At 35.7% G+C, this 144,179-nt stretch overlaps 1 pseudogene; it reads right to left on the bottom strand.

Moving 5' to 3' along the window:
• Window positions 1-32,082: 32,082 nt before the first annotated feature.
• Window positions 32,083-87,271, bottom strand: LOC149261790 (leucine-rich repeat receptor protein kinase MSP1-like; annotated as a pseudogene).
• Window positions 87,272-144,179: the final 56,908 nt, after the last annotated feature.

Here is a 144,179-nt window from a genome sequence, read left to right as displayed (position 1 = left end):
TGTGAAATCACAGTCAAGGCATTACCGTATGACCCAATGTCGAGACTCCTACACCAAACGATCCGAGGTCTAATTAGGACCTTACCGAGGAGATCCCTTGACATGTTGGTGGGTCCAGCACCACCAACACTTTGAGAACTTAGGTTTTACTTCAGATCGAATGTTTACCTGTCCAGTTTTCAAAGGTTCTAATATATCTAGGTTCACAACTTGTGGTCCATCAACTTCGCTCTATTCTTCTGTCTCGGGAATGTTAATATTCCGTGGGTCTTCTTCTTCCTATTCAACAGTCACATTGTAACACTCCAGCGCATGGCACAACTATGTACTCCAATCCACACGAGCACATTCTACCGGCTCCTTATGTGTTTGGAATATAGCTACTTTTATATCCTGGAGTTCTTCATCAAATACACTCAAATCCATCCTTAGAGCTGAAAGTTAATAAGAAATTCTCCCTTAATATGTCCCATTCAACTATCCCATGGTGAAGCTCCATCTCTAAATACAATTTTATTGGAATTGCATCTAAGGTATGGCAAAAAATGTGCATCCATTTTGGTTGTGGTTCTGTCCCCCAAGCCTTAGTCCATCGTGCCAAATGATCACGTGGATCATCCTTCCCACTATATTTTTCTGTCATTTTAGTATTAGCATACCCAAACCTTAATCTCATCATTCTTCTGTATTCCTTCCATCCAATGAAGTTCTCCTTGTGTATACCCCACCAATGGGCAAGGGTAGTGCACAATGCCAACTCCAATGCCTAGAATAGATGTTCTTCGGGTACTTCCCTTTCAAATTCATTTAAAAACAAATCCACATTAGTCAACCCATCATAATGTAGAATCTTCCTTACCTCAGTTGAGACACACCACATTGATTTGGTCATCATATTACAAAAGAGCATAGATACTTCATGCAACTAATTATGCCAGTGTTCAAGCTCTTCATCTGAATATGAGGTGTAGGAGCTATCCCTATCCCATGCAAATTTGCCCATCGGCTATAGGATTGATACAATGTTCATCTCACACTGTGATCTTGTATATCTGATCTAGATCATCATCACTTTCCACAAAGTCATGAACAGGTTCAGTATAACGTGCTCCTTTAGAAGGATCTAGTGGCACTACAACCCTCAACGATTTCCTTTCAAATGTCATCTTCCTCTTCTTGAATTTGATTACCGTTTCCATATCAAAATCCCAGTCAATTCCTAATAGCACGGAGTATGGGTTACTGGCATCTACTATTTCAATGACTTCAAAGTCAGCCAATGCGCTTGCACCCTCAATGTCCACCATTACACCATATTAGCATCCCATCAGAATAATCTTCTGTTGACTTGCCATGTGCAAATGAATAGGAGACCAATGTAGCGCACGTCTCCCATTTCTTTCCCACATTTTCTTAGGTAGGAAATTTTCATCAAATCCTAGATCTAAGATTACCTGGTCCATTTCATATTCGCCTATCTATGTAGTCAGCCTCATCTCACATCCCCTGCACTTTTTATGCTTACCAATTTTCCTCATGGTGTGTTGTTCAGCGAGAGTTTTTTCTTTATTTGTGAATTTTTCTATTAAATCTTGCAACCCTTCTACTTATTTCTTATCATGTACTAAATTCATATAGGTATTCAAAAAAGTAGTTAGTACTGAAGGATCTACCTCTTCCTTCACACTAGTTTATGGCATTTTCTCCTAACTTCCTGAAGTAGAGACCTCATTGAACTTCTTCTTGTCTTCCATGAAGGTTTCTTTAACATGATTAAGATCAAAGTCTACTTCCTTCTCAACAGCCTTGTGCATCCACTCATCATCCTTAGGTCGCTTACCTTTATCGGCACCAATCGCGATACCACTTCTTGTCAGTATATTTATGCTCGAATCTTCTTCATGGGGCTCTGCCCTCATCATTTTAATTGTCTGCGTAGACTGCTGGCGCTGCACCTTATTTTCTTGGATCTTTTCCATAAGGACAATAATTCCTCTATCACATGGTCAAATCATCAACAATACTGACATGATGGATGCATGGGGTTTGTACAATCTTGCCTGAAGTCCCTGCTTCACCACATTTATAGCATATTACATGCCCACACCCTCGACTAGGTCCACTCCCTTTTCCTTGACCTCAGCCTTGGAATCCTCCAAACGTTGCTCTTGTGCCCTAATCCTTAGGCTGATTCTCTGCTTTCATTCAGTAGGTAGGATTTCTATCCATCATGTCCCATAGATATACAAAAGTTGCAAAATGACAGCTAAGGGGTCTGTACAAACTTTTGTAGTAAATGGAAATTATCAGTCGCGTGTTGTCTTGTAATTTGACATATAGTGCACCATAGTGCATCTCCCATGCTCGACCCAACATTATTCTCTAGTTTCAAGGGATTAGGCCCTCCCCCAATAATATAGTTCATAAAAACCAGGCAATGGTCCTTATCGTGTCCACGGCCCTTGCACTTCAAACACCAAACTTCAGCGCACACCTCCAGTTGGGCTTCCTTTCCTCTCTTCAGGCTCTGCAACTCAAATTGATAGCTTTCTAGTTGTGATTGAAATTATTGCACTACAACGTTCGTATCCTGTATGGGCAAGGCATCTAGCCTCCTCGCAATCTCTAAAGCTTCAACTTGTGTTGCTATCTTTTGTTGTGACAATGACACTCTCAAGTGCGGCAAGAGTGACATTATATACCAGTCATGATGCTGGGAATTGGTAATCACCATGTTGGCTTGCTTAATCAAACATTTCAACCTGTTATCAAAATCCCAAGGTGTTTCATATACCTTCGATCAAATTTATTTAAAATCAGTCACCGATTGTGCCTCTGACTTAGGCTTTCTGAACTCCTTGTTCAGAGCTTGTTGGGTCTCCACCAACGTCACGGTTGGGTTATCAGTGTAGTAATTGATGTACCATGTCAATGCTCGATCCTGTAAGGCTATGACCAACTGCACTTTCTTGATGTTATCATCCGTAATCTGTTCTGCCATCCATACAACTCCTACAACAAACCAGAACTCCTCAAGATCTTTCCTCCCTACTCCTCTAAAAATCGGCATCTTCATCGTGTTCGCATGTTGAATGGTGGAAGTGGAGGTGGAGGGGGTGTTACACAGTAATTTGTCACCATTGGTCACCGTCCCTATTACCCCTTTCCCGTACTTTGGAGGACTCATTCCGGGACCTGTGAGTAGTGACATAACTTAAAAACACTTGCATTATGTTCCCCTAAGTATGGACTTCATGTGCCCTGAAGACACCTCCTGCAAAATATCCCTGGAAAGTGCCCTTTTTCCATTAGCGCGGGTCCACAATGTACTACCCGCGCCAATGAATGAGATCCTCAAAAGAAGGTGTGACCATTGGCACTCTGTCTTAGAGTAACACCCGCGCCAACCAAGTTTGGAAAAGATTTTTAACAAACGCGCGCCCAGATGTTTTTTCCCTTCAAGTCATGAAGTCTTTTGAGGATAAAGCTCATCTTCTAGATGTCGAGAGTCATCATCTATCCACAGCGGCTTTTTGGAGATAATGCCAATCCATAATGGGTGTCTTGATTCATTGTATCTTCTTCCCCTTCTCCATCTATAAAAGTCTATCCTCATGCATTTGACAAGCTAGTTTTTGAGTAGTGATAATGCTAGTTTTGAGTGATAGTAAGAGTTTTGGAGCATAGGGAGATTATATTGTCAGAAGTCTGAGCTATGTATTCATAATCAAAGAGAGAGAAAGGTTTATTGCAAGACATATGTAGTTGTTCGCCCAGCCAGAGGAGAGATTCAACGTTAGATGAACCTTGGTTGTTTCATTCCATCGCCACCATCTCTTTGGCCGATCATATGCTTTCACTTGGTTGTTTTTTCCTTTCCTGAGGAACCGCAGCGATGAGTGGTTTTATTAGCCAGCCTCCTGACCATTACATGTTTTGAGCAATTCCACCATTGCCGGAACCAGTTGCTAACCTTTATACCACTCGTTCCTTCAGGAGGAGTCGCCTTTACGCTCTTTTCTGACTCGTAAAATATGAAAAGATTGCCGAGTATTTTTCCTTTTTGACTCGTTAAAGAAAAAAAAAATGGAGGTCCGCTTTCAGCTCTTTTCTGACCATTTAAAGACGAAAAGATTGCCGAGTTACTCCTCTTGACTCGTTAAACGTTAATAAGGGGCAGTCGTTTTAAGTTCTTTTTGTCGACTGTTAAAACATAAAAAGATTACCGGGTTTTTGTCGTTTCAGACTCGTTAATGGTTACGAAACGACGTGGTTTTGATCACTTTTTTACTTTTTTAGGTCGAAATCACTATTTATGAAAAGTACTCCTCGATCGTAATGGTCGGGCGGTTCTTTGGAGCATAGTTCGTTTTCCTGTGTCAAGCTCCTTAAAAAATAAAACTAGGTCTGTCGGAGCATAGTTCCTGATCTTGTGTCAAGCTCGTTAAAAAATGAAACAACGGTTATGAGGATAGTTCTTTTACTGTGTCAACCTCATTCAAAAATGAAAAAACTCCCTTTCCAAATCGAGTCTTTTGATTAAGATCTTGTAAAATACAAGTTGAGTCTTTCACAGATCTCGAGAGTGAACCTTCATTCCATCCACCTCGTTGAATGTAATGAAACTTGGGGGCATGTACCTCGATTTGCGTTATTATGCTGGGGGCATGCAAACTGATAACAAGCATAGTTTTTCATTTCAAGCTTGTGTAAACATGAAACCGAATCCAAGCAGAGTTCTCCATGGTTCAAGCTTGTGTAAAAATGAACCCGTACCTGATTTACATCTCGTGATTGCCTTTTATCTGCTAAATTCTGTTAGATGAGCCTTGGTTGTTTCATTCCATCGCCACCATCTCTTTGGCTGATCATATGCTTTCACTTGGTTGTTTATCCTTTCCTGAGGAACCGCAGCGATGAGTGGTTTTGTTAGCCAGCCTCTTGACCATTACATGTTTTGAGCAGTTCCACCATTGCTGGAACCAGTTGCTACCCTTTATACCACTCGTTCCTCCAGGACGAGTCTCCTTTAAGCTCTTTTCAGACTCGTAAAAGATGAAAAGATTGCCGAGTACTTTTCATTTTTTGACTCGTTAAAGAGAATAAAAATGGAGGTCTACTTTCAGCTCTTTTCTGACCATTTAAAGACGAAAAGATTGCCGAGTCACTCCTCTTGACTCGTTAAATGTTAATAAGGGGCGGTCGTTTTAAGTTCTTTTTGTCGACTGTTAAAACATAAAAAGATTATCGGGTTTTTGTCGTTTCAGACTCATTAATGGTTACGAAACGACGTGGTTTTGATCACTTTTTTACTTTTTCAGGTCGAAATCACTATTTATGAAAAGTACTCCTCGATCGTAATGGTCGGGCAGTTCTTTCGAGCATTGTTTTATACTTTTTCGGGCTCGAGAGACACAACTTTATGAAAAAGGACACCCTTGGAGTTTCCTTTTCTGTCGTCTTTTCAAACTCTCTAAACATGAAAAGACGCCGAGTTCTTCCTTTGTCAGACTCGTTAAAACCTGATGACATCGGATTCTGTCGAAATGACGCACCACAAGCATATGCTATCCCCATCAAGCTTGTTAAAAATAATTGGGGTACTCGCCAAAAATGGTGGGAGAAAAATGGAACCATAATTATTGTCGTGTCGGCAGTATGTCGCTCTTGAACATGGCACTAGTCTACTTTCGTGTCTGGGTGGGGATATCTCATCTCATTTTTCACTTACCTCCATGGATATGGATAATCCTATTTGGCCTCTCATCTGCTCATTGCCTCGTCACCATGACCTCTGATCCATTGATGTCAAATACTGCCAATTCCACTATTGTGCCGCCGATATGTTCAAGAGAAGTTGACCTCTGCAGAAAAACAACCTCCTTCTGATAGCTCACATAATCCTGATTCACAACATTATCTCTCTGTCTCGTGTCGATGATGTGGGAAACATTATGGCCCACCTTCGATCAAGGTCACTTCCTGTCGACCTCAACTCATTATCCAAGAAGCTGATCTAGAGACTCCCTTCCGGTGCCTTGGAGCCTGCATGCCTCAATGGCAGGTTCTTCGTGTTCGACGTGAGGTTTTCATCATTGGCCTCCGATCGAATGATTCTACGGGTGTTCGATGCCAGATCACTAATTCGCATGCTGTAGATTGTACCTATAGTACCTTGAGGGCCATTGTCATTATTGGTGGTACCTCTCGCGTCTGTTAACAGTTTTCATTATTGACTGGTAATCAGACGATGTTCATGCATGTTCGACTTCAGCTCATATATTCGCATGCTTGAACTTGTACTTTTGTTCGGGTCGAGATGGAGCGCAAGACCCTGGATTTTGTCTATTGTAATCTAGGCGTGATTCTTGTTACATGACTCATTCACTGGATGGCTGCGACCATACCTGAGTCGATTCATTGATCCTAACCAGATGGCTGCGCCCATGCTATGGATGTAGATTATTATGTACTCTCTTATGGATGGCTGCGACCATACCACATATATCATGTACTTGAGTTATCAGTTGTATCTCTCGATGCAGATTCTTGGCGGCGGTTACATGTGTTCTTGTAAAGCATTTCACCCCTCTCTCTCTCTCGGGCCTCATGCTTTAGGGGGCATCTGTTACACAGTAATTTGTCACCATTGGTCACCGTCCCTATTACCCCTTTCCCGTACTTTGGAGGACTCATTCCGGGACCTGTGAGTAGTGACATAACTTAAAAACACTTGCATTATGTTCCCCTAAGTATGGACTTCATGTGCCCTGAAGACACCTCCTGCAAAATATCCCTGGAAAGTGCCCTTTTTCCATTAGCGTGGGTCCACAATGTACTACCCGCGCCAATGAATGAGATCCTCAAAAGAAGGTGCGACCATTGGCGCTCTGTCTTAGAGTAACACCCGCGCCAACCAAGTTTGGAAAAGATTTTTAACAAACACGCGCCCAGATGTTTTTTCCCTTCAAGTCATGAAGTCTTTTGAGGATAAAGCTCATCTTCTAGATGTCGAGAGTCATCATCTATCCACAGCGGCTTTTTGGAGATAATGCCAATCCATAATGGGTGTCTTGATTCATTGTATCTTCTTCCCCTTCTCCATCTATAAAAGTCTGTCCTCATGCATTTGACAAGCTAGTTTTTGAGTAGTGATAATGCTAGTTTTGAGTGATAGTAAGAGTCTTGGAGCATAGGGAGATTATACTGTCAGAAGTCTGAGCTGTGTATTCATAATCAAAGAGAGAGAAAGGTTTATTGCAAGACATATGTAGCTATTCGCCCAGCCAGAGGAGAGATTCAACGTCGGAACTTTGGTTGTATTTTTCTCTGTTGATTATTCATTAATAAACAACTATCGTTATGGTTCCGATCTTATTGTTCATTATGATAATGTTTGATCTATATCTTTTCTGACCGATGTATAGTTGTATTTAGTGGATTTTATGCTTGTATTCGCTTCGTTCTTTGCATGTGCAGGTATCCATTCGCGGAGATCGTGAGGATCGTGACCTACCGGAGCAAGGGAATGAGAGTATCAACTCGTCTACGACACTAGCGTTGGACTCCAGGTTGGTTCTCATAATCCACTTTCGATTTGCAACTAGGAACTTGCATGGTAGCGTTAATTGATTGTTGCTAGACCCATTTTGGGCTAGTGGGATCACCTCTGTCCGCAGAGGGGATTTACCTCTCCAACAGGGGGTGAAGGTGTAGGTGTATAAGGTGGGGGTGGAGGTGGAGGTGGAGTGTATGGATGAGGTATCCTCGGGATACCCTGTGTAATTAATTGAACTGCACTTCACGACGTAGTTAACACCCTCCCTTCATCATCACTTGAAGGGGGTTCAATGAGCGGACTATATTCTGAGCTTCATCCTTCGTTTCTTATAAAGAATCTCCCACTTCGCGTGGGCCCAAACATCAAGGTAACTGCATAACCCTCTTTTCACATAACAATGTTCTAATCCAAATCTTTAATGATTTCAAATACTTACCCCGCAGTCCCTTAAAGAGCCTTCATTCTGCTTCGCTATAGATGATATTTCTATCGATCACGGAATAAGTCACAAAACCCACATGATATTTCTTCCTAATTCATCCAGATGTTGCACCAGTTCAGGATTCCACACTATAAGGCTGTCAAGCCTCCACGTCCCTTGACTATCATCCAATTTAGACAACCACTCGTGTAGTTAGCCGAGAAAGAAACAGAAGAATGCATCGGTCTCACCTGTGTATAAATATCTCTGCAACCACTATTTCTTGGATGATTTAGGGCTCCTGTTCTCTTGAGCTGCGAACACTTGCACGTTTCGGTCAATCCACTTTTCAATCTCTTTCTTCATAGGAAACTATTTATCACACATCTCTTAGATAGATCCCGGTCCTGGCAATTAAACCATTTTTTTAAGGAGGCTAGACCCAGGTTCAAAGTTGTTCGTGCCAACCAAAAAAACCCTAACTGTTGGCCCTTTCAGCAAAAACCTGCATAGCATAGGTTATAGTTTCACTCAAAGAAGTATTGGGGGATGTTAGAACCAGGTTTCTACATCGAGAGACCATGTGATAAGTAACCTAAATCCCTTGTCGCTCAGATATGCCTTCGCACAGATATATGTCTTTCTATGGTCCTATACTACAACTTTAAGGAAACAACTTCTAGACCTTCGTGAAGGTAAGCGATTAGACCTTATAGACTTAAAAGAAGAATATTGTCCACTTTCACACATTAAATAGTAACCCTAGATATTCCCTCGCGTAGATCTATCTAATTCAACAAAAATCATAACAGGTTTAACCCTTACATTCGCAAAAGCAGATTATTACTTAGTTCATGCATAGACATTAAATATTCAATAGATTCACGCAACAATTATACTTCATTTCACGGAAAACATATCATTAAGCCATAATGCATAACTTGAAGAGAATTAAGAATAAAACACAGAGGCAAGATAATTGTTCAAAATCAATATTTATTATATTCAGCATTCAATTTTACAGAATTTTCCACCCTGTGCACGCAGCTGCAGGGGCCCGCGCACTCAGCTACGGACTTGCCAAGGTCTCTGCGCACTCAACTGCAAGAGCCTTTCCCTTTCACCTAAGTATAGGAAATATAGCTTTCCTACCTTAGAACTTGCCTAAGACAATTAATCTTCTATCTTAGATTCATCCTTAAACTCACTATGAATCAACTATATATAGATTTTTTGAATAGAATACCATGGCTCGCAGCCTATGGGTGAGCCTCAAAAACAAACTACTACTTACCCGAACAAGGGGCTAAAGCCGCTTTGACTCCTACTTAGCTGCGTGCTCTGCTTCCACATTTCGCGGAGACTTTATATTCTTTACAAAATCTTTCTCAAAAAATGGTTAAACTAACCAAAATTGACCCTGCGGACCCTATCCCAACATCGAGCAAGAATTTTATGCTTCTCATGATCAAATCTGAGAATGGTATTGACTATGAATGTTTGATGGTTGTAATTCGAATTTGAAAACTGATTTGGTTGACGCTGTTAACCAATCTGATGAAATGTTTCAGGAATCAAAGGGATTACTTCCCAAGAGGGGAATCCAACCTAAGTTACAGTTGCAGCAAATGTGTCTTCTTCCTAACATTGGCATGTATAGGATGTCAGTGATGGAAAGCACATAAATTAAGATGCAAATCTAGGGATTGTTGAATAAAAGGATCATTCAACCTACTCCTTTACCGTGTGGTGCAACTCTTGTTTTGGCACCTGAGAAGAATGGTAAGCATTTCCTTGAATGGGATTCAAGAAGTGGTTTTCATCAAAGTAGTGTTGTTGAAGGAGATATAGGGAAGATGACATTCAAAACCAGGCAAGGTTTGTTTGAATGACTTGTTATGAGTTTTAGTCTTTTCCATGCTCCTACTACTTTTATGCATATGAATAAAGATGTGTTAAAGCCATTTCTAGATAGGATAGTCTATTAGGATGACATTTTCATTTTCAGAAAATTTCATTATGAACATGTCATGTGCGAGAAAAAAAATACTTGATGTCATATGTCAAGAGAATTTTTTCTGAAGATGTCCAAGTATATGTTGGATAAAACTTCTTTGATGTACTTGAACCGTGAAATTGGTTCTTCCAAGTGTGTTCACGTTCCCAAAGGATTTTTGGCAGTCTATGTGGGATGTGGAGAAGGTGAGCTGAAGCTAGACTGCTCCAAGATTGATGCCGTAACAATCTGTGGTGGTATTGACTCCATTCCTGAAGACACAGGTGAAGGAATCATACATCCCCGTGAAGCCGCAAACACCTTTTCTCTGCTTGCAATTTACTTCGGAAAAATCAAGATAGTCATTTGGATAAGAGGTTTTTTTGGAGAAACCCAATGTTGGAGGAGAAATTTTATTAATTTTTCTTCTATTGTAGTTCATTTTCATTCGTTGGTAGTTGTGAAAAATGTCTTCCAATGCGGAGGCAAACAACGAGAGGTATTTGATGATTTAAAACAAAAGATCAGTACAACTCCAGTACTTGCTTTTCCAGACTTGATACAGTCATCTAAGTTTTAGGTTGTTGTATGTGACTATCACATGGACGCAGTCATTTTGCAATGTGGCAAGCCCATTTCTTTTCATTCAAAAGTTTTCAATGATAAAGTGTTTAAGTTGCAGCGACAAAGGCACTTCCGTTGGATGGGTTTTCTTCTACTATTCCACTCGGTCAAAAGGTATAAGAAAGGTATAAGAAAAGAGTTTGTTGATGTACTTTCTAGGCCTATAGTTTGTATAACTACTTTCCTCAAGCATCATTTTGTTTTACATGAAAGTTATGTTCAGAAAAATACATACTTTTACGATGCATATTCAAGATTGAGTCAAAGGAATCAAGTGGAGGAATTTGTTTACCATTTGCATCATAATGTATTGTATCATCTTGGTAAGAATGATGTTGCTACTGATAGCAACATGGAAAAAGCAAAATAGTTTATTGAATGACTCAAAGGGTACATCAAATAGTGCAAGAACGACTTAGAAAGGGAAAAGGCAAGTACACAGTAAGGCACGACAAGAATCGTGGAGATCATGAGTTCTAATTCAGTGATCAATGGATCAAGATTGGAAAGGTGAGGGAACTATACCTCACCTAATGAATAATTGAAAGTGATCCTTTTGGGGTCCAAAAGGCTTCCAGTGGGATGAGTGATCAGGTGCTCAAAATTAGGATCAAAAATCAAAGTGTCAAAATCTTGTTAAACTCGGCTTCATATCAAAGATCTCGTCATTCTGATTCCAACAGTGTGAATGACACTCAAATTCGAGATTGTATGCAGAAGTTAGCGCAAGTCAAAGTTCAGGTGTGACTTGCTCACATGGCGGGATTGGATGATGTGGAAAGGTTCTTCAACGAAAGAGGGGGCACCAAGTGGCAAGCTTCCTTTGGTGCCTACATGTCGTAAATTGCAATCGTAGGCAGGTTGGTATTACAAATTATCCCCCGATCCTGGAAGGGTGTGATGCGATAAGGCATGCGGGAAGGTTTTCAAGCATTGGTCAGAGGCATGATGCGATGGATCACAATTGCAGATCGGTGAAGGGTCGGCATTAAAAAATATTCCCCTGATAGGTTTTGGTTATGATGCACTATCGCAATCACAAACCGCAACAATGCAAAGGCCCGCATTATGATTACCCGTTGAGGCATCACCGAACTGCGATTTGCGATAAGTTCCTAGATGCGAGATGTTCATCAATTCCAGTTTATAGTGTCGTCGGGTCTGCCACATCACAATCGCACAATCGCTAGCTACTTACACAAATATTAGGCCCACTGGTCCTTGCTAATTATGATTTGCGATGGACAGTCAGTGGTGATGGATTATTGGCCCACCACATGGAAAAATTCTCGCTCGATTAGTGGATTTTTGGAGCGAAAATGTGGGTTCCTATTGGATATGGAGCAATTTGTGGAACGAATAATGGGAGAAGTAGGAGAAGCCATAACTTCTTTAGTTTTCCACCAAATTGGATGCAAAAAGAGTCTAGATAGCCATTTTTTAGTATTCTAGACTGATTGGATTAGGTTTCAGAAGCATTTGAGCATTGAAAACACATATATTTACACTTTTGAGCATAATAGAGAGGCGCAAGCCATTGGAAGCTGGACCAAGGAGATGTAGCCTAGGAGGGGAGGAGCTTGTTGTAATGTATTTTTGATGATGTTCTGTACATGTTTATGCTGCTCTTCAGTTTTCTGATTTATGTTAAATTTCTCATAAAATTAACATAAAAACTCTTAATTTTTCTTGCAAAAATTGATGAATCCTTAAGCACGGTGAAAACATTTTGTTTATAATCTGAGGAAGATCTTAGCACTGTAAAATAATATTCTAAATCAAATCAAAGTAGGCCTTCTACTTAGATTTTTTAGGTAAAGAAATTTGTTCATATGTTGTTAGATATGATCCAAGAGGAAGGTCTGTAAAGTATAAATAATTGTGGTTGACTAAATATATTATTTTGCCGCCACATTTTAGAGCGTAATATTTGGAGGAATCAACTTTATTTGTCATTTTTACTATTTATCCACCTTGAAAATTTCCAGAGAAAAGCTTTAGGGTCCATCTTGAGGCCTTAAATGACCACATATTTTGGTCTCGACTGTATTATGGGCCTAGGTTCCATAATTCACATACCTGTTGATAGCGAAAATTTTCCCAACAATAGTTTGTGACTCTCTCTGGTATGAGGTCCGAACTGGACCTCACAAAATTTGGTATGAGAGGAACATTCAAATTTTGGCTAAGCTCACATGCTTAGTTGTGTGTAAGTACTATGTGATGTGTGTGATCATTACAATGATGGGTGCACCTATGGGGCTAGTATCTATAATAAATGCGAGAATGCAAGAATTCTAACCTATTTAAAGGGGGAAATTGATGAGAAAATTTGAGGTGATGAGTAGAAAATTACATATATCCACATTTAAGGATTGTTTATTATAAACCTAGAAGGCATTGCACACTTAGCTTATCAAAACATGACATAGAATAGTCATTAACCAAACCAATAAGTACCCAATGTAGAAGGCAACAAAACTGAAACCAAGTACAAGGGATGATACTTCCCAAGGATCAAATGTGGAATTCTTCTTCTCCAACAAGTCCTTATTAAGTACCTTTTGAATATGAAATCCATTCTAGGAAACTGTCAAATTCTTCAGGTAGTAATTGAGGAGAATGTTAAGAGTATCTAGCCTATCCATTGGTTCTTGTTTCTTCTTTACCTCTTTAAACGTGACAATTTCCTACTCAAGTATAAAGGATAGTTCCTATGTCATTTTTTTATTATTTTGTTGTTATGACTGCTCTACCTATTCTCTCATTTGGACATTTTCAGGAACAAGCAAATGAATTAGTTATTGTATTGAGTCTAATCAATCCTCACTTTTTCTTAGGAAAGCTAGTTGTCGTTTATCCATAACTAGACTTGGGCAAATAGTCTGGACAACTTCCTTTTCTTTCTTTTCTCATAGCATGATAATCTCCTTCCTCATTCTCTTCCACCTCATAGAATTTTCTCTAGAGACAACATGAAATAGTTGAAATGCCTAAATATCCAATACATCTTTTGGATCATATGCTAGTTGAGTCAATTAAAGTTATTTTGTTGAGGTAAAATGCCCCTTCATTTCCATTGATTTATAATTGTGTATTTTCTTATGTGTTCTTATGTTATCTTTTTAAAGTATACATATTTAAAATTTTGTTCAATATATAAGTTTAAAAACATAAAAAGTACATATCATCATACAACAAAAAACATGGGAAGTATACTTATACTCAATTTGCATAAGATATAATGTATTGCCTTTGGGTAACAAATATCATATTGGGAAAAATATCCTTTGGATGTAGAACTTTATATGTGGAAGAAACACTCTCCTTCTAAGGGTATTGGTCATTGCATTAATTAAAATACATAATTTTTCAATATACTTAAAACAAAATATGATCTCTCAAGAATGTTTCTTATATATATAAGACATAGATTCAGTTCAAATAGAAAGTGAAGTCATAAATGAAGGAAAATGGGTAGCAATTAGAAATGGAAAGCTAATATTAGGGATAGAGACCATAATGATACTAATGATTTGGATTTAGCACATTGTCAACCCAATTTTAGAATTGTCTTGGATTTACGTGGCATAAAATTTGTTTGCTAAGTTTTCTCGTTATGGAGCAAAATTTTTATGTTTTGTGAAAACATGAAGTACAGATTATGACCTAGCGATATAGGCTTAGATGTCATTACGAAAGGTAGTTATAACTCAGAATGTCTACCTTTTTAAAATATAAGAGGAGATGTTTCCTCTTTTTGATATATAAACCAAAACCTAAAAATTGGGCTGCGTAGGCCAATGACAAACTAAGAATTACAAACAAATATTATGAAGGAATAAGACAAAAAGAGATTGCAAGGGACATTTTTATTTTTTAGATATGGTCCAACATTATTATTTGAGGGGAGAGTCTTCAAAGGGCTTCCATGAGGATGAGATTTGAAAATGTGATGATACACTTGCATGATTATCTAATTTATGGTCCAGTTCTTCTAATGTGGGTTGGGGGGGTCATCAAAATGGAAGGAAGGAGAAATTCTACTCATATGAGTAGGATTTCATGTATCAAAATACAAGATATTCTTCTAGTTTAGGTGCAATCTAGGTTTCTTTTGATTATGTTTATAACAAGTTGAGAATCTCCCACCCCATAGGTTTGGTCTAACCTTGAGTCTAGGAAATCAATAGTACATCTTACAAGGCTTTATATTTTATTACGTTATTACTATTATATCCCACAAAACATCTATATATTTAGGTATGGGATCCAAAATTATCCATAAAGATATGCCCATATACCACCTTGCCCAAGTTACCTTTTCAAGCACTGTAAAAAATTGAGCTTTATAAAATTAAGGGGAGGAGTGATCAAAGAGAAGGGAATGGAAATTGTAGCAAAGAAGAGAAAGGGGAAATATTAATTCCTTTAATAGATAACTAACTATGAAGTAGCAAGACCTCCTCACATAAGGCTTGATATTATTTATCTATCGAGGTATGCTATGATCCAATGAAAGTTATGAAGGAGGGAGGGATTCTTGAATATGCAATAATTACTCTCTTTCCAAATATCTGCAAGAGGACATTTAGAAGGGTATTGCAAATGAGTTTCAAGTTAGGATTGTTAAAAGGATGAGCCATCCAATTGTTAACAATGCAAGGGAGACTAGATAGATCACGATTTTATCTCTTTATGTTAGCTTGTAGTTTCCTGAATAGATGATTGCAATAGGGATAAATCATGGAAATGCTCCACATTTCCGCTTCATGAAGGCATAAATAATAGAAAGATATGTCCCTATGATTTCATTTATGAATGTTATTCCAAGTTAAGGTTTTCCATTTAACTAGGGGCCATAGGAAGATGGAAAATTTCAGCCATAGATTTCTCTGATAGACGCTACTCAAAATGGAATATTTTAGAAATTATTTGAATCACAGTTCCAAGATATATGCCTCACGAATGGAAGGGAATCCACCTTTTTAGTAAATCCATTCTAGTTCTCTACTAAGTTGGATATGGAGACGATTCTTTACTATAACTTCCACCAAAAGTTTGACCAAGCCTCTTGAACCGTGACTTTATTCCATCCTTCACACCCATGCATGCAAATGAAACAACTATAGCTTGAAATTCAGTCATTGGATGTTAAAGAAAAGCTTTTCATTGAATTGCTCTAGTAGTTCTATGGTCAATGTTTAGAAAGTTTATAATTGTAAAGACAGTTTCACCTCTGTCATATGTACTTTGTCTAATAAAAAAAATAGCTCCCTTCTTTACACTTGTCATTGTAAATTCCATTCCATTCTTCCTGAATGTAGTCATTGAATTCAATAGTCCTTATGAATCTACTTTCATTATGGAAAAGGGGAAAACAAGATTTTTTTAAAGGAAATTCCAAATACATTATTGCATTAGTTTAGTGGTTGTCATTTATTAATATGAGTATGCAATTGAGGAATGTAAATGGCATCCAAACGAGAGACTGTGAAATTAAGAAACCTTGGACTTGGTGGGTGATTTTTTCCTTATACCCTCATTTTATTAGGTGTTTCTCCTATGATATGGTGAATCATGTATCCATTTATTGATCCAAGGTATAGTGGCCATCATTTCACTCCAAATGTTCAATCCTGCAATGTGTTTTGGTGGTCTAAAGGACTAGAACCAATCCTGAACAAGTTGGTTGTGCAAGTATTTGTCCAAAAGTATGTTGCTCCAAATACTGTCCCTTGTGATTACCCGCCATGCACTTTTCATGGCCAATGAAAGATTGAGCCAATTGAGGTTATTGAATCCCTAACCATCGTGGTGCTTTGGTTGGGAAAAAAATTCTCACTTGACCAAATGATGATATGTGAAACTGCTTTTTTCATTCCATAAGAAATTACTCATACATTGTCAAATCTTGTGAATGGTATACTTTGCAATATTTGGAAGAGAAAACCAATACATGGGGATGCTTATTGAAAACAGATTTAATCAGAGATTCTGCCACCAACTGAAAGCCATCTGTAGCACCAGTTGTTAACTTTTCCTTCAATCCACTTTATTAATCATTTCCAATCCTCCACATGATAATAGTTTCTCTTGAGAAAAAAGTCCAAGTATAGAAGACCAGGATCCGAGGGAGTCATCTTATATGGTAGCATTGATTCAATATTATAGATATTTTTCTTAGGGACATTATTGTAAGATAAAGTAGGTTTATGTTGACTGATCAACATTCCAAAGCATGAACAAGACTAAGAAAGTGACTCTAAATATTTTCCATTAGGGATTTTGAGATTTTAGATAAGCCAAACCCTTTATAGTGCCAGAATTTCCGATTTTTGCAAGGAATTTGGTATGCTTAACATATTCTTTCGAGGAAGTTGTCATGGAAATTTGAATTTAAAGATAGTTAGGTATCTTCATAATTCTATCAAAAAAGTTCTTTAAGAAGGGGTTAAGACTCAATGAGACTATGGAAAAAGAAGAAGGGTTCTGAGTTGAAAAGAGAACTTGAAAATCACTCCCAATGCTTTATATATATGGAAACGCTACTATGTTGGAGTTTTGGAAAATGTTGTATCTTTAATATACAACTATAGAGGTGAGTAGACCTATTCAGAAGGATTAGAAATAGTATATGGCAAGCACTTCTTTCATATGAAACCAACAAAATACATTAAGGGATATGAGTTACCTCTCAGATAGTAAGAAGGCTTAGCTAGAATCAAACAATTCAGGATAAGGATAATAGATGGATAAAACAATGTCAAACCATATTGAAATCAAAACATCTTTCAAGTCCCAAGTTTTAGGCTAGTTGGTAATCAATCAGTCCCTTGTTGTCAATGCAATTCATAAAATATTAAAATAGGGTTAACCAGTGGTTTTCTTACATTTCAAACAAAAGAAATAGTGAAACATGTATTTCACAGTTGTAGAGTTTGTTGAGTGTTGTAGGCATGGACCACTTTAGAATAAGAAAACTTCATGCTTGGTCAGCTCAGCTATAACGCGACAATTTCAAGGGTTTTCTTACATTTAAAAAAAAGTAAACAATGAAACATGTATTTTATAGTTGTAGAGTTGTTGAGTGTTGTAGGTATGGACCACTTTAGAATAAGAAAACTTCATGGTTGTTCAGCTTAGCTAGAACGCAAAAATTTCAGGAGATTTATTGATTGTCAAACAACATGGCAAGGAAATATAAAGCACTATTTTGCTCACAAGTATCACTTTTCTATGGAGAAGGTAATGTATGGAAAATTTTAACGTTGCATCAATAAACCTTTGCATTGTATAGTTGACAGAGTCTAAAGTTGATCCAACTGTAAGATTTGCAACCAAAATGAGTTTGTATAGAAATAATATGTATTCTATGGAGTTTGGTACCAAGGTGGATATGTTGGCCACACTTAACTATCTCAGGAGAGAGATAAAATTGCAATATTCCTTTCTAATTAATGATTTCACCAGTTTAGTTATATTGTTCTTTATTACAAGAAAGGATTTACCATTATCATAATTATCAGAGTTGATCAGTTCAGTTTGAACCCACCAATTCAAAAAAATTTCCATTTTGGCCAAAAAATGTCTTGAACCAACTTTCTGAACTCATTGGTTGTATAAAACTCTGACCTATGTGCTAATTTTTCCACCAAGAATGGGTCGAGATCCTAAAACCTAGCCTTAATATATTTAAAGACACCATACATCCCTCCTCCTGATCTGCCTCTCTTTTATAACTAATAATTTATTAGCATATGAAGAATTTGGAGATGTAGAAAATAACACTGATTTTGAGAAACGTTGGAAATGATTAGCTTTTATTTTGGTGGATAAATTTATCTACTTTAACAGTCTGTAAATTTTCTACAACCTTGGAGGAGATTTGATAGTGGATTCTTGTGCCCATTTAAAGCTATCTAAAAATCTCTCTAACCCTCATCTCTTAGACTATATATTTGTCAGGTTCTTTGTAACCAACCCTAGCATCTCAAAATATATATAGATATTTTGGTAATCATGGTCATCAAGTAGGGATATGGATGTTGACATAGTCAAGGTACAAGAATGTATATAACGTGAATAACACCTTACACTATGTGGTCAATGTAGATATTTTTTTAGCAATTTGGTATGTTTATTGATATATGTACCTTAGGAATTACATACATTAATGGAAGACATATTTAATTGCAATAGTGGGAATTCATCATTCTCTCTCGATTGATAGAAGCTGTGAGTGACTCGACCACAACACATATATGCACCTTCGAAATGTATTATGGTATCTTGAAGTTCATTTCATTTATGGTTACAATATATGAAACAACCACCCTTGTCATCATAGTTTATCATTCACCACTTCAACAACAATAATTATTTTGTCTGGATCCAATATCAACACTCAACATCACAACAACATAACATCAACTTTCCTTTGGTATGGTTTAGGGAACATAGGTTTCAAATCCCCTCTCTCATGAGTACCAATCTTAGTTCTTACTAAGGAAAATGGTGGTAAAAAGGAAATTAGAAGTTATTTAATCAAAGGTATGTGAAATCATAATGAAAACGATGATAATTTAGTTGCATATGGTTTTATTTGGATTACTGCCATCATACCTTTAGATCACTACCCACCATCTATTTTAACAACAAGGGGATAAGTCATTCAAGGGGAGGAGGACATGGAATAGAGATGAGGGGGTCGACCAGACAATCTAAAATAGGGAGGACCGGGAGAGAGACTTCGAGAGAGGGATATTTTGTAAAATTAGAGCACATGGAGAAAGGGAGAAGGGCCAAACTTGGAAATATCAAGAAATAGACTTGCAAAGGTGGAATATAGCAAACAAATGCCAAGGATGGAGGAGTGATAGATGGAAAAAAAATCAAGGAGATGGGGAAAGGGCCTGTTATAGACATTTTTGTGCCTTACAGCATTGAGCATGAAATGTCCATAATCTTAGGGATCCAAAGTCCCTAAACATGTTGTTCCTACCCCTAGAGGAACAAGGCTAACAAACCACAGCAATTCACAGAAGTTCTCCACCTAAAAATGCTCAAAAACAAGTCAATTCAGGATCATGTCAACTGCTCCACTGACCATCTGCACTGAATGTCAATGGCTACACTGGCTACCTGCGCTGAATGTCAACTCCAACATTGGCTACCTGCGCTGAGCGAGATTGGACATGTGGCAGGCTCATTCCTCAAGGTGTCAAAACCCAGGAAGCTTCCAAAATGACACTTGCCTCAGGGAATTCGACTGGTGATGAGTAAGAGGTTCCAAATCTCCAAGTGGAAGCAAGAACCTCCAAGTGGACTCAAGAACTAACAGAGGGAGAGGACACTAGTCAGATCTCAAGCTGACTCGTCCTCTCTCCAAACATCTATATATGGATCTCTCCTCCATGAGATCCAGAGGCTGGAATTTTATTATTGCAAAGAATTGCTGTTGGTTTGAGACTGGAATCATTGGGTGCTTAATGCTTTGAAGGGAGGTGAAGATAGGAATTCCATTCTGCTGGGAAGGAGATGCTGGATTGGAGCCCTCTGGGTTGTATCTCTTCCTGAACCTTGTTATTTATCAATAAAGCTATCTTGGTTTTCTCCTATATACTGATGTATCTTTGATGTATGATCGCATTAGTGTATTTGATTTATTTCTAATCCTGAATCATTTATGAATATGAATATCTGCCTTTGTGTTGTGTTCTTCTCTTGTCACAAGTAGTTGTTCTCTTGTCGCAAGTAGTTGTTCTCTTGTGATCTCGCAGGAATCAAGTAGTTGTTCTCTTGGGCGAGCGAGGAGGCAAGTAGCTGTGAACACCCAAAGAGAAGAGGATCTAGATCGAGGGACAAATGGAAGACACCGGTAAGTCCATTGATCTCTCCTCTTTCACATTTCATAAAGGAAGAAACCAGAATAGCTGTCTCTGTTTGTTGCTAAGGCACTGTCACACCTTAGGTGGATAGGATCGTCCTGCATAGGCATTTTTCCCCACAAAAAATTGGCGACTCCACTGGGGAGATTTGTTTTAGTCATTTTATTTGTGTTTCTATCATTGTTTACCTCATAGACTCAACAGCAACAATCGAACTGCTTCTGCTATTCTCAGTTGCAAAGTAGACAGTTGTTGCCTTGATCCTTCACTGGATTTTGTCTATGATCTGAACAATGGACTCACAAATGATTTGATGATCCTTTGTGATAGATCTTAGTACCCTCTCAAAGCATCCCTTTGATTATACCTTGCTTGTGTTTCTGATTTGGCCTGAAACTGTTGATTATTGAGCAATCTGTGACCCAGAACCTGTGGGAAACAAGAGTTTCTCCTTCAGCGCAACTGCTGTGAAGGCATTCTGCATTTCAACGCAGTTCTCGTGAAGGCTACCTGCATTGAATGTCAAAACCACAGTGTTGAGGTTGCGCTGAACCAGTCTTGCCTTGTGCAGCTGGGGTTCTCTGCTCTGTTTTGCCTTGTTTTGATCTCTGTTTTTTGCAGCCTGTAACCAGCATAGGTACCAGTCTGATAACTCCTTTTCTCTGCTTAAATTCCGCCTCCTTTTGTACAAAAAGACTGTGAGTGTTTTTATGTGTTTGTGGCATCATTTACAGTTTTCCTTTGCATGAGTGAAATAATCATCCTGTAGCCCTTGATTCAGATCTGTTGATTGTGATCTTAGGAGAGAGTTCATTGGCTGTTTACAGTTGATTATACATTTACTTTTGCTTATTGGTTTGAGTTTGTCTTTTTTAAGTGTCGAAACAAGCTGTTCATTTCGAAAATCACAAAGTGTTGTAATCTCTTCTACCCTTGTTGATTTCGAAAAAAGTAAACTTGTTTCTATCTGTCATTTAAAGCAAATTCAAAGTTGTACAAAAAGCTTTCTTTGTAGGCATCAATACTAAGAAAGCGGAAAACAAACACCTGCATTGTGCATTTGCATTTTGATAAGTTTGCATGCTTGATTTAGGAACAGTGCATTAGAGTGTGCTGATGGCTCTTTGAGAAAAGATGGTGTCTTTCTTTTCCCTTAGTAGCTAGGATTTTCAAAGTTGAAAAGATATAAAGCTTGCTTATCATCTTTAGACTACATTTAAGAATTTGTATCATACATCTCGTGGTGAACCTTGAAAGGCAAACTTCTAAAAAGATCAACTTAAAATAAACTGAATGAACCTAACAACGCTTTGCAACATAACGCACAACATAGAGGTCTAGGCTAGAGACGTGTTCCGGCGTCATTAAGCCTAGTGACTGTCGATCTCGTGGAAGGTGGGTGATTCCTCCTGAGGGACGATAGCGCTAGTACAGATTGTGCTCCCACGTACCGTCGCGTATATATTGGGAGACCCCTATAGGCATATATCCTTTATCCTTAGGAAGCCGTGTCGGCCGCCCTACTGATCGCAATGCAGTGAACACAGCATTCACGAAGATCGACCACCAGTACCTTAAAAAGTATTCTGCGGTTTTGCGAAAAGTTTGGCACACCCTCTGCCTAGAACTCCAGAGCAGTTTCTTTTGGCCTTTTTCAGACTCTATAACAGAAAAAGTCCATCCGAGCATTTGTCACTTCGGGCTCGTTAAAACATCGAAGGAGACTAGAGTCATCTTTAGCTTTTTCTCGACTCTTTAAAAGTGAAAAAGCAAGTTGTGTCTAAAGCGTCGTTAACAATTTATTTTAAACGGAACAATCACCCTTTATTCCCACGTTGATCTTTAGGTTGAAAAGATGGAGCCCACCAACCAAGGAATTCCCTTAAGTGGAAATCCTAGTCCTTTCTCCTCTTGGGGAGAAGTTGGTGTGCCCCACATGGCCACATTGTCGCTTCCAGGACTGACAATTGGCCTACCAGTCTGGCTCTTTTCAACCAATGTCGTTCAGAACACCACCATTCCTGAACAGTCGAGTCAACAGTTAGACCAGACCAAAGTTTCCCACCAGCCTTCTACTTCATCTTCCTCTCCTCCTTCCTCTTCGCTTGACGGAACTGGTAAAGCAAAAAACTGAGTTCCTAAGGAGAAGAAGGAGAAGAAGAAGAAAGAAAAGAAGAAGAAGGAGCCAAAGGCGACTGGGGGCAAACAAGTGTCGTCTGACAAAAATCCACACACAGCACTGGCAAGGCCTAAATCGCCATGCGTCATATGCAAGGGAGACCACTTCCACAGAGATTGTCCCTGTATCCCTCGGATACTAAGGGACTGGTCTCCCCGTTTGCACAATTCGGTAGCGTCGACCTCTGATAGCCATGTTGACTGCTCACCGTCAACTAGTGGAAGTGAAGCCACAGGACAAAGAGGGAACGCTAGATTTCCCTGCAAACTGTGTGAAGGCGATCACGCCATCCACCGTTGTCCCTTCTTAGATGAGGCAAAAAGAGTTCTGGAAGATCGCCCGATTTTACGAGCGCAACTTCCTCCTGGATATCAAAAACTCCTGCCAAGTCCTTCGTTAGCTGAGAACCCGGCTGGCCCACTCAAGTGGTCAGCCGAAGCGCCTGTCATTGAAGATGAACCGTCTGAATCCATACCTGACGAAAGTCTAAAGGTTGAAACGGCAGTTGACCCGGTTTTGCCTTCAGAGGCTCTATCTTCGAATGACACCATCACAGAGGAGAATAAAGACGACACCGTCCAAATTCTTTTCATCAGCACTGACTCTGATGATCAAGGGGGCAATGCCACCATTCCTTTAGCGCAGGAAGGAAGTTCATCAGAACGATATCCGGCCGTCTATTCGGTCCCACCACCAAGCAACCTGGTTGTGTCCTTTGACTGGAACCAACTAGGCAAACCCCGCTTGCCAGCTAGCATACCATTCAAAATTATTGTCCAAATATACAGAATGGTAATGGCTGGCACAGTTATTGATGAAGGGGCATCTGTGAGTATCCTTTCCTCTATTGCTTGGAAAGCGCTTGGTTCGCCAGCGCTTTTGCCTGAAATGAGAAATCTATCAGGCTTTGATAAAGGAACCAGTCGACCTTTAGGGATCCTCCCCAATGTGCCCATAACATTGAAAGGGAAGACCGTTCAAATGAACGTGATGGTCATTCAAGGACCCTTGGATTATAACCTACTCCTTGGACGAGACTATATATATTGCATGGGAGCCATCGTCTCATCACTCTTTAGAGTAATGTGTTTTCCGCATGAAGGAAGAATGGTCAAGCTCGTGGACCAACTTTCTTTCCCCGGATCACGCATCGCAAATAGTCATGAACCATCCCTAAATGGTCTATTCACGCAAGAAGTGTCTCAACCCACGGTCCGTCCTCCTGATGAGCGCGAGTAATCCGGGAGGATATGACTGGAACCCAGGGGGCATGCGTCCTGGTCTGCTTCGGCAGAGAACTTTGGGTATAGGGTAGGTTTCCGCGGGAGAATATGACTAGTCCGTACCCCGTCCGTAGAGGAAGAGGGGTTGTTCTAGAATAAGATTCTTTTGTCAAAGTTATGTGAGTCGGCGGTCGTCGTCGCTCACCGTTGGTAGACATCGCCGAAGAAGTGTTTTGTTCGTAGCCGCGAACGAGACAGTCTTTGGGTAACCTGAAAGAGGTAAGCCTCTCTCGTTAGAACAAATGTTTTGACGGAAAAGAAGTAGAGGTAACCTTGAAACTCTGTCTTATGCCTGGGGGCATGCAAACCTTTTAGAGTGCAAGCAAGGGGCGACTATTTATTTTTTAAATTTTTAGGACCTCTAACCCTCTAAACTCGTAGGATTAGTCGTTTCCGAACTTGCATAACGAAAGGATCCGGGGCAAAGCTTCGTGAGATGAAGCTCCATAAAAAATAGAATCTCAATGAGACACTCTTATCATATGACTGGTATAAACGAGCAGTTTTAGCATAAAGTTCATGCTCGTTAAAAAATAAATGCAAGATCCGAGCAGTTTTAACGCGGAATTCATGCTCGTTAAAAAATAAACATAAGCGCCACCCGGTAAATAACCACTGTGAATGTAACCTTATCAGCCATTAAAGCCTTGGTCGTGTTTGCATCATCACCTCCACTTTTCATTTGGCCAATCGTTCACCTCCATATGATTGTTTACCCATTTTGAGGAACAACTGCGAAGAGTGATTTCACCTAGCCATCCTCGTGACACTGCCGTGATTGGAAAATTCCAACCTGTACCTGGAATCAGCTGCTAACCCTGTTTATCACTCGTTCCTCAAAAGACGAGTCTTCTTTAAGCTCTTTTCAACTGACTCATAAAATATGAAAAGATTGCCGAGTTTTGGCCTTCCAGCTCGTTAAAGCGACCGGAAGTGCTATCCCTCCTCTAGATTTTAATCTTTTTGGACCTGAGGGATTATTGCACAAAAAGATCGAGCGCTTGTTTTGTTCGGCTCGTTAAAACGATCGAAAACTCATCCCTTCTGTATTATTTTATACTTTTTCGGACTTAAGGGATTAGATGACGAAAAAGGAATTGTGGAGTTAACTTTATGTACCTTTTCAGACTCTCTAAAAATGAAAAGGAACCGAGTTGTCTTTGTCGTTAGACTCGTTAAAATCATTAAATAGCGACAAACTTGTCTTTAGACGAGAACGAGTTTCACTATCGCTAGGCTCGTTAAAACATAGCGATGGGCTTGCCTGAAGGGCAAGTTATAGAACAAGCATATGTTATCCTCCTCAAGCTTGACAAAAATAAAGAGGTACTGGTCAGCAATGACTGGGGAAAAATTGGGAGAAACTCAAGAAAACTTTGATGGTAGCAAGTCGCTCTTGAACATGACACTTTTCTTCCGTACCACAATCGGGTTGGGTTGTTTCATTCACCGGTCACATCACCATGGTCTCACCATACCATCCATATTTGGGGTAATGCTACCGATCCATCGCATCAGTGTCGCCATATGTTCAAGAGAAGTCGTTCAGAAAGAGTCAACCAGGTCCCATCCACTGCCATACATTATCCTTCATCCATTCATGACCGCCACCCTGAATCATATGTCACAGATCATTTTCACCTCCATCAAAATCATTAGCTCCGTTCCGTGTCACTGATGTGGGATTCATTAAGGCCCTCCTTTGACGGATCGCTTCTTGTCGACATCAGCTCATTATCCAAGAAGTTGATCTAGGAACAACCCCTTCAATACTTTGAAGCTTGCATGCCTCAATGGCAAGTTTCTCACTTCCGGCGACAGGTATACATCAATGACCTTCGACCAGAAGACTTTGCGTGGTGTTCGACGCCAAGTCCTTTATTCACACCACGTGAATTGTACTGCAGTACCTTGAGGGTCATTATCATTATCGGTGATTCCTCTCGCGCTTGTTAACGGTTTACATCATTGACCGGTAATCAAGCGATGTCTTTCCATGTTCGACTTCAGAACAATTCTCACATGGATCGACTTGTACTTAGAGTGAAGATCGAATGAGTTTGACGACCCCGGATCTAGTTTCATCCATCCAGGCTGCGATATATATTCAGGAAAGATAAAGACATTTGACATGTACATCATTGCAGCAGACGATCACCCTACTCAAAGGATGATAATTTCATCAAAATTATCAGTCTACCATCAGACGATTGTCTGTTCTATGTACAGAAAATGAATTTATAAAGCTGAACATGGGAATGCCCGCCTCAGCTAGATCATGAAAGCAGTATGAAAAATAATGTATTGTATTGTATCTTATTACAGGTCTCCTCCCAGCAATTGGATGAACTTCGGACCCTCCTGGATAAAGCATTTCACCCGATAAACGGCCTCATACTTTAGGGGGCAACTGTTATAGACATTTTTGTGCCTTACAGCATTGAGCATGAAATGTCCATAATCTTAGGGATCCAAAGTCCCTAAGTTCCTACCCCTAGAGGAACAAGGCTAACAAACCACAGCAATTCATAGAAGTTCTCCACCTAAAACTGCTCAAAAACAAGTCAATTCAGGATCATGTCAACTGCTCCACTGACCATCTGCGCTGAATGTCAATGGCTACACTGGCTACCTACGCTGAATGTCAACTCCAACATTGGCTACCTGCGCTGAGCGAGATTGGACATGTGGCAGGCTCATTCCTCAAGGTGTCAAAACCCAGGAAGCTTCCAAAATGACACTTGCCTCAGGGAATTCGACTGGTGATGAGTAAGAGGTTCCAAATCTCCAAGTGGAAGCAAGAACCTCCAAGTGGACTCAAGAACTAACAGAGGGAGAGGACACTAGTCAGATCTCAAGCTGACTCATCCTCTCTCCAAACATCTATATATGGATCTCTCCTCCATGAGATCCAGAGGCTGGAATTTTGTTATTGCAAAGAATTGCTGTTGGTTTGAGACTGGAATCATTGGGTGCTTAATGCTTTGAAGGGAGGTGAAGATAGGAATTCCATTCTGCTGGGAAGGAGATGCTAGATTGGAGCCCTCTGGGTTGTATCTCTTCCTGAACCTTGTTATTTATCAATAAAGCTATCTTGGTTTTCTCCTATATACTGATGTATCTTTGATGTATGATCGCATTAGTGTATTTGATTTATTTCTAATCCTGAATCATTTATGAATATGAATATCTGCCTTTGTGTTGTGTTCTTCTCTTGTCACAAGTAGCTGTTCTCTTGTCGCAAGTAGCTGTTCTCTTGTGATCTCGCAGGAATCAAGTAGCTGTTCTCTTGGGCGAGCGAGGAGGCAAGTAGCTGTGAACACCCAAAGAGAAGAGGATCTGGATCGAGGGACAAACGGAAGACACCGGTAAGTCCATTGATCTCTCCTCTTTCACATTTCATAAAGGAAGAAACCAGAATAGTTGTCTCTGTTTGTTGCTAAGGCACTGTCACACCTTAGGTGGATAGGATCGTCCTGCATAGGCATTTTTCCCCACAACAGGGCCTAACTAACTAGAGGTGAGGGCAACAGTAGAAAAGGGAAACAGGTGAGGACGAAGGAGACATGGAAGAGAAGGAAGCAACATGAAGAGAACTGTTAGGAAGACAGAGAGGATTTCAATAGCTGTTAGAAACTGAGGTACAGATCTGGAAGACCAGTTGTGTAAGAATAGGGTCTAGCTTAGCTGAAAAGGTGCCAACAATGATATAACCGAATCAATAGCATCACAGGTTAGTACCATAAAACTGTAGATGATTAGTTTTTCCTCAATAAACCCTTACAATATTTATTGTTGTGTTTGATATTGAATGAAAGGATTTAGCATCACTGAGCCTTTTTGTTATGAGAAATTCTTGTTGAATATGCTCCTATAGTTGTTGCATGCTCCTACAATTATTGTATGTGTTTTCATTTAGAATTTTTACTATGAATTTTTGCACATGGTCATCCCATAATACCCCTATTGTTTGAAAATGCATTAGTAGGTCAAATCTAGGGTCACATTTTTAGTTTTAAGCCAGAGGACAAACTTGATATAAACCCATTTTGGTCCAAGTTCACTGGTCCTTTTCTTAACTTCATCACTACGTCTTTGGGAATCCTCCTTGATAAGACTGTAAGAACTATGTGAGGAAATCACTTTATAGTGATCAGTTGGAAGAAGTTAATGAAGTAAGCTCAGGGTGGGGACAAGTCTCTGGAATCTCGGAATAGGGTTAGGGTGGAGAGCCATGTCTCTAAAGAGCCAAGTCTCTAGGATCTGGAGACCCTTTGTAATCAAATGGTGGAGACATTGACCTCTAGATTCCCTAGTTGTATATTAGGTAGATATATACATCCCTATAAGCCCCTACCAACTATGGGTGGGTATATTCCTAGCAAGTGGAGGCATTGATCTCTGGAACCCCTTTCTGATCAAAGGGTGGAGACATTGACCTCTAAGATTCCCTGGATATACATTCGGTGGTATAAATCCCTAGAATCCCTTACCAATTGTGGGTGGGGATATATATATATCCCTAGAGTCCCACAAAATTCTCTAGAAATTCTATGTTATAGTAGGGTGGAGGTGGGACAACCTCTTGAATCCCTGGCCTAAATATTAGGACTGGTTTTATGCTAGGGGTGACACTTGTGAATAAGAAAATGCCAATGGCTTGGAGGTGATTAGGAAACCAGTCCCTGTGCCCATTTTGAGGTGTTTCAATGTCCAAGGTGGTAGAACAACATGAAAAACCCTATGGCGTGTGTAACCACAGTTCTTAGCTATTCCCCATATTGACGAACCATGCTACCTACCTACAAAACTGTTTGATAGCCAAGAATACTATGGTATGCCATGACCACAGACAACAATCTCATCTAGTAAGATAAAGCAAAATCATAACGAGATGATGTTTGATCATACCTGAATGTGTAATTATACCTAGATAGTTGTTATGTTATTCTTATATGTTTATATATGGACCCTAGTTGAAGCATGGTCAATCCTTAATGGATACAACCCAAGAGGGTTTTTCCTTGTAATTGTAATTCATAAACCTTATGGCTATTAACTGTACATATTGTTGACACCTCATGAGGTTTAGTAGCACAAGGTATCCTATGCCCAATTTCCCACTATGGCCTCTTCATGCACTTTCCAAGGAAAAGAGTGATGGAAATTTCTCATCATAACTTCGTTCCTAGATTTCCATTCTCCAACCTGAATGGGTGCCTCTACCTCCTAAAGTGTTGTATACAATGGTGCTGCACATTAATTAATTAAGATATTTGATAAGGAGAAAATGACCAAATTCTTAGGAAATTAACCATCATTTGCAGTAAGGACTGTAGGGTGCCGTGTTGTGGCTCCTTTTCCTATTTGGATCTGAATGAGGGCATGAAGTCCTAAGTAGCTTAACAATTATCTCACCAATTCCTTAAGATATGAGACTCGAATACATGTAGTTTTCAAGTGTTGTAGGCATACGAATGTGGCATTTCATATTTTGATTTTACTTGCAGTAACTGTGCTTTGATATTGTGAATGCCTCAAGGTGAATAGATGTAAAAGGGTAGGAAATTGACACAACAAAGTATGTGAATGGAAATTTTGACTATTGCATGGTTTCTAGTGTTGATATCTTTATAGAATTCATTGTATTATTGGTAACTTCAGGCTACACTTTTACAAGTGGCCCATTGATACATAACTCATCTCAGGTTGTTGATTCTTCCTTGTAACAGTTGCTCATTATTGATGTTAAAAATGTCTCAAGGAAAAAATGATACACAATAAAATATATTAATTCAATGGCATGGTGAAATTTTTGATGTCTGTATGATTCATAGTTCGGAATCCAAATAATATTTGGAAATAATTTGAGGTGATGTTAAGAGGATGATCCTTATCTGAGCACTGTGAATTGGAGAGGAGGATATTTCAAAGGGCTGAGGGGGTGGGGGCTGGTGGGTGATGTCAATTTATGATTAAGAAAGTCAACGATATAACTTTGAGATTGTGAGGAGTGTCATTCACACATTATTGAATAGAACAACCAATTATTTGTGAATATGTATGGAAATTGACAAGTTGATCTGCGACAACATCAGATTGGTGATGCATCTTGATTTATTTACATACTTTCTATGTTGATATCCTTGTTACAAAATTTGGTTGAATTGTTGAGTACTGCTGAGGCAAATAAAATGGGCCAAACCAACTTGTTGGCGATTGAAACTCACTGATAATGAGTTTTAGATGCAAGTACTGGAGGGTCAAACTCAAACCCACTAGTACTTGCTAGTTCTCTCATGGATGGGTGATTTTTACTTGCAAGCCTACCGATTAAATTGGTGGGTCCATTTATAAGTTCTTATAACCCAAACAAGAAAAAACATACTATTCTACTAAAAAAAATTAGCTGTGAGCTTTTTCTGAATCTTCGTATTTCTGACTGTCTAGCATTGACTTTGTTTGTTAATCAAGATTCTGTAACACTAATAGATATTAATTAATTAATTGACCAAAGGGAAGTAACTAGCAATTATAATAGATGTTGCAAAGAAAACATCATAAGGCATAAACACGAGAAAAATATTGACATATAGAAGATCACTGAATAAAAAAATTAGTGAGAAAAATGTCATTCAAAGCTAGAAGATAAAGAGAAATCACATACATTATGGAAAATTTACATATTCTATAACTTTTCCACATAAATTGCATCTCAATCTTCAAATATGCTCTTTCAAGTTCCAATAGCTAATATTTGATCAGAAAGATGCTCTTTTTCAATATTGAACTATATCACTTGATCAAAAGCTTACAATCTTTTACCACTTGCTATTAAGGTGATTGGATTTGCCTTTGCATGTCCTTGAATAACTTATTTTGGGCATTTGGACTGATTCGTGACATAGGAGTTTTATTGAATTTTTTTTTCCAAAATGACAAATTCAAAATTTACCATTGGATGAACTAGTTTAAGGCGGAGCTATGAAATAGATATATCAATAAAGCTAGTCATTGACATAACAAATTTACACTGTTTGATAGTCTTAAACTTGTTACTTCTCCAAATCTATTTGGAAGCTTCTCTAGACTATGGCAAGCTTCCATATCAAGATTTTCTATAAAGGAGAGATTACAAAACCCATCGGGTAGTTATTTTAAACTTTTAAGACTAAAGGACATTGAGGAACCCAACAACTTCAACTGTGCAATGCTTTCAAGAATACTACTTAGTTTAGTACAACAAACTAGACAAATTTTAACAAGGGATGTTAACTTTCCCAAGCCATAAGGGAGATCTTTTAAGCTTTCACAACTGGATAAGTCCAATAACCTCAATGATGAAAGTTCCTCCATCTTGTTAGGAAGCGCTTCCAGACTTGTACACCTACCCAGATGGAGTTCTTGCAATGATGTAAGATTTTCCAGACTGCTAGGAAGCACAATTAGACTTTCATAAGAGCCCAAATGTTCGGAAAAATGTCCAAACAAATTCAATATACTCTTATATGGATTCATTCATTGAAGGACCATCCTTCTTGACATTAGATTTACATTAACCTTAAATGGGATGTCATTACCCCATTTTCATGTGCCTTAGTCTCATATTCATTGTTGTAAATGTCTTTGAGAATTTGATTTAGTCCATCAATTCTTATAAACACTATTGATTCATTTAAAAATGATTTTATTCTTAGACAGTAAGTATAACTTGACTAATGTTTCTGTTAAGCGGAGTGAGAACCATTTCCATTGTTAAGAACATAAGACTTTCTTGCAACTCAAATTCTTGATCCGTAAAGATTCATGTTCTTATTTATTACTTACGGTAAGAAGGAAAGAAGAACGAACACTCGTAAGGGTGACAAAGTATAAAGGGGGTGGATCTGAATCTGTTTTCCCTAAAAGAAACTTCTAATTTTATATAAAAAAAATATTTGGACATACTTTATTACACTATTAACAGACTAATTTAAAAGGGAAAAACTATTAACATACTTGTTTGATATTGAAAAGGAAGACTACGTACCTATCATGTTTTCAGACTCAATTTCAATAAATAAAACAAGTGTTTGAAAGGAACCTAATTTCTAAATAGCAGATAGTGAAAGGATAGGAACATACATAATCAAGAATCAAGGTTAACTCTTGGTTCGACTGGGTCAATTACCTTTAAGAGCTTGACCATATTTACCATTGTGGGGTGCTTCCCTAGATCTTCCGATGTGCACAATTATGCTAAAAGTAGCACCTGCAGCATGTGAGACTTCTCGAGCCCGCGAGAGATGAAGTGTTCCAGGGTCTCTTCTACTTGTTCCATATTGATCACATGGCTTACGCAACCCATGAGCTTTCCACCTTCCCCTTATTTTAATTCCATACATGTAGGCTCCTTACCAGTTAACAATTTAATCAAAATCACTCCATAGCTATAAACATCACCCCTAGCTGTTGCCTTCCATATTTACCCATATTCACGAGGAATATAATTGAAGGTTCCTACAAAATTTGTGCTTACATGACTGTCATATGCACTTATGAGATGGGAAAGACCAAAATCAACAACCTTGTGTTCAAATGACCCATCTAAAAGGATATTACTTGATTTCATATCCCCATGAATAATGTGGGGAACAAAACCATGATGCAAAAATGACAAACCTTGTGTAGAACCCATGGAAATATTGAAGCACTTTGGCCAGTCAAGGAAATCAATAACATCTGCATGATTACAGAGTCACAAATCAAGACTTCCATTCTCCACATACTCGTAAATCAATAACTTGTCTTCCCCCAAAATGCAGTAACCAAGTAAAGATACCAGATTCTTATGCTTCACCTTTCTAATAGTTTCCATCTCCAGTAGGAACACATAGTTACCTTGTCCAAGCCCATGGCTTAGCCTTTTGACAACTACAATTCTATCTTCTGGAAAAACAACTTTATAGATAGTACCAATCCTGCCAACTCCAATCATATTGGTTTTGTTAAAGATATGAGTTGTTGTTAGAATATCAGTTGGGATAAGGCACAATATAGGCCTTTCAAACATTGATACATTGATACTAAGAGGCTCATTCATCCTTTTTGAAAAATGATAGTCACTGGGTTTAAGACAAGCTATGAGCATTGTTTCCTCTAGATTTTTCACCAAAGCCTCCTGTGTCAACATACTCCACCTAATAATAGACAATATCAAGAAAAGAAATTGAAATGTACTCCCTATTGCTATGCCCCATACAACACCTTTGCTCAAGAAGGATCCTGAAAGACAAAAAATACTTGTTGGTTACCCACGTAATCCCGAGTTGGCAAGGAACAACATTAAAATTCTTGTAACTCTCAAGAATGTCTCCTACTAATACATTTTCCGAGAAGTTTATGAATTCAAGGCCAAATATTTTACATGAGCTAGGAGGAATGATACCTTCAAGATGATTGGAGGATAGGTCCAAGTACATTAGCGAGGTTAGGTTAGCCATCTCTACGGGAATGCTTCTAGTAAGACTATTATTATGAACAACAAAAACAAATAGTGAAGATAGATTTCCTATAGTATCTAGAATGGTCCCTGTAAATCTATTATTTCTCAAATCCAAAAACAATAAATGATTTCCATATTTGGAAGAGACGATGGTAAGAGACTACTGGTGAGATTGTTGTTGCTCAAATGTAAATGAGTGAGCCTTTTGGATTTTCAAGAGTTGCAGGAAGGGTGGCTGTCAATTTATTATTTTTTTAAATTAAGTTTCCAAAGGCTTGAAATCCTTCATAACTCCATAGGAAATACTACTAGAAAATTGGTTATGAGACAAAATCCGACCTTGAAGGTTTGGAGTCTCTCAGAATAAGGTAAAATGGGCCGACTAAGAAAATTGAAGGACAAATCTAGAAAATTCATATTTGCAAGCCAAGAAAGTTGCGAAGGAACATGACCAGTAAGTAGGATTCCCTATAAATTTAACTCAACTATCATGCTGAAATTCCCAATCTACTCAGGAATGTTACCAATCAAATTTTTCCATGAAAGGTCCAATATTCCATGGTGTTGTGTAAACTAAGAATCAGGTAGTGGGAATATTTCCTTGGATACAACACAAATTTTATGTAGAAGGGAACCATAAATCTTGTTATGAGAAAGGGCAAGGTTATCCAAAATTTATAGTTTCTCAATCTTTCTTGGAATTTTGCCAGACAAATCATTACTTCACAAATCAACAACCACAAGATCGGTCAAAAAGTACAGGAGGAATTTTGCTTCTCAGCCTGTTGCCATTAAGTGATAAAATTTTTAAATTCTTCATTTATCCAAGATATTTAGGAATAAATACTTGTAAATAATTGTTATCAAGGTGCAACCTCTAGAGATTGATGGCAGTAGACATGGATAGAGACAACCCACCCACAATGAAGTTATTGTTGAGTGATATTCCAAGCAAATTCTGTGAACTCCAAAGCTCATATTGTACTTTTCCAGAGAAATTATTGTGCTCCACGTCTAAAGTGACCAAAGGAAGACTTGAAAGATAGGGATTCCACCAAACAAATTGTTCCCATCCAATAACAAGTCTGTCAAATTCATGCACTCTAATAAATTTTCCTCTATGCTACCTATAAACTAATCCAGTGACAAAAGAGAGAGGCTAGGCTCTTGGCATGAAAAAGCTCTGATGTTATTCATCCATAGAGATTCTTAGCATCAATTCCCAATGCTCTGAGAGATGAATAGTTGCCCAGTTCCCAAGGTAAGTGACCTTCAAACTAGTTTTTGGATAACCTTATAGAATTTTCTCTTCTCCATCCACCAAGCCATGATGGAAGGGGTCCTGTCAGCAGATTTTCCTCAATAATAAAACTTTGAATTGACTCCAGATTTGTGAAATCATCAGGGAGCAGCCCAATCAGTGCATTGAATGACAAATCTAGTACCTGCAATTCCTACAATTGGCAATTGTGTTTGGAACCCACCCACATAGTCCATTAGTCATAGTTATTAGATACAGAAGGTTGTTAAAATTTCCAATGTTGTCTGGTAATGATCCTTCAAGGTTATTCTCTGAGAGGTCAAGTTTATTCAGAGATTTAAGGTTTCGAATTTCTGAGGGAATGTGCCCACTGAACTTATACCCCCAAAAATATAATATATTAAGCTTAAGAATTTTTCCAATTTCATTTGGTATTTCATCATTGAATGAGTTTGATCTTACCCATAGATAGACCAAAATTTGCATGCCCCCAGTTTCCTTTTGGTATGAATTCGAATAGTGCATTATAAGTTTATAGCTATAGAGAAAACTATAGAGAAGTATTTTTCATTGGCATCCAGATATAATAATTTTGACAAATTCCCCATCTGGAGGAAATGCTACAGAAAATATATTGGAATTGAGATCAAGATTGTTGAGTTTGGTAGGAATCCTATTGGAGAATGAATTAAAATTTAAAATAAACTGACAAGATTAGTGATCTCAGAGGGAAGCACACCATATAGATCATTGTTGCTTAAGTCTAGATATTCCAGTTTTGGAAGACCCCATAGTCATGAAGGTGGTTTCCCCGTTAGTGCAGTATTGCTTAAATTCAAACTCTGCAAAAATGTCAAGTTTCCTATTGCAAGGGATATGGTTCCCTACAAAGATATGAAGGATAAATACAAGGAGAAAACCCTTCCCTATATATACTATAGACCCATCCATGCACAAGGAGAGGAGTCTGTTTCCAGCCAGTCTGTGAGGACAGTTTTGTTTGTGAAGCATTTTTTCTTGATTTTCAAATGTTGAATGTCTTGAGAACAACATGTGTTAATGAATGATATGCAAAACAATATAATAAAAAAATCGATACTTATTCTTGAGGGGTGGTTGTGAGGAAACCATTAGGCACTGTTCAAACACCACAGAACCGTGCCATTTGAACGAAATTGTAGTCCAACCTATGTAAATATACACCGACTTTAAACAAATGGAGAGTTATTGCAATGATGTAAGATTTTCCAGATTGCTAGGAAGCACAATTAGACTTTCAAAAGAGCCCAAATGGAGTTCTTGGAGACAATTCAGTGATCCAAATTAGTTTGATAGATGCCTCAAACCAAAGTAGGATTCCATTCTCAATCCTATTAAAGATTGAAGCTTTGAAATTGATCTCGTAACGCCTCTAGTTATTGGAAACTTGAAAGGTCTAGTTCCTGCAAACTATTTACCACATCACCTAGATATTGAGGCAATTTTTTCAATTGTGAAAACCTCAATCTTAGTACTTGCAGATTTCTAGGTTGTCCAAGACAATTGGAAGAGATTTTAGAGTCATAGGGATTTAGACACTTCCTATCAAATTCGAACTTGATGTGTCTAACACTGGAAAGAATCTGCAAATTATGCAATTAATTTATGTGATGATTGTATCAAAAGTAATAACATTGTACATGAGATAGAATTATGGTTAGTCCAAGTAAATTGAGATGGAAGTAGGGATTACTATTTAAAGTGAACTTACCTGAGTTATAATTGGTAAATTCTCTGGTTTGTAACATAAATGTCTCAACTCCTTGAACTTCAACACATTGAAAGGAGATGAGAAATTTCTCCTTGAGAATAAAAATCAACTTTTCAAATATTTTCTTACATTGGCCATGCAACTCATGTAAGGCTCTAGTCTAAGAACTCTTAGTGAATTGTACATTAAGTATAGTTTGTAATTAGGTATTGATAATAGAGAGTGATCTTAACTCAACCATATCCCTTTGATGCTTCAAATGTCATAAATATCTACCACCATAAAAATACCCACCCACAAGGAAGTTATTGCTGAGTGATATTCCAAGCAAAGTCTGTGAGCTCCAAATCTCATTTGGTAATTTTCCAGATAAATTATTGTGTTCCATGTCTAAGGTGACCAAAGGAAGACTTGAAATATAACATGGGATTCCACCAGACAAATTGTTCCCATGCAATAACAAGTCTTTCAAATTCATGCACTCTCAGAAAGTGTCCTCTATGCTACATGTAAAGTAATTCAGTGACAAAGAGAGAGAGGCTAGGCTCTTGGCATGACAAAGCTATGATGTTATTAATCCATAGATCATGTTAGCATCAATTCCAAACGTTCTGAGAGACAAACAATTTCCTAGCTCCCGAGGTAAATGACCTTCAGACTGGGTTTTGGATAACCTTATAGAAGTTTCTCTTCTCCATACACCAAGACAGGATAGAAGGGGTCATGTCAGAAGATTTCCCTCAAACATAAAACTCTCAATTGACTCCAGATTTGTGAAATCATCAAGGAGTAGCCTAATCAGTGCGTTGAATGACAAATCTAATACCTGTAATTCCTAAAATTGGCAATTGCTTTTGCAATCCACCCACTTAGCCCATTAATCGTAGTCATTAGATACATAAGGTTATGCAAACTGCCAATGCTGTTTAGTAATGATCCTTCGAGGTTATTCTTTGAGAGGTCAAGTTTCGTCAAATATTTAAGGTTTCCAATATATCATTAGGGGATTTTTGAGGTCTAAAATGGGCCTCATAAGGAAATTATAAATAATAGTGGAAATAATAAAATAGGATTAGATTACATCATCGAATTTTAGAAGGAAAAAAGAAAAAACTAATTTTTCAACTTGTATTTTTAACTTATCTCCCTATGGATTTACTCAAATTTCAAGTGGAAACACTCGTTGGATGCAAAATTTTATTCCTCATCCAAGGATTACCCATGTTTCATACTTTTGATGGACCCTACAATAGGAAAAATGAGAAATACACGGAAAACATTACTGCAATCTCATGTAATTCTCATTTTTCGTATAGTAGAGTCCATCGAAAGCATGCAACATGGGTACTCCTTGGATGAGGAATTATTTTTTTCACTGAAAGAGTAATCCCACTCGAAATTTGAGTAAAACCTTAGGGAGATAAGTTGAAAATATGAGTTGAAAAAGTAGTTTTATTATTTTATTAATTTTTAATCATTTTATGTTTTTACTCCAAAAATGGTGAATCATCCCCCATGGTTGACATCATTATTTTGAATCCTATTGGTTCTTATAAATTTTATTTTGGTTGTACATTTTTCTTAGGAGGCCCATTTTAGACCTGAAAATTCCCCTAACGATAAACTAACAAGATTAACATTCTGAAGGGGAAGCATACCATATAGATCATTGTTGCTTAAGTCTAGATAATCTAGTTTTGGAAGACCCTAGAGTTGTGAAGGTGGTTTCCCTATCAATGTAGTATTGCTCAAATAAAATAAAAATATTAAAAATCTCAGGGGGCAACACACCATACAGATCGTTGTTTCTTAAGTCTAGATATTCTAGTTTTGGAAGATCCCAGATCTATGAAGGTGGTTTCCCTGTTAGTGCAGTATTGTTCAAATTCAAACTCTGCAAAAATATTAGGTTTCCTATTGTAGGCGATATGGTTCCCTCCAGAGATATGAAGGATAAATCTAGGGAAAAATCCCTTCCATGTATACATTGTATACTTGTCCATGCACAAGGAGAGGAGTATGTTTCCAACCAGTCAGTGAGGAAAATTTCATTTGTGAAGCATTTTTCCAGGCTTGAAAAAGCTTGAATGTCTTGAGAAAAACATGTGCTAATGAATGATATGCGTAACAATATAATAAACATAATCCATACAAATTCTCTAGGGCAGGTTGTGAGTAAAATATTAGCCATTGTTAATGCACCACTGACCCATGCCATTTGAATGAAATTGGAGTATGACCTTGTAAATTTACACTGACTTTAAACATATGGAGAGTTCTTGCAATGATATCAACTTTTCCAGACTGCTAGGAATCACAATTATACTTTCACAAGAGCCCAAATGGAGTTCTTGGAGACAATTCAATGATCCAAAGTCATTTGGTAGATGCGTCAAACCAGAGCAGGATTCCATTCTCAATACTCTTAAAGAAGCTTTGAAATTGATCTCGGTAACTCCTCTAGATATTGGCAACTTGAAAGGTCTAGTTCCTGCAAACTATTTACCAGATCACCTAGCTCTTGAGGAAAAATTTTCAATTATGCAAACCTCAATCTCATTACTCGCATATTTATGGGTTGTCCAAGAAAATTTGAAGAGATTTCAAAGTCATATGGATTTATACACTTTCTATCAAATTCGAACCCAATGTGTACAACACTGGAAGGAATTTGCAAATTATGTAATTAATTATATGATGATTGTATAAAAAGTGAGAACACTACACATGAGATATAATTCTAGTTATTCCATTGTATCTACAATGAAAAAAACCTCTGCATTAAGCCATCAAGAAACCATAACCATAACCTCAATCTCACTACTCGCAGATTTATGGGTTGTCCAAGAAAATTGGAAGAGATTTCAGAGTCATAGGGATTTATAAAATTTCTATCAAATTCGAACTTGATGTGTCTAACACTAGAAGACATCTCCAAATTATGCAATTAAAAAGTAATAACACTGCACATGACATGGAATTTTAGTTATTCCACTATATCTGCAATGAAAAAACCTCTGTGTTAAGCCATCAAGAAACTATTAGATTACTTTTTGAACATGCCCGTTACGTGCCTTAACTATTATTTCTCTCTTAATTATTAAATATTAATCTGATGGCATACAAATATTTAATTTTCCTACATTCCAACTGATGGTTCACATCGGTACATAGTGGTAGATAGGGGAGTTGTTCTCAAAGGGAAACTCCTTACGACATAATTATTATGTTCTTTTTCAATACAATGTGTCCTTTGTTCAACCTGCCATCAAATTACTCCCTTGATATCATGAAAGAATTCCCTATGATATCATCTCTCATGTTGGGTTGTGGTTTTAACTTCTTTGATAATTCCAAAGCTTGTTGGTTGTTTTATTATATGGAAATCCAAGATTAGGTATGTTGATTTCATTGATGGCTCTCTACTATAGATTCTTTAGTTCCTATAGATTAAATTGTTGATAAATTATCCAAGTTTGAATTAGATTACTTTTACCATCTTGGTTGTGATTCAATATGACTTCCCACAAATCCAATTGATATGGAGTTGAAACCATAGTTTTTTTAAATCTTCCCTTACTCCATAGGTTTTTAAAATCTTCCCTTAAAAGTTTCACCCTCTTAAAATTTTCTTCTCATTGTACAAGAATATCTTCGTATGGAAACAAAATTACAAGAAGATGTTGAAATGATTTTGAAAATATCTTTACCTTTATGGGCCCTAATACCAATAGAAAATTAGACCAAAGAAACAATTAGGTCTGTTGTTCCTTCTATATTCCAAAATACCAAAAATGTGGCAACTCTATTTGTCACTGATATAAGAAAAGTTCAAAGGAGATCGCCACAACCCACAAATGAACATGTTGTATACTCTTTATAAGTTTGTATATATATATGTGTGTGTGTGTGTGTGTGTGTGTATGTATATTATAAAATTTGGGGGGAACTTCTTTGAACAAGTATCATAGATGTACAAATATAAAATATGAATGTTATTGGAAGGATATTTTTTATTGAAGTCAACTATACAAGAAAAAATACAAAGGGTAAAGCACAGATATGATATATATTTGGACAATGCCCATTTGACCAAGTTTCATAGTTTCTTCTTCTAGGTATCAATTGTCCCTAATTAATAACTTTTGCATAGATTTGGGAATTACTACTCAATTGTTGATGAGCACAAACACTTAGATTGGGTGGGTAAAGATCCTTTTCATACCACCAAGTAAGCTCCGTTTTGACATTACCCAGTAGATCAAGCAACATATCTACCGGAAAATGAGGCTAAAAATGAGGAGTGGTGGTGTCTTGATGCGTGACTAAGAGTGATTCCTTCAAATGTTGATGCTCATGCAACTTGATCTAATGAACATTCACCAAATCATCAATAGAAAGTTGAGGTGGAAGATCCATTTTGAAGGCATTTGGAGTAGCTTGTCACATGGTGGTATATTTCTCATACTCAATTGGCTTGAGATTGTGTTTGGATGATTTTTGAACTTGTTTTTGTGAGAAGGATGCTTAACTCCATTGCCAACCTAAAAATGAGTAGGTATTTGATGTCCATCATATAATGCCTTGTACTTGGCTTGTGTTTACTGGAGTATTTCATAGAATTCGTTGTAAATTTTGGTCAGTTTATGCACAAAGGAATAAATCTTATCTTGCTTCTTATGTTGGTGGGATTTGGGTGTTACAAGGAGATAAAATGGAAGCTTATAAGAGGAAGGAGGGTGGAAGCCATAACAAACCTAAAATTGGGATTACTCAATGGACATAAGAATTGGCATGTTGTAGTTGTGCTGCAATGTGTGCATGCAATTATCCCATTGTTCATTCTGTTGGTGATAAATTTAGAGAGCATGACACAAGGTCCTTTGATCATTCTTGCAGGAACTGTCCCTCTCCCACCTAGTCTAGAGGCCAGAGCCTCGTTATGGATGGGACAAATGACAAAGTGCCATGTAATCTTCTGCCTAAAATTTCAGAACCATGCTTCCTGTGATTATGGAACTATGATGGTTCCATACATGGTCCGACACACGATTCTGATGGTCTAACATGCTTCCCATTGTGGTGGTGTAAGGAGGAGAGAATAGTAGATAAATTCACTACTTTATTTGTCACAAATGATAGATTAGTGTTTTGAATTTGGACTTTTCAGTCTTCCTACTTATGAGTAGATGGCTTATTTTGTAATTATTACTATTTGGTCATGTTGATAGTTGCTAGATAAGCTATTTCAATGATTTAATGGTCTACTTTCTATTATATGCTTAAAAATTTGATGTTTGTTTGTAATTGCTAGAATTTAAATGGTTGATGCTTGAATAATTAATCATTAATGTACTATAGTTTCCATTTCTATCTTTGTTTATGTTCAAATATGCATGTTTTCATATATTTTGCAATTAATTTGGCATTCTGGATGTTTTTTTAATATAAATGCTATATGATGTTTTTTTTAATATATATATATATATATATATATATATATATATATATATATATATATATATATATATATATATATATATATATATATAGATATATATATATATATATATATATATATATATATATATATATATATATATATATATCTATATATATATATATATATATATATATATATATATATATATATATATATATATATATATATATATATATATATATATATATATATATAGATAGATAGATAGATATATCTATGTGTGTGTGTGTGTGCGCTTCTTGGACACTTTTCTTTTGAGGGATTTTAGAAGATGATGCTCCCAATGCTTTGCTTCTAAAAAATTCTCCCACTTCGTGCAATCTTTCTTTTGATTATCTCAGGTTGTTTGTTAGTTTAGGGATGGAATGAGGTGGAAAACCTCAATTGACAACCAAGAAGCTTCCACAAAGTCTTTTATATGTACCTCATAAATTTCAAGATTCACACTCTGAAATATTGGGAAACATACCTTACATCATTTTGGCTTGAAACTTGTTCAGTTGTTGTCATTTACAACAACTTCACCAGTGAGAACTGGCTTTATTGGCAATATTTCTATTGGATCGTCTCTGCCAAGAGCTGAATGGTGCATGGGTCTTGTCACTTGTCTGAGTCTCTAGAGTTATGAAGAGTCATGATGCAATACTGAAACAAAAGTTATGTTGGTTTGCAGTAGTTGTAATTTGTGATAAGGTACATTTCCTTGAAATATATGGTACATGCAACAGGAATATGTGGTAGAACAAAAATAGTAGTGGGATTGCAAGTCATGAAAATGTACTGTGACTTGAGAAAATACGCAAGAGAATGAAAAATGGATTGGGAAACTTTGAGTGAAAAGGTGTTTCATGTGTTAATTACCTACAAATAGAATGAGTGGGTACCAATGTATTGTGGATCTCTCAAGCATCTTGGAGTTGAGAGTTCAAGGAAAAGTGGATGTGAGAGTCCCTATGGAAGAAAATTGTTGATATCCAAAAGCCCTAAAACTAGGCTCTTATACCATCTAATATGACAATAATTTGCAACAATGAAAATACAAACATACATAAGAAGGAAGAATGAAAGTACAATGAATATTGTCACAATTGTATATCAGATAAAGTACAAATATAACACATTTTTACAAGGTTCACTAGATTTAGTCTACATTAATCATAATCTTTGGATAAGAATGAACTATTTGATGCTTTACAAGATATGACAAATGGAAAATCTCTAGGTATGGAACTCCCTTGTGAATTCTATAGGGAGTTGTTGTTTTTGACTAGTGACAATTTTGCAATGATGTGTCAAAATGCATTGAAAACAGAATATATGGGGGAGAATGTCAATGTTGACATGATGATCAATCAAGTTATTCCCAAGGGGGAAACAGGAGACATGGTGGTAGGGTGGAGATTAATTACCTTTCTTAATTTTTCTGCAATATATGAAGTAGAGCACTAGCCAATAAGAAAACTTCTTTAAGGATTGTACAATATCAGAAAGAAATCTTCATTTACAATTGAGTCATGCTTAACAATCATATTACAACATATAAAAGGTTGATTTGCAAGAGCAAGTTTACAAGGAGTGCTTTTCCATGAAGATTCACACAACAACAATCAATAATCACTCACATTATAAGGAAAGCCTACCCCAGTAGAAAGTATGTAAGTAACAAAGTAGATGGCTGGAACTACACACATGTTGTACACTTATTTGTGAGGTATATCTCGGATTGAAAAATTGTTGGAGATGATAATACGGGGTTACAATAAAATATACAATGTTAGGTGAATGATCATTTTTGAGCAAGTCACCTATGAATACTTACAACGAAAAATGTGGAGTGTAAAATACAAGGTTACATTGCTTGTTGCATGATTGCAGGAGTACTATTGTTGCATAAGTACTCACCTATGCTTCTGTTCAATTTATTGCACAACCATACATGTCTTAGGCGAGCTTACCTTACCTTTATAGGTATTAGAAATATGGTTGGAATGAATGACAATAATTGCACTTAGACAGGGAAGGCTATCTCTAGTTTGAGAGGGCATTTGGACTAATCATTTAGATATTTTGCCACAGGAAATCACGATACCACCTATAGAATTTGGAACAATTGAACTTAAGATTTTCTGTGGTAGTCCTTAGGTACAGTGTGGTTATTGAGACTTCATCAAATGGTTCCCTTGGATGCAAAGACTAATTATGATCAATTTCAAGAGATCGATCCTTTAGGTGAAAGTACTAGAATATTATTAAATCCAGACAGAGAGGCTATCTATGAATTGGATTATATATAAGTATGATTGCAGTGTGTTTTAATCCTATTATGACATTTTTAGTTGTCTTTGGTTTATCTAATATCTATTTGCTGGAAAAAGCACTTGATTTTGATGTTTTGGATTGAAGCCTTATCTACTATGACCTTTTTTAATTTGTCCTTGTTCCGATGTTGTTCCCAATTTCTTGCTATGTCCTTAGAGTTTAGGACTATGAGGTGAGTTTGTCTTGAGGGTATCGACAAATTGAAACACGTATGTCTAAATTTGATCCAATCATGTAGATCCACCCCTTTCCTCTCCAGCACTATGAATATTATGCCTTTAGACTTTCATGTTTGAGTTCTTCATTGGAGATGTTATTTTCTCTTTCAATAAACAAAGCGGTTATATTTTTGGCATTTCTAATAGTTGGATGGGAGGGAAACTTTGCACTTTCCTGAATTCACTATCACTGATTGGTCTCCTTAACACCCTATAACTATAACTTCATATGCTTATAAAATTATTAAAGTACTTTGAACTGGTTGGAATTTTATATTACTATCTTCAGAAAGGACAAAATTGTAAGTGCTACGCTTTAAAAGAAAAGATTGGTTATTGAAATTCCAAAAATATTATGTCTTCAACTGATGTGTGTGTCTTCCTATCTACATCATAGATGGTTATTTTTTTATATTAAAAATATCCTTTTGTTAGTTATTTTGATCCCCATGATAAATCTCTAGTTGATTACATTAATCTTTTGTTTTTCTTGTTGATTGAATTCTTCCTTGGATAGTCACATCAGTTAGTTGATGTGTACTCCATTTGATCATCTATTTTTTGTTCACGGTCTTTAATGTTTTTCATATGAGCTACTAACACATTAGATCCTAGACATGTATGGTGATTGGTGTGTGGGTGGCATTATTGTATGGATTGACAATGGGAGGAGGGGCGAGCATCTCTGTCCCTGGGATGTTTCATGTGGAAACAAACAAGACTGTATGTACCAATCTGAATATAAGTTATTAAATGCCTTTTATACTAAAACGTTAAGTGTTTGATAACATTTTCGAGTGAAAAACACAACCATTATGTTTTTGAGAAATATGCCATTTATTGTTATTTTTAAATGGGTAGTCTTGAAGAATTATGGGGCATAAAACCATTCTTTGTTTTTCAATTTTTTTTCTAATACAGGGCAGCTCAATATATGTTCAATGAAAATATGTAGTAAGTATCATATGTAAATATTTTAATGTTGTCATATGAAATTTGCATGCTTGTTAGACATTGTATACTCTGCATTGCTATAAGTAACAAAACTTGTCAAGTAATTAGGAAACTCACTAAGTCTACTTCACTTGTCAGTAAAATCAGTAGCTCACCTATAACTCAACACATCTTTGGAAAAAATTGACAAGCCTCTTACATATTATTACATTCTCAAGCCATGGAAATCACTATTTTGTCCAAACTCATTATTGAACATGACTAGGAAACTCATTGTTGAATATGACTAGGAAACTTGAATTGTAGCATGTGTGGCAGAGAGACACATTTCTTACCACTTCTGAGTCAACTAATTGAACTCAAGCCAGGATGGGAATGCCTTCTAAACTACCTATGGAAGGGTTGTTCTAATTTATTCCTCGTCATGTTATTCCCATGGAAGTGTCTCTAAATATTGAACACACTTTGAAATTATTCAATCTGTACCAAGTTTTATGGCTGCTTTCAAAATGCCCGGAGCCATTTTTACATGCTACCATAATCATATAACTATATTGTTGTCCACATAAAAAATCCTTAAAATGTTCAGATGATGATCATATTTATATTCACAACATTAAAGTTCTACGTAATTCTAGAAATTAGCATATGAGCTAGTCATCTGAAAGATGCTCCACAAAATATTTTCTCTAGTTTACTAATTTTTTTGAATGGCAATAAAACTAGTATTCTTTTCCATCACTTGTCCTTAGTCTCACAATTACATCACTAGTGGGATGATCTCCAATTTTTTCAATGCAATATTCTCTTTTTCCATGGGAAAAATGAAAGCCATTCAAGATTCATACTAAACAAAAACAGTAACTTGAGGGGAAGCTGACACACTACATCCTCATCCAATGGAAATGTACCTCTTTAAATATCTTGTCCCAAAGTAAAAATGTAAATTCATTATCACAACAGCAATCTTTCCTCTAAAGTTTTCCTCAATCAACCCTTCAACCCTTTATTCACAAGATGTCTAGTAAGAATCTTCCCAAGGAAACAAATATAAGTAACTTGAAAGAAAATTAAAATGTTTTTTGTGATCTATGACCTTCTATACAAGTGTATCATTCAAAGTGCGTGAATGGTATTCCAACATCAGTGTAGAGTATTGAATTGCATGTGAGATAAGAGAAACCTCTGTAGTTTTTAGTATATTAAAAGTGAATGTGAGCCATAATGGAAAGACTCATAAGTAAATTCCAACTGAGCAATTAATGTATAATGTCAAACCTCATTATAAGAAACTATAGATGACCAATTAATGATATTAATCTATAATTAAATATATGAAAAAAACTCCATTATTTGCAATTCTTTACATGAGAGACACCAATTTTATTGAAGTATACTAGATAGTTTATTTGAATAATAGCCAACTTATTAAACAATACCTTTTAGCTTAAGACTCTTCACATGAGAGGCCTTATTTCACATTTAACATATGAATGCATTTAATTAGATATAATTTTAAGTGAAGGCTAAGTCCAGTTATTTGTGTGCATGCATCAAAAGAAATCCATTCTTTACAATCCTTTACATGACATACATCAATTTTATTGAAATATATTAGATAGTTTACTTGAATAATAACCAAGTTTTTAAACAATTCCTTTTAGCTTAGGACTCTTCACATGAGAGGCCTTATTGCACATTTAACATATGGATGCATCCAACTAGATATACTTTTAAGTGAAGGCTAAGTCGAGTTATTTGTGTGCATGCATCATTTCCTTATGAATCTATCTTGCATGAGATATGGTGGGCATGCTGAGATTAGAGAATTAGATTAGCCAATTGTAAATGCAATGACTAATTTTCCATAGATAGTAGATACTCTAGCATTAAAAAGAGTAGTTGTTGGGTAGAAGAAATTGAACAAAAACTGAAATGCCCAAATGTCGAAACTAGAATTTCCATAGAGTAGGTATTCAATATGGCAAGGACATAGCAAATGAATTCAGGTGAAGGATACCTAAATCACTAACAATGAACACTCCTACATAGTTTCAATTCCATGGTATTTGCAAACAATTTGGAGCCTATCATACATTTATTTAATTAAATGATCGATGAAGTTTTGATTATTATTATTTTACTATTAGCTAATTTGGATGTGAACCTGCATAATATGTACTTATGGAAAAAAATTCAAGTATTTTTTAAATATAATAATGATGATTTAGATTTTGATAGGGTGGCTTATCTATTTTCTTACAAGTATTGTGCCTGAACATATGAGAGAAACAAACAAATGGGAGTTTTTTCTCTTGCATATAAATGTATGGCAGTGGTACACGGGGATTATTATTTCAAAAAATTCATTTTTAACCAAATATTGGCATTAGCTACATGTAGCGTTTTAGAATGTTCCACTTGGTAATTTAGCTAATCCTATATTTTCCTATTATGAATGTTGTTTCTGTAAGAATACATGATTGAAAACAAGGAAAATTTTAAGCATGTACATTTATCTTGAAGTTTAGAAACATTGGTGAATATCACTGGTCCCTAATATGCAAACTATAAAATGTTTGTTGATATATTTAAAAAAATATTCAAATTTATAATGACTTTATATATAGTATCTATATAATGTTGGCCATTTTTTAGGTAAAATAATTTTATATTGTAAAATTTGGGCGAATATTGTTTATAAAAAATGGAAATTGGTGAATATTTTTTTTTGGAAAATTCATGGAAATTAGCTCACTTGTGAATATTAGCCCCTAAAATTTTCCATGATTGAAAATTAAGTTCATCTAGTATCAATGATTCTTCCATGCTAATACTGTGGTGAAGGAAATGTGTCCAAAGTTGGTAGCCATCTCTCGTATCCCTCATAATCTCACTTGATGGTGAATATTGTTGACCTGTAATGTGTTTGGCAACCATCCAGTGACTAATATACTATTATAGTCCCCAAAATTCTCTCTACCACCTACTTTATTCTTGCCACTGAAATAACTGTAGTTGGTGCGATGAAATCTAAATGGTTTTTGGTTCCTCTTCCCAATCCTTCCTTGAATCTCATCTTCATTAGTATCCTATAGTTCTATCGAGCCATCTGTCCACTCCTCATTGGGTTTCCCTTTGCCCCATTGATCCTTCTTCTATTTTGGTTTTTTTGGGGTTAATCTAAGACTTGCTTGAAGCCTACACTATTAATCTAAGACTTGCTTGAAGCCTATGATAGAATCCTAAGATGTGCTTCTCTTATCTCTCAACATTTGCTTCACTTCTATATAACCAGATGAACAATAGAACATGATTTAAAATGGCTAAAACCTTCTCCAAATTTCCTACAAATTAACATGTTAATGCTTCATCTAGGGATGTCCCTTAAAAATGGTATTTCGAGTTTGAGGTGAAAATTTTTAATATGAAATATGCAATCGAGATTGCGTAGACACCTTGTTGTTGATTTCTTTTGTTAATCAAATTTTAAAGATAATCATTTTAAAGATTTTTCTTGCTTTAGCAAGTTGCAGAAAATTTCTTTTCTTATCTGTTTTCAATATAATATTTTAACCAATGGTGTGGCCAAAGAGGAACTAGACAAAGAGATCAACAATGAAAACACGCTAAATAGAAACCATTCAATAATTGTGGCAATATATTAACAAATTGTGATGATTCTAGTTACTTTTTTTTGTATTATTAGATTAATCTATTTGTAATTATTGTTCTACGGGTCATGCCACATGGGTGTGATGTTGAGCTAAATATATTGAATTATTTTGTATTAAGTTAAAAAAAAGGGGTTGCATGATTATAGGTTTTATAAATATTATGACATTATGTATTGAGAACTTTTTAAAAATCAATGCCTATATCATCACATAATTCTTTAAAGGGTGCTAGTTCAATGGAAGAACACATGCCTTATAAGCAGGAGGTTGGTTGTTCGATTCCACTGTGCCCTAACATGAATTAATCAATGATGTTATAGTTAATTTTTAATTAAATATTTTTTTATATTGATTTATTTCAATGGTGTGATATTTTATGGATTCATTGTTTTATATTGTCTCTAAAGAGACAAAAAGTGATAGTGTATTGTCTTCAAATATAATTCTTTATTGTCTCTATAAAGACAATATCTAGGATTAAAGTGTGTTTTTGTTTATATTGTCTTAAATATTGGCTTGAAGAGGGTGTCATAAATTATTGTCTTAAAAATTTATCTTTATAAAGTCAATATATAACACGATCATTATTGTCTCTTAGGAGAAAATTTCGTTTTTGTCTCTGGAGAGATAAAAATGAAATTTCTCCAAGAGATAATAATTATATATTGTCTTTATAGAGACAAGTTTTTAAGACAATAATTTAAGACAACTTCTTAAAGATAATACTTAAGACAATACACAAGTTTTTTTTGTCTCAAGTTATGACAATTTACCCAAAATTTGTCCCAAATATTGTCTTAAAACTCCCCTACATGTTGTAGTGTCTTCTTAGGTTTTTGAACACTGATATACTTCAATACTTCAAATATTTAATTCTTTTGGCACTCCCTTGGATTACCATTCCACATTTGCAACTGATTAAAGCATAACTTTAGAAATCAATAAGCTAGAGTGCTGGAGGGAGAGGCTATGGAAAAAAGAAGGTAGGTATTTGTATATCATATTAGTGCATTTGAATTAAGGTGTTGGTGAATGGATTCCTGGTTGAAACCTATGTAAGGTGGATAATGGATAAGGTGAAATATTTGGAACAAAGTTTTCAATTCATTAATGAAAGTAAATTATAATCACGAGGGTTGCATATCCTCTAATATTCTCCTGGTTTTCCCCTTAACCCACAATTAGGACCTTTAAGACCGCAAGTTTTGTTATTTCCTGTAGGTTATTTTCATCAAAGTTGCTATATATTTCTTAGGAATGTCTCAGTATTCAGAAGCATATCATTTTCTACAACTAATGATTACATCTGAATTTTCTTCCCTCAAGTGCTTTCTAAATTTCTATCAAGACCTTTAAATCAGTGCTATGTTTCCCATCTTCCTTCAGAAGTGGAGACATTAATAATCCTTCCAACTATAGAACCATTATGATCAATTCTTTGCTCGCAAACATTTTCAGTAGCATGGTAAAAAATAGAATCGGTAAGTTGAAAAAGGTAAAAGAAAAGATGGAAAAAGGGAAAGCAAGTTTTAGGCAAAAGAATTCTATAGTGAATCCTGGTATCACGTTGATACACATTATTGGAAAGGTGAAGAGGTGAAAGTAAAAATTAGAACTTCAATAGGCATTTCAAAAAGCATCAGAAATGAAATTGGAGCCAAGCAAGGTTTCCCTTTATCCCCTGCTCTTTTTGGTTTATATATTGATAAATTGGAAGAGTGGCTAAATCTACAAGGTGGAAACGGTGTTTGGTTGGGAATGTTTATGATAAAGATTCTTTTAAATGTTGATGACCTTGTATTGATTGTGAAATCATCCCATGGATTGCAGATGCACCTATATGCTCTTGAGTAATTTTGTAGAGCAGTGCGGGTACCAGTCAATACTAGCAAGACCAAAATAATAATTTACTCTAATAAAAGGAAGTAGATCCAACATACGTTCTTCTTTGAGGGTAACATTCTTGAAGAAGTAATGGAGTACAAGTACCCTGATATCAATTTCGAGAAAATCTTGATTTATAGGACTACCGAAATAAGATAATTTTAGGAGCATGGAAAGCATTATATGCTCTCCAAAAGAAATATAGACAGGGAGAGTTATGGGATTGGAAAATGATCAAACTTCTTTTTGAACTCTTAGTTTGTCAAGTGATGCTAGATGGGTGTGAATTATGGGATAGCAATATGCTAGTCTCAAAATGGAAACAAATTCAGAAGATCCAAAAACTCTTGATCATAAGCAAGTTCAAAATAAAAACATTGGTTTGTTATGAGGTAATTTTGAGTGAAACAAGAACAACTCCCATCCAAGAAATTTCTATGGTGTCTTATAAGATCTATATAAATAATTTAGCAGATAGGAGTAGGTAGATGGCATAAAGTTATCTTCAATGAAAGAATGAGTGAAAGAAAGAAAATGAAGATGAGACAAAACAACAAATGGATGCAAAAATGGAATATTTACCTTAATGTCTGTCCCACAAATAACATGATGTTTAAACATTTCTTATGGTAATGCATGATGTTGGAAAATTTCGAAATTTATCCTATTTTAATATTTAAAATATGAAAAGAGTTTGGTAACGAAGAGGCAAGACTGTTCATTTCAGGTTCTTGCATGGAATACTAACAACCAACATGTTCGTTTACAAAATATGTGCTTTTGGAAGGCTGAATTGGTTTTTGAGAATGTGTGAGAGTTGATTGAGTTGTTGTGAGTCCTTGTTCATGAGTTACCTGGCACAAAGAGACAGAGGTAGAAGAGCATATGTGAAGTAGATTTGAAGAGGAGAAAAGGTAGAGATAGAGATAGAGGTAGGCAGAGTTATTTTACAGGTAAAACAACACATTATATTTTTTATGTATCAGGGGATTGTAGGCTCTTTTTGGGTTGTAGCCTAAAAACGAACAGGTTGGATCCCGTTGAGGTGGAGCCTCCTATGGATTGTAGATTGCTAAAAATTTATGTATCTAGGAGTAGGTGATTCGCAGCAGGTTGTAGCTTGTAGAATAACAAAGAGGTTGAAGCCTCCAAAATATGATGTAATAGAGGAATTATGAGCATTCCTTTACATCACAACAACAACAACAAATTCATGGTTTTCTCCCTTTTATGGGTTTCCACTTACATTTGGTGTTCATATGCATTTCTTTTATTTGCTGATTTTATGATGTCATGGAATGATGGTCCATGTTCTTTCCCTTTTTATTTTATTTATTTATTTTTATTTCATTTTTAAATATATTATTCTAAAATATTATTTTTAATAAATAATATTTTCTTATTCAAAATTAGTCACTGCATTCTAACTGTTAGAATTAATTGTCTCCACATGGAACTCCCTTTATTTAATTTGATGCCAAGAGTTGATTCTCCATCTTGCCATGACAATGAACCACACTAGATGGTTCGAAACTTGTCGACATTACAATTCTAATGCTAAAATATTATTTTTAATAAATAATATTTCCTTTTCAAAATTAGTCATTACATTCTAACTATTAGAATTAATTGTCACTTTATGGAACTCTCTTTGTTTAATTTGATGCCAAGAGTTGATTCTCCATCTTGTCCTAACGAGGAACCACACTAGATGGTTCAAAACTCGTTGACAATAAAATTCTAATGTGATTTCTATCGAAATATTTCCCATTAGTCATGTTGTTTATATGTTAAATTTGCTCTTTTTATGAAGTATTGCTACTCATTGAACAATTCATATTAATGTTAAAAATAAAAGTAAACTAAAAATTGATGTCCATGAATGTACTAAAGTGATTCACCCCACCTCTCACTTTAGTCAAGTTTCCAACATTTATGGATGTAGTCTAATTATATATATATATATATATATATATATATATATATATATATATATATATATATATAAGAATACCATTGGAAAAACAATGGATTGTCAACGCCTGGAGTCAAAAAATCGTCTATGGGAAAATGGCTATTTTACTTCAATATCTTCTATATTAGTCTGGAGAGCGCATCTTAGCACAATGAATATGAGGATTAGAGAAGATGTTACATAAAATTTAAGTATTCTATAACATCTTATTCCATCCCAACTAAGTAATTTTTCTATAAGATCATCCTCCATCCCTATCATCACTCTTAAATATGATTATATGAAGTTTGGGATGGGGATATATACTAGAGAAAACTTATTTCAATAAGATTCATCTAACATCTACCCTCACTTCCACCCCATCCTCACCCTCATATATTAAAGAAGACTTAAGTAAATTGTCAATGAAACATGCTCCCATATTCACCACCCTCACCTCATATGTTAGAGAAGATTTATTCAAGAAATTTTTCTCTAATATCATCCCTCATCCTCAACCCGACCACCTTCACGCTCACATGAGGGTGGGGCTAGGGGATGATGTTAGAGTGCATTTTCTTTAGTATTCTCCTCCTAGATTCGACAAGCGCACGATCATATGAGGATAGTGTTAGGGATGATGTCATAGAAAAATTACTATATATGTGGGTGATGTTGGAGAAAATATACTCAATTTACAGGGTAGATGTGGGAGGTGATGTTGTAGATAACTTACAAAAATTGAGTAAGTTTTCTTTAACATCACCTCCAACACTCACCATAAGTTTTCTCTAACATAACTCCCCCACTCCCACCCTAATTTTTTTTAACACATTCTCATCCCCTCCACCCTCATCGCCACCCCTACCCTAATTTTTCCCTAACATCACTTCCCCACACCTACCATAAGTTTTCTCTAATATCACTCCCCTTCTCCCACCCTAAATTTTCTCTAATATCACTCCCTCACTCCCACCCTAATCTTTCTCTAACATCACTTTAGCACTCCCATTCTAAGTGTAGCAACCCGAGGTTAAAATTTCATGTAATAGATTTAATAAAGGAAAAATAAGACCAAGGTCATGGGACGCATATTCCAAGGTGAATGGGGGAGAAAACATCCTAATGGGTTTTCATTTGGGTTATTATGGCTAAGTAAATTAGAAAAGCTATTGGAAAAGATATTCAAAAGGCAAAGAGGCATTAATTTGCATTTTATTTATGAAAATAATGGAAAATAGAAGAAAAGGAAGGTGAAGGGTCACAAGTTGCATGTGAGGAGGAAATTGAAGAAAATAAGGGCCTAAAAGATAAAAAGGCTTGTGAGGACCAGTTCACGGCTTTTGGTTAGTGTGTGAGACTTTTGATAGTTCTATGGTAAAGCTCTCTCCTTATTCTCCCTATTCTCTCATACTCCTGCACGCTTAGAGAATTCTTGGAGCAATCTAGCATTGGAGAAAGGAAGGTAAAGGAAGGACAAGAAAGCAAAGTGAAACAAGGATGAAGCAAGGAAGATTTGGATCAAGTGACTACAACGAGATTTCTTACAGGTATCGAGTTGTATGTATTATTTCCTTGCCAGTTTGGACATGCATGGTACATGCATGTGTGTATTTGGTTCTCTTTCTATCATTGGCATGGGTTATTCCAAGTGTGACAGTGGTTTCAACTTTGCCTTGCCATTTTCTCATATCCATAGTGTGATGGAGTTCTCTCTTTGGTTGAGCTTGGATTGTCGGATGGTTTTAGAAGCAAGTGAGGTGGTCTCAGGAAAATTCCCAAGGGCCTAGAAATCCCTTGACCAGTAATGACTGGATACGCTGTAAAGCCTGAGGGTGGAGACAAGAAAATTTCTCAATTTATTGATGAAGAAATATAGAGGCAATACTGCTTGTTTAGGGCCCCAATGATCACTTAACTAGTCTTGGCGAGATTGTAGTAAATCATGGTAGTGTATTTCTTTGTTTGGGCCTAGGAATCCCTAAATTCATAATTGTGGGTTTGCAGTAAAGCTTGGTTGGGTAGGTGATTACTTTGGGATTAGAAATCCCTTGACCGATAATGGCGAGATATGTGGTAAAGCCTAGGGAAGCCTAGTTATTTTGTTGTGATTCCCACATTCATTTTTAGAATATGGCACAGGGGTGATTGGCTAAAAGAAAGACTTGGTTCAATCCTATTTATGGTAGGGTGGTACGTGGAAGTCCTTGACTTGGTTGGTTTTTGCATATGTTAATAAGAGCCCATTTCTTCTTGGTTTTATGACAGATTCTAGTTATGGCTCTTAACATATTTTGATTATTAAATGAATGGTTATTGAATGAATGACCTAATAGATTTCTTTACAGCTATTATGAGAGGGAATTAGACCTTCTTGTTTATTCTCAGATAAGTATGAGACCCTTATTTTTAGATATGCAATTATAAGTTGTAGTTTGTATGTTTACAATGTGTTTGACGAAATGTTTGTCATGGTTAGGCCTTGTTGGTCAATATCTTACCTAAATTTTATGTTAATAGATTTTTCTTAGTGTTATTCATCATTATGGAAAGTTCTATCAAGTTATGGGCAGAGATCTAGATCCTAGCATTGAAAAAGTGGCTTAGATCTGCAGGTCACAATCACAAAACTGAGTAAATTAAACTGTAGTCACTGGGAGGCAAGGTCATCCATGCGACATGAGGCTTACAATCATTGCATTGCCTTGTTATGCGTGCGACTGGGAGCCTAGGTTACTGAAAAACAAGTTAACTTAGGGTTATGGCACCTAGAGTGGTTCATTGGAACCTGGTCGTCATGTAGCTCCTAAGGATGGTTAGTAAATCTTTGGTTGGACTACTCTACTTCCTTAACTGTACCTAGGAGGTTGAGTCATATCATAGTAACTCTTCGTCACATATTTACCACAGTGGAGTGGTGAACTTGGGTAAGTGTGGGAGGAGGGAGTTACCCTATGCCTTTTCTAACATATTCTCCCACCTCGACTCTCACCCTCATATATATTATCAACAACTCTCATTTATATTTTCAACAATAAGGCTTAAATCCATTATATTAAATTTCATCATGTCATTCACTAGAATTGAACCTAGGTAAGGAGGATCCTAATCATTCTTCCCAACCACCCGAAATATGGGTGCAAACGAATAGAGAAAACTTGAGTATTTATATGAATAAGGTAAGTTTTGTCCATTTACAAAACTAAATTAAAAAGAAATTATACATATTATTTTAATTTAAAATTAAAAACTAATTTAAACCGCCATAATTTTTAACTTTTTTAATATATCATTACATATAATTAATTTTAATTATCCATTCTAATATACTAACATAAAAAATTTTACAATAACTATAAATATTTATAATTATTGAATATTTTAATAAAAGTAAGTAAAATGAGAAATGTAAAACAATATGATTTCCTTGTAGGAAATTGTAATTTTATGTTTAAAAAACAGCATAGTCATTTAAATTAAATGATTAGTAAAGGTCCATAGGCATTAATTCATGATATGCATCAAAACACTTATTTCATGATACATCTCATATTGCTTGAAAAAAAATAGCTAAATAATAATTTTATTTCAAAATATTATTATCATTAATAACTATAAAAAAGAATAAATATGAGTTACACATATAATTATGGAGATTCATCCCACTTTATCATGGATATTCTTACTCTATAAATAAAATTTATTAGAATACCGTGAAGGAATACTATGCGATCAAAAAACCATAACTAATTCCAAGGTAAAAATATTTTACATATATTTTATTTTAATTTAATTATCAATACCACATGCCCAAAAAAATGATAACTAATCTCATAATCAAAATATTCTATACATATTTTATTTTAATTTAATAAAAAAAAATTAAAATCAAATATATGGAATTTTATTAAATTGAAATAGAATATATGTAGAATATTTTGAATAAGAAACTAATCATGGTTCTGTAGAGATATGATATGGATAAGCATGTGGAAAATGTTATTGATAAGTTATGATATTGGTTCATGGTATTGTAACAAATCCTATATACATTTTAAGAATATTTATGATAAAATGGGGTTGAATCTCCATAATTTAGAATCTTGTTATATTTTTTCTTTCTAATGTATATATGTTTGACTCATATATTATTATTATTGCTACATTAACTTTTATGATTTTTTTTTTGTTAATTTGGTAAGGTGAGATGTTTCAAGAATTAAGTGTTTTGATAATTATTTTGGATTGAGGCATATTGGCATTTACCATCCATTTAATTTATATGCCATGCTAGTTAGATTAAAAAGAAAAACAAGTATAACTACCTTTGAGATAAATCTCAACCCTCTATCTTGTCTAATATTAGTGATATTTCTTGGATATTCTAGAAAGGTTAAATCCCTACTATCTATCTATTAAATAACATATTTTACTTATGAAAATTGAAAATCGAATTTCCTTAGATATAATGAAACACCCCAAAATTGAGGTGTCTCTCCAAATAAAATATATATTTGATCTCTTTGCTATATTTAGACATCAAAATATTCTATACATATTTTATTTTAATTTAATAAAAAAAAATTAAAATCAAATATATGGAATTTTATTAAATTGAAATAGAATATATGTAGAATATTTTGAATAAGAAACTAATCATGGTTCTATAGAGATATGGTATGGATAAGCATGTGGAAGATGTTATTGATAAGTTATGATATTGGTTCATGGTATTGTAACAAATCCTATATACATTTTAAGAATATTTATGATAAAATGGGGTTGAATCTCCATAATTTAGAATCTTGTTACATTTTTTCTTTCTAATGTATATATGTTTGACTCATATATTATTATTATTGCTACATTAACTTTTATGATTTTTTTTTGTTAATTTGGTAAGGTGAGATGTTTCAAGAATTAAGTGTTTTGATAATTGTTTTGGATTGAAGCATATTGGCATTTACCATCCATTTAATTTATATGGCCATGCTAGTTAAATTAAAAAGAAAAACAAGTATAACTACCTTTGAGATAAATCTCAACTCTCTATCTTGTCTAATATTAATGATATTTTTTAGATATTCTAGAGAGATTAAATCCCTACTATCTATCTATTAAATAACATATTTTACTTATAAAAATTGAAAATCGAATCTCCTCAGATATAATGAAACACCCCCAAATTGAGGTGTCTCTCCAAATAAAATATATATACAATTGATCTCTTTGCTATATTTAGACATCTTAACATTACTTTTGTTAAATCTCAAGGATTAGGATTTGAAAATGGCGTGCACAAAAGAGTTTACGATTTGTTCGATTTGTTCGGCCTGGTCTCATTCTCGCTTCTTCGCATGGATTACGAAATGGGGAAATGACTACATGTATTCAATGTGGATCCCGTAGCAGAGGGCAACATGTCATGCTGGAGGAGGTTAGACCGTCGATCATTGCGTCAGGACCAGGAGAAAGCACAAGACTACAAATACAGAATGTTAGGTGTAGGATTTTGTCCATTCAAGCCCACTGCTTTTGGAGCATACAATGATATATGGTGTAGAGACCTCTGTTTTCTCCACTGTTTTTAAAGATTTATGCTTTGGATCCTAGGTTATGGAGTCAAAGGCGACCCCATCCTATGTGCCTAAATGGTCTGCTTTCGCTCAGAATGTCCAGTCCCACTGAAAAATTTCCAAATTTGTTTAAAGAATTGGGAAGGATAAAACTTCATTCTTGGGACCAAAAACACACGATTCTTGTTTTTTCCTCCATTGAAATAAAATGAGGTCTTCCTATACTTCAATATGATGGAAAGCTATTGAATGATTATTGCTAGATGCAAGATTATAATATCAGTTGAAATTCAACCTTAATTCTAAACACAAGAGGGAGAGGAGGGTCACCAAGACCTCGAGCTTTAGGATCAGGTACCAGATTCCAAAATACTGAAAGATACAACCACTTCTTCTAAAGATGTAGTAAATGGGAAATATTGCAACTTAGTAGAATAGAATCAAAATATTCCAGGCTTATATGTAGTTGAATAAATGTAGTTTTACCCAACTATGGAAATTAATATTCCATAAGTAGCCTCTCTCTTTATGACCATGGAATCAAAGTTCTTTATATGTGAATTTTATAGGTAAGTTTAATGGTTTTTGACCAAAACGAGAATCATTTTGTTTTAAAGGAAGGTTTTTGGTTTTGAGAAATTTGAGGTTTTTTATTACTCCATGGTTTTTAAATTTTGATCTCACAAATATGATGGTATCAAAAATTCCAGTATGTATGAGACTCCCAAATCTTTTTCTTTCTTTTTGGCACCATAAGGTCCTAAAGGATATAGTGAACACCTAGGGAAAATTCAAAAAGAGAAACTTTGAAAGAAAAATAGAAATATTTTCATTTTTGCTAGGATTTGTATGGAGATCAACCTTAGCAAAGGATTACTAGATCATATAAATTTAAAGCAAAAAAATCATCAATGGTCCCAAGTCCAAGACTATGAGAACATTACATTTATATGCAAGAATTGTTTCCAAGTCGATCATTTGCAAAATACATGTCCACAATTAAAAAAAGACAAAAATAAAAAAGCCACACAGGGGATGGCACTTTATAGATCCACATCAATCTGAAGAATAATAAGAAAGTGAAGAAGAATAAGAAAAAACTATGGATAATTTAGCCAAAGAAGAAGGGGTCTTAAAGGTCATTAATGCCACTACTAACCCCAAATAGGGTGGGTTCGATACAATAGTGGTTCACGAACCATAAATTCACTGAGCATTACATGGGGGACAAAGTGGGCCCACGTATCAGAAAGCTCATAATCAGATGAAGAACACATCTTGAGACATATGCGGGAATTTTGGTTTTGGTTCTAGTAGACTCCAACACTGGGGAATGGAAACAGGTCCATAGAGAAGATAAGTGATTCATACATTACATCATTTTATTTATTGTATTTTTATTTTATTTCTCTTTTTTTAAGAAAATACCTAAAAATATACTTTTTGTTACTTTATATTTGTCACGAAAGGATTTGGGTAGATTATTGAAAAATACACAAATCTTGTGTGTATATACAAAATGTATTTTCTCTTCAATATTAATGAAAGTATGATTTTCTTTTTGCAGGAAAAATTAAGACGAAGATGTGTAATTCATTCAATAATGTGTTGGAAATAATGCGTCCATGTCATGTGTAGTTGTCATTGTGAGTCTCTAGGTGTCATTCTAGAAGCGGTTGATATGTAGTGAGTTGGAGTCATGATCTAGATGTCCTATATTTTTGTAATTGATGTGATCAATAATATGTGGAAGTGTGATTTGCTGTGTTCTCTCAATTTTCTATCATGGTATCAGAGCTGGTCTTGGCTTGACTCCTTCAAAAGAAGGCTAGAAAGAGATGTGAGAGATCTTGAGTGTTATGTTTTGTACATAGATTGTTATTAGTGTGAGGATTGTTTTCTAATTTTTTATTTTTTTTAACTGTGTGTGGGAGTTTATTTTTAGTAAGCCTGTGTGTAGATTTAAACTTGTTTAAATTTTATTTCAAGCTGTCAAATCTTGTATTTTGAGACAAATAAAGGGACAATTCTTGCTTTTGCTCTGCGGCCCAATGATCATCGCGAAGAGGTTTGTGTAAAACGAAAACATTATTGTCAAATCTTGTATTTTGAGACAAATAAAGGGACAATTCTTGCTTTTGCTCTGCGGCCCAATGATCATCGCGAAGAGGTTTGTGTAAAAGGAAAACATTATTGGTTGGTTATTGCAAACAAGGATGGCGTAAAAAAGAATAAGATAGCAATATGCAACCATTGCCAGGGAAATGTAATCAATGTAATTCCCTACGCAGCTGCAAATATTTTAAGATCTGACGGGAGCATGATGAAGGGATATTTTTTCCGGGTGCTCCTGCTGCGATATGTTTTCATTTGCAACAAACAAAGATCTAAGTCACGGGAGGCTCTGTTCATTCAATGCCAGACGGTGATCTCAGGTCAGACGTGTGAAACGCTGAAGAGGAGACCTGCTGCGATATGTTTTCATTTGTAACAAACAAAGATCTAAGTCACCGGAGTCTCTGTTCATTCAATGCCAGACGCTGATCTCAGGTCAGATGTGTGAAATGCTGAAGACGAGACCTGACGGCATAAGACTGATTCCTGTGAGCATCACAGAACCTCATTCCCTGTTTCGTTTTAATGGAAGCCAAGTGATATGTTTGATGATTGACAATAGAAATAAGGAAGGCGGGATTATTGGAGCCATGTCCACCGCTGGAGCCGAAAATGTCCACCGCTTGATGAAATCTGTTCAACCTGAACGCTACGCACCGTGAAAACAGATGCCAGAACGCAAATCCGCCGTGGGACATCCGGGCATTCAAGGGAAACACTGACAATTGCGTAGGATGTGTGCACAGTTGGACGGTATCACCTGCCCTCGGACACACAGTTTTTTTGACAACCCGTTGAGTTGGAATTCTGCTGAGAAATCGCGCGGGAAGAATTTTTCCAGCCAAGATGTGACCTCTCCATGGATGAAACAGAGTGGATCAAGGCATCTAAAGAAATCAAACGAACCGAGGGAAGCAACGTAGTAGATATGGAATGCAAGATAAAATTGCAGTCACTCAAGATATATTCTATTAATTGTTGAATGAGGAAATTACATACATATTTATACAATCAATAGTCTCAAGATAGGAATGCTATCTTAGACGTACAGTAGTGTGGTTGAGAGATTCTCTCAACCACACACTAAACTAGGAGAAACTAAATTCTAGCTTATTCCTATTATGTAGGAACAAACTCTTCAATTAGGAAATTACAACCATAGACAAGTAGGAATTAATTATTTCCAACTCCCCCCCTTAATGACTACTTGTCATGATAGTCAAATCCACCATCATCACACGAATTGCATGTACAAAACCTCCAAAAAACACACAGTTTTCCGTCTTCGGACAGATCCACAATCTGCAAATTTGGTGTTTCCAATACAGCCGAAGAATTGATCTTATCAAAATTGATCCGATCCGCCTCTCCCGGATAGATCTGCAACTTCTCCGATCCTGCACCCCTTGCAGACCGTCAAAACGAAGTTGAGGCTTCCCGCAGATCCCCTCGAAGGTGAATTGGCGCGATCCTTAACTAAAAAACCCGCACCTATTGGCGCGACTAATGGCCTAACATACGCGTCAATTGGCCTTCCTGGTATTGCTATTAGCGCGAAAAACGCCAATCCCCTTCTACTCAGAGAAAATCATCTGAGTCTGAGCCAGGTGTTACTGCAGTCCACCTGCTCCTACGAGCACAAAGCTCCTGTGTACACACAGCCACAAAGGCACCTCAAGCCATATAGGCGATTCAGCCACAAAGGCAATCTGCCACCACCGGGCAAGTCCGATTTACCACCACCGGGCAAATCCGCCAACTTCAATATGCCATCACCGGACAAGTCCGATTTACCACCACCGGGCAAATCTGCCAACTTCAATATGCCACCACCGGGCAAATCCTGTAGCCACTAGGACTCTATAGATGGTTTCTGGGTCACCACCAACCGTCACATTACAGTGACAAAAGATGGTTTCAGGCTGACCACAAACCATTACAAAGTGGTTTTGAGATCACCACGAACTTTCAAATGCCTTTACAAGGCTTACATTCAACATTTGGAGTTTCTAGTACATACAATGACTATTACAATAATATGCTAGGGAGTCTATTCCACAAACCACACTAAAACAAAAAATCTACTTTGTTGTCCACCATAACCGTTGTTGCTGCTCCTTTATCCCAAGTTCACATCTTGGGCATCTTTGTCAAATAACTTCTTGGAACTTCCATGAACTTGTCATTCGTTAGAGTCGCGAATTCTAACAAAATAACTTCATATTGAGGTCCGGAATCTCAATATGTATATCAATTTAAATTCCAAAAAATACTTCACCAAAAAACATTTACCCACGTATGATCCACATACTGATCCACAGTTTTCAGGCCACACACAACCTGGCTCTGATACCAAGATAAAATTGCAGTCACTCAAGATATATTCTATTAATTGTTGAATGAGGAAATTACATACATATTTATACAATCAATAGTCTCAAGATAGGAATGCTATCTTAGACGTACAGTAGTGTGGTTGAGAGATTCTCTCAACCACACACTAAACTAGGAGAAACTATATTCTAGCTTATTCCTATTATGTAGGAACAAACTCCTCAATTAGGAAATTACAACCATAGACAAGTAGGAATTAATTATTTCCAACTATGCAGCGATATGCCAACGGATCAGTGTTGTTTAAAAACAAAACTCCGACTGCGGGAACACCATAGGTGAGAAATCCGCTGCTGGTGCTTAATTGTTGTTGCTGCCAATGAGGTGGGAAAGAGTTATTTTTGGTCCGGTTGCCGTGCTGTAGTAACAAGTTTGAGGAGTCCCGACTTGTAGATCTGGAAAATAGGATGGATCCGAAGGCCGAGAGCTGGGAAGTGAGAGGACTATTTGTCTACAATAGTAGTTTATTTCCAACATCTGTGGGAAAGCCAATTAGTGTTAAATTTATTCCAAAAGAGTCCACAAAATCAATTTGAGAAGGTCTCTATTGTAATGCTGCCATAGGCAAAGAGTTCAATTGTTGTTGTGTGTTTGTTAGTGTGTTAAGTATGTAGTGCGTTGCAGTTGGAGTGTTAGTGTAATGCGAAAAATCAAATGAAGAATCAATTATAGAATGTATTAACATATTTTCAAATTGCTGGTACTTAGATGATACCATGACACATGAACATACCACTAAATTGATTATGTATAAGCTTATGGCATCTTAGGGAGCCATGAACATCAACTTATAGGTTAATTTGATTACGTGTTTAAGAGATTATCATGTAAAATACATACATTTACCAATTAATTTGATTATGTGTTTAAGAGGTCATTATGTAAAATACATACACTTACCCGTTAATTGATTATGTGTTTAAGAGGTCATCTTGTAAAATTGATTTTTGAATACATTCAATACCTAGACTCCCTTTCTAGATAACTGGGGAATACAGTGGAAGACTATGTGTTCAACAGATGGAGGTGGTCTGTCCATAGGATGGTTCAGTATCAAGATTGACCCATGGTGCTCTGGGAGGTCAAGAAGCGCCAATTCTACAAAGTACATCAAAGATGGTCTGAAGCGACTATGTTTTAAATGCAGATCAAGTGACAACTTCATGAAGATGTGGTGGAGAAAGAACGTTGTTTGCGAGATTCCACAGTGAATGTGTCCAATAAGACACAAATTATTGTTGTTGTTGTAACATGTGTTTTAATGTTCTCCATGTAAGCATTAAGGGAGGGTATTGGAAGTAATGCTTCCATGTCATGTGTGTAATGGCCATAAATAAAATCAATCTCTCTATCTGACCCCTTTTCACGTATGTACATAATCCAAGTTCCCATTAGGATTTTGAAGTAGTTGAATCTATTATGTATTCAATAAATATATATATATATATATATATATATATATATATCGAGGATCAAATCTTTCCAAGTATAATTTTTTTTTTTTCAAGTTTTACACTTAAAAGAAGTTTGTATTTTAAAAAATTTGATCATTTCAATAGTTAAGATAGATCTATAATAATTTTTAATAAATTTGGTTAAATTTTTATTTATTTTAATTTTTGATAATGTATTAAATTAAAGTAAATAATAATTTAAGAAAATGGTTTTTTGATTTTTTAAATATTTTGTCAAAGTTATCTTACTTAAAATCTTTTAAAAATTCAAATAATAATTTTTTTTAGTTATAAACCTATTTAACTTATATAATAATAATAATTTGGAGGAAATTCGTTCATATAAATGTTTTGAAACTATAAGTAGAGATAGAATTATAGCATTGAGAAAAAAAATTGGAGGATGGAAAAGTTATAATGAGCTTGAAAACAATTGTAAGTTAGAAAATATTTGAGTGTGAGATTAAAAAAGCCCTTTTTGACACTCTCATTACTTTTGTCATTTTATATGGCTATGGGGTTTGCGATTGCACTATATTAAGATATTTGCCAAAAATAGAAGAGATCCAAAAGTAATTGTACAATCTCAAGATTAAAGGAAATAAAAAATATCTTATTCTCCTTATTGAATAAAGTATATCCCCATTGTAAACATGGGTGTGACTCGTATGTTATGTATAATAAAAAACTAAGCATCATGAAAGATGAGGTTTGCTAAAATTGTTTCAAACTCTAACTCAAACCACAACTTGCTCAAGTGGGGATGACATAAGGATCCCTAATCTTGACTAAACCACGAGGTTATAAAGAAGCTCATTTTGTAAGATAAAAATAATATTACATTTTTTATTACAACACAATGGATAAAATACGAATAGATTCTTAAGAGCTTAATGAAATTGGTCTTTGGCAATTTCTAAAATGCCATGCCATGAAAAAATTTCCACTTGTGGGACACCAATTAAATTTAATAAGGAAAAACTTTATCTTTAATTGTTTATCTTATATCATATTAAATTTAAATTTCAAAATATTTGTGAAATTAAAAATCTTCTTGTCTTTTTTTTATTATCAAAGCTATCTCGATTTTGAAACTTCTTTTAATATTTTTTAAGTATATTAATCATCATCATTATTATAATCCACATATTTTAACCATTTTCAAATTATAACAATCTACCTTTTAAAAACTTTTACATTAATTTTCGTTTAATGAGAAAATGATCTAACATTATATTTTATATATACAGAGTTATCGTGTATTCATATTGTATTTAAAAAATCTATAACTTCTTTCTCAAAAATTCCATCTCATGCTTAAAAAAACTAGGATTTTTATAAAACAATTCATTACAGCATGTCAAAAAAGTGAAAAGCAGTTCTACATTGTATAACAAAACAGTCTAGAGACTATAATGTTTGAAAAGTGCAAAACAGTAGAGCATTAAAAAACAATTATGTCATTCTATTCTTTGGGAGGTCCATGTAAGGCCATTGATAGTACTCAAAGTTGTTTTCAAGTTGTCCCAACATATTTCACGAGTCTTTTTTCATTTCTATATTTTCTTTTGAAAAGCTATTTGCTATTTTTTTGTTTTTATGTTTTTTTTAAATAGATGAGTGAAAAATCGATATAAATGAAAAAGTCTTTAATCCTTAATTTTTTTTATGGTAAAACAGCAAGTAATATATTTCTGCAAAATAGAGTTTTATTGAGGCAATTAATTATCAACATAAAATCCCCATAAACTTACATGTATAAATATCTTTTTTCAAACTTTAAAAAAAAGAGTAAAATTCTTTTTTAAATATATAAATAATTTTCATTTTTAAAATTTTTTTAATTTTTACATATTACATAATTCAAATTTTGTATTTTAAATATTTTTACTGAATTAAAAAAACAAAAACAAAAAACTATAAAGCTCTTTTTTTGGGTTAAATAATCAATTGTACAATTCTTTCATTAAAAATAAAAATATCATTTAAACAACAAAAACATTATTATCTTAAACAACAAACACATTATTATCTTAACCAGAATCATGTTACCAAATCCCAACTCAAAATCGCAAGTTATCAAGTCATTTCGAGGTTAAGGAGAGAGGAAAGTGTTCGGATAAGTTGAGTTCCAAAAGTCAAACATTGAAAACCAAATTCCATGAAATTTAACTGGATATGTAAATTCCTCTTATTCGATGGTTCAATTTATCAATAAAATATGTTTTCTAATGGTCTTTGATACCTACGTTCATGGCATTGAATTAAAACAATAAATCTCTTCTAACCTCCACTTCGTTTCTAGTGGTCCATATATGGTCTACATTCATTGCATAGTCTTAAAATAGTAAATGTCTTGTAACCCTACGTTCATAATTGAGATGGGTCGTACCGGATTGATCGCCCTATTCGCATCTGAAGGGGCAGGGAGTTGGGTTGCCTCTCCCTCTTCGCATCTGAAAGGGCAGGGAGTTGGGTTGCCTCTCGCTCTTCGCATCAGCTCTGAAGAGTCGGTTGACACCAGTTTCCCGATCTTCACCATCTGATTCCCCCACCCACGATCACTGATATGGAAGCCGTACTATTAGTGTTTAAAATGGATTGACAAGTAGTGCCACCCGTGTTCATAGGTTTTCATCTTTCAATTATCCATGTGTTCTCGCTGGCAACCGCAGACGGGATTCTCTACACCGGCTGCGACAACAACAGAATCATATTTGGCTTAATACAATCCCAAGCCCAACGGAGAGGGCGATTTCGCTCAAAGAAGATTTGATTTTTAGCTCCCAGAAAATTCCCGTGAGCGTCGTTCGAGTTCTAGTCCTAGCGTCCACAAGCTATGGGCCACCATCCGGGCGTTAATGGTTTGATTTACATGACTGCGTGACGACAAAACGCTGTATAGTATCCATCAACGTCTGGACTGGGAGTGGCACTGGAGCGACACTACACGTGAGTCTTATGGTCGGCATGGACGCTGAAAAGTTTATCATTTTTCACCAAAATCGAAGTCGCCATGCCGCTTATCTGGATATTGAGTGGATTGCATTCAGCAAAATATATGACCAATCGTATCTCCGGTGTAGAGAATGCCCTCTGCTATTTCCAGCCAGTAAGGATACATGGCCGCTTTGTTCCTGCATTTTGGCCGCACATGTCAACGAAATACTCTGGTAAGTTTCATGTCTATGTCTGTAGAAGATGCTGGTAAGTTTCATGTCTATGTCTGTAGAAGATGCAAGTTGATCAAAGTTGATCTCACCTACTTTGGCCTGTGAATACTGATCTACTTAAATACTTCACATATTTAATATTTTTGGCCTCACTTGGATTCCCATTCCACATTTGCAACCGATGAAGGAATGGAATTAAATTCAACGTACACAGCTACAGCACCGGGCGGATGCCCGCCTTTGCTATGGAATAAATGCACAGCAAAATGGTTAAGGCATTGAAATTATTTTTAAAAAATATATTTATGACACACCATTAAGTTGTTAGCTCATTCAGGGTACCCGGGGTAGAACCAATTAATTTGTTTTTAATTAAACAAAGTGATTCGGTAGAATCAATTAATTTGTTTTTAATTAAACAAAATGTTTAGGTAGAAATCATATGGGAGAATTTTTTGGCCTACACTTTTAAAACCACCAAGTGTGGTTGATTATTATCCAATATTGTTTTATGGAAAAGTGGTAATTAAAAATAAAATTATAAATATTAGTATTATTTATTAATAGGGTGTTATTAAGATTTAATTGTTATTAATATTATGATTAATTTAGAAATTTTGTTTAAATAGTTTTATATTTTTAAAATTTATTAAAAATTATCAATTAAAAAAAATATTATTTTTTATAAAATTTGTATGTTTTTTTTCAATTTTCTCTAAATTATTGTTGCAAAAAATATATATATTTAAAGAAATGTGTAATTCTTTTTATTTTTAAATAAAAATAAAATATTTTAGCAATTATAATTAAAAATAAAAATAAATATATTTATTTGATTAGTGGTTGGTTTTAATTAAAAGCATTATTGTTGAAGGTTTCTTATTTCAATTTAAGGTGGATGACCATTTGTTGATTTTTTTTTTTAATGAGGGCCTAGATTGATTCTCAAGGGAATATGTTCAGCATAGGTTTAGACTGAATGTTTATAATTGGCTATAGTGTACTAAAAAGTTTGTTAGGTTGCATTGACTTTTATTTTTCTTTTTTAAATTATAATCTTGTCATGTGGCTCCCCGCCCACCAATTTCCTAGGGATTTGAGATTATTCCAATTCTTATCATTTCCACCATGTAAGTTCCTCATTATTATTTATAACATTCATTTATAATTCCTTTTTTTCTTAACTTAAAGTTGACCCATAACCTTTTTATACATGATTAATCAAGTAAATGTGTGCATTAGTAAGACATTCTTCATGTAGCGATAGTTTTTTTTGTTATATTTATGAAGCGTTCTTTTGGTTATATTTATGAAGCATTCGACTATATCAACCACATTAATATTTTTAATGTGGTTGTACTAGTAAAATATAAATAATCTCACTCTCATTGTGCTTGCTCAGTTTGTGTCAATATTATAACTCAGAAAGTGTGGTAATAATATTTCACCATAAATAAAATATTTCGATGTTCCTGTGAAATAACATAATTTTATATCAACTTAAAAAAATGATAGAAATAATTAAGTGAAAAATAAATAAAACAAAAACGAAAATGAACTATTTTCTAAATAAAAAATAATAATGTCAACTATAATTAAAAACAAAAATGAATATACCTATTTGATTACTTTAAATTACATTACAACTTAGAAGATATAAAAATATTTTAGACTCACATATAAATAAAATATTTCAATCATTTTGGCTTTACTGTAAAATAAATGTGAATATAGGAAACCCCTTTTAGATTTGAATAGTTGACTACCCTAAAAAGACACATGCCCTTAACCATTAGCCACAATTTAATTATTTCAAAAAATGTAATATACTTTAGATATGTTATTAAATTTATGATTGTAATGTAATAAATAAGTATTATGTAACAAAAGTCTTATGACAGTTATTAGGTAATATAATCATGAATATGTAATATTGATTAGTTATAGAACAATTGTTACATGATATTTATTTACTGCAGTATGATAATATTTCTTATAATATACCTTAGGTATACTACATAAACCTTCTTCAAATTTAAGAAGATTACTAAAATTTGATGAGATTTTTTGAAATCACAAGGAAAAATTAGTCCTTTTGTATATTTTTCAATTAAAAAGTGTTTATTATAAGAGATATTCCTTCTATTAAGATTCTATCCATAAATTTGAATGGGTTCCTAGATTTTCAAAAGTTTATCCACATAAAATCTAAGGAGCCTTAAATTTGATTTGGCCATTCACTTGCCATCTGTCACTATATGTCTAGAAATTCAAGGCATCACCTAATAGACTAGGTCCTTCTTAAAAGATTATAAACTTCTCTAGATTTTAGCTAATTAATTATGCATCCAAAATAAGAATAACAAATTGCAAGAGTCATCCTTCCCATTAGATAATAGATGCCTTTTGTGAAATTCCTCGGGTGCAGCCTAAGCAACATATATGCATCCTCCTAAAGATAACAACAATAGTAGAAAGTAGAAACAAAGACATGATGATTATCCATAAAAACAAAGTTATTAATGCAATGAAATAACCAACTCCACATCCAATGTCTGGACAAAAAGGAAATAATATTGTAGTGAACATGTACTAGAAAGCAACATCAAGAGAAAGCACCAATAATAAAAATGCTAAGGGCCAAAAGTAGGAGGCCTAGCTCAAAAATGGATCAGGAGAAGAGTTAGTAGGTGATTTTTCCCAAGCAAAAAAGAGAGTCTGAGATGAATTCCTGGAAGTGGATTGAGCCCAATAGGTAGAACATCTGCTTTTGGACAAAATTTCAACTTCCTTATTGTGCTCATGATAGATTTGAGAGAAGGAAATCTAAATGAATGATTGAGATAGACTTCTAATCTATTGTTGCCAGGAGAGAAGATTCAAATTTTCGAGTTTACATCAATTGTTGGCCTAATCGATAATAACTTTAGATTCCCCAAAGATGGAAATGCTTGTCAATCTAATCCACGAAGCACAATAGTGAGTGCCCCATAGGGCCAAAAGCTCATCCCTAGTATTCGAACCCTATCCACCAAACCAAAGGAATCTGAAGAGGTCATGAGGTTCCAAATAAATGATCATTCTACAACCACATGACCCAAAGGAACTGGCTCCATCAAAGAAGCCAACTGGAAAGGAAGATCAAAAATCAAAGGAGGGGCGAGAGCTGTGAGAAGAAGGGAAGGGCTCAGGAGAAAATTATTTAAAGAGGGCCATGATCGAAGAGTTGGTTCTGTAGATAGGAGACTGGGAGGAATCAAATATTAGTGCATTAGGTGCTCTCTAGACTCCCCATAAGAGAAAAAATGGAAGGGTCTCGAGGGATTTATGTACAACAAAGCAATGATGGAGGCAGTGAGGGATGTGATCCCAGATTGGGACAACTATGTATTCCAGGAGATTGAGGAATTCAAATATATAGTTGTAAAACATAAAGATGCAACTGAATTAAATCAAATTGTTCTGTGATCCCTTTAACATAAAGAAAATTGTCCAGAGTTGAGAATCCATCCCACTAAAGTGTGTCTTTTTTTTCCCTTTGGAAAAAAATGTAATTTTCATTTATATATAAAAATTGCATGATGTATATGCATAAGCATATGCTGTAAAAGGCAGTGCCTGTCAGATAATTATGTTCTAAAAAAGAAAACCAAAAATTGATGCCTTTTATCCACATAGGGAGGCATCCTTTTCTAATATGTTCATCATATTGTTTTACCCAAAAAAAATATAACATATAGATTGTACTTATATATCATGTCCATAGTTCTTGTTGAAAGACTAAGAAAGTAAATAGACATATGGATATTTACAAGTGGTAATTTAAGAAAAAATCAATGTTCTAAGATCCTTGTGAGCTTGCTATAGCATCTATGTCCATGAAGGGTTGGTGGTAGTACTAGTAGAAATTTCAATCTCTGTGTTCTTAGATCATCCATGTGCCGGATGGCCTGTGCGCAGCTTCTTTGGATAATCTGTCTGCATCTGCATTTTGCTCCCTGAAAATGTGATGACATGTAAAAGTGTCAAAAGAAGTAATAAGATGATGAGCTTCTTCTAGAATGTGTGATAGTGTGTATGCATTGCATCTAGATTTTTTGTTAATCCAATCACAAACAATTTTTTAGTCTCCAAAGAATTGAAGGTCTCAGCATTGGATTTGCTATGCATGTTGTATGAGGAATTTTGCAGAGGATAGTTTTGCAAAATTATTTGAACCTTCCCCTAGACCCATATGTATATGGAGGTAGTGATTTTTAGATAGGTGAAGAATGGCCCCTCCCTTGCATCCGTCCTCCTAGGAAGGCCCATCAAAATAAGCCCAAGGCTTTGTATGGTCAATGGATTCGGGAATGATGGTTCGGGGTTGGGTTGCCTCTTCGTCATCCGGAATGATGGAGTAGTCGGAGATGATTCAGGAGGCGATGGAGGGCTAGTGCGGTGAGGTGTTTTGGAATATGAGGTTATTACAAGCTATCCACAGTCCCTAGCATATAAGTAATGGGATATTTTTGAGTTTTTGAGGGTAAGCGTTTGTCCACCAATTCGACCAAGCTTCCATTACAGAAGTACCTTGCCACCTTGTCGGGGAAGAAATCACTACTGAGATCGATTGCCATAACTCTCGGGCAGCCAGACATTCAATAAAAAGATGTGATGCAGATTCATTGTTGCATTTACATAGGTGGCACCAGAAAGGGCCATGATGAGCTCGCTTAAGTAGATTGTCTCTAGTGGGGATTTTGTTCTTGAGTATAGTCCACATGAGAAGTCTGCTCCTTGGGGGGGGGGGGGGACTTTAGCTTCCATAGATGCTTCCACCATGACTCTAGAACTTGTGGGCGATGGTCTTCAGCAAGAACTAGATATCCCTCCTTAGGTGTGTATTTTCCAGTTTTTGAGAGTGCCCATATGACTTCATCTTCTTCCTCCCTAATCCGGACATGTGCCTCAATGAGGGCCCTGATGAAGGTATTCCATTGTTGTGTCCATTGATGGGGAATGTTTAATCTCGAGGCCATTTTCCAGGCTTGCTGAAATGGGGTGGAGCACTCAAAGTCTGCTATGTGGCGAATATGGGTGATGTTGCTGTCTCTGAGGAAATATTTGAGATCTTCTGGTAGCCTATATATGTTCCCACATCCAATCCATGGATCTAGATTGATCCTTACTTTCATTTCGAACTGAATTTTCCATGTGATGTTAGCCCTGATGATATCTAGTGATTTTATCAATGCCTTCCATATAATTGAAACCCCTGTATGTAATCTCTCCGATTGGCCTATCCAATCCATCAGGTTTGTGGGGGCAATATATTTTGAGCATGCTACCTTAGTCCATAGGCTATTTTTTGTAATAAGTTGCCATCCTAGTTTCAGTGCCAGAGCTATGGAGAAGTCTTCTAATTTCTTTATGCCCCATCCACCCCATTTCTTGGGTAGATTTATGGCCTCCCACTTTACCCATGTGAATATTTTACCTCACTACTATCCCTTCCAAAGGAATCTGCTGCATAAGGCGTAGATTTTGGATAGTATACTCCAGGGGATCCATGCCAGTGATATCTAGTAAACTCGGGTGGCCTCTAGGAGAGCTTTAATGAGAGTAAGTCTACCTGCCCTGGAGAGGTATTTGTAGTACCAAATGTTTAGTCTTTTCTCCATTTTGGAAATGAGACAGGTCCAATTTGTAATCTTGTATCCCAGAGGTTTTAGCTTGTAGCCCAGATATCTGAGACCATCTTCCAGCCTAAAGAGAGTGTACTGGAACCTTTGTAGCGCATAATGTATTTCATGGGGAGAACATCTCACCTCTGTGAGGGTCGACATGCAATTTACAGTCATGGCTGTGGCTGTTTTGAATAAAGCCATTGTGTTCTTCATGATTGTTAGGTCTCCAATGCTTCCATTAAGAAATAGAAGGACACCATGCACAAATAACAGATGAGTTAAAGTGCAATCATCCATGATTTTTATTCCCTTTATTCTAACTCATTTGAATTCTTCTTTGACCAGCCTACTGAGACCTTCCATAATCAAAAGAAAAAGAAAAGGGGATAGGGGGCAGCCCTGTTGGAGACGTATTTTAGAATTAAAAAAGGGAGAAGCTGCCTTGTTGATAACCACGCTGAAAAGTATGTTAGTGATGTAGCTCATGATCCATTTTATGAAATCAAAAGGGAACCCTAGGTGGGTTAAAAGCATTCTAATATACAACCAGTTTGCTCTATCAAAAGCTTTTGTAAGATCTACCTTTAGGATCATACCTTTAATTTTCTTGTAGTGCAAAGAGTGCAGTACCTCCTGGGTAGTTCCCACTGCGTCATGGATTTGGCAATCTTGTAGAAAAGAAAATTACTCTGACGAAATATACTTGAATAGTATGGGTCGCATCCAGTTTTCAATAATATTTTCCACGATCTTATAGATGCAGTTGCATAATGATATAGGTTTATAATCATCAAAGGTAGTGGGGTTGTCAGATTTCGGGATGAGGGCGATGAAGGTGGAGGTGAATGATTCAAGAATCTTTCTACTGGTTCTGGTGTGTTCAATGACTTTGAGAAGATCCTCCCCCAAGGTTTCAAAGAAAACTAAATAGAACTCGATTAACCAGCCATCCAGCCTTGGGCTCTTGTCCCTCTTAAACCATTTTAACGTGGCTTGTAATTCTCTGATAGTAATCTCCTTGGTCAATTCCTTGTCTACCTACTAATCCACAAAGCAAGGGAATAATTAAGCTACTTGAATGATCTCGGCAAGATTCCCAACAAGGGGGGCCGTGTAGGTCTGTTTAAAGTGAGAGTTCCCTAAAGAAGCCAACTGAGGGAAAGTATTGACAATTTGACCTTTCTCATTTGAGAGTTTCCAGATGGCATTGATGGCAAATTCCTCTGTTATGTTCCCACCAATACCTGTGAGATGCGCCTTCTATAAATCCTTGATCATTTTATTATATGTGGGGTATTTTAGCCAAGAGGAGCTGAACTTGAAAGGTCCCTTGGGTTTTCGAGGTCCCCTACTAATTTCCATGTAAATAGGTAGGTGATCAAAGACCCATCCCGATCCCACCCATTGTCTATGAAGAAAACTCAAGGTAAAAAGTCCTTCCTTTATAAGGAAGCGAACGAGTCTTCGAGCAAGACAATCCTTGTTGGTTCTATTGTTCCTCCAGGTAGGTAAGAGCTTGGCAGAGGGGATATCTAACAAATTATGGGTGTCCAGTAGATTCTAGAAATAGGCAGATAAAGGATCCAGTTGTGCATGATGTCCCCATGACTCAGAGTGTCCATTGGAGGAATTCAAGTCCCCTCCCATGATTAAGTAATTTTTCTGAAAAACGTATGAGCCTAGGAGATGGTCCCAGAAGGCAGGCCTATGTTTCAACAACCCATAAACATTTATGACTCGCACCTCCAAGCCTAAATCAAATGAAAAAGGGTCTGGCCCAATATGCCCAAGACCTCCCCAACAGTTACAGAGTTTTATGGAGCGGGTGTTGAATCCCAGGGCTAGGTCTCCAAATTTTCCATTAGCATCTATACCTACAAATCTCCATCCAGGGAGCAGAGCTTCAAGAAGGTGTGTAATGGTGTTTGCGGATCCCAATGTTTCTTGGAGGAAGATAACATCAATGTGAAAGGAAAGTATTAGTTTGTGGAGGGCTAGCTTTTTATCAGGTCTAGCCAACCCTCTACAATTGAAGGAGGTAATCTTCATGGGGGGGGGTCAGATGAGGGATTCGATGCTCTAAGTGCCCTATGAATAGTTGATTGCCTGCCCAAGAAAATCTCTCCTCCAACCCGTAGTTGAGCCTTTGAGAGGGAGGAGGGTCAGCCCCTCGGAAGCCTGGGAGGAAGAGGGGATAAAGATAGATCAAGCCCGATATGATCCGGGGTTTTTAACTTCTTCTTGGCCTTGGATCGAGTCTGATACCAAGGGAGAGTAAGGCCAGCAACAGGTATAGGAGAGATGTGGGTGGGTGGGGGGGGGGATTTGGGAGTGATGGAATGGAGTCATAGGAGGCATGATTAGGTGAGGGAGAGGAGATGGCTAGAGAGGGTTGAGAGGGAGGGTTCACAATTCCATATAATGAGCAAGCAACTAGAAAATCATTTAATCCATCGAAAGCATGTATATTAGAGGGATTAAGAGAGTTTGGAATCATACCTGAAGAAACCACCAACCCAACAACCGCTCTTGCCCTGGTGAGAGGAGGAGAGGGAGGTTGAAGCGGAGGCCTACCTCATTTCTTTGGGGTCCCCTGTGAGAGCATCATGTCTGCATGAGGTGGGTCACCTTGGCTCCTGTCTTCTTTGTTGAGGGGTTGATCCCCCTGTTCCTGATATGCCTTTGGGGGAATTGTCCTTCCAGCTTCTCCCCTATCCTTGTTTTTATTGAGAGGGTAGTCCTTGTAGAGATGCCCAACCTTGTGGTATCTCCTGCATCTGAATGGAACCCCTTCATAATCCAAGTTCTGTCTCCGAGAGAAATTTCTCCATTAAATTGTGATATATTCTTGAAGCCCATCACTAGTATCAATGTGTACCAGTATCCTTGCATATGCCATCTGTTATAGACATTTTTGGGCACTGCAACCCCAAGCATAATGTCCATAAACCAAGGGCTCCTAAGTCCCTAAAGGTGTTGTTCCAACCCCTAAAAGAACAAGGTCAACTGATTACAGCATCTCCCAGAAGTTCTCCATGAAAAACTACTCAGAACTGGTCAAAACTGGACCATTTCACCTACTCCATAGGCAAAGTGTGTTGCATCCCACCTGAATACACACAGTAGGTGTGATGCATGTCAAAAAACCCTTCTATGGGGTGTGATGGGCGAGAAGGGACAAATGGCAGGGTCAATCCGCAAGGTGGAGGAGCATGGAATTTTCCAAAAACCTCTCCTGTGACACTTGCCTCTCTGAATTCGACTAGGGATGAGTAAGAGATCATCAATCTCCAAGTGGAATCAAGAACTATCAGAGAGAAGACACTAATCAAATCTCGAAAGATGACTCACCTCCCTTGCAGACATCTATATATGGATCCCTCATTCCAGGAGGTGAGAGGCTGGAATTTTGTATCTTGTAAGGAAGTGTTGTTGGTTTCTGGGTGCAATATCATAGTATTTGGTGAGCTAAGCTTTTCATGAGGTGAAGAAGGGCTTTCTTTCTGAGAGGATGATGTTGGGTCAGAACAATTGGTTGTAATCCTCTTTGCTCTTTCTTGATTATCAATAAAGCTATTCAAGTTTTCCTCCACATTATTGTATGATTGATGATTTATGCATTTGTGTGGTCAATGTACATCTGATCCTATATTGTTTATGATAATAGATCTATGTTCTTGGATAGTGTTATGCTGCTTTGATTCTATAGGTACTCTTTGAAGCTGGGTAGACAAGGAAGCGAGTGGCAAAGACCTATCAGAAGAGAGAGGAATCGAGCAAGGAACCAAGCGCAAGACAGAGGTTGGTCTCCTTATTCTTCTCTTATCTATTTCTCATAAAGGAAAATGAAAGTAGTTTTTAGTGTGTTTGTTTCTAAGGTAGCTACCAGCCTTAGTGGGACTAGCAGCTCTGTATAGACACTAGTTTTCCCGATAACAAAATGGCGACTCCGCTGGGGAGCAAATAGATTGTTTGTTCATCTACATTTTTTTACTTTATAAACTTACAGACGGAGCCTGAAGTCAAGCCAGCTAGCCTTCGAACTGCATTTGCTATGCAAGTGCAAAGTAGATCAACGCTGCTTCAGTCTATCTCCGGGTTTTGTTTATGAATTAAACGATTGATTTACAAGCTCTCTAATTTCCCTCGTGGTGGCTCTAGTAACCTCCTTAGATCTACCCTTGTGATTGATATACTGATTACCACTTGCTCGACCTAAATACCTGAACTGAACTGCAAACTGTGACTCGGAATCCAATCAAAGTCTCGTCCCTGGTCCAGTGCACTGTCTGTTCTGTGAACTTCAAATGCATCGCACTTCCTGAGTGTAGTAGGTGCGTTGCATTTCAGTTTCACTGTGTTATAGGTGCGCTGATCAGACAAGGCCTTGTTCCTAAATTTTGGTTTCTGTGTTCACTCTTTTCAGCTCTATTCAGGAGTTTTGCTACTTGTAGTCAGTACACCTCTATTGAAACCCCTTTCCTTGCTATTATTCCGCCTCCATTGTGCAAAGAACTGTAAATGTTTTTATGTATTTTTGAGTCATTTTCAGTTCTCCTTTACAAAGAAGTAGCGTAATTGTACTATCATTTCTTGATTTGAAACTGTCGCAAGTGTCGTTTTCAGTCATAGAAGAGAATCTGGTTGTTCTTTATAGTCGATTACACTGTTACTCTTGTATTTGATTTGAGTTAGTAGTTTTTCAAGTGTCGAAAGCAAGTTTTCAATTCCAAATAACAAAGTGTCGTCATTGTCCTCATTTTGTTTTAAAAAGAAACTTGTTAGTAATTGTCGCTTTGGAAAATAATTTAGATTTGCACTTAGCTTTCTTTTTATCATTCATACATTAAGAAGGCTGAAAACAAATACATGCATGTGCATTTGCATTTAGACTGTTTGTTGGTTTGATTTAGGACAATGCATATAGTGTGTGCTCTCTGCTCTTTGTTGAAAGAACGTCATCTCTCTTTCCTTAGTAGCTAGGATTTTCATTGCAAAAAGAAGATTAAACGACTGTTTATCATCTTAGATTGCATTTTAGGAATTGTACATCTACATCACGCGGTGAACCTGAGGCAAATTTCTTAAGCAAGATCGACTATAAAATAAATTTAATGAATCTAAAAACGCTTTGGAACCTAACGCACAACATCTAGAAGTCTAGGCTGGAGACGTATTTCGGCGTCGTAAAGCCTGGTCACTGTTGTTTTCACTGTTGGTTGGGTGATTCCTCCACTTTGAGATGACAAGTGCCAGTACGGACTTGTACTCCCACGTACCGTCGAGTATATTTTGGGAGACCACAATAGGCTTTATCCTTTATCCATAGGAAGCCGTGTCTGCCACCCTATCGATCGCAATGCACTGAACACAACATTCGGGAAGATTGACTGTCATACCGTAAAAAGTATTCTGCAGTTTTGCGATTGGTTTGGTAATCCCTCTGTCTAGATTTCCAGAGAAGTCCCTTTCATTCCTTTTCAGAATCCTTAACGGAAAAGGTCCATCTGAGCACTTGTCACTTCAGACTCATTAAAAATCGAAGGCGACTAGAGTCATCTTTTGTTTTTTCTCGACTCTTAAAAATTGAAAAAGCAAGTTGTGTCAAAGCGTCTGAGATTTATTTTAATCGAAATAACATCACTGTTCCCTCGTTGGTCTTAGAATTTAGTCTCCCTTCATCGCAAGTTCTTGTAGAATCGCTAGGAAATCTTTTGGATAGACTAGATATGTCTGAACAACCGTCGACATCCAGGACTGTGTCATCTAACGCAGCAGTGGCAGAGCCTCCTGCTGCTACTCCAACGATGTTCGTCGGTATACCATCTATCCTGGAAAGTTATCAACAACAAGCCAGATTCCAATCAGGGAATGTTTCAATGACATGGTCAGTTCCTATTTCTTCATCCGGATTATCATCTGGTATTTCTTATGTTGAAACTCAACAAATTGATCCAATGTGTCTTCAAAGGCCAATCTACCCTTTAAGTATTGGATTTCCACCATATGGAGGGCAGTATGCCTTTTCATTGTTCCCTCCCGGAGGACAACCATATGAGAATTTACAACAAAGTTCAGGTCAAACTGGAATTACATCCAGCAGTTGGGTACCAATACTACCTCAGCAACCAAGGGTTGTATATTCAATGCAACCAGTCCACCCTGTGTCGAATATTCCCACTATACCTGCTATGGTGACTGCGTCACAAGTATAAGCGCTACCTGTTGTATGCCAACCCTAAGTTTCTCAGGTTGCAATACAACAGCCTCTTGTCTCAATGACTCAATCACAACCTCAAGTTAGTGCCTCCTTATCTGGAGCGACTCAGGCTCAAACAAGTACTATGACTCCTCATCTTGGTCAATCATCTAGTATTGGGCAACAGCAAATGGTCCAACAACCATGGCTGATTCAATCTCAACAACCGCCATTCCAGCAATCATATCAAGGATCTGAGCAAAAAGTCTTTGTAAGTAATGGGCAACCACATTTTCAAAGCGGTTATCAACAACCATATTATAATGGTTATGCCCATCAACCTTATCAAAGTTACCAGCATCAAATAAATTATGCTGGTATGCAAAGACCCACTACTCAGGCGATTCCATCTTATCCTGGGTATGCTTCGCCTAACCTGAATCAACAGTTGCCCTTTGTAGCAACTCTAGAATTACCAGATCTAAACTGGCCGACGAATGATCCAATTGCTTATGCCCCTTGGTGGTCGGCGATTCCACATAAACTTCCGTCAGATATTCCTAAATTTAATGTAAATCTGGGTGAAGACCCATCGAATCATGTGATGACCTTTCATCTGTGGTGTTCATCCAACACTCTAAATGATGATTCGATTAGGCTTCGCCTTTTTCAGCGAACGTTAACTGGTCCAGTAGCAAAATGGTATATCGAATTGCCTAGAGCTTCATTCGATAACTTCAGCACCCTACCCACAACCTTTTTAACCCATTTTCAGTTACCAATAAGGTACGAAATAGGAACAGAGCTTCTTACCAATTTCAAACAGACAACGGCCACTCACATATCTAATCATATTCATGAGTGGCGACGTCGTCGCAAAATGGTAAAAACATATGTTCCTGATCAGCTGTTAGCTGAAGGGTTTATTAAGTCATTATTACCTTTTATCACAGAAGATGTGGCAAAGGGAGGAGTCGTCACTGAAGAGCAAGTTATTGCTCGTGCAAAATATCTAGACTTGATCTATACTCAGTCTAGCACGCTCTACGATAAAATACCTGATGCTCCTAGACCGAAATTTTTCGTTCCTCCCCCTATTAAATCAAACAAAGACTCTCATGCCGGTGATGGCGTGATGGGTATGACAAGCACGAAATTGACAAAGGATACATCTAAGAAAGCCCGTAAGATTTTTGATCAAAATGCAAATGAAGAACTTCTCGCCTCAGAGGTAAATGCTGTGTCGACCGACAAGGGCAAACAACTGAAGCAACCAGGGGGCAAGAAGAAAAAGAAAGGGAGAAAAAAGAAGCAGGATGAGTCATCTCCTGAAAAACCTTCTGCAAACCCTTCTGGGCAAAGGAAACCCCCTGCGAGGTGTCAGATATGCGATGAGGATCATTGGACGAGAGATTGTCCACATAAAGCTGAAGTTAAGAAACTCTTTAAGAGTTCAAAAACCTCAGCAGTATTGACTGATCCGTTTCCAAACCTGGGAACCAAACTGGTTGCTAATCAAAATGCTTCCCGATCCCAAGTGCTTATGTTGTCTATCTCAAAGCAGCAAAATGATGCTTTGACAAGGAATAAAGATTACAGGAATCCACAGCTGTCGAATAACAAGGCTAATGAACCACCTAGTAGTTCGACAACAACTTTGACTGAATTTGTGCCACCCATCATTCCTGAACCAATGATAAAGCCACCAAAGGGAGTAGTACACAAATCGACATTTAATCCTCGTGCCAAAGTAGCACAGAATTATAATATAGTAGAGGACCTGGCCCAATCGCCAACCTCTATGTCGACACTTGAGGTACCGCAAAATTGCCTCTCCCAAAAGTAGGATCTATTATCAGTAATAGGTGGGATTGACCCAACGGATTCCAATCTTGTATCCTTTAATCACAAAGGATATGACCCTCAGTTACTAGCTCAACTAGCTTTCCTTATTCAAGTGAAAGCCCTCAACAAAACTGTTCATCGAACAATTATTGATGAGGGGGCATCTACATGTATTATGTCGATGAGTTGCTGGAAAAATTTAGGCTCACAACCGTTGTCACAATCATCAACAATGTTAAAAGCATTTGATGGACGATCATACACTTCATACGAGATTTTAAGTAACTTGCAAGTTGAACTAGGGGGAAAACAGTAGAAATTGATGTTGAAGTAATCGATAGAAACCTCGATTAAAACGTCCTACTAGGAAGGCCCTGGATATATGCCATGGCCGCAGTTGTGTTGACCTACTTCAGGAAGATTGCATTTCCCTTTCAAGGAGGAATTACAATCATCGACCAACAAACATTTCTCCCCAACAGTTCACAAGTTACGGGAAGGATTCCAATGATCCATGGAAGCAATCATTCGCTTCAAAATATCGGAGTAGGTCTCCTAAAAGACCCTACCTTAATGGGTACTTTTGCCCTACCGCCTCCGAGTGATCTAGCGGAAGTGGCCACAGTGGAAACCTGCAATATGAAATCTTCTATATCTAATGGATTCGGAAGATTCCTAAACATTTTGTCAGCATGGATCATCACCATTTTAGAAATATTGTAGCAATCAATTTTCTTGGCCTGGGGGGAAAACTCAAATCAATGCTCATCGAGTGTTTGGATAGATAGGTCTGAGGAATATGGTACCTCTTCATATCCTTGGTTGCATGTACATTCTACAGACAAAGGAATCATTCAGTCAATGATGTTAGGAGAGGCACCATGGGAAGATTACCACCATCGTTCCCATCTCCCGGATTACAACGAAGATTATTCCAATGACCTTAATCATCCTTCAGTTTTTTATTTTCTATCAAATACTGTAAATACGGTGGATTCTGAGGACGGTTCTTATCTCGTGTCGACCTCGTTAAAAAATGAAACAAGGAGTCATGAGGATAGTTCTTTTACTGTGTCAACCTCATTAAAAAATGAAACAAATCCCTTTCCAAATCTCAAAGGTAAACCTTCATTCCAACCACCGAGTTGAATGCAATGAAGCTTGGGGGGCATGCACCTCGATTTGCATTATTATGCTGGGGGCATGCAAACTTATCACGAGCAGTGTTACTACAAGGTTCAAGCTCGTTAAAAAATAAACCCGCCTCGAGTAGTTTTAATGCGGAATTCAAGCTCGTTAAAAAATAAACATAAGAAATGAGCAAGTGTTTCCCCCAGCGTTTAAGCTCATTAAAAAATGAACCAATTTCTGGTAAATAACCATCGTGAATGTATTTATTCAGCCTTTGAAGCCTTGGTCGTGTTCTCATCATCACCTCCACTCTGTATTGGCCGATCATTCACCACCACTTGATTGTTTACCCCTTTTGAGGAATAGCTGCGAAGAGTGATCTTGTTAGCCATCCTTGTGACACTGCCATGATTGGAAAATTCCAAACCTTACCTAGAATCAGTTGCTACCTGAATCTATCACTCGTTCCTAAAAAAACGAGTCTCCTTTAAGCTCTTTTCAACTGACTCGTAAAATATGAAAAGATTGTCGAGCCATTGGCCTCTCCAACTCGTTAAAGTGACCAGAAGTGCTATCCCTCCTTTAGATTTTAATCTTTTTGGTCCTGAGGGATTATTACACAAAAAGATCGAGCACTTGCTTTATTCGGCTCGTTAAAATTACCAAAAATTCATCCCTTTTGTATTATTTTATACTTTTTCGGACTTAAGGGATTAGATGACGAAAAAGGATTTTTGGAGTTTCCTTTACGTCCCTTTTCAGACTCTCTAAAATTGAAAAGGACCGAGTTATCTTTGTCTTTAAACTCGTTAAAACCTAATAGCGACAAACTTGTCCATAACAGACAAGAACGAGTTTCACTATCGCTAGGCTCGTTAAAACATAGCGATGGGTTTGCCCGAAGGGCAAATTATATAACAAGCATATGTTATCCTCCTCAAGCTTGACAAAAATAAAGAGGTACCGGTCAGCAATGACTGGGGAAAAATTGGGAAGAAAACTTGAAGAAACTTTGTTGGTGGCAAGTCGCTCTTGAACATGACACTTTCACTCTGCATTCGAGTCGGGTTGGGTTGTTCCATTCACTGGTCACATCACCATGGTTCCATCACACCATCCACATTTGGGGTTAATGCTACCAATCCATCATGTCAGTGTCGCTGATATGTTCAAGAGAAGTCGCTCAAAGAATTCACCTGTGTCTCACCCACTATAATACATTTTCGCTCCATTCTTTCATGATCGCCACCCTGAACCGTATATCACCAGATCGTTTTCACCTCCATTAAAATCATTTGCTCCGTTCTGTGTCATTAATGTGGGATTCAATAAGGCCCTCCTATGACAGATCGCTTCTTGTCGACATCATCTCATTATCCAAGAAGTCGATCTAGGAACAACCCTTTCAGTACTTTGAAGCTTGCATGCCTCAATGGTAAGTTTCTCACTTCCGGTGACAGGTTTACATCAATGGCCTTTGACCAAAAGATTTTGCTTGGTGTTCGACGCCAAGTCCCTTATTCACACCACGTGAATTGTACTGTAGTACCTTGAGGGTCATCATCATTATCGGTGATTCCTCTCGCGCCTGTTAACAGCTTACATCATTGGTTGGTAATCAGGCGATGTCTTTCCTTGTTCGACTCCAGAAAATCTCTCACATGGATCGACTTGTACTTTGAGTGAAGATCGAACGAGATTGAAGACCCCGGATCTAGTTTCATCCATCCGGGCTGCGATATATATTCAGGAAAATATAGACATCAAATGTACATCATTGCTGCACAGATAATCATCCAATCTAAGGTATGATGGCTCTACTAGAATCATCAGTCTACACTCAGACGATTGTCTGTCCTATGTACATGAAAATGAATTTATAAAGCTGAGCATGGGAATGCCCGCCTCAGCTAGATCATGAAAATAATATGAAGATAATGTATTGTATTGTATCTTATTACAGGTCGCCATCCATCTCGAAAAAACTTCGGATCCTCATGATAAAGCGTTTCACCCGACATCAAAAGATTAACGACCTCATGATTTAGGGGGCAACTGTTATAGACATTTTTGGGCACTGCAACCCCAAGCATAAATTTCCATAAACCAAGGGCTCCTAAGTCCCTAAAGGTGTTGTTCCAACCCCTAAAAGAACAAGGCCAACTGATTACAGCATCTCCCAGAAGTTCTCCATGAAAAACTACTCAGAACTGGTCAAAACTGGACCATTTCACCTGCTCCATAGGCAAAGTGCGTTGCATCCCACCTGAATGCACACAGTAGGTGCAATGCATGTTAGAAAACCCTTCTATGGGGTGCGATCGACGAGAATAGACAAATGGCAGGGTCAATCCGCAAGGTGGAGGAGCATGGAATCTTCCAGAAACCTCTCCTGCGACACTTGCCTCTCTGAATTCGACCAGGGATGAGTAAGAGATCATCAATTTCCAAGTGGAATCAAGAACTATCAGAGAGAAGACACTAATCAAATCTCAAAAGCTAACTCACCTCCCTTGCAGACATCTATATATGGATCCCTCATTCCAAGAGGTGAGAGGCTGGAATTTTGTATCTTGTAAGGAAGTGATGTTGGTTTCTGGGTGTAATATCATAGTATTTGGTGATCTAAGCTTTTCATGAGGTGAAGAAGGGCTTTCTTGCTAAGAGGATGATGCTGGGTCAGAAAAATTGGTTGTAATCCTCTTTGCTCTTTCTTGATTATCAATAAAGCTATTCAAGTTTTCCTCCACATTATTGTATGATTGATGATTTATGCATTTGTGTGGTCAATGTACATCTGATCTTATATTGTTTATGATAATAGATCTATGTTCTTGGATAGTGTTATGCTGCTTTGATTCTACAAGTACACTTTGAAGCTGGGTAGACAAGGAAGCGAGTGGCAAAGACCTACCATAAGAGAGAGGAATCGAGCAAGGAACCAAGCGCAAGACAGAGGTTGGTCTCCTTATTCTTCTCTTATCTATTTCTCATAAAGGAAAATGAAAGTAGTTTTTAGTGTGTTTGTTTCTAAGGTAGCTACCAGCCTTAGTGGGACTAGCAGCTCTGTATAGACACTAGTTTTCCCGATAACACCATCCTTCCCGTCGATAGGTAGGATTTATCATACTATAGGTATGTTCCCAGGGAGTTCCCAATATGCCTAAATATTTCCTCTCACCAAAACTGTAGAGGTAGGGGGGGTTGGTTGATAATCCTCATTTTAGACTTGTGCTGTATACTTTGAGAGCCTCTATAATCAAAGATTGCTGGAATGCTTGGATGATGAACTGTCTGTTTTATTTTTAAGGGCTGAAGAGTGAACCTTGGAATTCTTGTGCTTCTACATGGCCCAATAAGTGTTTCTTACCTCTGTTTACAGTTTATATGTCTTTATGCCACCATTGTGTCACCATCTAAATAGCAGGAAGGAATAATAGCTTAGACTTTGCTTAGCAGCACTCTATGCTCAATTTTTGTTATTTCTACATGTTTTCCTCAGAAATAGTTATGAATATGCATACTTAAATGATCATGTTTACACTATTTCTCTCATTCATGAATGATTGTTTAGGAATCCTTGACTGCTCCTAGATAAAGTTCATTCGCCCTCCTTCTGTTAGCTGATGAAATATTCTTAGTTGCCTTTCATCTCTGACCTTCATTCCATCTTTTTTCAAGCATTGATATTGTTCCATGTGTAGCTATCCTGCTCTGTATTCCTCTTGTGACCAAGAAAACGCACCAGCAGCCCTTATCCTAGACTCCATGCCTAATGGTTTGAACTTCTCACACTTTGCAGTCCAACTCCGTTTGAAAGCATCATCCTTCCCACCAAAACTTAAAAAAACCCCAAGGAACACCATAACTAGCCTAAAATCACCCTTAAACAAAGCTATATTATAAAGAGAGAGCCCTCTCTGACTGCAGGTAGGCTAGGACCTGCAGTCCAAAGATTGGTTTGTGGTTACCTCGGTCGTATCCCTTAAGGAGCCAAGGGACAACCTGAGTGATAATAGCTTCCACCAAAAAAATTGTTCCCATCCAATAACAAGTCTGTCAAATTCATGCACTCTAATAAATTTTCCTCTATGCTACCTATAAACTAATCCAGTGACAAAAGAGAGAGGCTAGGCTCTTGGCATGAAAAAGCTATGATGTTATTGATCCATAGATATTCTTAGCATCAATTCCCAATGTTCTAAGAGATGAATAGTTGCCCAGCTCCCGAGGTAAGTGACCTTCAAATTGGTTTTTGGATAACCTTATAGAATTTTCTCTTCTCCATCCACCAAGCCAGGATGGAAGGGGTCCTTTCAGCAGATTTTCCTCAATAATAAAACTTTGAATTGACTCCAAATTTTTGAAATCATCAGGGAGCAGCCCAGTCAGTGCATTGAATGACAAATCTAGTACCTGCAATTCCTACAATTGGAAATTGTGTTTGGAACCCACCCACATAATCCATTAGTCATAGTTATTAGATACATAAGGTTGTTAAAATTTCCAATCTTGTCTGGTAATGATCCTTCAAGGTTATTCTCTGAGAGGTCAAGTTTATTCAGAGATTTAAGGTTTCGAATTTCTGAGGTAATGTGCTCACTGAACTTATACCCCCAAAAATATAATATATTAATCTTAAGAAGTTTTCCAATTTCATTTGGTATTTCATCATTGAATGAATTTGATCTTATCCATAGATAGACCAAAATTTGCATGCCCCCAGTTTCCTTTTGGTATGAATTCGAATAGTGCATTATAAGTTTATAGCTATAGAGAAAACTCTAGAGAAGTATTTTTCATTGGCATCCAGATATAATAATTTTGAAAAATTCCCCATCTAGAGGAAATGCTACAGAAAATATATTGGAATTGAGATCAAGATTGTTAAGTTCGGTAGGAATCCTATTGGAGAACGAATTAAAATATAAAATAAACTGACAACATTAGCGATCTCAGAGGGAAGCACACCATATAGATCATTGTTGCTTAAGTCTAGATATTCTAGTTTTGGAAGACCCCATAGTCATGAAGGTGGTTTCCCCGTTAGTGTAGTATTGCTTAAATTCAGACTCTGCAAAAATGTCAAGTTTCCTATTGCAAGGGATATGGTTCCCTACAAAGATATGAAGGATAAATACAAGGAGAAAACCCTTCCCTATATATACTATATACCCATCCATGCACAAGGAGAGGAGTCTGTTTCCAGCCATTCTGTGAGGACAATTTTGTTTGTGAAGCATTTTTTCTTGATTTTCAAATGTTGAATGTCTTCAGAACAACATGTGCTAATGAATGATATGCAAAACAATATAATAAAAAAATCGATAGTTATTCTTGAGGGGTGGTTGTGAGGAAACCATTAGGCATTGTTCAAACACCACAGACCCGTGCCATTTGAACGAAATTGTAGTCCAACCTATGTAAATATACACCGACTTTAAACAAATGGAGAGTTATTGCAATGATGTAAGATTTTCCAGATTGCTAGGAAGCACAATTAGACTTTCAAAAGAGCCCAAATGGAGTTCTTGGAGACAATTCAGTGATCCAAATTAATTTGATAGATGCCTCAAACCAAAGTAGGATTCCATTCTCAATCCTATTAAAGGTCGAAGCTTTGAAATTGATCTCGTAACGCCTCTAGTTATTGGAAACTTGAAAGGTCTAGTTCCTGCAAACTATTTACCACGTCACCTAGATATTGAGGCAATTTTTTCAACTGTGAAAACCTCAATCTTAGTACTTGCAGATTTCTGGGTTGTCCAAGACAATTGGAAGAGATTTTAGAGTCGTAGGGATTTATACACTTTCTGTCAAATTCGAACTCGATGTGTCTAACACTGGAAAGAATCTGCAAATTATGCAATTAATTATATGTGATGATTGTATAAAAAGTAATAACATTGTACATGAGATAGAATTCTGGTTAGTCCAAGTAAATTGAGATGGAAGTAGGGATTACTATTTAAAGTGAACTTACCTAAGTTATAATTGGTAAATTCTCTGGTTTGTAACATAAATGTCTCAACTCCTTGAACTTCAACACATTGAAAGGAGATGAGAAATTTCTCCTTGAAAATAAAAGTCAACTTTTCAAATATTTTCTTACATTGGCCATGCAGCTCATGTAAGGCTCTAGTCTAAGAACTCTTAGTGAATTGTACATTAAGTATAGTTTGGAATTAGGTAATGATAATAGAGAGTGATCTTAACTCAACCATATCCCTTTAATCCTTCAAATGTCATAAATATCTGCCACCATAAAAATACCCACCCACAAGGAAGCTATTGCTGAGTGATATTCCAAGCAAAGTCTGTGAGCTCCAAATCTCATTTGGTAATTTTACAGATAAATTATTGTGTTCCATGTCTAAGGTGACCAAAGGAAGACTTGAAATATAACATGGGATTCCACCAGACAAATTGTTCCCATGCAATAACAATTCTTTCAAATTCATGCACTCTCAGAAAGTGTCCTCTATGCTACATGTAAAGTAATTCAGTGACAAAGAGAGAGAGGCTAGGCTCTTGGCATGACAAAGATATGATGTTATTAATCCATAGATCATGTTAGCATCAATTCCAAACGTTCTGAGAGACAAACAATTTCCTAGCTCCCGAGGTAAATGACCTTCAGACTGGGTTTTGGATAACCTTATAGAAGTTTCTCTTCTCCATCCACCAAGACCGGATAGAAGGGGTCATGTCAGAATATTTCCCTCAAACATAAAACTCTCAATTGACTCCAGATTTGTGAAATCATTGAGGAGTAGCCTAACCAGTGCGTTGAATGACAAATATAATACATGTAATTCCTAAAATTGGCAATTGCTTTTGCAATCCACCCACTTAGCCCATTAATCGTAGTCATTAGATACATAAGGTTATGCAAACTGCCAATGCTGTTTAGTAATGATCCTTTGAGGTTATTCTTTGAGAGGTCAAGTTTTGTCAAATATTTAAGGTTTCCAATATATCATTAGGGGATTTTTGAGGTCTAAAATGGGCCTCATAAGGAAATTATAAATAATAGTGGAAATAATAAAATAGGATTAGATTACATCATCGAATTTTAGAAGGAAAAAAGAAAAAACTAATTTTTCAACTTGTATTTTTAATTTATCTCCCTATGGGTTTACTCAAATTTCAAGTGGAAACACTCGTTGGATGCAAAATTTTATTCCTCATCCAAGGATTACCCATGTTTCATACTTTTGATGGACCCTACAATAGGAAAAATGAGAAATACACGGAAAACATTACTGCAATCTCATGTATTTCTCATTTTTCATATATTAGGGTCCATAGAAAGCATGCAACATGGGTACCCCTTGGATAAGGAATTATTTTTTTCACTGAAAGAGTAATCCCACTCGAAATTTGAGTAAAACCTTAGGGAGATAAGTTGAAAATATGAGTTGAAAAAGTAGTTTTATTATTTTATTAATTTTTAATCATTTTATGTTTTTACTCCAAAAATGGTGAATCATCCCCCATGGTTGACATCATTATTTTGAATCCTATTGGTTCTTATAAATTTTATTTTGATTGTACATTTTTCTTACGAGGCCCATTTTAGATCTGAAAATTCCCCTAATGATAAACTAACAAGATTAACATTCTGAAGGGGAAGCACACCATATAGATCATTGTTGCTTAAGTCTAGATAATCTAGTTTTGGAAGACCCTAGAGTTGTGAAGGTGGTTTCCCTATCAATGTAGTATTGCTCAAATAAAATAAAAATATTAAAAATCTCAGGGGGAAACACACCATACAGATCGTTGTTTCTTAAGTCTAGATATTCTAGTTTTGGAAGATCCCAGATCTGTGAAGGTGGTTTCCCTGTTAGTGCAGTGTTGCTCAAATTCAAACTCTGCAAAAATATTAGGTTTCCTATTGTAGGTGATATGGTTCCCTCCAGAGATATGAAGGATAAATCCAGGGGAAAATCCCTTCCATGTATACATTGTATACTTGTCCATACACAAGGAGAGGAGTATGTTTCCAACTAGTGAGTGAGGAAAATTTCATTTGTGAAGCATTTTTCCAGGCTTGAAAAAGCTTGAATGTCTTGAGAAAAACATGTGCTAATGAATGATTTGCGTAACAATATAATAAACATAATCCATACAAATTCTCTAGGGCAGGTTTTGAGTAAAATATTATCCATTGTTAATGCACCACTGACCCATGCCATTTGAATGAAATTGTAGTATGACCTTGTAAATTTACACCGACTTTAAACATATGGAGAGTTCTTGCAATGATATCAGCTTTTCCAGACTACTAGGAATCACAATTATAATTTCACAAGAGCACAAATGGACTTCTTGGAGACAATTCAATGATCCAAAGTGATTTGGTAGATGCGTCAAACCAGAGCAGGACTCCATTCTCAATACTCTTAAAGAAGCTTTGAAATTGATCTCAGTAACTCCTCTAGATATTGACAACTTGAAAGGTCTAGTTCCCGCAAACTATTTACCAGATCACCTAGCTCTTGAGGAAAAATTTTCAATTATGCAAACCTCAATCTCATCACTCACATATTTATGGGTTGTGCAAGAAAATTTGAAGAGATTTCAAAGTCATATGGATTTATACACTTTCTATCAAATTCGAACCCAATGTGTACAACACTGGAAGGAATTTGCACATGAGATATAATTCTAGTTATTCCATTGTATCTGCAATGAAAAAACCTCTGCATTAAGCCATCAAGAAACCATAACCATAACCTCAATCTCACTACTCGCAGATTTATGGGTTGTCCAAGAAAATTGGAAGAGATTTTAGAGTCATAGGGATTTATAAAATTTCTATCAAATTCGAACTTGATGTGTCTAACACTAGAAGGCATATCCAAATTATGCAATCAAAAAGTAATAACACTGCACATGACATAGAATTTTAGTTATTCCACTATAATGAAAAAACCTCTGTGTTAAGCCATCAAGAAACTATTAGATTACTTTTTGAACATCCCCATTACGTGCCTTAACTATTATTTCTCTCTTAATTATTAAATATTAATCTGATGGCATACAAATATTTAATTTTCCTACATTCCAACTGATGGTTCACACTGGTACATAGTGGTAGATAGGGGAGTTGTTCTCAAAGGGAAACTCCTTACGACATAATTATTATGCTTTTTTTCAATACAATGTGTCCTTTGTTCAACCTGCCATCAAATTACTCCCTTGATATCATGAAATAATTCCCTATGATATCATCTCTCATGTTGGGTTGTGCTTTTAATTTCTTTGATAATGCCAAAGCTTGTTGGTTGTTTTATTATATTGAAATCCAAGATTAGGTATGTTAATTTCATTGATGGCTCTCTACTATAGATTCTTTAGTTCCTATAGATTAAATTGTTGATAAATTATCCAAGTTTGAATTAGATTACTTTTACCATCTTGGTTGTGATTCAATATGACTTCCCACAAATCCAATTGATATGGAGTTGAAACCATAGTTTTTTTAAATCTTCCCTTACTCCATAGTTTTTTAAAATCTTCCCTTAAAAGTTTCACCCTCTTAAACTTTTCTTCTCATTGTACAAGAATATCTTCGTATGGAAACAAAATTACAAGAAGATGTTGAAATGATTTTGAAAATATATTTACCTTTGTGGGCCCTAATACCAATAGAAAATTAGACCAAAGAAACAATTAGGTCTGTTGTTCCTTCTATATTCCAAAATACCAAAAATGTGGCAACTCTATTTGTCACTGATATAAGAAAATTGCAAAGGAGATCGCCACAACCCACAAATGAACATGTTGTATACTCTTTATAAGTTTGTATATATGTGTGTGTGTGTGTGTGTATATTATAAAATTTGGGGGGAACTTCTTTGAACAAGTATCATAGAAGTACAAATATAAAATATGAATGTTATTGGAAGGATATTTTTTATTGAAGTCAACTATACAAGACAAAATACAAAGGGTAAAGCACAAATATGATATATATTTGGACAATGCCCATTTGACCAAGTTTCATAGTTTCTTCTTATAGGTATCAATTGTCCCTAATTAATAACTTTTGCATAGATTTGGGAATTACTACTCAATTGTTGATGAGCACAAACACTTAGATTGGGTGGGTAAAATTCCTTTTCATATCACCAAGTAAGTTCTGTTTTGACATTGCCCAGTAGATCAAGCAACATATCTACTAGAAAATGAGGCTAAAAATGAGGAGTGGTGGTGTCTTGATGCGTGACTACGAGTGATTCCTTCAAATGTTGATGCTCATGCAACTTGATCTAATGAACATTCACCAAATCATCAATAGAAAGTTGAGGTGGAAGATCCATTTTGAAGGCATTTGGAGTAGCTTGTCACATGGTGGTATATTTCTCATACTTGATTGGCTTGATATTGTGTTTGGATGATTTTTGAACTTGTTTTTGTGAGAAGGATGCTTAACTCCATTGCCAGCCTAAAAATGAGTAGGTATTTGATGTCCATCATATAATGCCTTGTACTTGGCTTGTGTTTACTGGAGTATTTCAAAGAATTCGTTGTAAATTTTGGTCAGTTTATGCACAAAGGAATAAATTTTATCTTGCTTCTTATGTTGGTGGGATTTGGGTGTTACAAGGAGATAAAATGGAAGCTTATAAGAGGAAGGAGGGTGGAAGCCATAACAAACCTAAAATTTGGATTACTCAATGGACATAAGAATTGGCATGTTGTAGTTGTGCTGCAAAGTGTGCATGAAATTATCCCATTGTTTATTCTGTTGGTGATAAATGCAGAGAGCATGGCCCAAGGTCCTTTGATCAGTCTTGCAGGAACTGTCCCTCTCCCACCTGGTCTAGAGGCCAGAGCCTCGTTATGGATGGGACAACTGCCAAAGTGCCATGTAATATTCTGCCTAAAATTTCATAACCATGCTTCCTGTGATTATGGAACTATGATGGTTCCATACATGGTCCGACACACAGTTCTGATGGTCTGACATGCTTCCCATTGTGGTGGTGTAAGGAGGAGAGAATAATAGATAAATTCACTACTTTATTTGTCACAAATGGTAGATTAGTGTTTTGAATTTGGACTTTTCCGTCTTCCTAGTTATAAGTAGAGTAGATGGCTTATTTTATAATTATTACTATTTGGTCATGTTGATAGTTTCTAGATAAGATATCTCAAAGATTTAATGGTCTACTTTATATTATATGCTTAAAAATTTAATGTTTGCTTTTAATTGCTAGAATTTAAATGGTTGATGCTTGAATAATTAATGATTAATGTACTATAGTTTCCATTTTCATCTTCGTTTATGGTCAAGTATGCATGTTTTCATATATTTTGCAATTAATTTTGCATTCCGTATGTTTTTTTTTAATATAAATGCTATATGATGTTTTTTTTAATATATATATATATATATATAATGTTCCCTATGCTTTGCTTCTAAAAAATGCTCCCACTTCGTGCAATCTTGCTTTTGATTATCTCAGTTTGTTTGTTAGTTTGGGGATGGAATGAGGTGGAAAACCTCAATTGACAACCAAGAAGCTTCCACAATGTCTTTTATATGTACCTCATAAATCAAGATTCACACTCTGAAATATTGGGAAACATGCCTTACATCATTTTGGCTTGAAACTTGTTCAGTAGTTGTCATTTACAACAACTTCACCAGTGAGAACTGGCTTTATTAGCAATATTGCTATTGGATCTTCTCTGCCAAGAGCTGAATGGTGCATGGGTCTTGTCACTTGTCTAAGTCTCTAGAGTTATGAAGAGTCATGATGCAATACTGAAACAAAAGTTATGTTGGTTTGCAGTAGTTGTAATTTGTGATAAGGTACATTTCCTTAAAATATATGGTACATGCAACAGGGATATGTGGTAGAACAAAAATAGTAGTGGGATTGCAAGTCATGAAAATGTACTGTGACTTGAGAAAATACGCAGGAGAATGAAAAATGGATTGGCAAACTTTGAGTGAAAAGGTGTTTCATGTGTTAATTACCTACAAATAGAATGAGTGGGTACCAAATTCCAATGCATTATGGATCTCTCAAGCATCTTGGATTTGAGAGTTCAAGGAAAAGTGGATGTGAGAGTCCCTATGGAAGAAAATTATTGATATCCAAAAGCCCTAAAACTAGGCTCTTATACCATCTAATATGACAATAATCTGCAACAATGAAAATACAAACATACATAAGAAGGAAGAATGAAAGTACAATGAATATTGTCACAATTGTATATCAGATAAAGTACAAATATAACACATTTTTACAAGGTTCACTAGATTTAGTCTACATTAATCATAATCTTTGGATAAGAATGAACTATTTGATGCTTTACAAGATATGACAAATGGAAAATCTCTAGGTATGGAACTCCCTTGTGAATTCTATAGGGAGTTGTGGTTTGTGACTAGTGACAATTTTGCAATGATGTGTCAAAAAGCATTGATAACAGAACATATGGGGGAGCATGTCAATGTTGACCTGATGATCAATCAAGTTATTCCCAAGGGGGAAAAAGGAGACATGGTGGCAGGGTGGAGATTAATTACCTTTCTTAATTTTTCTGCAATATATGAAGTAGAGCACTAGCCAATAAAAAAACTTCTTTAAGGATTGTACAATATGAGAAAGAAATCTTCATTTACAGTTGAGTCATGCTCAACAATCATATTACAACATCTAAAAGGTGTATTTGCAAGAGCAAGTTTACAAGGAGTGCTTTTCCATGAAGATTCACACAACAACAATCAATAATCACTCACATTATAAGGAAAGCCTACCCCAGTAGAAAGTATGTAAGTAACAAAGTAGATGGTTGGAACTACACACATGTTGTACACTTATTTGTGAGGTATATCTCGGATTGAAAAATTGTTGGAGATGATAATACAGGGTTACAATAAAATATACAATGTTAGGTGAATGATCATTTTTGAGCAAGTCACCTATGAATACTTACAACGGAAAATGTGGAGTGTAAAATACAAGGTTACATTGCTTGTTGCATGATTGCAGGAGTACTATTGTTGCATAAGTACTCACCTATTCTTCTGTTCAATTTATTGCACAATCATACATGTCTTAGGCGAGCTTACCTTACCTTTATAGGTATTAGAAATATGGTTGGAATGAATGAAAATAATTGCACTTAGACAGGGAAGGCTATCTCTAGTTTGAGAGGGCATTTGGACTAATCATTTAGATATTTTGCCACAGGAAATCACGATACCACCTATATAATTTGGAACAATTGAACTTAATATTTTCTGTAGTAGTCCTTAGGTGCAGTGTGGTTATTGAGACTTCATCAGATGGTTGTCTTGGATGCAAAGACCAATTATGATCAATGTCAAGAGATCGACCCTTTAGGTGAAAGCACTGGCATATTATTAAATCCAGACACAGAGGCCATCTATGACTTGGATTATATATAAGTATGCTTGCAGTGTGTTTTCATCCTATTATGACATTTTTAGTTGTCTTTGGTTTATCTAATCTCTATTTGCTGGAAAAAGCACTTGATTTTGATGTTTTGGATTGAAGCCTTATCCACTATGACCTTTTTTAATTTGTCCTTGTTCCCATGTTGTTCCCCATTTCTTGCTATGTCCTTAGAGTGTAGGACTATGAGGTGAGTCTGTCTTGAGGGTATCGACAAATTGAAACACATATGTCTAAATTTGATCCAATCTTGTAGATCCACTCCTTTCCCCTCCAACACGGTGAATATTATGCCTCTAGACTTTCATGTTTGAGTTCTTCATTGGAGATGTTATTTTCTCTTTCAGTAAACAAAGTGGTTATATTTTTGGCATTTCTAATGGGTGGATGGGAGGGAAACTTTGCACTTTCCTGAATTCACTATTACTGATTGGTCTCCTTAACACCCTATAACTATAACTTCATATGCTTATATAATTATTAAAGTACTTTGAACTGGTTGGAATTTTATATTACTATCTTTAGAAAGGACAAAATTGTAAGTGCTACGCTTTAAAAGAAAAGATTGGTTATTGCAATTCCAAAAATATTATGTCTTCAACTGATGTGTGTGTCTTCCTATCTCCATCATAGATGGTTATTTTTTTATATTAAAAATATCCTTTTGTTAGTTATTTTGATCCCCATGATAAATCTCTAGTTGATTACATTAATCTTTTGTTTTTCTTGTTGATTGAATTCTTCCTTGGATAGTCACATCAGTTAGTTGGTGTGTACTCCTTTTGATCATCTATTTTTTGTTCACAGCCTTTAATGTTTTTCATATGAGCTACTAACACATTAGATCCTAGACATGTATGGTGATTGGTGTGTGGGTGGCATTATTGTATGGATTAACAATGGGAGGAGCGGCGAGCATCTCTGTCCCTGGGATGTTTCATGTGGAAACAAATAAGACTCTATGTACCAATCTGAATATAAGTTACTAAATGACTTTTATACTAGCACGTTAAGTGTTTGGTAAAATTTTCGAGTGAAAAACACAACCATTATGTTTTTGAGAAATATGTTATTTATTGTTAATTTTAAATGGTTAGTCTTGAAGAATTATGGGGCATAAAACCATTATTTGTTTTTCAATTTTTTTTTCTAATACAGGGTAGCTCAATATATGTTCAATGAAAATATGTAGTAAGTATCATATGTAAATATTTTAATATTGTCATATGAAATTTGCATGCTTGTTAGACATTGTATACTCTACATTGCTATAAGTAACAAAACTTTCAAGTAATCAGGAAACTCACTAAGTCTACTTCGCTTGTCAGTAAAATCAGTAGCTCACCTATAACTGGACACATCTTTGGACAAAATTGACATGCCTCTTACATATTATTACATTCTCAAGCCATGGAAATCACTATTTTGTCCAAACTCATTATTGAACATGACTAGGAAACTCATTGTTGAAGATGACTAGGAAACTTGAATTGTAGCATGTGTGGTAGAGAGACACATTTCTTACCACTTCTGAGTCAACTAATTGAACTCAAGCAAGGATGGGAATGCCTTCTGAACTACCTATGGGAGGGTTGTTATAATTTATTCCTCGTCATGTTATTCCCATGGAAGTGTCTCTAAATATTGAACACACTTTGAAATTATTCAATCTGTACCAAGTTTGATGGCTGCTTTCAAAATGCCCAGAGCCATTTTTACATGCTACCATAATCCTATAACTATATTGTTCTCAGTAAAGTTCTACGTAATTCTAGAAATTAGAATATGAGCTAGTCATCTGAAAGATGCTCCACAAAATATTTTCTCTAGTTTGCTAATTTTTTTGAATGGCAGTAAAACTAGTATTATTAACCATCACTTGTCCTTAGTCTCACAATTACATCACTAGTGGGATGATCTCCAATTTTTTTCAACGCAATATTCTCTTTTTCCATGGGAAAAATGAAAGCCATTCAAGATTCATACTAAACAAAAACAGTAACTTGAGGGGAAGCTGACACACTACATCCTCATCCAATGGAAATGTACCTATGTAAATATCTTGTCCCAAAGTAAAAATGTAAATTCATTATCACAACAGCAATCTTTCCTCTAAAGTTTTCCTCAATCAAGCCTTCAACCCTTTATTCACAAGATGTCTAGTAAGAATCTTCCCAAGGAAACAAATATAAGTAACTTGAAAGAAAATTAAAAAGTTGTTTGTGTTCTATGACCTTCTATACAAGTGTATCATTCAAAGTGCGTCAATGGTATGCCAACATCAGTGTAGAGTATTGAATTGCATGTGAGATAAGAGAAACCTCTGTAGTTTTTAGTATATTAAAAATGAATGTGAGCCATAATGGAAAGACTCATAAGTAAATTCCAACTGAGCAACTAATGTATAATGTCAAACCTCATTATAAGAAACTATAGATGACCAATTAATGATATTAATCTACAATTAAATATATGAAAAAACTCCATTATTTGCAATCCTTTACATGATAGACACCAATTTTATTGAAATATACTCTAGATAGTTTATTTGAATAATAGCCAACTTATTAAACAATACCTTTCAGCTTAAGACTCTTCACATGAGAGGCCTTATTTCACATTTAACATATGGATGCATTTAATTAGATATAATTTTAAGTGAAGGCTAAGTCCAGTTATTTGTGTGCATGCATCAAAAGAAATCCATTCTTTATAATCCTTTACATAACATACACCAATTTTATTGAAATATATTAGATAGTTTACTTGAATAATAACCAAGTTTTTAAACAATTCCTTTTAGCTAAGGACTCTTCACATGAGAGGCCTTATTACACATTCAACATATGGATGCATCCAACTAGATATACTTTTAAGTGGAGGCTAAGTCCAGTTATTTGTGTGCATGCATCATTTCCTTATGAATCTATCTTGCATGAGATATGGTGGGCATGCTGAGATTAGAGAATTAGATTAGCCAATTGTAAATGCAATGACTAATTTTCCATAGATAGTAGATACTCTAGCATTAAAAAGAGTAGTTGTTGGGTAGAAGAAATTGAACAAAAACTGAAATGCCCAAATGTCGAAACTAGAATTTCCATAGAGTAGGTATTCAATATGGCAAGGACATAGCAAATGAATTCAGGTGAAGGATACCTAAATCACTAAAAATGAACACTCCATAGTTTCAATTCCATGGTATTTGCAAACAATTTGGAGCCTATCATACATTTATTTAATTAAATGATCGATGAAGTTTTGATTATTATTATTTTACTATTAGCTAATTTGGATGTGAACCTGCATAATATGTACTTATGGAAAAAAATTCAAGTATTTTTTAAATATAATAATGATGATTCAGATTTTGATAGGGTGGCTTATCCATTTTCTTACAAGTATTGTGCCTCAACATATGGGAGAAACAAACAAATGGGAGTTTTTTATCTTGCATATAAATGTATGGCAGTGGTACACGGGGATTATTATTTCAAAAAATTCATGTTTAACCAGATATTGGCATTAGCTACATGTAGCGTTTTAGAATGTTCCACTTGGTAATTTAGCTAATCCTATATTTTCCTATTATGAATGTTGTTTCTGTAAGAATACATGATTGAAAACAAGGAAAATTTTAAGCATGTACATTTATCTTGAAGTTTAGAAACATTGGTGAATCTCACTGGTCCCTAATATGCAAACTATAAAATGTTTGTTGATATATTTAAAAATATATTCAAATTTATAATGACTTTATATACAGTATCTATATAATGTTGGCCATTTTTTAGGTAAAATAATTTTATATTGTAAAATTTGGGCGAATGTTGTTTATAAAAAATGGAAATTGGTGAATTTTTTTTTGGAAAAATCATGGAAATTAGCTCACTTGCGAGTATTAGCCCCTAAAATTTTCCATGATTGAAAATTAAGTTCATCTAGTATCAATGATTCTTCCATGCTAATACTGTGGTGAAGGAAATGTGTCCAAAGTTGGTAGCCATCTCTCGTATCCCTCATAATCTCACTTGATGGTGAATATTGTTGACCTGTAATGTGTTTGGCAACCATCCAGTGACTAATATACTATTATAGTCCCCAAAATTCTCTCTACCACCTACTTTATTCTTGCCACTGAAATAACGGTATTTGGTGCAATGAAATCTAAATGGTTTTTGGTTCCTCTTCCCAATCCTTCCTTGAATCTTATCTTCATTAGTATCCTATAGTTCTATCGAGCCATCTGTCCACTCCTCATTGGGTTTCCCTTTGTCCCATTGATCCTTCTTCTATTTTGGTTTTTTTGGGGTTAATCTAAGACTTGCTTGAAGCCTATGCTATTAATCTAAGACTTGCTTGATGCCTATGATAGAATCCTAAGATGTGCTTCTCTTATCTCTCGACATTTGCTTCATTTCTATATAACCAGATGAAGAATAGAACATGATTTAAAATGGCTAAAACCATCTCCAAATTTCCTACAAATTAAGATGTTAATGCTTCATCTAGGGATGTCCCTTAAAAATGGTATTTTGAGTTTGAGGTGAAAACTTTTAATATGAAATATGCAATCGAGATTGCGTAGACACCTTGTTGTTGATTTTTTTTGTTAATCAAATTTTAAAGATAATCATTTTAAAGATTTTTCTTGCTTTAGCAAGTTGCAGAAAATTTCTTTTCTTATCTGTTTTCAATATAATATTTTAACCAATGGTGTGGCCAAAGAGGAACAAGACAAAGAGATCAACAATGAAAACACGCTAAATAGAAACCATTCAATAATTGTGGCAATATATTAACAAATTGTGATAATTCTAGTTACTTTTTTTTGTATTACTAGATTAATCTGTTTGTAATTATTGGTGTACGGGTCATGCCACATGGGTGTGATGTTGAGCTAAATATATTGAATTATTTTGTATTAAGTTAAAAAAAGGGGTTGCATGATTATAGGTTTTATAAATATTATGACATTATGTATTGAGAATTTTTTTAAAATCAATGCCTATATCATCACATAATTCTTTAAAGGGTGCTAGTTCAATGGAAGAACACATGCCTTATAAGCAGGAGGTTGGTTGTTCGATTGCACTGTGCCCTAAAATGAATTAATCAATGATATTATAGTTTATTTTTAATTAAATATTTTTAATATTGATTTATTTCAATGGTGTGATATTTTATGGATTCATTGTTTTATATTGTCTCTAAAGAGACAAAAAGTGATAGTGTATTGTCTTCAAATATAATTCTTTATTGTCTCTATAAAGACAATAGCTAGGATTAAAGTGTGTTTTTGTTTATATTGTCTTAAATATTGGCTTGAAGAGGGTGTCATAAATTATTGTCTTAAAAAATTATCTTTATAAAGTCAATATATAACACGATCATTATTGTCTCTTAGGAGAAAATTTCGTTTTTGTCTCTGGAGAGATAAAAATGAAATTTCTCCTAAGAGATAATAATTATATATTGTCTTTATAGAGACAAGTTTTTAAGACAATAATTTAAGAGAACTGCTTAAAGACAATACTTAAGACAATACACAAGTTTTTTTTGTCTCAAGTTATGACAATTTACCCAAAATTTGTCCCAAATATTATCTTAAAACTCCCCTACATGTTGTAGTGTCTTCTTAGGTTTTTGAACACTGATATACTTTGATACTTCAAATATTTAATTCTTTTGGCGCTCCCTTGGATTACCATTCCACATTTGCAACTGATTAAAGCATAACTTTAGAAATCAATAAGCTAGAGTGCTGGAGGGAGAGGCTATGGAAAAAACAAGGTAGGTATTTGTATATCATATTAGTGCATTTGAATTAAGGTGTTGGTGAATGGATTCCTGGTTGAAACCTATGTAAGGTGGATAATGGATAAGGTGAAATATTTGGAACAAAGTTTGCAATTCATTAATGGAAGTAAATTATAATCACGAGGGTTGCATATCCTCTAATATTTTCTTGGTTTTCCCCTTAACCCACACTTGGGACCTTTAAGACCACAAGTTTTGTTATTTCCTGTAGGTTCTTTCCCTCAAGTGCTTTCTAAATTTCTATCAAGACCTTTAAATCAGTGCTATGTTTCCCATCTTCCTTCAGAAGTGGAGACATTAATAATCCTTCCAACTATAGAACCATTATGATCAATTCTTTGCTCGCAAACATTTTCAGTAGCATGGTAAAAAATAGAATCAGTAAGTTGAAAAAGGTAAAAGAAAAGATGGAAAAAGGGAAAGCAAGTTTTAGGAAAAAGAATTCTATAGTGGATCCTGGTATCATGTTGACACACATTATTGGAAATTTGAAGAGGTGAAAGTAAAAATTAGAACTTCAATAGGCATTTCAAAAAGCATCAGAAATGAAATTGGAGCCAAGCAAGGTTTCCCTTTATCCCCTGCTCTTTTTGGTTTATATATTGATAAATTAGAAGAGTGGCTAAATCTACAAGGTGGAAACAGTGTTTGGTTGGGAAAGTTTATGATAAAGACTCTTTTAAATGTTGATGACCTTGTATTGATTGTGAAATCATCCCATGGATTGCAGATGCACCTATATGCTCTTGAGTAATTTTGTAGAGAAGTGCGGATACCAATCAATACTAGCAAGACCAAAATAATAATTTTCTCTAATAAGAGGAAGTAGATCCAACATACGTTCTTCTTTGAGGGTAACATTCTTGAAGAAGTAATGGAGTACAAGTACCCTGATATCGATTTCGAGAAAATCTTGATTTATAGGACTACCGAAATAAGATAATTTTAGGAGCGTGGAAAGCATTATATGCTCTCCAAAAGAAATATAGACAGGGAGGGTTATGGGATTGGAAAATGATCAAACTTCTTTTTGGACTCTTAGTTTGTCAAGTGATGCTAGATGGGTGTGAATTATGGGATAGCAATATGCTAGTCTCAAAATGGAAACAAATTCAGAAGATCCAAAAACTCTTGATCATAAGCAAGTTCAAAATAAAAACATTGGTTTGTTATGAGGTAATTTTGAGTGAAACAAGAACAACTCCCATAAAAGAAATTTCTAAGGTGTCTTATAAGATCTATATAAATAATTTAGCATATAGGAGTAGGTAGATGGCATAAAGTTATCTTCAATGAAAGAATGAGTGAAAGAAAGAAAATGAGGATGAGACAAAACAACAAATGGATGCAAAAATGGAATATTTACCTTAATGTCTGTCCCACTAATAACATGATGTTTAAACATTTCTTATGGTAATGCATGATGTTTGAAAATTTTGAAATTTATCCTATTTTAATATTTAAAATATGAAAAGAGTTTGGTAACGAAGAGGCGAGACTGTTCATTTCAGGTTCTTCCATGGAATACTAACAACCAACATGTTCGTTTACAAAATATGTGCTTTTGGAAGGCTGAATTGGTTTTTGAGAATGTGTGAGAGTTGATTGAGTTGTTGTGAGTCCTTGTTCATGAGTTACCTGGCAAAAAGAGACAGAGGTAGAAGAGCATATGTGAAGTAGATTTGAGGAGAAGAAAAGGTAGAGATAGAGATAGAGGTAGGCAGAGTTATTTTACAGGTAAAACAACACATTATATTTTTAATGTATCAGGGGATTGTAGGCTCCTTTTGGGTTGTAGCCTAAAAACGAACAGGTTGGATCCTGTTGAGGTGGAGCCTCCTATGGATTGTAGATTGCACAAAATTTATGTATCTGGGAGTAGGTGATTCGCAGCAGGTTGTAGCTTGTAGAATAACAAAGAGGTTGAAGCCTCCAAAATATGATGTAACAGAGGAATTATGAGCATTCCTTTACATCACAACAACAACAACAAATTCATGATTTTCTCCCTTTTATGGGTTTCCACTTACATTCGGTGTTCATATGCATTTCTTTTATTTGTTGATTTTATGATGTCATGGAATGTTGGTCCATGTTCTTTCCCTTTTTATTTTATTTATTTATTTTTATTTCATTTTTAAATATATATTATTCTAAAATATTATTTTTAATAAATAATATTTTCTTATTCAAAATTAGTCATTGCATTCTAACTGTTAGAAATAATTGTCTCCACATGGAACTCCCTTTATTTAATCTGATGCCAAGAGTTGATTCTCCATCTTGCCATGACAATGAACCACACTAGATGGTTCGAAACTTGTCGACATTACAATTCTAATGCTAAAATATTATTTTTAATAAATAATATTTCCTTTTCAAAATTAGTCATTACATTCTAACTATTAGAATTAATTGTCACTTCATGGAACTCTCTTTGTTTAATTCGATGCCAAGAGTTGATTCTCCATATTGTCCTTACGAGGAACCACACTAGATGGTTCAAAACTCGTTGACAATAAAATTCTAATGTGATTTCTATCGAAATATTTCCCATTAGTCATGTTGTTTATATGTTAAATTTTCTCTTTTTATGAAGTATTGCTACTCATTGAACAATTCATATTAATGTTAAAAATAAAAGTAAACTAAAAATTGATGTCCATGAATGTACTAAAGTGATTCACCCCACCTCTCACTTTAGTCAAGTTTCCAACATTTATGGATGTAGACTATATATAGATATATATATATATCTATCTATATATATATATATATATATATATATATATATATATATAGATATATATATATATATATATATATATATATATATATATATATATATATATATATATATATATATATATATATATATATAGATAGATAGATAGATAGATAAGAATACCATTGGAAAAACAATGGATTGTCAACGCCTGGAGTCAAAAAATCGTCTATGGGAAAATGGCTATTTTACTTCAATATCTTCTATATTTTTCTGGAGAGCACATCTTAGCACAATGAATATGAGGATCAGAGAAGATGTTACATAAAATTTAAGTATTCTATAACATCTTATTCCATCCCAACTAAGCAATTTTTCTATAAGATCATCCTCCATCCCTATCATCACTCTTAAATATGATTATATGAAGTTGGGGATGGGGATATATACTAGAGAAAACGTATTTCAATAAGATTCATCTAACATCTACGCTCACTTCCACCCCATCCTCACCCTCATATATTAAAGAAGACTTAAGTAAATTGTCAATGGCATATGCTCCCATATTCACCACCCTCACCTCATATGTTAGAGAAGATTTATTCAAGAAAGTTTTCTCTAATATCATCCCTCATCCTCAACCCCACCACCTTCACACTCACATGAGGGTGGGGCTAGTGGATGATGTTAGAGTGCATTTTCTTTAGTATTCTCCTCCTAGATTCGACAAGCGCGCGATCATATGAGGATAGTGTTAGGGATGATGTCATAGAAAAATTACTATATATGGGGGTGATGTTGGAGAAAATATACTCAATTTACAGGGTAGATGTGGGAGGTGATGTTGTAGATAACTTACAAAAATTGAGTAAGTTTTCTTTAACATCACCTCCAACACTCACCATAAGTTTTCTCTAACATAACTCCCCCACTCCCACCCTATTTTTTTTTAACACATTCTCATCCCCTCCACCCTCATCGCCACCCCTACCCTAATTTTTCCCTAACATCACTTCCCCACACCTACCATAAGTTTTCTCTAATATCACTCCCCTTCTCCCACCCTAAATTTTCTCTAATATCACTCCCTCACTCCCACCCTAATCTTTCTCTAACATCACTTTAGCACTCCCATTCTAAGTGTAGAAACCCGAGGTTAAAATTTCATGTAATAGATTTAATAAAGGAAAAATAAGACCAAGGTCATGGGATGCATATTCCGAGGTGAATGGGGTAGAAAACATCCTAATGGGTGTTCATTTGGGTTATTATGGCTAAGTAAATTAGAAAAGCTATTGGAAAAGATATTCAAAAGGCAAAAAGGCATTAATTTGCATTTTATTTATGAAAATAATGGAAAATAGAAGAAAAGGAAGGTGAAGGGTCACAAGTTGCATGTGAGGAGGAAATTGAAGGAAAAAAAATTGAAGAAAATAAGGGCCTAAAAGATAAAAAGGCTTGTGAGGACCAGTTCACGGCTTTTGGTTAGTGTGTGAGACTTTTGATAGTTCTATGGTAGAGCTCTCTCTTTATTCTCTCTATTCTCTCATACTCCTGCACACTTAGAGCATTATTGGAGCAATCTAGCATTGGAGAAAGGAAGGTAAAGGAAGGACAAGAAATCAAAGTGAAACAAGGATGAAGCAAGGAAGATTTGGATCAAGTGACTACAATGAGATTTCTTATAGGTATCGAGTTGCATGTATTATTTCCTTGCTAGTTTGGACATGCATGGTACATGCATGTGTGTATTTGGTTCTCTTTCTATCATTGGCATGGGTTATTCCAAGTGTGACAGTGGTTTCAACTTTGCCTTGCCATTTTCTCATATCCATATTGTGATGGAGTTCTCTCTTTGGTTGAGCTTGGATTGTCGGATGGTTTTAGAAGCAAGTGAGGTGGTCTCAGGAAAATTCCCAAGGGCCTAGAAATCCCTTGACCAGTAATGACTGGATACGCTGTAAAGCCTGAGGGTGGAGACAAGAAAATTTCTCAATTTATTGGTGAAGAAATATAGAGGCAATAATGCTTGTTTAGGGCCCAATGATCACTTAACTAGTCTTGGTGATATTGCAGTAAATCATGGTAGTGTATTTCTTTGTTTGGGCCTAGGAATCCCTAAATTCATAATTGTGGGTTTGCGGTAAAGCTTGGTTGGGTAGGTGATTACTTTGGGATTAGAAATCCCTTGACCGATAATGGCAAGATATGTGGTAAAGCCTAAGGAAGCCTGGTTATTTTGTTGTGATTCCCACATTCATTTTTAGAATATGGCACAGGGGTGATTGGCTAAAAGAAAGACTTGGTTCAATCCTATTTATGGTAGGGTGGTACGTGGAAGTCCTTGACTTGGTAGGTTTCTGCATATGTTAATAAGAGCCCATTTCTTCTTGGTTTTATGATAGATTCTAGTTATGGCTCTTAACATATTTTGATTATTAAATGAATGGTTATTGAATGAATGACCTAATAGATTTCTTTACAGCTATTATGAGAGGGAATTAGACCTTCTTGTTTATTCTCAGATAAGTATGAGACCCTTATTTTTAGATATGCAATTATAAGTTGTAGTTTGTATGTTTACAATGTGTTTGACGAAATGTTTGTCATGGTTAGGCCTTGTTGGTCAATATCTTACCTAAATTTTATGTTAATGGATTTGTCTTAGTGTTATTCATCATTACGGAAAGTTCTATCAAGTTATGGGCAGAGATCTAGATCCTAGCATTGAAAAAGTGGCTTAGATCTGCAGGTCACAATCACAAAACTGAGTAAATTAAACTGTAGTCACTAGGAGGCAAGGTCATCCATGCGACATGAGGCTTACAATCATTGCCTTGCCTTGTTATGTGTGCGACTGGGAGCCTAGGTTAGTGAAAAACAAGTTAACTTAGGGTTATGGCACCTGGAGTGGTTCATTGGAACCTGGTCGTCATGTAGCTCCTAAGGATGGTTAGTAAATATTTGGTTGGACTACTTTACTTCCTTAACTATACCTAGGAGGTTGAGTCATATCATAGTAACTCTTCGTCACATATTTACCACAGTGGACTGGTGAACTTGGGTAAGTGTGGGAGGAGGGAGTTACACTAAGCCTTTTCTAACATATTCTCCCACTTGGACTCTCACCCTCATATATATTATCAACAACTCTCATTTATATTTTCAACAATAAGGCTTAAATCCATTATATTAAATTTCATCATGTCATTCACGGGAATTGAACCTAGGTAAGGAGGATCCTGATCATTCTTCCCAACCACCTGAAATATGGATGCAAACGAATAGAGAAAACTTGAGTATTTATATGAATAAGGTAAGTTTTGTCCATTTACAAAACTAAATTAAAAAGAAATTATACATATTATTTTAATTTAAAATTAAAAACTAATTTAAACCGCCCTAATTTTTAACTTTTTTAATATATCTTTACATATAATTAATTTTAATTATCCATTCTAATATACTAACATAAAAAAATTACAATAACTATAAATATTTATAATTATTGAATATTTTAATAAAAGTAAGTAAAATGAGAAATGTAAAACAATATGATTTCCTTGTAGGAAATTGTAATTTTATGTTAAAAAAAACAGTATAGTCATTTAAATTAGATGATTAGTAAATGTCCATAGGCATTAATTCATGATATGCATCAAAACACTTATTTCATGATACATCTCATATTGTTTGAAAAAAAATAGCTAAATAATAATTTTATTTCAAATATTATTATCATTAATAACTATAAAAAAGAATAAATATGAGTTACACATATAATTATGGAGATTCATCCCACTTTATCATGGATATTCTTACTCTATAAATAAACTTTATTAGAATACCGTGAAGGAATACTATGCGATCAAAAAACCATAACTAATTCCAAGGTAAAAATATTTTACATATATTTTATTTTAATTTAATTATCAATACCACATGCCCAAAAAAAGATAACTAATCTCATAATCAAAATATTCTATACATATTTTATTTTAGTTTAATAAAAAAAACATTAAAATCAAATATATGGAATTTTATTAAATTGAAATAGAATATATGTAGAATATTTTGAATAAGAAACTAATCATGGTTCTGTAGAGATATGATATGGATAAGCATGTGGAAGATGTTATTGATAAGTTATGATATTGGTTCATGGTATTGTAACAAATCCTATATACATTTTAAGAATATTTATGATAAAATGGGGTTGAATCTCCATAATTTAGAATCTTGTTACATTTTTTCTTTCTAATGTATATATGTTTGACTCATATATTATTATTATTGCTACATTAACTTTTATGATTTTTTTTTTGTTAATTTGGTAAGGTGAGATGTTTCAAGAATTAAGTGTTTTGATAATTGTTTTGGGTTGAGGCATATTGACATTTACCATCCATTTAATTTATATGGCCATGCTAGTTAAATTAAAAGGAAAAACAAATATAACTACCTTTGAGATAAATCTCAACCCTCTATCTTGTCTAATATTAATGATATTTCTTAGATATTCTAGAGAGATTAAATCCCTACTACCTATCTATTAAATAGCATATTTTACTTATGAAAATTGAAAATCGAATCTCTTTAGATATAATGAAACACCCCCAAAATTGAGGTGTCTCTCCAAATAAAATATATATACAATTGATCTCTTTGCTATATTTAGACATCTTAACCTTACTTTTGTTAAATCTCAAGGACTAGGATTTGAAAATGGCGTGCACAAAAGAGTTTACGATTTGTTCGAATTGGACTTGCTATTCAGCTGCAAATTCGGCTTGGTCTCATTCTCGCTTCTTCGCATGGATTACGAAATGGGGAAATGACTACATGTATTGAATGTGGATCCCGTAGCAGAGGGCAACATGTCATGTTGGAGGAGGTTAGACCGTCGATCATGGCGTTAGGACCAGGAGAAAGCACAAGACTACAAATACAGAATGTTAGGTGTAGGATTTTGTCCATTCAAGCCCACTGCTTTTGGAGCATACAATGATATATGGTGTAGAGACCTCTGTTTTCTCCACTGTTTTTAAAGATTTATGCTTTGGATCCTAGGTTATGGAGTCAAAGGTGACCCCATCCTATGTGCCTAAATGGTCTGCTTTCGCTCAGAATGTCCAGTCCCACTGAAAAATTTCCAAATTTGTTTAAAGAATTGGGAAGGAAAAAACTTCATTCTTGGGACAAAAAAGAACACGATTCTTGTTTTTTCCTCCATTGAAATAAAATGAGTTCAATATGATGGAAAGTTAGATGCAAGATTATAATATCAGTTGAAATTCAACCTTAATTCTAAACACAAGAGGGAGAGGAGGGTCACCAAGACCTCGAGCTTTAGGATCAGGTACCAGATTCCAAAATACTGAAAGGTACAACCACTTCTGAAAGGTACAACCACTTCTTCTAAAGATGTAGTAAATGGGAAATATTGCAACTTAGTAGAATAGAATCAAATATTCCAGGCTTATATATAGTTGAATAAATGTAGTTTTACCCAACTATGGAAATTAATATTCCATAAGTAGCCTCTCTCTTTATGACCATGGAATCAAAGTTCTTTATATGTAAATTTTATAGGTAAGTTTAATGGTTTTTGACCAAAACGAGAATCATTGCATTAATGGATTTTGTTTTAAATGAAGGTTTTTGGTTTTGAGAAATTTTATGTTTTTTATTACTCCATGGTTTTTAGATTTTGATCTCACAAATATGATGGTATCAAAAATTCCAGTATGCATGAGACTCCCAAATCTTTTTCTTTCTTTTTGGCACCATAAGGTCTTAAAGGATATAGTGAACACCTAGGGAAAATTCAAAAAGAGAAACTTTGAAAGAAAAATAGAAATATTTTCACTTTTGCCAGGATTTGTATGGAGATCAACCTTAACAAAGGATTACTAGATCATATAAATTTAAAGCAAAAAGATCATCAGTAGTCCCAAGTCCAAGACTATGAAAACATGACATTTATATGCAAAAATTGTTTCCAAATCGATCATTTGCAAAATACATGTCCACAGCTAAAAAAGACAAAAATGAAAAAGTCACACAGGGGATGGCACTTTATAGATCCACATCAATCTGAAGAAGAATAAGAAAAAACTATGGATAATTTAGCCAAAGAAGAAGGGGTCTTAAAGGTCATTAATGCCACTACTAACACCAAATAGGGTGGGTTCGATACAATAGTGGTTCACGAACCATAAATTCACTGAGCATTGATGGAGGGTGAATCATGGGGAACAAAGTGGGCCCACGTATCAGAAAGCTCATAATCAGATGAAGAACTACATCCTGAGACATATGCGGGAATTTTGGTTTTGGTTCTGGTTCTAGTAGACTCCGAGACTGGGGAATGGCAACAAAAACAAAAGAGAAGATAAGTGATTCATACATTACATGATCTTACTCATTGTATTTTTATTTTATTTCTTTTTTTTAAGAAAATACCTAAAAATATCTTTTTTGTTACTTTATATTTGTCAGGAAAGGATTTGGGCAGATTATTGAAGAACACACAAATCTTGTGTGTATATAGAAAATGTATTTTTTCTTCAATATTAATGAAAGTATGCTTTTCATTTTGCAGGAAAAAATAAGACTAAGATGTGTAATTCATTCAATAATGTGTTGGAAGTAATACGTCCATGTCATGTGTAGTTGTCATTGTGAGTCCCTAGGTGTCATTTTAGAAGCGGTTGATATGTAGTGAGTTGGAGTCATGATCTAGATGTCTCGTTATGTCTTATATTTTTGTAATTGATGTGGTCAATAATATGTCGAAGTGTGATTTGCTGTGTGCAATAAATAGCTCTCGGATCTCTCTCAATTTTCTATCATGGTATCAGAGCTGGTCTTGACTTGACTCCTTCAAAAGAGGGCTAGAAAGAGATGTGAGAGATCTTGAGTGTTATGTTTTGTACATAGATTGTTATTAGTGTGAGGATTGTTTTCTAATTTTATTTTTTTTCAAACTGTGTGTGGGAGTTTATTTTTAATAAGCCTGTGTGTAGATTTAAACTTGTTTAAATTTTATTTCAAGCTGTCAAATCTTGTATTTTGAGACAAATAAAGGGACAATTCTTGCTTTTGCTCTGCGGCCCAATGATCATCGCGAAGAGGTTTGTGTAAAAGGAAAACATTATTGGTTGGTTATTGCAAACAAGGATGGCGTAAAAAAGAATAAGATAGCAATATGCAACCATTGCCAGGGAAATGTAATCAATGTAATTCCCTACGCAGCTGCAAATATTTTAAGATCTGACGCGAGCATGATGAAGGGATATTTTTTCCCGGTGCTCCTGCTGCGATATGTTTTCATTTGCAACAAACAAAGATCTAAGTCACGGGAGGCTCTGTTCATTCAATGCCAGACGGTGATCTCAGGTCAGACGTGTGAAACGCTGAAGAGGAGACCTGCTGCGATATGTTTTCATTTGTAACAAACAAAGATCTAAGTCACGGGAGTCTCTGTTCATTCAATGCCAGACGGTGATCTCAGGTCAGATGTGTGAAATGCTGAAGACGAGACGAGACCTGACGGCATAAGACTGATTCCTGTGAGCATCACAGAACCTCATTCCCTGTTTCGTTTTAATGGAAGCCAAGTGATATGTTTGATGGTTGACAATAGAAATAATGAAGGCGGGATTATTGGAGCCATGTCCAGCGCTGGAGCCGAAAATGTCCACCGCTAGATGAAATCTGTTCAACCTGAACGCTACGCACCGTGAAAACAGATGCCAGAACGCAAATCCGCCGTGGGACATCTGGGCATTCAAGGGAAACACTGACAATTGCGTACGATGTGTGCACAGTTGGAGGGTATCACCTGCCCTCGGACACACAATTTTTTGACAACCCGTTGAGTTGGAATTCTGCTGAGAATTCGTGCGGGAAGAATTTTTCCAGCCAAGATGTGACCTCTGCATGGATGAAACAGAGTGGATCTAGGCATCTAAAGAAATCAAACGAACCGAGGGAAGCAACGTAGTAGATATGGAATGCAGCGATATGCCAACGGATCAGTGTTGTCAAAAAACAAAACTCCGACTGCGGGAACACCAGAGGTGAGAAATCCGCTGCTGGTGCTTAATTGTTGCTGCTGCCAATGAGGTGGGAAAGAGTTATTTTTGGTCCGGTTGCCGTCGAACATAAATCCATTCCCTTGCTGTAGTAACAAGTTTGAGGAGTCCCGACTTGTAGATTTGGAAAATAGGATGGATCCGAAGGCCGAGAGCTGGGAAGTGAGAGGACTATTTGTCTACAATAGTAGTTTATTTCCAACATCTGTGGGAAAGCCAATTAGTGTTAAATTTATTCCAAAAGAGTCCACAAAATCAATTTGAGGAGGTCTCTATTGTAATGCTGCCATAGGCAAAGAGTTCAATTGTTGTTGTGTGTTTGTTAGTGTGTTAAGTATGTAGTGCGTTGCAGTGTTATTGTAATGTGAAAAATCAAATGAAGAATCAATTATAGAATATATTAACATATTTTCAAATTGCCGGTATTTAGATGGATACCATGACACATGAACATATCACTAAATTGATTATGTATAAGTTCATGGTATCCTAGGGAGCCATGAACATCAACTTACAGGTTAATTTGATTACGTGTTTAAGAGGTCATCATGTAAAATACATACACTTACCCGTTAATTTGATTATGTGTTTAAGAGGTCATCATGTAAAATACATATAGTTACCAGTTAATTTGATTATGTGTTTAAGAGGTCATCTTGTAAAATTGATTTCTGAATACATTCAATACCTAGACTCCCTTTCTAGATAACTGGGGAATACAGTGGAAGACTATTTGTTCAACAGATGGAGGTGGTCTGTCCATAGGACGGTTCAGTATCAAGATTGACCCATGGTGCTCTGGGAGGTCAAGAAGCGCCAATTGCGCCAATTCTAGAAAGTACATCGAAGATGGTCTGAAGCGACTATGTTTTAAATGCAGATCAAGTGACAACTTCATGAAGATGTGGTGGAGAAAGAACGTTGTTTGCGAGATTCCACAATGAATGTGTCCAATAAGACACAAATTATTATTGTTGTTGTAACATGTGTTTTAATGTTCTCCATGTAAGCATTAAGGGAGGGTATTGGAAGTAATGCTTCCATGTCATGCGTGTAATGCCCATAAATAAAATCAATCTCTCTATCTGACCCCTTTTCACGTATGTACATAATCCAAGTTCCCAATAAGATTTTGAAGTAGTTGAATCTATTTTATATATATATATATATATATATATATATATATATATATATATATATATATATATATATATATATATATATATCGAGGATCAAATCTTTCCAAGTATAATTTTTTTTTCAAGTTTTACACTTAAAAGAAGTTTGTATTTTAATAAATTTGGTTAAGTTTTTATTTATTTTAATTTCTGATAATGTATTAAATTAAAGTAAATAATAGTTTAAGAAAATGGTTTTTTGATTTTTTAAATATTTTGTCAAAGTTGTTTTACTTAAAATCTTTTAAAAATTCAAATAATAATATTTTTGGAGGAAAATTGTTCATATAAATGTTTTGAAATTATAAGTAGAGATAGAATTATAGCATTGAGAAAAAAAATTGGAGGATGGAAAAGTTATAATGAGCTTGAAAACAATTGTAAGTTAGAAAATATTTGAGTGTGAGATTAAAAAAAACCCTTTTTGACACTCTCATTACTTTTGTCATTTTATATGGCTATGGGGTTTGCAATTGCACTATCTTAAGATATTTGCCAAAAATAGAAGAGATTCAAAAGTAATTGTACAATCTCAAAATTAAAAGAAATAAAAACTATCTTATTCTCCTTATTAAATAAAGTATCTAGCATTGTAAGCATGGGTATGACTCGTATGTTATGTATAATAAAAGATTAAGCATCATGAAAGACGAGGTTTGCTAAAATTGTTTCAAACTCTAACTCAAACCACCACCGTGCTCAAGCGGGGATGACATAAGTATCCCTAATCTTGACTAAACCACTAGGTTATAAAGAAGCTCATTTTGTAAGATAAAAATAATATTACATTTTTTATTACAACACAATAGATAAAATACGAATAGATTCTTAAGAGCTTAATGAAATTGGTCTTTGGCAATTTCTAAAATGCCATGCGATGAAAAAATTTCCACTTGTACGACACCAATTAAATTAAAAAAAAAAAAAACTTTATCTTTAATTGTTTATCTTATATCATATTAAATTTAAATTTCAAAATATTTGTCAAATTAAAAATCTTCTTGTATTTTTTTTATTATCAAAACTATCGTAATTTTGAAAACTTCTTTTAATATTTTTTAAGTATATTAATCATCATCATTATTATAATCCAAATATTTTAAAAATTTTCAAATTATAACAATCTACCCTTTAAAAACTTTTACATTAATTTTCATTTAATGAGAAAATGATCTAAAATTATATTTTGTATATACAGAGTTATCGTGTATTCATATTATATTTAAAAAATCTATAACTTCTTTCTCAAAAATTCCATCTTATGCTAAAAAAAAACTAGGATTGTTATAAAACTAGGATTTTTATAAAACAATTCATTACAGCATGTCAAAAAAGTGAAAAGCAGTTCTACATTGTATAACAAAACAGTCTAGAGACTATAATGTTTGCAAAGTGCAAAAAAATAGAGCATCAAAAAAACAATTATATCATTCTATTCTTTGAGAGGTCCATGTAAGGCCATTGATAGTACTCAAAGTTGTTTTCAAGTTGTCCCAACATATTTCACGAGTCTTTTTTCATTTCTATATTTTCTTTTGAAAAGCTATTTGCTAATTTTTTTCTATTTGCTAATTTTTTTTGTTTTTCTTTTAAATAGATGAGAGAAAAATCGATATAAATGAAAAATAATTTAATCCTTAATTTTTTTAAATGCCAAAACAGCAAGTAAAATATTTCTGTAAAATAGAGTTTTATCGAGGCAATTAATTATCAACATAAAATCCCCATAAACTTACAAGTATAGATATCTTTTTCCAAACTTAAAAAAAAATTAAAATTCTTTTTTAAATATATGAATAATTTTCATATTTAAAAAATTTCTTAATTTTTACATATTACATAATTCAAATTTTATATTTTAAAATATTTTTACTGAATTAAAAAAACAAAAACAAAAAACAATTAAGCTGTTTTTTTGGGTTAAATAATCAATTGTACAATTCTTTCATTAAAAATAAAAAATATCATTTAAACAACAAAAACATTATTATCTTAAACAACAAAAACATTATTATCTTAACCATAATCATGTTACCAAATCCCAACTCAAAATCGCAAGTTATCAAGACATTTCGAGGTTAAGGAGAGAGGAAAGTGTTCGGATAAGTTGAGTTCGCAAAAGTCAAACATTGAAAACCAAATTCCATGAAATTTAACTGTATATGTAAATTCCTCTTCATCGATGGTTCAATTTGTCAGTAAAATATGTTTTCTAGTGGTCTTTGATACCTACGTTCATGGCATTGAACTAAAACAATAAATCTCTAAGATACACTTCGTTTCTAGTGGTCCATATATGGTCTACATTCATTGCATAGTCTTAAAATAGTAAATGTCTTGTAACCCTACGTTCATAATTGAGACGTTATAAAGGACAATGTCTTGGTTTCAATAAATGTGAGAGATGGGTCGTGCCGGATTGATCGCCCTATTCGCATCTGAAAGGGCAGGGACTCTCCCTCTTCGCATCTGAAAGGGCAGGGAGTTGGGTAGCCTCTCCCTCTCGTCGAAAATGGACAAACAGAAACCGCAATCTTCATTTGTATCTCAACTCTGAAGAGTCGGTTGACATCACTTTCCCGATCTTCACCATCTGATTCCCCACCCACGATCACTGATATGGAAGCCGTACTATTAGTGTTTAAAATGGATTGACAAGTAGTGCCACCCGTGTTCATAGGTTTTCATCTTCCAATTATCCATGTGTTCTCGCTGGCAACCGCAGACGGGATTCTCTACACCGGCTGCGACAACAACAGAATCAAATTTGGCTTAATACAATCCCAAGCCCAACGGAGAGGGCGATTTCGCTCAAAGAAGATTTGATTTTTAGCTCCCAGAAAATTCCCGTGAGCGTCGTTCGAGTTCTAGTCCTAGCGTCCACAAGCTATGGGCCACCATCCGGGCGTTAATGGTTTGATTTACATGACTGCGTGACGACAAAACGCTGTATAGTATCCATCAACGTCTGGACTGGGAGTGGCACTGGAGCGACACTACACGTGAGTCTTATGGTGCATGGACGCTGAAAAGTTTATCATTTTTCACCAAAATCGAAGTCGCCATGCCGCTTATCTGGATATTGAGTGGATTGCATTCAGCAAAATATATGACCAATCGTATCTCCGGTGTAGAGAATGCCCTCTGCTATTTCCAGCCAGTAAGGATACATGGCCGCTTTGTTCCTGCATTTTGGCCGCACATGTCAACGAAATACTCTGGTAAGTTTCATGTCTATGTCTGTAGAAGATGCTGGTAAGTTTCATGTCTATGTCTGTAGAAGATGCAAGTTGATCAAAGTTGATCTCAACAACTTTGGTCTGTGAATACTGATCTACTTTGATACTTCACATATTTAATATTTTTGGTCCTCCCCTGGATTCCCATTCCACATTTGCAACCGATTAAGGAATGGAATTAAATTCAGCGTACACAGCTACAGCACCCGGCGGATGCCAGCCTTTGCTATGGAATAAATGCACAGCAATATGGTTAACGCATTGAAATTACTTTAAAAAAATATATATATGACACACGATTAAGTTGTTCTATCATTCACGGTACCCTGTGGTAGAATCAATTAATTAATTTGTTTTTAATTAAACAAAGTGATTAGACAGGATCAATTAATTTGTTTTTAACTAAACAAAGTGTTTAGTAGAAATTATATGAGAGAATTTTTTGGGTTATACGTTTAAAATCAGTGTGGTTGATTATTATCCAATATTATTTTATGGAAAAATGGTAATTAAAAATAAAATTATAAATATTCGTATTATTTACTAATAGGGTGTTATTAAGATTTAATTGTTATTAATATTATGATTAATTTAGAAATTTTATTTAAATAGTTTTATATTTTTAAAATTTATTAAAAATTATCAATTAAAAAAAATATATTATTTTTTATAAAATTTGTATGTTTTTTTTTCAATTTTCTCTAAATTATTGTTGCAAAAATATTTTATATTTAAATAAATGTGTAATTCTTTTTATTTCTAAAATAAAAATAAAAATTTTCTAAATAAAAAATAGTAGCAACTATAATTAAAAACAAAAATAAATATATTTATTTGATTAGTGGTTGGTTTTAATTAAAAGCATTATTGTTGAAGGTTTCTTATTTCAATTTAAGGTGGATGACCATTTGTTGATTTTTTTTTTGTAATTGAGGGCTTAGATTGATTCTCAAGGGAATATGCTCAGCATAGGCTTAGACTTAATGTTTATAATTGGTTATAGTGTACTAAAAAGTTCGTTAGGTTGCATTGACTTTTAATTTTTTTTTTTTAAATTATAATCTTGCCACGTGGCTCCCTGCCCACCAATTTCCTAGGGATTTCATATTATTCCAATTCTAATAAGTTTTTCCATGATAAGTTTCTTATTATTATTTATGAAATTCATTTATATAGAAAATTTTATTTAGCAAAATGGTCCATTACTTTTAATAAATATAAAAAATTATATTCGTGCCAAGTGGTTCCCAACCCACCAATTTCATAGAGATTTGAGATTATTCCAATTCTTATCATTTCCACCAGGTAAGTTCTTCATTATTATTTATAACATCCATTTGTAATTCCTTTTTTTCTTAACTTAAAGTTGATCCATAACTTTTTTATACATGATTAATCAAGTAAATGTGTGCATTAGTAAGACATTAGTTTTTTTGGTTATATTTATGAAGCATTCTCTTGGTTATATATATGAAGCATTCGAATATATCAACCACATTAATATTTTTAATGTGGCTGTAGTAGTAAAATATAAATAATCTCTTTCTCATTGTGCTTGCTCAGTTTGTGTCAATATTATAACTCAGAAAGTGTGGTAAAAATATTTCACCATAAATAAAATATTCCGATGTTCTTGTGAAATAACATAATTTTATATCAACTTAAAAAAATGATAGAAATAATTAAGTGAAAAATAAATAAAACAAAAACGAAAATGAACTATTTTCTAAATAATAAAAAATAATGTCAACTATAATTAAGAATAAAAATGAATGTACCTATTTGATTACTTTAAATTACATTACAACTTAGAAGATGTAAAAATATTTTAGATTCACATATAAATAAAATATTTCAATCATTTTGGCTTTACTATAAAATAAATGTGAATATAGGAAACCCCTTTTAGATTTGAATATTTGACTACCCTAAAAAAACACATGTCCTTAACCATTAGCTACAATTTAATTGTTTCCAAAAATGTAATATACTTTAGATATGTTATTAAATTTATGATTGTAATGTAATAAATAAGTATTATGTAACAAAAGTCTTATGATAGTTATTAGGTAATATAATCATTAATTTGTAATATTGATTAGTTATAGAACAATTGTTACATGATATTTATTTACTGCATTATGATAATATTTCTTATAATATACCCTAGGTATACTACATAAACCTTCTTCAAATTTAAGAAGATTACTAAAATTTGATGAGATTTTTTGGAATCACAAGGAAAAATTAGTCCTTTTGTATATTTTTCAATTAAAAAGTGTTTATTATAAGAGATATTCCTTCTAGTAAGATTCTATCCATAAATTTGAACGGGTTCCTAGATTTTCAAAAGTTTATCCACATAAAATCTAAGGAACCTTAAATTTGATTTGACCATTGGCTTGCCATCTATCACTATATGTCTAGAAATTCAAGGCATCACCTAATAGACTAGGTCCTTCTTAAAAGATTATAAATTTCTCTAGATTTAGCTAATTAATTATGCATCTAAAATAAGAATAACAAATTGCAAGAGTCATCCTTCCCATTGGATAATATATGCTCTTTTGTGAAATTCCACGGGTGTAGCCTAAGCAACATATATGCATCCTCCTAAAGATAACAACAATAGCAAAAAGTAGAAACAAACACATGAATATTATCCATAAAAAAAAAAGTTATTGATGCAATGAAATAACCAACTCCACATCCAATGTCTGGACAAAAAGGAAATAATATTGTAGTGAACATGTACTAGAAAGCAACATCAAGAGAAAGCACCAATAATAAAAAATGCTAAGGGCCAAAAAGTAGGAGGCCTAGCTCAAAAATGGATTAGGAGAAGAGTTAGTAGGTGATTTTTCCCAAGCGAAAAAGAGAGTTTGAGATGAATTCCTGGAAGTGGATCGAGCCCAACAAGGTAGAACATCTACTTTTGGACAAAATTTCAGCTTCCTTATTGTGCTCACGATAGATTTGAGAGAAGGAAATCTAAATGAATGATTGAGATAGATTTCTAATCTATTGTTGCCAGGAGAGAAGATTCAGATTCTGGAGTTTACATCGATTGTTGGCCTAATCGATAATAACTTTAGAGTCCCCAAATATGGAAATGCTTGTCAATCTAATCCAGGAAGCACAATAGAGAGTGCCCCATAGGGCCAAAAGCTCGGCCCTAGTATTCCAACCCTGTCCACCAAACCAAAGGAATCTGAAGAGGTGATGAGGTTCTAAATAAATGATCATTCTACAACCACATGACCCAAAGGAACTAGCTCCATCAAAGAAGCCAACTGGAAAGGAAGACCAAAGATCAAAGGAGGGGCGAGATCTGTGAGGAGAAGGGAAGGGCTCAGGAGAAAATTCTTTAAAGAGGGCCACGATCGAAAAGTTGGTTCTGTAGACAAGAGACTGGGAGGAATCAAAGATTAGTGCATTAGGTGCTCTCTAGACTCCCCATAAGAGAAAAATGGAAGGGTCCCGAGGGATTTATGCACAACAAACCAATGATGGAGGCAGTCAAGGATGTGATCCTAGATTGGGACAGCTATGGATTCCAGGAGACTAAGGAATTCAAATATATAGTTGTAAAACATAAAGACGCAACTGACTTAAATCAAATTGTTCTGTGTTCCCTTTAACATATAGAAAATTGTCTAGAGTTGAGAATCCATCCCACTAGAGTGTGTTTTCTTTTCCCTTTGGAAAAAATGTAATTTTCATTTATATATAAAAATTAAATGTTGTATATGCATAAGCATATGCTGTAAGAGGCAGTGCCTGTCAGATAATTATGTTCCAAAAAAGAAAACCAAAAATTGATGCCTTTTATCCACACAGGGAGGCATCCTTTTCTGATATGTTCATCATATTGTTTTACCCAAAAAAAATAACATATAGATTGTAGTTATATATCGTGTCCATAGTTCTTGCTGAAAGACTAAGAAAGTAAATAGACATATGGATATTTACAGGTGGTAATTTAAGCAAAAATCAATGTTCTAAGCTCCCTGTGAGCTTGCTATAACATCTATGTCCATGAAGGGCTGGTGGTAGTACTGGTAGAAATTTCCTTCTCTGTGTTCTTAGATCATCCATTTGCTGGATGGCCTATGCGCAACTTCTTTGGATAATCTGTTAGCATCTGCATTTCGCTCCCTGAAAATGTGATGACATGTAAAGTGTAAAAAGAAGTAATAAGATGATGAGCTTCTTCTAGAATGTGTGATAGTGTGTATGCATTGCATCTAGATTTTTTGTTAATCCAATCACAAATTTTTTTTGAGTCTCCCAAGAGTTGAAGATGTCGGCATTGGATTTGTTGTGCGTGTTGTATGAGGAATTTTGCAGAGGATAGTTCTGCGAAATTATTTGAACCTTCCCCTAGAACCATATGTATATGGAGGGAGTGAGTATCAGATAGGTGAAGAATGGCCCCTCCCCTACATCTGTCCTCCTAGGCAGACCCATCAAAATAAGCCCAAGGCTTTGTATGGTCAATGGATTCGGGAATGATGGTTCGGGGTTGGGTTGTATCTTCATCGCCCAGAATGATGGAGTACTCAACGATGATTCCGGAGGTGATGGACGGCCAGTGCGGCGAGGTGTTTTGGAATATGAGGTTATTACGAGCTATCCACAGTCCCTAACATATAAGTAATGGGAGATTTTTGAGTTGTTGAGGGCAAGCATTTGTCCACCAATTCGACCAAGCTTCCATTATAGAAGCACCTTGCCACCTTGCCGGGGAAGAAAAATCACTACTAAGATCGAATTCCATAACTCTCGGGTAGCTAGACATTCAATAAAAAGATGTGATGTAGATTCATTGTTGCATTTACATAGGTGGCACCAGAAAGGGCCATGACGAGCTTGCTTAAGTAGATTGTCTCCTGTGGGGATTTTGTTCTTGAGTATAGTCCACATGAGAAGTCTTCTCCTGGGGGGGACTTTAGCTTCCATAGATTCTTCCACCAGGACTCTAGAACTTCTAGGCGATGGTCTTCAGCAAGAACTAGATATCCTTCCTTAGGTGTGTATTTGCGAGTTTTTAAGAGTGCCCATATGACTTCATCCTCTTCCTCCCTAATCCAGACATGTGCCTCAATGAGGGCCCTGATGAAGGTATTCCATTGTTGTGTCCATTGATGGGGAATGTTTAATCTCGAGGCCATTTTCCAGGCTTGCTGAAATGGGGTGGAGCGCTCAAAGTCTGCTATGTGGCCAATATGGGTGATGTTGCTATCTCTAAGGAAAGATCTGAGGTCATCTGGCAGCCTATATATGTTCCCACATCCAATCCATGGATCTAGATCGATCCTTACTTTCATTCCGGACTGAATTTTCCATGTGATGTCAATGCTGATGATGTCTAGTGATTTTATCACAACCTTCCATATAATTGAAACCCCTGTATGTAATCTCTGCGATTGGCCTATCCATTCCATCAGGTTTGAAGGGGCAATATATTTTGATCATGCCACCTTAGTCCATAGGCTATTTTTTGTAATAAGTTGCCATCCTAGTTTCGCTGCCAGAGCTGTGGAGAAGTCTTCTAATTTCTTTATGCCCCATCCACCCCATTTCTTGGGCAGATTTATGGCCTTCCACTTTACCCATGCGAATATTTTACCTCACTGTTGTCCCTTCCAAAGGAATCTGCAGCATAAGGCTTAGATTCTGGATAGTATACTTCGGGGGATCCATGCCAGTGACATCCAGTAAACTGGGGTGGCCTCTAGGACAACTTTAATGAGAGTAAGTTTCCCTGCCCTGGAGAGGTATTTGTAGTACCAAATGTTTAGTATTTTCTCCATTTTGGAAATGAGCCAGGACCAATCTATAATCTTGTATCCCATAGGTTTTAGCTTGTAGCCTAGATATCTGAGATCATCTTCCAGCCTAAGGAGAGTGTACTGGAACCTTTGCAGCGCATAATGTATTTCATGGGGAGAACATCTTGCCTTTGTGAGGGTCGACTTGTTGCAATTTACAGTCATGCCTGTGGCTGTTTGGAATAAAGCCATTGTGTTCTTCATGATTGTTATGTCTCCATTGCTTCCATTAAGAAATAGAAGGACATCGTGCAAAAATAACAGATGAGTTAAAGTGCAATCATCCATGATTTTTATTCCCTTTAGTCCACCTCTTTTGAATTCTTCTTTGACTAGCTTGCTGATACCTTCCATAATCAGAAGAAAAAGAAAAGGGGATAGGGGCATCCTTGTCGCAGACATCTTTTAAAATTAAAAAATGGGACAAGTTGCCCCGTTGATAAGCACGTTGAAAGGTATGTTAGTTATGCAACTCATGATCCATTTTATGAAATCAAAAGGCAACCCTAGGTGGGTTAAAAGCATTCTAATATACAACCAGTTTTCTCTATCAAAAGCTTTTGAAAGATCTACCTTTAGGATCATACCTTTGATTTTCTTGTAGTTCAAAGAGTGTAGTACCTTTTGGGCAGTTCCCACTGCTTCATGGATTTGGTGATCATGTAGAAAGGAAAATTTCTCTAACGAAATATACTTGGATAGTATGGGTCGCATCTGGTTTGCAATAATATTTTCCATGATCTTATAGATGTAGTTGCATAATGATATAGGTCTATAATCATCAAAGGTAGTGGGGTTGTCAGATTTCAGGATGAGGGCGATGAAGGTGGAGGCGAATGATTCAAGAATCCTTCCACTGGTTCTGGTGTGTTCAATGACTTTGAGAAGATCCTCCCCCAGGGTTTCAAAGAAAGTTGAATAGAACTCGATCGACCAGCCATCCGGCCCTGGGCTCTTGTCCCTCTTAAACCATTTGATCATGGCTTCTAATTCTCTGATAGTAATCTCCTTGGTCAATTCCTTGTCTTCCTCCTGATCCACAAAGCGAGGGAATAATTGAGCTACTTGAATGATCTCAGCAAGATTTGCAACAGGGGGGCCTATAGGTTAGTTTGAAGTGAGAGTTCCCTAAAGAAGCCAACTGAGGAAAAGTATTGACAATGTGACCTTGCTCGTTCGAGAGTTTCTAGATGGCATTGATGGCTTTCTTTCCATTTGCAAACTTGTGATAGAACTTTGTATTGTCATCTCCCTCGAGCAGCCAGATTTCCCTACTTCTCAGTCTCCATGCTTCTTCGCGTTCCTTAAGGATTTTCCTTCTGATGGCATATAGTTCAGTAAGTCTTGTAGTATAACTAGGGGGAATAGTATGGGTTACAAAGGGAGGTACCAAAGGGAATAATGTAATAATGGGATGGGCCATAGTAATAAATAAGGTGGTTAACCCATATCTTGTAAGGGACCACAAGTAGTTAGCAATAATGTAATAAGATCATGGTATTCGATAGATGATATTGAGGGAACCATGGTAGTGACCCATGGTATTGTATGTATGAGGCCTATATGGACACTAGAGACTCGCCATTGAGAGATGTCAAGGATTATTGTATGAACATGCATATGGCTTGTGGAGTGTTCTCCTTCCTTAAGGAGTGAATGTATGGTGTTTCCCTACCTTCAGGGTTTGGTCAATAAAGAAGCACTTCTATCTATTTCTATCTTATTGTTTCTAGGGTATCTTTGTAATTTCATATATTTCTAGGTCAGATATATAAAAAGTGGTATCAGAGCACTTTAATGGGAAAAACGAAGAATTTTTTAATTTTTTGCACGAATGTTTTGGGCAGAGAGTTTATAGATCAAATATGTATGTTTTGGTGAAAAATATGTAGAATCTAATTTTGGTGAGAAAATACCCAATTTGAAAAAAAATCAGCCGAATCGGAGTCCGGATAAGGGAGACATCACTGATTTAAATATCAGCTGTGTTGCAGACATTTTTTAGGGCGATGAGTTTGCAGACTAGATCTGTACGTTCTAGTACAAAATCTGCAGAATCTAATTGTAGAAATGAGTTGTTGGAGAAAAAATACCCAATTTGGAGAAAAAAAATTAGCCGAATCGGAATCTGGATAAGGGAGATATCGCTGATTTAAATATCAGTTGTGTTGTAGACATTTTCCAAGGCGGTGAGTTTGCAGAGCAGATATTTACGTTCTGGTGAAAGATCTGTAGAATCTAATTGCATATATGAGTTTTTGGTGAAAAAATACCCAATTTGAAAAAAAAATCAGCCGAATCAGAGTCCAGATAAGACAGATATTACTGATTTAAAAATTAGCTGTGTTGCAGCCAATTTTTGGGGCGGGGAGTTTGCAAATCCGATCTGTATGTGCCGGTGAAAAATCTATAGAATATAATTAAAGACCTGAGTTTTTGGCAAAAAATATCCAACTTCAAAAGAAAAATTAGTCAAATCAGAGTCCGGATGAGGGAGATATCGCTGATTTAAAAAAAAAAACTCTTTTTTAGAGATTTTTTATGACAGCAGGACAAGTATAGCGCGAATATGAAATTCCAGTGCCTAGATCAGGATTTTTATCACATGGGAAGAGGCAGAAGGGTTGTTCCAATTCAGAAAACAAGTCATAATAGGGAATATGAGCAATATTGACTAAATTGTGGCCATTTCAAATTTTCGCCAAGTAAGTGAATTTTTTTCAAAACACTCTTCATGGCGGTTCCAGATTTTACAAGAAAAGATAATGGTCTTACTATTGAAGAACACATAAAAACACGAAAGTCATTATGGACAAAACATTGAAAATTTTGGGTAGTGGCTAAATTTAAAGATGAGGTAGCCACATGGTGGGAATTACTTAACCAAAAGAAGTGTTCCAACCTACCCGATGAAGAATTTGAAAAATTCCTTTTAGACAGATGGTGTCATGCCAGAAAACAAGATAATGAGAAACATGTGGGGTTATTTCCTACTGGTATCTCCTTATTGCAAGTTCATGGATTGATTCAGAAGGAGAAGATCATTTTGTCTATAAATCCTAGTTGCAATCATAATTTTATCAATGTTAATTTGGCAAAAAAATTGCAAGTTCCAGCAAAACACATTGAAAACACACAGGTTAATAATGATGATGTTCAAATTTATAAAGATTTGAAGCTTTCTATGGATAAGTATGTGTTGCATTGTGATTTTTATACTTCAGATATGGATAACATGGATGTTGTGTCGAGATATCCTTGGAATCTGTGGGTATTGTCAATATTAATGTGCAGAAGAAATTCATGAAACTCTGGTATAAAAAGAAGAACATAACATTGAAGGATATTTCTATTAAGACCCAAGCAAAGACTATGGATGAAAAAGCACAAAGCTCTAATGAAACTAACACATCAGATGATGGGAAAGAGTTATTTTTTGTCCGGTTGCCGTCGAACATAAATCCATTCCCTTGCTGTAGTAACAAGTTTGAGGAGTCCCGACTTGTAGATTTGGAAAATAGGATGGATCCGAAGGCCGAGAGCTGGGAAGTGAGAGGACTATTTGTCTACAATAGTAGTTTATTTCCAACATCTGTGGGCAAGCCAATTAGTGTTAAATTTATTCCAAAAGAGTCCACAAAATCGATTTGAGAAGGTCTCTATTGTAATGCTGCCATAGGCAAAGAGTTCAATTGTTGTTATGTGTTTGTTAGTGTGTTAAGTATGTAGTGTGTTGTAGTGTTAGCGTAATGTGAAAAATCAAATAAGGAATCAATTATAGAATATATTAACATATTTTCAAATGGGTGGTACTTAGATGGATACCATGACACATGAACATATTGCTAAATTGATTATGTATAAGCTCGTGGCATCTGATGGAGCCATGAACATCAACTTACAGTTAATTTGATTACGTGTTTAAAAGGTCATCATGTAAAATACATACACTTACCAGTTAATTTGATTATGTGTTTAAGAGGTCATCATGTAAAATACATACACTTACTAGTTAATTTGATTATGTGTTTAAGAGGTCATCTTGTAAAATTGACTTCTGAATACATTCAATACCTAGACTCCCTTGCTAGATAACTGGGGAATACAGTGGAAGACCATGTGTTCAACAGATGGAGGTGGTCTGTCCATAGGATGGTTCAGTATCATGATTGACCCATTGTGCTCCGGGAGGTCAAGAAGCGCCAATTTTACAAAGTACATCAAAGATGGTCTGAAGCGGTTATGTTTTAAATGGAGATCAAGTAGTGACAACTTGAAGATGTGGTGGAGAAAGAACGCTGTTTGCGAGATTCCACAGTGGATGCGAGTGTCCAATAAGACACAAATTATTTTTGTTGTTGTAATATGTGTTTTAATGTTCTCCATATAAGAATTAAGGGAGGGTATTAGAAGTAATGCTTCCATGTCATGTGTAGTTGTCATTGTGAGTCCCCAAATGTCGGTTTAGAAGTTGTTGATTCATATGCAGTGAGTTGGAGTCACGATCTAGATGTGTTGAAGTCAATGTGTTATGTCCTATATATTTGTAATTGATGTGGTCAATGATATATCGAAGTGTGGTTTGTTGTGTGCAATAGATCGCTTAATGATCTCTCTGAATCTAATAAAAAGTAATTAATATGAGCAATGTCCATAAATAAAATCAATCTCTCTATTTGACCCCTTTTCACGTATGTACATAATCCAAGTTCCCAAAGTTCCCAATAGGATTTTGAAGTAGTTGAATCTATTATATATATATAGATATCGAGGATCAAATCTTTCCAAGTATGATTTTTTTTTCAAGTTTTACACTTACAAGAAGTTTGTATTTTAAGAAATTTGATCATTTCAATAGTTAAGATAGATCTATAATAATTTTTAATAAATTTGGTTAAGTTTTTATTTATTTTAATTTTTGATAATGTATTAAATTAAAGAAAATAATAATTTAATAAAATTGTTTTTTGATTTTTTAAATATTTTGTCAAAGTTATCTTACTTTAAATCTTTTAAAAATTGAAATAATAATATTTTTTTAGTTATAAATCAATTTAACTTATATAATAATAATTTGGAGGAAATTCTTTCATATAAATGTTTTGAAATTATAAGTAGAAGTAGAATTATAGCATTGAGAAAAAAAAAATGGAGGATAGAAAAGTTATAATGAGCTTGAAAACAATTGTAAGTTAGAAAATATTTGAGTGTGAGATTAAAAAAACCCTTTTGACACTCTCATTACTTTTGTTATTTTATATGGCTATGAGATTTGCCATTGCACTATCTTAAGATATTTGCCAAAAATAGAAGAGATCCAAAAGTAATTGTACAATCTCAACGTTAAAAGAAATAAAAACTATCTTATTCTCCTTATTAAATAAAGTATCTCCCATTGTAAGCATGGGTATGACTCGTATGTTATGTATAATAAAAGATTAAGCATCATGAAAGACGAGGTTTGCTAAAATTGTTTCAAACTCTAACTCAAACCACCACTGTGCTCAAGTGGGGATGACATAAGGATCCCTAATCTTGACTAAACCACCACGTTATAAAGAAGCTCATTTTGTAAGATAAAAATAATATTACATTTTTTATTACAACACAATGGATAAAATACGAATAGATTCTTAAGAGCTTAATGAAATTGGTCTTTGGCAATTTCTAAAATGCCATGCGATGAAAAAATTTCCACTTGTGTGACACCAATTAAATTTAATAAGAAAAAACTTTATCTTTAATTGTTTATCTTATATCATATTAAATTTAAATTTCAGAATATTTGTCAAATTAAAAATCTTCTTGTTTTTTTTTTTTATTATCAAAACTATCTTTTTTTTATCCAAACTTCTTTTAATATTTTTTAAGTATATTAATCATCATCATTATTATAATCCAAATATTTAAAAAAAATTCAAATTATAACAATCTACCCTTTAAAAACTTTTACGGAGAAAATGATCTAAAATTATATTTTGTATATACAGAGTTATCGTGTATTCATATTGTATTTAAAAAATCTATAACTTCTTTCTCAAAAATTCCATCTTATGCTTAAAAAAAATTAGGATTGTTATAAAACTAGGTTTTTTATAAAACAATTCATTACAGCATGTCAAAAAAGTGAAAATCAGTTCTACATTGTATAACAAAACAGTCTAGAGAATATAATGTTTGAAAAGTGAAAAAAAGTAGAGCATCAAAAAAACAATTATATCATTCTATTCTTTGAGAGGTCCATGTAAGGCCATTGATAGTACTCAAAGTTGTTTTCAAGTTGTCCCAACATATTTCACGAGTCTTTTTTCATTTCTATATTTTCTTTTGAAAAGCTATTTGCTATTGCGAAGCCCGGGAGGTCTGAAGTTCAAATCTCATGGAGTACAGTGACCTGCTGTGGTGGCGGCTAGAGGGGCGGACCCCCCTACCGTAGGTGTGCTCTTGCCAAAATCATAGGATCTTAGTATACCCGAGGTCTGAAGTTCAAATCTCATGGAGTACAGTGACCTGCTGTGGTGGCGGCTAGAGGGGCGGACCCCCCTACCGTGGGTGTGCTCTTGCCAAAATCATAGGATCTTAGTATACCCGACCTGCAGGTGGTTGGGTGTGCTCTTGGTGTTATAGTGGCAGCAATGAGGTTTGATCCTGGGTCTCCCGTGGATTAAACTTGATAGTTACCGATTCACCATGTGTTAAAAAAAAAGAAAAAAAGAAAAAGAAAAGCTATTTGCTATTTTTTTTGTTTTTATGTTTTTTTTAAATAGATGAGAGAAAAATCGATATAAATGAAAAAGTCTTTAATCCTTAATTTTTTTTATAGTAAAACGACAAGTAAAATATTTTTGCAAAATAAAGTTTTATTGAGACAATTAATTATCAACATAAAATCCCCATAAACTTACAAGTATAGATATCTTTTTTCAAACTTAAGAAAAAGTAAAATTCTTTTTTAAATATATAAATAATTTTCATATTTAAAAAATTTCTCAATTTTTACATATTACATAATTCAAATTTGTATTTTAAAATACTTTTACTGAATTAAAAAAACAAAAACAAAAAACAATTAAGCTCTAATTTTTAGGTTAAATAATCAATTCTACCATTCTTTCATTAAAAATAAAAATATCATTTAAACAACAAAAACATTATTATCTTAACCAGAATCACGTTACCAAATCCCAACTCAAAATCGCAAGTTATCAAGACATTTCGAGGTTAAGGAGAGAGGAAAGTGTTCGGATAAGTTGAGTTCGCAAAAGTCAAACATTGAAAACCAAATTCCATGAAATTTAACTGTATATGTAAATTCCTCTTCATCGATGGTTCAATTTGTCAGTAAAATATGTTTTCTAGTGGTCTTTGATACCTACGTTCATGGCATTGAACTAAAACAATAAATCTCTTCTAAGATACACTTCGTTTCTAGTGGTCCATATATTGTCTACATTCATTGCATAGTATTAAAATAGTAAATGTCTTGTAACCCTACGTTCATAATTGAGACGTTATAAAGGACAATGTCTCGGTTTCTCAATAAATCTGAGAGAGATGGGTCGTACCGGATTGATCGCCCTATTCGCATCTGAAGGGGCAGGGAGTTGGGTTGCCTCTCCCTCTTCGCATCTGAAAGGGCAGGGAGTTGGGTAGCCTCTCCCTCTCGTCGAAAATGGACAAACAGAAAGCCCAATCTTCATTTGTATCTCAACTCTGAAGAGTCGGTTGACATCAGTTTCCCGATCTTCACCATCTGATTCCCCCACCCACGATCACTGATATGGAAGCCGTACTATTAGTGTTTAAAATTGATTGACAAGTAGTGCCACCCGTGTTCATAGGTTTTCATCTTCCAATGATCCATGTGTTCTCGCTGGCAACCGCAGACGGGATTCTCTACACCGGCTGCGACAACAGAATCATATTTGGCTTAATACAATCCCAAGCCCAACGGAGAGGGCGATTTTGCTCAAAGAAGATTTGATTTTTAGCTCCCAGAAAATTCCCGTGAGCGTCGTTCGAGTTCTAGTCCTAGCGTCCACAAGCTATGGGCCACCATCCGGGCGTTAATGGTTTGATTTACATGACTGCGTGACGACAAAACGCTGTATAGTATCCATCAACGTCTGGACTGGGAGTGGCACTGGAGCGACACTACACCTGAGTCTTATGGTCGGCATGGACGCTGAAAAGTTTATCATTTTTCACCAAAATCGAAGTCGCCATGCCGCTTATCTGGATATTGAGTGGATTGCATTCAGCAAAATATATGACCAATCGTATCTCCGGTGTAGAGAATGCCCTCTGCTATTTCCCGCCAGTAAGGATACATGGCCGCTTTGTTCCTGCATTTTGGCCGTACATGTCAACGGAATACTCTGGTAAGTTTCAGTGCTCTGCGCCCGGTCTATGTCTGTAGAAGATGCAAGTTGATCAAAGTTGATCTCACCTACTTTGGTCTGTGAATACTGATCTACTTTGATACTTCACATATTTAATATTTTTGGCCCTCCCCTGGATTCCCAATCCACATTTGCAACCGATTAAGGAATGGAATTAAATTCAGCGTACACAGCTACAGCACCCGGATGCCAGCCTTTGCTATGGAATAAATGCACAGCAATATGGTTAACGCATTGAAATTACTTTAAAAAAATATATATATGACACACGATTAAGTTGTTCTATCATTCACGGTACCCGGTGGTAGAATCAATTAATTAATTTGTTTTTAATTAAACAAAATGTTTAGGTAGAAATCACATTCACGGTACGCGGTGGTAGAATCAATTAATTAATTTGTTTTTAATTAAACAAAATGTTTGGGTAGAAATCACATTCACGGTAGGCGGTGGTAGAATCAATTAATTAATTTGTTTTTAATTAAACAAGATGTTTAGGTAGAAATCACATCGGAGAATTTTTTTGGTCTGCACTTCTAAAACCAACAAGTGTGGTTCATTATTATCCAATATTGATTTATGGAAAAGTGGTAATTAAAAATAAAATTATAAATATTAGTATTATTTGATGAAGATGATGGTTAACGTCTGCTGAGACCATTATAATAATGGTCTATCGGACCTAAAGAAACAAATTATCTATTTTGATTTAAGATTTTATTCCTATACTCAAAAAGCTTGGAGAGATAATTTTGACATTGTAAAAGGCTAGGAAGGTCAGTGTTGTAACAAAGATTGTGGTTTGTTATTAAGATTTAATTGTTATTAATATTATGATTGTTTTAAAAAATTTATTTAAATAGTTTTATATTTTTAAAATTTATTAAAAATTATCAATTAAAAAAATTATTATTTTTTATAAAATTTGTATGTTTTTTTTCAATTTTCTCTAAATTATTGTTGCAAAAAAGTTTTATATTTAAAGAAATGTGTAATTCATTTTATTTTTAAAATAAAAATAAAATATTTTCTAAATAAAAAATAGTAGCAACTATAATTAAAAACAAAAATAAATATATTTATTTGATTAGTGGTTGGTTTTAATTAAAAGCATTATTGTTGAAGGTTTCCTATTTCAATTTAAGGTGGATGACCATTTGTTTTTTTTTAATGAGGGCCTAGATTGATTCTCAAGGGAATATGCTCAGCATAGGCTTAGACTTAATGTTTATAATTGGTTATAGTGTACTAAAAAGTTTGTTAGGTCGCATTGACTTTTATTTTTCTTTTTAAAATTATAATCTTGCCATGTGGCTCCCTGCCCACCAATTTCCTAGGGATTTGAGATTATTCCAATTCTAATAAGTTCTTCCATTACTTTAATAAATTTAAAACATTATATTCATGCCAAGTGGTTCCCAACCCACCAATTTCCTAGGGATTTGAGATTATTCCAATTCTTATCATTTCCACCATGTAAGTTCCTCATTATTATTTATAACATTCATTTATAATTCCTTTTTTTGTTAACTTAAAGTTGACCCATAACCTTTTTATACATGATTAATCAAGTAAATGTGTGCATTAGTAAGACATTCTTCGTGTAGCGATAGTTTTTTTGGTTATATTTATGAAGCATTCTTTTGGTTATATTTATGAAACATTCGACTATATCAACCACATTAATATTTTTAATGTGGTTGTACTACTAAAATATAAATAATCTCCCTCTTATTGTGCTTGCTCAGTTTGTGTCAATATTATAACTCAGAAAGTGTGGCAATAATATTTCACCATAAATAAAATATTCAGATGTTCCTGTGAAATAACATAATTTTATATCAACTTAAAAAAATGATAGAAATAATTAAGTGAAAAATAAATAAAACAAAAACGAAAATGAACTATTTTCTAAATAAAAAAATAATGTCAACTATAATTAAAAACAAAAATGAATATACCTATTTGATTACTTTAAATTACATTACAACTTAGAAGATGTAAAAATATTTTAGACTCACATATAAATAAAATATTTCAATCATTTTGGCTTTACTGTAAAATAAATGTGAATATAGGAAACCCCTTTTAGATTTGAATAGTTGACTACCCTAAAAAGACACATGCCCTTAACCATTAGCTACAATTTAATTATTTAAAAAATGTAATATACTTTAGATATGTTATTAAATTTATGATTGTAATGTAATAAATAATTATTATGTAACAAAAGTCTTATGACAATTATTAGGTAATATAATCATTAATATGTAATATTGATTAGTTATAGAACAATTGTTACATGATATTTATTTATTGCATTATGATAATATTTCTTATAATATACCTTAGGTATACTACATAAACCTTTTTCAAATTTAAGAAGATTACTAAAATTTGATGAGATTTTTTGAAATCACAAGGAAAAATTAGTCCTTTTGTATATTTTTCAATTAAAAAGTGTTTATTATAAGAGATATTCCTTCTATTAAGATTCTATCCATAAATTTGAACAGGTTCCTAGATTTTCAAAAGTTTATCCACATAAAATCTAAGGAATGTTAAATTTGATTTGACCATTGGCTTGCCATCTGTCACTATATGTCTAGAAATTCAAGGCATCACCTAATAGACTAGGTCCTTCTTAAAAGATTATAAATTTCTCTAGATTTTAGCTAATTAATTATGCATCCAAAATAAGAATAACAAATTGCAAGAGTCATCCTTCCCATTGGATAATAGATGCCTTTTGTGAAATTCCTCGGGTGCAGCCTAAGCAACATATATGCATCCTCCTAAAGATAACAACAATAGCAGAAAGTAGAAACAAAGACATGAAGATTATCCATAAAAACAAAGTTATGAATGCAATGAAATAACCAACTCCACATCCAATGTCTGGACAAAAAGGAAATAATATTGTAGTGAACATGTACTAGAAAGCAACATCAAGAGAAAGCACCAATAATAAAAAATACCAAGGGCCAAAAAGTAGGAGGCCTAACTCAAAAATGGATCAGGAGAAGAGTTAGTAGGTGATTTTTCCCAAGCGAAAAAGAGAGTCTGAGATGAATTCCTGGAAGTGGATTGAGCCCAACAAGGTAGAACATCTACTTTTGGACAAAATTTCAGCTTCCTTATTGTGCTCATGATAGATTTGAGAGAAGGAAATCTAAATGAATGATTGAGATAGACTTCTAATATATTGTTGCCAGGAGAGAAGATTCAAATTTTCGAGTTTACATCAATTGTTGGCCTAATCAATAATAACTTTAGAGTCCCCAAAGATGGAAATGCTTGTCAATCTAATCCATGAAGCACAATAGTGAGTGCCCCATAGAGCCAAAAGCTCGTCCCTAGTATTCGAACCCTGTCCACCAAACCAAAGGAATCTGAAGAGGTCATGAGGTTCCAAATAAATGATCATTCTACAACCACATGACCCAAAGGAACTGGCTCCATCAAAGAATCCAACTGGAAAGGAAGACCAAAGATCAAAGGAAGGGCGAAAGCTGTGAGGAGAAGGGAAGGGCTCAGGAGAAAATTCTTTAAAGAGGGCCACGATTGAAGAGTTGGTTCTGTAGACAGGAGACTGGGAGGAATCAAATATTAGTGCGTTAGGTGCTCTCCAGACTCCCATAAGAGAAAAAATGGAAGGGTCTCGAGGGATTTATGCACAAAAAACCAAGGAGGCAGTCAGGGATGTGATCCCAGATTGGGACAACTATGGATTCCAGGAGACTGAGGGATTCAAATATATAGTTGTAAAACATAAAGATGCAACTGACTTAAATCAAATTGTTTTGTGTTCCCTTAAACATACATAAAATTGTCCAGAGTTGAGAATCCATCCCACTAGAGTGTGTTTTTTTTTTCCCTTTGGAAAAAATGTAATTTTTATTTATATATAAAAATTACATGTTGTATATGCATAAGCATATGCTGTAAAAGGCAGTGCCTGTCAGATAATTATGTACTAAAAAAGAAAACAAAAAATTAATGCCTTTTATCCACACAGGGAGGCATCCTTTTCTGATATGTTCATCATATTGTTTTACCCAAAAAAAATATAACATATAGATTGTAGTTATATATTGTGTCCATAGTTCTTGCTGAAAGACTAAGAAAGTAAATAGACATATGGATATTTATAGGTGGTAATTTAAGCAAAAATCAATGTTGTAAGCTCCCTATGAGCTTGCTATAACATCTATGTCCATGAAGGGTTGGTGGTAGTACTGGTAGAAATTTCCTTCTCTGTGTTCTTAGATCATCCATGTGCCAGATGGCCTGTGCGCAGCTTCTTTGGATAATCTATCAGCATTTGCATTTCGCTCCCTGAAAATGTGATGACATGTAAAAGTGTCAAAATAAGTAATAAGATGATGAGCTTCTTCTAGAATGTGTGATAGTGTGTATGCATTGCATCTAGATTTTTTGATAATCCAATCACAAACAATTTTTGAGTCTCCAAAGAGATCAAGGTCTCGGCATTGGATTTGTTGTGCGTGTTGTATGAGGAATTTTGCAGAGGATAGTTCTGCGAAATTATTTGTACCTCCCCCTAGACCCATATGTATATGGAGGGAGTGAGTATCAGAGAGGTGAAGAATGGCCCCTCCCCCGCATCCGTCCTCCTAGGCAGACCCGTCAAAATAAGCCCAAGGCTTTGTATGGTCAATGGATTCGGGAATGATGGTTCCAGGTTGGGTTGCCTCTTCATCATCTGGAATGATGGAGTAGTCAGAGATGATTCGGGAGGCGATGGAGGGCCAGTGCGGCGAGGTGTTTTGGAATATGAGGTTATTACGAGCTATCCATAGTACCTAGCATATAAGTAATGGGAGATTTTTGAGTTTTTGAGGGCAAGAATTTGTCCACCAATTCGACCAAGCTTCCATTACAGAAGTGCCTTGCCACCTTGTCGGGGAAGAAATCACTACTAAGATCAATTGCCATAACCCTCGAGCAGCCAGACATTTAATAAAAAGATGTGATGCAGATTCATTGTTGCATTTACATAGGTGGCACCAGAAAGGGCCATGATGAGCTCGCTTAAGTAGATTGTCTCCAGCGGGGATTTTGTTCTTGAGTATAGGCCAAATGAGATGTTTGCTCCTTGGGGGGGGACTTTAGCTTCCATAGATGCTTCCACTAAGACTCTAGAACTTGTGGGCCATGGTCTTCATCAAGAACTAGATATCCCTCCTTAGGTGTGTATTTTCCAGTTTTTGAGAGTGCCCATATGACTTCATCCTCTTCCTCCCTAATCTGGACATGTGCCTCAATGAGGGCCCTGATGAAGGTATTCCATGTTGTGTCCATTGATGGGGAATGTTTAATCTCAAGGCCATTTTACAGGCTTGTTGAAATGGGGTGGAAGCTCAAAGTCTGCTATGTGGCCAATATGGGTGATGTTGCTGTCTTTGAGGAAAGATCTAAGGTCATTAGGCAGCCTATATATGTTCCCACATCCAATCCTTGGATCTAGATTGATCCTTACTTTCATTCCGAACTGAATTTTCCATGTGATGTCAGCCCTGATGATGTCTAGTGATTTTATCACCGCCTTCCATATAATTGAAACCCTTGTATGTAATCTCTGCGATTGGCCTATCCAATCCATCAGGTTTGAGGGGGAAATATATTTTGACCATGCCACCTTAGTCCATAGGCTATTTTTTGTAATAAGTTGCCATCCTAGTTTTGCTGCCAGAGCTGTGGAGAAGTCTTCTAATTTCTTTATGCCCCATCCACCCCATTTCTTGGGCAGATTTATGGCCTCCCACTTTACCCATGCGAATATTTTACCTCACTGTTGTCCCTTCCAAAGGAATCTGTAGCATAAGACCTAGATTTTGGATAGTATACTCCAGGGGATCCATGCCAGTGACATCTAGTAAACTGGGGTGGCCTCTAAGAAAACTTTAATGAGAGTAAGTCTACCTACCCTCGAGAGATATTTGTAGTACCAAATGTTTAGTCTTTTCTCCATTTTGGAAATGAGCCAGGTCCAATCTTTAATTTTGTATCCCAAAGATTTTAGCTTGTAGCCCAGATATCTGAGACCATCTTCCAGCCTAAGGAGAGTGTATTGGAACCTTTACAGAGCATAATGTATTTCATGGGGAGAACATCTCGCCTCTGTGAGGGTTGACTTGTTGTAATTTACAGTCATGCCTGTGGCTGTTTAGAATAAAGCCATTGTGTTCTTCATGTTTGTCACGTCTCCATTGCTTCCATTAAGAAATAGAAGGACATCATGCACAAATAAAAGATGAGTTAAAGTGCAATCATCCATGATTTTTATTCCCTTTATTCTACCTCTTTTGAATTCTTCTTTGACTAGCCTACGAGACCTTTCATAATCAGAAGAAAAAGAAAAGGGGATAGGGGCAGCCCTTTCAAAGACCTCTTTTAGAATAAAAAAGGGAGAAGCTGCCCCATTGATAAACACGCTGAAAGGTATGTTAGTGATGCAAATCATGATCCATTTTATGAAATCAATTGGGAACCCTGGGTGGGTTAAAAGCATTCTAATATACAACCAGTTTTCTCTATCAAAAGCTTTTGAAATATCTACCTTTAGGATCATACCTTTGATTTTCTTGTAGTGCAAAGAGTGTAGTACCTCTTGGGCAGTTCCCATTGCTTCATGGATTTGGCAATCTTATAGAAAGGTAAATTGATCCAATGAAATATACTTGGATAGTATGGATCGCATCTGGTTTGCAATAATATTTTCCATGATCTTATAGATGCAGTTGCATAATGATATAGGTTTATAATGATCAAAGGTAGTGGGGTTGTCAGATTTCGAGATGAGGGTGATGAAGGTGGAGGTGAATGATTCAAGAATATTTCCAATGGTTCTGGTGTGTTCAATGAATTTGAGAAGATCCTCCCCCAGGGTTTCGAAGAAAGCTGAATAGAACTCGATCGACCAGCCATTCGGCCTTGGGCTCTTGTCCCTCTTAAACCATTTGATTGTGGGTTCTAATTCTCCGATAGTAATCTCCTTGGTCAATTCCCTGTCTGCCTCCTGATCCACAAAGTGAGGGAATAATTGAGCTACTTGAATGATCTCGGAAAGATTTGCAACAAGGGGGCCATGTAGGTCTGTTTAAAGTGATAGTTCCGTAAAGAAGCCAACTGAGGGAAAGTATTGACAATGTGACCTTGCTCATTTGAGAGTTTCCAGATGGCATTGATGGCTTTCCTGCCATTTGAAAACTTGTGATAGAACTTTGTATTGTCATCTCCCTTGACCAGCGATATTGCCCTACTTCTCAGTCTCCATGCTTCTTTGTGTTCCTTAAGGATTTTCCTTCTGATGACATATAGTTCAATAAGTCTTGTAGTATAACTAGGGGGGATAGTATGGGTTACAAAGGGAGGTACCCAATGGAACAATGTAATAATGGGATGGGCCATAGTAATAAATAAGATGGCTAACCTGTATCTTGTAAGGGACCACAAGTAGTTAGTAATAATGTAATAAGCCCATGGTATTAGATAGATGATACTGAGGGAACCATGGTAATGACCCATGGTATTGTATATATGAAGCCTGTATAGAGACTAGAGACTTTCCATTGAGAGATGTCAAGGATTATTGCATGAACAGGCATATGGCTTGTGGAGTGTTCTCCTTCCTTAAGGAGTGAATGTATGGTGTTTCCCTACCTTAAGGGTTTGATCAATAAAGAAGAATTTCTATCTATTTCTATCTTATTATTTCTTGGGTATCTTTGTATTTTCATATATTTCTAGGTCATATATATAACAAGGGGTATCAGAGCACTTTCTTGGGCAAAACGAAGATTTTTTTTAATTTTTTGCAAGAATGTTTTGGGCGGCAAGTTTACAGATCAAATATGCATGTTCTGGTGAAAAATCTGTAGAATCTAATTACATATCTGATTTTTTGACGAGAAAATACCCAATTTGAAAAAAAATTAGCTGAATTGGAGTCTGGATAAGGGAGATGTCGTTGATTTAAATATCAGCTGTGTTGCAAACATTTTTTGGGATGATGAGTTTGCAAACTAGATCTGTATGTTATAGTACAAAATCTATAGAATCTAATTGTAGATATGAGTTGTTGGTGAAAAAATACCCAATTTGGAGAAAAAAATCAGCTGAATTAGAATCCAGATAAGGGAGATATCGCTAATTTAAATATCAGCTGTGTTGTAGACATTTTTCGGGGCGACAAGTTTGTAGATCAGATCTGTATGTTCTGGTGCAAAATATGTGGAATCTAATTGCATATCTGAGTTGTTGGGGAAAACATACCTAATTTGAAAAAAAAATCAGCCGAATTGGAGTCTGGATAAGGGAGATATCGCTGATTTAAAAATTAGTTGCGTTGAGCCATTTTTCGGGGCAGGGAGTTTGTAGATCCGATCTGTATGTTTTGGTGAAAAATATACAGAATATAATTACAGATTTGAGTTGTCGGCAAAAAAATACCCAATTTCAAAAGAAAAATCAGTTGAATCAGAGTCCGGATGAGGGAGATATTGCTGATTTAAAAATAGCTCTTTTTATGATGGCAGGACAAGTGCAGTGTGAATCTAAAATTCTAGTGCCTAGATGGGGATTTTTATCACATGGGAAGAAGCAAAAGGGTTGTTCCAGTGCAAAAAACAGGTCATAATAGGGATTCTGAGCAATATTGACTAAATTGTGGCCATTTCAAATTTTCGCCAAGTGAGTGAATTTTTTTCAAAACGCTCTTCATGGCGGTTCCAGTTTTTACAAGAAAAGATAACGGTCCTAGTATTGAAGAACACAACAAAACACAAAAGTCATTATGGAAAAAACATTGGAAAGTTTGGGTAGTGGCTAAATTTAAAGATGAGGCGGCCACATGGTGGGAATTACTTAACCAAAAGAAGTGTTCCAACCTGCCCGATGAAGAATTTGAAAATTTCCTTTTAGATAGATGGTCTCATGCCAGAAAATAAGATAATGAGAAACGTGTGGGGTTATTTCCTACTGGTATCTCCTTATTGCAGGTTCGTGGATTGATTCAGAAGGAGAAGATCATTGTGTCTATAAATCCTAGTTGCAAGCATAATTTTATCAATGTTAATTTGGTAAAAAGGTTGTAAGTTCCAGCAAAACACATTGAAAACAGACAGGTTGATAATGAGAATGTTAAAATTTATAAATATTTGAAGCTTTCTATGGATAAGTATGTGTTGCATTGTGATTTTTATACTTTAGATATGGATAACATGGATTTTGTGTTGGGATATCCTTGGAATTTATGAGTACTATCAATATTAATGTGCAGAAGAAATTCATGAAACTCTAGTATAGAAAGAAGAAAATAACATTGAAGGATATTTCTATTAAGACCCAAGCAGAGACTATGGAGGCAAAAGCACAAAGCTCTAATGATGCTGACACATCAGATGATGGGCCTTTAATGGTCAACAACCAAACACAAAAATCAAACTAGGTACCAGAAAAATAGGGAGAATCCAAGGAGGCTGAAGCAGAAAATGTTACAGGTACTGATACATCAGATGAGGACTCAGTGGTTGAAGTAATATTGGAAGATAAGAAACAAAAACAGGAACCACAACATGTACCAGATACCAATCAGGCTCCATTAGGTGTTGAATTAAAGAAAAAGATATCGTTTTTTAAAACTTCAGCATATCACCACCCACATCACCCCACAAGAAAATAACCAACAATATGGCAATGAATTAGCCACAAGGACAACAACCCCTGCATGACAGATAGAGAGGGGCAATGATCCACCTACTACACATAAACATAGAAGAGTCACTAGGGTCAACTTCCATCTCAAGCGAGTGTGGCACCAGCTAGATCGAGGGTTCACCTTTCTCTTGGATGGCTAGATGCACGTGCATGGTACCAGTGGACTACTCTTTTGAGTAGATCTTATTATTTGGCTTCAATTTATGTTTTTGGGATGAACCATGTTTAAGGGGGGTGGCATGTAGTATACCTAGGGGGGATAGTATGGGGTACAGAGGGAGGTACCCAAGGGAATAATGTAATAATGGGATGGGCCATAGTAAGAAATAAGGTGGTTAACCCGTATCATGTAAGGGACCATAAGTAGTTAGTAATAATGTAATAAGCCCATGGTCTTAGATAGATGGTATTGAGGGAACCATGGTAATGACCCATGGTATTATATGTATGAGGCCTATATAGAGGCTAGAGACTCCCCATTGAGAGATGTCAAGGATTATTATATGAACAGGCATATGGCTTGTGGAGTGTTCTCCTTCCTTAAGGAGTGAATGTATGGCGTTGCCCTACCTTAAGGGTTTGATCAATAAAGAAGCATTTCTATCTATTTCTATCTTATTATTTCTTGGGTATATTTGTATTTTCTTATATTTCTGGGTCAGATATATAACGAGTCTATTCCTTTGGTTGATCACTCTGTAGGCCCCTTCCAAGTCTTTTTCAATCTCACTGATTTCCTTCTCGGCAATCAATAGAGTTTGATCGTCTTTTATTCTCTTGTTGTGGACTCAGGATTTAGATAGTCTCTTCAACTCAATGAGATTGTGGGAAAATCCCTCTGTTATGTTCCCACCAGTACCCATGAGATGTGCCTTCCAAAAATCCTTGATCACTTGATTATATGTGGGGTATTTTAGCCAAGAGGAGCTGAACTTGAAAGGCCCCTTGGGTTTCCGAGGTCCCCTACTGATTTCCATGTAAATAGGTAGGTGATCAGAGACCCCTCCCGATCCCACCCATTGTCTATGAAGAAAACCCAAGGTCAGAAGTCATTCCTTTATAAGGAAGCGATCGAGTCTTCGAGCAAGAAAATCCTCACCAGTTCTATTGTTCCTACGGGTAGGTAAGAGCTTGGTAGAGGGGATATCTAACAAATTATGGGTGTCCAGTAGATTCTCGAAATAGGCAGATAAAGGATCCAGTTGTGCATGATACCTCCATGACTCAGAGTGTCCAATGGAGGAATTCAAGTCCCCTCCCATGATTAAGTAATCTTTCTGAAAAGCTTCTGAGCCTAGGAGATGGTCCCAAAAGGCAGGCCTATGTTGGAGAGGCCCATAAACATTTATGACTCACACCTCCAAGCCCAAATTAGATGAAAAAAGGTCTGCCCCAATATGCCCAAGACCTCCCCAACAGTTACAAAGTTTTATGGAGCGGGTGTTGAATCCCAGGGCTAGGCCTTTGGATCTTCCATTAGCATCTATACCTACAAATCTCCATCCAGGGAGCATAGCTTCGAGAAGGTGTGTAATGGTGTTTGTGGATCCCAACATTTCTTGGAGGAAGATAACATCAATGGGAAAGGAAAGTATCAGTCTGTGGAGGGCTAGTTTTTTATCGGGTCTAGCCAACCCTCTGCAATTGAAGGAGGCAATCTTCATGGGGGGGCCAGATGAGGGATTCGATGCTCTAAGTGCCCTATGAATGGTTGATTGCCTACCCAAGGTGATCTCTCCTCTAGCCCATAGTTGAGCCTTTGAGAGGGAGGAGGGTCGGCCCCTCGGAAGCTTGGGAGGAAGAGGGGATAAAGATAGATCAAGCCCGATATGATCTGGGGTTTTTAACTTCTGCTTGGCCTTGGATTGAGTCTGATACTGAGGGGGAGTAGGGCCAGCAACAGGTATAGGAGAGATGTCGGTCGGGGGGGGATTCAGGAGTGATGGAATGGAGTCAAAGGAGGCGTGATCAGGTGAGGGAGAGGAGACGACTAGAGAGGGTTGAGAGGGAGGGTTCACAATTCCATATAATGATCAAGCAATCGGAAAGTGATTTAATCCATCGAAATAATGTATATTAGAGGGATTAAGAGAGTTTGGAATCATACCTGAAGAAACCATCGACCTAGCAATCGCTCTTTCCCTGGTGAGAGGAGGAGAGGCAGGTTGAAGTAGAGGCCTGCCTTGTTTCTTTGAGGTCCCCTGTGAGAGCATCATGTCTGCATGAGGTGGTCACCGTGGCTCCTGTCTTCTTTGTTGAGGGGCTGATCCCCCTATTCCTGATATGCCTTCGGGGGAATTTTCCTTCCAGCTTCTCCCCTATCCTTGTTTTTATTGAGAGGGTAGTCCTTGTAGAGATGCCCAACCTTGTGGCATCTCCTACATCTTAATGGAACCCCTCCATAATCCAGGTTCTGTCTCTGAGAGAAATTCCTCCATTGAATTGTGATATATTCCTGAAGCCCATCACTAGTATCAATGTGTACCAGTATCCTTGCATACGCCATCCTTCCTGTCGATAGGTAGGATTTATCATACTCTAGGTATGTTCCCAGGGAGTTCCCAATACGCCTAAAGATGTCCTCTAACTAGAAATGTAGAGGTAGGCTAGGTAGTTTGACCCAGAGAGGGCTTGCTCCCAGCTGTTCTCTTTCTGGGTCGAAAAGTGGTGTCCACCTCTGAAGGAGCACTGGTGCTTGTTCGATATGCCATACCATCGAAAGTACCTAGTTGGTGTGCTCTGCCCTAGTGAAATGAAGAGTGATGGACTGGTGTCAAAGGAGGTGTGATTAGGTGAGGGAGAGGAGACGGCCAGAGAGGGTTGAGAGGGAGGGTTCACAATTCCATATAATGAGAAAGCAACTGGAAAATCTTTTAATCTATTGAAAGCATGTATATTAGAGGGATTAAGAGTGTTTGGAATCATACCTGAAGAAACCACCGACCTTGCAGCTAATCTTTCCCTGGTGAGAGGAGGAGAGGGAGGTCAAAGCAGAGGCCTGCCTCATTTCTTCAGGGTCCCCTGTGAGAGCGTCATGTCTGCATGAGGTGGGTCGCCTTGGCTCCAGTCTTTTTTGTTGAGGGGCTGATCCCCCTGTTCCTAATCTACCTTTGGGGGAATTGTCCTTCCAGCTTCTTCCCTATCCTTGTTTTTATTGAGAGGGTAGTCCTTATAGAGATGCC

This window comes from Pinus tabuliformis, chromosome 6 (genome assembly GCF_031772625.1).
Source record: "Pinus tabuliformis cultivar Carrire ecotype Pingquan chromosome 6, CPIR1, whole genome shotgun sequence".
NCBI lineage: Eukaryota > Viridiplantae > Streptophyta > Pinopsida > Pinales > Pinaceae > Pinus > Pinus tabuliformis.
This window is presented reverse-complemented; position numbering and strand designations above follow the sequence as displayed.